General features: G+C 40.6%; 9 protein-coding genes across 13 annotated transcripts in view; 3 read left to right on the plus strand and 6 right to left on the minus strand.

The window, feature by feature from the left end:
* The window catches only part of fndc5a (fibronectin type III domain containing 5a), a 25,464-nt gene extending 20,068 nt beyond the window's left edge, over positions 1-5,396 (plus strand). Inside the window, exons 4-6 of the mRNA XM_073483812.1 lie at positions 4,521-4,610; positions 4,780-4,913; positions 5,340-5,396. Coding sequence (XP_073339913.1) covers positions 4,521-4,610; positions 4,780-4,913; positions 5,340-5,396 — 281 coding nt within the window. The remainder of the gene's footprint in view (positions 1-4,520; positions 4,611-4,779; positions 4,914-5,339) is intronic.
* A 4,878-nt stretch (positions 5,397-10,274) lies between these two features.
* On the minus strand, positions 10,275-16,506 carry LOC141010936 (uncharacterized). Its single transcript, XM_073484101.1, has 7 exons — positions 16,346-16,506; positions 15,404-15,460; positions 13,343-14,229; positions 13,083-13,222; positions 12,695-12,795; positions 12,358-12,469; positions 10,275-12,237 (listed from the first exon to the last, which is right to left on the minus strand). The coding sequence occupies exons 2-7, from the start codon at positions 15,426-15,428 to the stop codon at positions 12,108-12,110; spliced, it is 1,395 nt and encodes a 464-aa protein (XP_073340202.1). The 5' UTR covers positions 15,429-15,460; positions 16,346-16,506; the 3' UTR covers positions 10,275-12,107.
* Positions 16,507-27,479: 10,973 nt separating this feature from the next.
* Positions 27,480-66,964, minus strand: ldlrap1b (low density lipoprotein receptor adaptor protein 1b). 4 transcript variants are annotated; one of them, XM_073483931.1, is made up of 9 exons: positions 66,735-66,964; positions 49,312-49,454; positions 48,418-48,530; positions 43,148-43,262; positions 41,778-41,850; positions 36,916-37,011; positions 34,528-34,661; positions 34,100-34,134; positions 27,480-29,222 (listed from the first exon to the last, which is right to left on the minus strand). In XM_073483931.1, the coding sequence occupies exons 1-9, from the start codon at positions 66,817-66,819 to the stop codon at positions 29,078-29,080; spliced, it is 939 nt and encodes a 312-aa protein (XP_073340032.1). In that variant the 5' UTR covers positions 66,820-66,964; the 3' UTR covers positions 27,480-29,077. The 4 variants fall into 4 exon arrangements, with proteins under 4 accessions (XP_073340032.1, XP_073340033.1, XP_073340034.1 ...); XM_073483932.1 differs by having other exon boundaries at positions 34,567-34,661; positions 66,735-66,960; XM_073483933.1 differs by lacking the exon at positions 27,480-29,222 and adding an exon at positions 30,697-31,747 and having other exon boundaries at positions 66,735-66,962.
* Positions 66,965-71,132: 4,168 nt separating this feature from the next.
* maco1b (macoilin 1b) lies at positions 71,133-85,254 on the minus strand. Of its 2 annotated transcripts, none has more exons than XM_073484029.1 (11): positions 85,038-85,254; positions 83,619-83,760; positions 81,951-82,077; positions 80,903-81,026; positions 79,982-80,160; positions 78,625-79,180; positions 77,026-77,184; positions 76,422-76,604; positions 76,192-76,312; positions 73,536-73,710; positions 71,133-73,409 (listed from the first exon to the last, which is right to left on the minus strand). In XM_073484029.1, the coding sequence occupies exons 1-11, from the start codon at positions 85,115-85,117 to the stop codon at positions 73,207-73,209; spliced, it is 2,049 nt and encodes a 682-aa protein (XP_073340130.1). In that variant the 5' UTR covers positions 85,118-85,254; the 3' UTR covers positions 71,133-73,206. The 2 variants fall into 2 exon arrangements, with proteins under 2 accessions (XP_073340130.1, XP_073340128.1); XM_073484027.1 differs by having other exon boundaries at positions 78,625-79,183.
* A 1,474-nt stretch (positions 85,255-86,728) lies between these two features.
* rhd (Rh blood group, D antigen) lies at positions 86,729-90,930 on the plus strand. The gene is made up of 10 exons (XM_073483948.1): positions 86,729-86,951; positions 87,315-87,501; positions 87,906-88,056; positions 88,859-89,003; positions 89,118-89,290; positions 89,453-89,590; positions 89,672-89,799; positions 89,878-89,957; positions 90,231-90,304; positions 90,490-90,930. The coding sequence occupies exons 1-10, from the start codon at positions 86,801-86,803 to the stop codon at positions 90,514-90,516; spliced, it is 1,254 nt and encodes a 417-aa protein (XP_073340049.1). The 5' UTR covers positions 86,729-86,800; the 3' UTR covers positions 90,517-90,930.
* Positions 90,711-94,920, minus strand: tmem50a (transmembrane protein 50A). Its single transcript, XM_073483949.1, has 7 exons — positions 94,847-94,920; positions 94,193-94,298; positions 93,862-93,974; positions 92,582-92,649; positions 92,224-92,316; positions 91,564-91,624; positions 90,711-91,471 (listed from the first exon to the last, which is right to left on the minus strand). The coding sequence occupies exons 2-7, from the start codon at positions 94,292-94,294 to the stop codon at positions 91,426-91,428; spliced, it is 483 nt and encodes a 160-aa protein (XP_073340050.1). The 5' UTR covers positions 94,295-94,298; positions 94,847-94,920; the 3' UTR covers positions 90,711-91,425.
* A 1,974-nt stretch (positions 94,921-96,894) lies between these two features.
* Positions 96,895-98,855, minus strand: mgst3b (microsomal glutathione S-transferase 3b). Its single transcript, XM_073484314.1, has 4 exons — positions 98,659-98,855; positions 98,388-98,510; positions 98,039-98,111; positions 96,895-97,223 (listed from the first exon to the last, which is right to left on the minus strand). The coding sequence occupies exons 1-4, from the start codon at positions 98,782-98,784 to the stop codon at positions 97,123-97,125; spliced, it is 423 nt and encodes a 140-aa protein (XP_073340415.1). The 5' UTR covers positions 98,785-98,855; the 3' UTR covers positions 96,895-97,122.
* A 945-nt stretch (positions 98,856-99,800) lies between these two features.
* rsrp1 (arginine/serine-rich protein 1) lies at positions 99,801-103,168 on the plus strand. The gene is made up of 5 exons (XM_073483478.1): positions 99,801-100,010; positions 100,496-101,036; positions 101,175-101,365; positions 102,650-102,727; positions 102,840-103,168. The coding sequence occupies exons 2-5, from the start codon at positions 100,517-100,519 to the stop codon at positions 102,987-102,989; spliced, it is 939 nt and encodes a 312-aa protein (XP_073339579.1). The 5' UTR covers positions 99,801-100,010; positions 100,496-100,516; the 3' UTR covers positions 102,990-103,168.
* A 3,003-nt stretch (positions 103,169-106,171) lies between these two features.
* syf2 (SYF2 pre-mRNA-splicing factor) lies at positions 106,172-113,716 on the minus strand. Its single transcript, XM_073484428.1, has 7 exons — positions 113,662-113,716; positions 113,255-113,353; positions 112,881-113,006; positions 111,719-111,836; positions 108,863-108,953; positions 108,209-108,307; positions 106,172-106,646 (listed from the first exon to the last, which is right to left on the minus strand). The coding sequence occupies exons 1-7, from the start codon at positions 113,677-113,679 to the stop codon at positions 106,481-106,483; spliced, it is 717 nt and encodes a 238-aa protein (XP_073340529.1). The 5' UTR covers positions 113,680-113,716; the 3' UTR covers positions 106,172-106,480.
* Between the last annotated feature and the right edge of the window lie 30,463 nt (positions 113,717-144,179).

A 144,179-nucleotide genomic window follows, 5' to 3' on the forward strand; every position in this document is an offset into this window, starting at 1 on the left:
GAACAACAATAAAAACAAGATACATTCAGGAAACAAGATTAAAAAAAAACAAAATACATTTTGGAAAATAAGCCAACTGAACAAATTAGAAAATGATATTGAGATGAAGAAAAGTAATACTGGCCATGATAAATAATAACACCAAGGTGATAATATAGTTTGAACTGATACAACATTTGTAAGATTGCCTTTCATAAACATTCATTAAAGTTAAGGTACAACCAACCCTAACAGTGGGAAATGAGTTGTGTGGTAGTGTAAAGGACTGACACACGAAATGACAAAAAGACAGAAATGGAGTTTGTCTTTTACTGCAGATAATTCGCAGGGCAGAGTGTGGGAGAGAGTCTTTCAGTACGGCTGTTAGTCCATTGTCTCGATATGACAGGCGGACGTCTGCAGAAGAAAAGGGAGGCTTTCACTATCTTCGCTTAACTGCTCAGCCCTTCTGTTCTGCCATATCATGCTGATTTCAGTGGAAGGGATGAGCCTGAAATGCTGGATTATTCCACATTTTCTTCTTATTTCCTCTTGCACAATGGGTTTAAACTGCAGGAGATCAAAGGAAGCAAGACAGACGGGGGGAGCACAACCTGTGCACAAAACAGGAGGGGAAGACGAGGAATCAGAGAGAGGGAGGAAGTGAAAGAGGATGCAGAGGTGCAGGACAATAAGAAATCCTGTCAGTGAGCAACAGGCCATTAAATTCAGTAATACAGTTCATTTCTCAAAAATAAAGATGTTTCTACTTCCTTCTGTCACATAGCAGTTTCATATCTATGTCAAAACAGGGCTGCAATGAAAAACTGTAACACTGCATCCTTAAGCTCTGCTACATCCCATAGCATGAACAACATGACTCCTGGGTTTTTTCTTTGTAGCCACTGAATTAGACGTAGCCACATAATGACAAAGGAATCCTCTGTATATGACTTTGGCACCTTAAATGAATAACTAAACATTTTGGGAAATACACTTATTCCCTTTCTTTTCGAGAATGAAGGACACATTTAGCCTTTCTTAGCATAAAGACCGGAAATGGGGAAACCACCAGCGGGACCATACTATAGCTGCCACTGAAGAAACAGAGGTTATGTATGCAGTGGTCACCTTTGCTGCTGCAGTCAGGTTAAAAACAGGATTGAAGATAAAGCAGAATTGGATATGAGTCCAGGTGTTTATTCCTCCAGGCTCTGCACCCAACACTCAAAAACATGTTTTTTTTTTATTTTGATAGAGTGACCCCTAGTGGTACAAATTACAGGCAGTATTGTGCGTTAAAGTCCTCAGTATTTTTTGTAGGATATGGGGACCTGATGTGCAGTATACATTTTGCAATGTATAGCTCCACATAGTGGGTTTTAAAAGACATATATTTTTCTCCTGTAGATTTGACAACTTTTACCACAAGGAAAATTTTTAAAAAATACATAAACCGTACAATTTATTCCTGGTGGAGTGGAAAACACTCACATCATGTAGAAACTTTTTTTTATGAATAATGGAATAATTGAAAAACAATCAACTGAATGAATTAAACATGGGAAAAACATCCAAATTAAAGGAAAACTTTAGAGAATTTCCAGGTCAATTGATAATTGATCTAGAGCGGAGGGACTTGCATGCATCAGAGGTGTTACATCTGACCAGCTGGCCCCAGTGGGGCCGGCTAGCAACAGTGTCAGGCACCCTGGGCTGTTGTGCTTTGATTAGTTAATACTGGGCAACAGATGCCGATCGATCGGCAGAATTGCTTGTTGCTAAAAGCTACTGGAGCGTTGGGTTCCTGCCACACTGGGCCCTCCAAATGTCACCCACTGCATCTAATAAAAGGACAGAAGTGTTCTCTAGGCTGCAGTGAAATTTAGATCAAGCCTCTGACTTCCACAACCCTCAGTAGAGCAAGAAAAAGTTACTGCAGGTTGTTGCTCTGTTCGGTAGAAACCTGCAGGCATCCACAGGCAGACTGCTGCATGTGCAAACACTCGTAACTCTCTTTGATATTTCTGACATCTCTTGACAACTTCAAAAGTGATGATTGTTCTCTCTCTCCATCATGCTCTAGTAAGCACAATTTCATGTGGCCTAAATTAAGCCTCAACTATTCTCTTCATGTTCTACCACTGTGTGATATTTTGACTCCAGCAGCTGCTGGCAGAATCAGGCCTATAAGCGTAGCTGGTCATGTATGTGTGTGTCTTCCTGCATTTTAATGGTATAAAATGCCTGCCTGTGTGAAGGCTGTCTTTTGAAAATCATGCACCAAGGTCCTTATCAGCACCTGTGCTACAGCTCCCTACTTTGCTGCACCTGTAAGTTACTGTAAGAATGAGATCTGGACGGGGAAGTTCAAGATCTCAAGAGTAAGAATACAGACTTTAAACTGCAACTGTCTGATTTTAAGAGTATGTCAACAACACCCCAAATTGATAAAAAAAAAAAAAGATGTAGCAGTATTATAGTTTAGTCAAGTCTGCTGGTGCTCTACAACAACATGTACTGAGAACTTGGAAAGCAAAGAAAGAAGAATCGTATCCTCACAGGACCAGCAGAAAACACAGAATAATGTTACAAGCATAACTTTATGCCATATTTGTGGAGATAAGTAGAGAGAGGGAAAGCTGTGCCCTCTCCACACTGGGGGTGATTACCAATACTTCAGCAGAAGCAAAGGCAATATCTGAAAATGGTCAAATGTTAAAGAATTGATCCAATTATGCCCCAATATCTCAAAACGTAGCATGCAGTCTTTACAACTCTCACATAAATAATTATTTAGTATTATTTAGTTTATGGCAAAATTATTTTCACAAGAGACGCCAATGCAGACATTAGAAGTGGAATTAGCAACCCTAAATGTATGTCATGATACAATGCTGAATGTTCCAGCACTCTTTCATATTGAGAGAAACTGCATATAAAATGCTGAACGAGAAATATAATATCGGCCAACTTCTCATGACATATTACATTAAATACTTTATCATGTAAAAGTAAGATATAGTGGAAACAACTATTGGTAGAGACATGTAGTATACAGTATATGTTCAGGACATTTCAACCCAATCCAAGGCTCAGAATACACATACAAAAATGCTGAAATTTAGCTTAGAGGGCCAAACTTCAGAAATTCATAACTTTAAAAGTATTTGGAGTACAGCTATAGGATTTTGCAGGGTCCCATGAATTTAATAGATGTTTTAATATGATTTTTTTTTTCCGAGGTCAAAGACGTGAACTGGGAAATGTTCTGAATTCTTGAATTATGCCATTGAGTTGGCATACTGAAGAATGTGAATACTTCTTCCACCCCTTGTAACCTCCTCTGCACACTAAAGCAACAATTTACAATTATTTGAACTTTGGGGAGGGTTAACAAGGGAAGGCTGAAATAAAATCTTAAATTTGTGGTGATAGAAAGTTCAAACATGCTCCCCTGTTCTCTTAAAAGTCAGATTACTACTGCAGCAAAAAGTAAAACCACATAACCCCCCTTCTATTCTGACCCCCTACTTCTCTAATTGTTGTCAGACAGTCCTTTTATAACCATAAGCAGAAGGAATGGATATTAGTATTTGTTTACTGTCTGATATCTGGATGTTATATCAACTGTGTCAATTTTGAAAGTTATTTAAAATACAATCCTCTTCTCTGACACGACATCCTGATCTCTCAAGCATGTCATGGTTGATGCAAAGTTATTGATGCACAGGATTTGTGTGCTCATCCTGTGATAGAGCAACCAGGCAATTCTTATTACGAGACCTGTGTTGCATAAACACACTGATGCAGACTTACTTGCCTCCGAGCGTGGCGCACTTTAAGTGTCAGTCATTAAAGTCGGTGAAAACGCTGATTTTATAGCAAAACATTTTGCTGATACGTTGTAAAGTTTTGCTTTTTGGCTGCCAGTTAGCAGCTGCTCGTCTTCCAAACAATGATTCGCCTCAAGACTCAGAAACTCAGAAAGCTGCGATGATGCAAAAACTTTATGACAGGCCCTCGAGTGTGAAGGGGAAATTGTCCAAACCTCAGGTCAGGAAAGGCCAGCTGAGACAGTGAGACAATGGATATAGCTATCATGTTGTTGAAATCAAGATAAATTTTAATTGAAAAGTTGCTGGTAATTACAGGTTCTGATGAAGATCAGCAGCACATTAACCTTGGCTCTGTTGCAGTTGTGCAAACACACAGTTGGTCCCATATTGTAGAAAGTGGGATTTCCATGTATGCATAAAGCAGGTCCAAAGAGACACTAAAACAGTGAAGAAAGAGAGGATGAATAGAGGTGCTGCAGCAATTGACTGTATGGGAAAAATAACATGCTCTCTGAACATTAAAGCATATGGGTTCTTTAATGAAAATGGTGAATGTGTTTGGGGCTAATTTCCTCTATCTTATGAAATGATAAATAATGAATAATTGTTTACTTCTCTGCTGTTTTTTACATATAACACAGAAATTTCTGTTCAATCCTAATCCACCTCCAGTAACAGATAAACATCCTTTGACTCCTTTAGACGAAGTGACAATGGAGGAAGTGGGCCAGACCACCCAGCTGAGGGCGGGGGAGCTCATCATCATCGTGGTGGTGCTTATCATGTGGGCAGGTGAGCTCAAATCAGTTTATTGAACATTGAAGCTTTTCTGTCATAATCTGACTTAAAACAACAGAAACCCCTGATGTTGCTTAAAAAAAGCAGCTGTGCCTTGGTTTGTGTTTGGAGGATAGCCAGAGTTTGGCCCGTCATGAATATCATCATCTCCTCCTCCTCCTAGGTGTGATCGCTCTCTTCTGTCGCCAGTACGACATAATCAAAGACAACGAGCCCAACAACAACAAGGACAAAGCCAAAAACTCCTCAGAGTGCAGCACTCCTGAGCATCCGACGGGGGGGCTGTTGCGCAGTAAGGTATAACCCACCCCCCTCCTCCCCCCGGGTGCCTCCCACTCAGCGGCGCCGGGCAGGTGAATGGTCCCGGCCACTTCTAGACTTTTTCCATGCAAAATCATAGTGTCATCTGAACGTCAGCTAAACTCTGCTTCAGCATGACACCCGTATGTGCATGAGTCTGCAGCATTCACAGAGCAAACACACAAGCCATGGCTTCTAATAAATGATTGTTTGATTAACGCACAGAGCCCCATACCATATCCATTTCTTGTGTTGCAGAAAACAAAAGTCAAAACAAATGCATTCCTTTCTTCTCTTACTATAAACATCAATAAAGCATCCGGGTACAGAGCCTTCCTCATGCTCATTGAAGATGCTTATTGTGTGATTCCTGTGAGTCCTCCAGCATTCTCACACCTGTCATTTTCCTCTTTCCTCCTGCAGTTCCCCAAGAACAACAACAACAATAGGATGCCATCTGTCAACATCATTGAGGTGTGACTGCCAGGACGTCTTTTCTTTATCCGAAAGACTTTGTGTTCTCACAAACATGTGAGCTCCTTTTAAAGCCCATCTGCTTGTCAGGATGAGGCCGGGCCTCCGGGTCCCTCGGCTGCAGCGCTTACTCCCTTTTGACACGGGACCCAGCTCTGAGGCAAAGCTGCAGGACTACGGGGGGGTCGGGCACTGCCTGGCCGGTGCTGGTCAGAGAGCAGAGTTGGCAGTGGAGTGTTTGACGACTGCGTCATTCTCAATGACTACTGTACCATGGGGCAGCAGAGATAAGGGCATAATGGCTCCGGCAGTGAAGAGTCTGTAGATAAACCAACCCATGGGACCAAAGGGACTTTTCTTTCTCTCTCACGCCCGCTGTCTTTGAGGGCGTCATCAACGACCACAAACCAGGATCATCTTATTTTCTTCACATCCTGTTTTCTACACTTTTCAACACTGTAGATCATTCAATTCTGGTTTTACTCATCAGACTTTTAACAAGGTGCCACCAGAACAGTCCTGTTGTTCTGAAACCCCATTCTTTTTCTTTTTTCTATCTCCCCTCGGGCAGAAACTCTTGTATCTTGTCTGCCGTCCTGTGGGAAATGTTTTCATTCTGACCAGCTTGTTTCCCCCCTCAGGGAGTCCAGACTCCACCTGGCTAATGCAGGAGCCATTGCGTAGATGTGCTGCAATGACGCCAGAGCAGCTGAGAGGGATCACTCGGCTCACCACCAGGCGTGAATCACCCAATCTTATCGGAAAACTCATTCACTCATATTGAAAGGAACACATATATTTATTAAAGTCAGCACTTGTCAAACTTAATTCCTGCTTTTATTATAGAGCAGATTTCTGAAGTGTTACATTCCACATCCAGGACAAGCCCTTTAGTATTCCCTTGTGTCTTTCTCTTTGAGGGTGATGAATTTCACAGCATACTGGGGAGCAAAAAAGAACTGCCATGATGGAGTCCATTCATCTACTTACTGAACTTTTTAAAAAAAAGGGGCTGGACTCTATGGATGTCTATGGAGAGGTGAACTTGCCTCCGTGGAGAGATCCCTCGTATCAGCAATAACAGCCTTTGGAGGAGCAAGGACTCAAACTCTGTAGCCTCTGCGTCCAAAACTCCACCTCCCAGCATGCAATGTTCAGACAGATGAACAAACTGCACATCCAAAATGAGGCATCCCGAGCCTCATTTGCAGGTGATCCATCTCCGGACATTTCGGAGAAAAGTCTTTCAGCGCTGTTGTAAAAACTTGCATTTCTGATGGAAAGCATGGAGAAAAAAAAACTTTTTACGAGCCCAACTTTCAACCCCGAGACATCCGTCTGACATCCTGAACAGAAGGGCTTCTACCAAAACTTTTTTTCACAAGGTTAACATTTGTGTTGAAACTCCGTGGCTAAAAACAACGATAAGGGATCAACATGTGATACTGTGCACTGTATACTGCAAGGATTTTAAGAAAGCAAATGGTGTATTTGAGGGCTGATTCAAACTCAGTAGTGCTGCCTTAAAAATAACTATATATTATGAGTTATCTAACAGGACGGAAGGCCCTGTATCTCATATTTGTGTCATATTCATCAGCTTTCACATGATATTTAAACGTGTGTGGGCAAAGTAAAAAGGAAACATGACAGATTGATGACATGTAGAGTGAGCTGAGGCATTTAACGTGTAAATACATTTTATATTTCATTCAGCCTTTCATGAAACATGAGAAGACTAATGTGGAAAATGTATAGATGCCTGATGTAAAGGGGTAAAAGGTGATTCTTAATACACTGCTTCTTTCTTTCACTCTCTTCTACTATTATGTATTTCTATTACATCATGCCATTGTGTTGTTTTTGTGCAATAAGAAAAGACTCTTTGATGAGGAAATTGATGAAAAGATAATGGTTGAGAGCCATAATCTGGCAAATAGTTATTTATTGTCAACTCAAACAAATACATTTATGATGAAAGAGCAAGGCACTGAAGATGGTTTAGGTTACAGGCTAGCAAAATGGCCAGAATGATGACTAATGCAATTGCAGGCTCCTATCACTCCCCAACTCCCTCTCACTCTACTTCCACTCTTAATAGCAGTGGAAAAGCTCAAGCTTCGGTCCTTCAATACGCACTGATTCATGTCAGAGGCAAGAGCGGCTTTAAAGTGAAGTCATAGAGTGGGAAAAGGAAGAGTCGCAGGGGCCCCTCTCCTCTGACTGATTAACACAGACACTCAAGCTGTTGCCAGGACAAACTTGGTGAGGCATCGAAGCATTGTTCTGCTGCGTTACACAGAGTAATCAGCACTTCACTGAAAACTTCTGTGGCCAAAAGTTGAATCAATTTCTCCCCAGGAACACTGCACCAGTAGCTGGCTTCTCCGATCAATAGGCTTCCATCCACACAGTAACAGATAATGATGATTGTCTCTCTAGGTGATTTCTTTGAACTAGGGCCACATTTAAAGTTTGCCAGCAATGTATTTCTCAATAGCATTCCCTGTATGCATTTTTATTATTAACATCCCTCTTTTTCCGGCTGAGCAACATAAGAGATTTACTTTTAAATCAGAACAGAGGTTCAGCACTGAGTGTGTTAGAAACTCCAAATGATGGTTCAGTCCTCTGTGTTGCCACTGTACATATTGTATTCCTTGTTGCTGATTTAAATGTAAGGCTATTGTGAACATCTACTTTCCAACTTTACTGTTAAAGGAATAGTTTTACATTTTGATAGATATGCTTTCTTGCGGAGTTAGATGAGAGGATCGATACCACTCTCACATCTGGTTAGCGTAGCTTAGCATAAAGACGAGAAAAAGGGATCTTGGTAGCCTTTGGGCAGAGCCAAATTAGCTGTACATTAACTAGCCCCATTTCCAGTCCTTATGCTAAGCTACCACTTTGTTATTGGCTTAGGCTTCATAGTGTATGTGTAAGAGTGATAGCTTCTCTTTTAGCTGTTGACACAAAAGCAAAATGTCAAACTATTCCTTTAACTGCATAGAAGTAATGTGTTTGAGTGAGCTCTCCTACACAGCTGTGTGATTTGACATGGAAGCGTGTTTGACCATGTTCAGAACGACACAGACGTCTTGCATGTTGGGTGAATTATCTGGAAGACATTTCACAGCTGACACATTTCACACCTGGTGGTGGAGTCAGATCCTTTTCAGACCTGATAATACCATCTGTCCTGAGTGATCTAATCACAAGTGGACAGCTCTAAGTCAGCAGCTCTATATGCAAATAAACATGTACATCACAGGGAGAAACAGACACAAAGAAATAAAGACAGACACAAAGAAATAAAGAAGTATAACATTTGCATTTATATTAAAGCCCAAATAATTAGGAATTTGTCATAGATAAAATCACCAATTTTATAAGTGTCTCCCAACTCAACAACTCACAAAATTGTGCAATTTTTTTAAGGGAGTCTGGGGACTTTCTCCACAGGCAACAAAGGAGTAGACTATATTGACTTGTTTACTTTATTTGTATGATTTCACATGTTTACCATCAATAAAATGTTGTCTTCTTTCATAAATTTGCCACAAAGCAATGCCACTACAAGCTGACACTTTTTAAAAGGAAAGAAACAATGTATGTGATGCAGAATTTACAAGAAGGTACGAATGATTTACAATTGGTTGTATCCATTACGAAGCATTTTTTTTAAATTTCTATTCATATTGTGGTTACTAGTTCAATGGTTAGATCTACAGAAACAGTGTGTTCACAAATGTTTGCTGCTAACATCACCAGATTAAGAGAGAACCAAACATGCAGTTTCGAATATAGTGAACCAATTGGAAGACAGACCATTCTGACTGTTGTGGTTTCTTGTTTTACAAAGGACGTCAGATGAGTAGCAGTCCTTCAATGTAGCCCAGGACACATGTGTACAGACTTAGAGTTGGCCACTTGTAATCGGATCACTCAGGACAGATACCAATACCAGGTGGGAACAGGGTCTGTTATATAGAGAGTTAACCGTTACTGCTGCTAAAGAAAGAAACTAATCATTTGGATTCAAGGTCTTTCTAGCTGAAGACATCCAGACACTTTTGGTATCTGTTTAGAACAGGTTAAGCTGTCAACCACATATGAAAACCTTTTCCTTAATTTAACTCAACTAAGGGTGACGACTGTATGAACTCAACATTCCACTTCAGCCCTGTGGTGGCAAACCACCTTTAACACGCTGCAGACTTTCTTTGAGTGTGACAGGCCCAAGACGTTTTGTCATGACACTGTATGTATGATACAATGCCAGGAAATACTGTTTGCTTGGTAGCAGTGATGGACTATTTTACAATAAGACAACATGATAGAAGGGACGCTGGATTTTTCAAAACAACTCACATAATTTGTTTTGTATGAGTATAGAAATGTGCCTGGAAACTAAAACGCATCATGGTGATATTAGAGAAGTTGGACTTTTTCATTATGGGTTCTTGAAATATAGGAATGAGATCCAAAAAGACGCATGGTTTAGATAAACAAACTGCTTTATTAGTGCTATCATGTTAAGTGTACAGCAGTCATTGCTTAATGAGGGCTAGCATGGTTTAACTATTATGCACAAGGTTACACAACTTCAATTCTGAAGGATATGGTGTATGCTTACTTGTGTATGCTTAAACAAAATAAAAATATTTTCCACAAAGAGTCTGCTTAAACATAACTGGGATCAAAAATATGAAGTGGAAACAGTCAAAACAAAATACAATATTGTCTAAACCTTTCTGGACATACAAAAAACAGGTTGTGAACAGCTTTTTTGGTTTTTTTAACAATAAGTTTTACAGAACTCAGGAAGACAGATATTTTCTTTAGTGAATAATACATGTGAATCTGAGACTTCACCATGCTTCAACTGTCAGTTTTCTCCTTCAAAAAACAAAACAAAACACATAGACCTACAATTGGTCCTCCTATTACTGCTGAGGAATGGAGTTTTGCCTGTCCTCCTGAAAAATTCACCCAACAACATGGTTTAAGGCCCCTATGTACATTTACTGTAGAGTCAGCACCTTGTGTAAGAAAACGTGCCTGAATTTGTAATGAATTAGAAAATCAATGAGACCTTAAGAGCAAAACACAACAAATCACTCAGATCTTCAGGTCTCACATTAGGTCATGTTTGTTTTGTCCATGCATCAATACAAGAGCAATCGTTTGTTTGAATGCTTGGCTGAGCAGCAGAAATGAGGCGCTGCAGATTCTGTAGCCGACATGCATGACTTGTATCTTGCATAGTCTTTTGTTTTTCGTAGCGCAGATTGTTTTGACAAAGTCCAACACAGCCACTGAAAAACTGTGAGGCATGTCAGATAAACACAAACGCTGTTGCTGATGATCCAGCTCATCGCTCCAGAGGGGAGCAAAACATTGTTGCAAGGTGTAGAGGTGCTCTGGCTGCTCGGCTGCACACGTGCCCTGCAGTCTGCACAGCATGTGTCACGAGGCCGTCACTGGCACCCACATACCTCTGCCTTCTGGATGGCTGGCCAGGGACAGGATGCCCCACTATCCGTACAGACAGGATTACTTTAACAATCTGCGTTAATTCAATGGGAGCCATGCTGATAAATTCCATGCATTATTGCTGAGGTCACTCCTGTCAGTCTGTACCTGTGCACAGTACTCAGATACTGCAAAGCTGAAAATGCAGCATTATTTATTAAACATTAATACCAGCAGCGACACAAACAGTCCTGCTCTGGCTCAACGTAGAGAGATAATCAGTCAACTTATCTGGCACTTTTCTTACGTTACAGAGTTTAAATGAGATCAGTGCACAGAGGACATTGTGGTTACTGCTGCTCTACAATCAACGAGGTCAGTTCACACAAATCACTACAAACATTTTGCCATTCAACCACCTAGTAGTAGTGTTTGGTAGTTTTAGTGGTCAGGTTTTGAAATCTCCACCAAAGACATCTGCTGAAACCACACAAAGGGGGTTAGAGATGAGTTTTGTTTGTGGCCTTACTTCTGACATACTTAACAGGGTTTCTGAGGACAATTTACAGACTTGTAAACAGTTTTCCTATTTTTTCCCCCCAAATGTATAATTAAAGCAATAAAATATCCAGAAGTCAGTAGATAATCCTGATTAACCACAACATTATTAATGGACTCAATTCTCCTATTATAATTTAAAGGTGTGGCTTATAAATGTTTATATGATGTGGGTGAATCAACCTTTATCACTTCCTGCCAACACAAAACATGTATATCATACCACAATATGAATTACATAACATATTACACTGCTTTACAATGAACCATAACTTCAATCAACTTAACAACGGGCTTCACCTTAACACTTTGATATGTCTGTTAATACAGCTAGCTGCAACATGAGTGATTAACACCTTCACACTCAATGAAATGTACAAAATGTACTTAAATACACAATAAAACGGACAATTTCAAATAGAGTAAAAGGCAGGGTGCTTGAAACCCAATAGTGCTTGCTCCTCTGCATAATTCTCACAACACCAAAACCCCTTAAAACATGCATAAATATTCACATACAAGGACATGCATAGTTTAAATAATTATATGAAAGACCCAAACTGACAAACCAAAACTACACACCAAAGAGAAAAACAGTACAAACACTGATGAGGCCCCCTTGTACTCTTATGAGGTGAAGTGCAACTGGTTAACAATAAAAGAAGAATTACAACTCCTAGTTTACGGAAATGGACTCCGTTTGAAAATCGTTTGAACCTTTGCAAAGCGCTTGTGCATCTTGCAGTTCTTGGCCTGCCATTCATGGAGGGCCATTGTTGGCATCATGTTTCCAAATCGTCGTTGGTAGTTTCTGAAAGTAAGCACAAATCGAAGGGACAAATTTTACATTGTTCGAAACAATTCTGTCTTATGACTACTTTAAATCCACACATCTTCATAACTACAGTGAAACCCAATCTGAATGATGTACCTGCTTGTAAGGTCAGAGGGATGCTGCCACTGTGTGCCATTAGGGCCTCGTGCCTGGTCAGCAACATGGGTCATCAGGTTTAGCAGCTCCTTCATGACATCTTGACATTGCGCTTTTTTAAAAAAATAAAAATGTATATTTAGAAATCGGTCTACAAAATGTTGTGACACCCCTAAACCACAAGAACATGAGAACAAAACTAAACATGATTCACAACCAAACAAACATCATTCAGCACCATTCTCACATTATTAGTGCATCAAAGTACTACATTGCTATGTAAAGTCCCATTAAAGACTGTCTCAGTGTGGTTCCCTGGTAGAGATCAGGGTCATACCTTGACCTGCTCCAGAATTCTCATTCAAGTGTCTGGAGACTGAATGGAAATACAACCGTTTATAACGCTCCAAGTCCACCTCTCGGTCCAAGTTCACCGGCCTGGGTAACAGACAAACACAAACAAACAATACCTCTATACGTGCATTCTTGACAAAATTAAGCCAGTCACACAGCATTCCACAAGTGTAGTGAAAGCAAAATCAGTCATACACAGTTAATATAGGCCTATAGAAAATGATGACAAAAAGGCAGACAGGTGAACATATGAGACTTATCAAGGACAGTTGCCCTTACAACCACTGCAAGCCACAGCCAAAACTTCAACATTGGACTTTACATGGTCATACTGCTCCCCCTACAGCTGACAGACACCACCACCACAGTACCTTTGACTCCTGGCACTGTTGACACATTGGTGGGTCTGGTAAACTCTGCTCGCCTTTGGGCTTTGCTTGGTTGGCAGAAGAGGAGATGCAGGTTTACTGCCAGAACGCAGCTGACTGACAGGCACGACAACTGACTTCACCTTGAAAAAGCAGAGGTTGTGTGTGTGAACATTAAGCATGCACACTATAGTGTACAAAATGAACAAGACAAACACGACTGCATGTGTGGACGACCACAGCACATCAGCTGTAACACTTACCTTTACATTGAGAGGTAAAGTTGTTTCATAACTGGTGTCCAAAGAGGCTTCCTCTTCACCGAGTGTGGCCTGACACACAGGGAAAGGCTCCTCCATTCCTCCCCGCACCTCCTCTGACACCTCTATACTCCGCTCACCAGCAGCATTACATTTCACAGTGAGGTTGTGACACAGAGAAGACTCAAAGATGGGGAGACCAATATCCCACACGTCAACATCATCTTTTAAATGCTCTACAGTTGAGCTCACTGATGGCAACAGTGGGCCACTTACAATAGGATCCAAGTCATTAATTGTGAAGGAGTTGTCTGATCCAGACAGCGCAGCTCGTTTATGACAACTTAGCAAAGATGAACTTTCAGAATGGGGCTCCTTCAGTTGAGGCGATATTGACAGAGATAAATATCCCCTGTCATCTTCTCTTTCCATCTCTTGTTTGTGTTCCTCTGTGATTAAGAGTGCCTTTTGAAACTTGTTGCTCCTGGGACTTTTGCATTCCTCTGGATTGTCAAACGATCTTCCAGAGGGACCAGCACTGGGATTGAGGCACAAGATGCTGTCAACGTCACCATCAAAATCAGGCTCTGTGTGGAGGTGCACAGTTTGTTTCATCTCAGTAGCTTCTGTCCGCAGTGCAGGCTTAGAGGTGGAAAGAGGCGAGGCAGAGTTTTGTCTGTCAGGGGGGCTGAAATAGTCCATGTAACACCCCATGTCAGGGGACAAAGTCTCTGGAGTAAAGGCCTTTTTGGCCGGTGTCTGGAAACATTCATCGGGCTTTCTTTTCTTCGCAATGTTGTTTAGCAGCACTTCTTTAATATTAATCAAAGGATCACTCGGATGCACGCCAGCATTTTGATCACACGTGGTCGCCCTTGAATACATCAGGTCTGTCAAGGGAAAAAAACAAAACAAAAACATATCAGATCAGTTAACGACATTCTGTAAGATATGAGGCTACAACTAACAATTATTTTTAATGTCAATCTCAATTGTTTTCTTGATAAATCGATTTGATGTTTGATCTTAAAATGTCAGAAAATGGTTCAAAACAGGTTGATCAGTGTTTCCTAAATCTCAAGCTGACGTCCTTAAATGTCTTCTTTACTTTTACAGAGAAATAAAGAAGCCGGAAAATAAACATTTATCAAGCTGGAATCAGATCATTTTTACTTTCTTAAAAAAATTACTCAAACCAATTATTCGATTAACAAAATAGTTGATTAACGTATTAGACGACAGCTTAGGCCCTTTGTCCATATGGCGTGTTTTTCTAGCAGAAAAACACCGGCAGTATGCTTGGGAACGCCGGGCTGAAGTGCTTGTACAGTGAGAGAGAGAAAAAACAAACAGTGCTGCTGGTTGGTTTCAAGTGACATTGACAGCAACATTACGGTAACAGAGGGCCGACTACACAACTTACACCAAGTTCAAAATGCATGGGGTGATAAAAGCATAGCATTAATCAGCATCATTGAATGCCTGATCAATCTGCTCCTGCAAATAAGCCTTTATGTCTCTGTAAAGAGACAGAAACAGCCAGAAGCTTCACCTCAATTTTCTGGGTTACCAGGGTGACAGATGACAAGTCCTGCCCCATCTAATATATGATTGGTTGCCTGGAGAAGACCAAGAGAGATTTTAGACTAGAAGTGCTCAGAGCGGCTGTACAAAGTAGGTGCAACACTGTCTCTAGGCAGTTGCATTCTGCCACTTATGGTCTTTCCTCATTGGGAACAATTGGAAAAAGACTACGGTGCTCAGAAAAAACATCATGGGGACACGGGCCATAATCAATGAATTGTTACAGCCCTACTAGTGCGGTCATCACCGAACAAACAGCAAAATAATAAAGTGATTGGAGCCAAAAGCAAATAAAATGTTTTATTTTTGTAGCAATATTTTAAACTAAGCCACTGCCAATAATATGTTTAATAGTAGTAGCTCAAAAACAACAATTTAAAAAGGGGGGGGAAAAGGATATTTCTGCTCACTACATCCTACACAAGATTCAACAACACTCTCTTTAATAACTGAACCCATCAGACAGCTTCTGCTACTCACCCTGGACTGTCTGTGCCATGTCCATCACGTCTTCAGCGCTCTTCTCAAACTCAATGTCTGAAACAGAACAGGAAACCTCACTTAGTCTCACACAGTATCATCTTCTGAGCAACTGAAGGGGTATTTATTTACTGCTTCCTAAAAAACGTTTTTTTAGCCAACACATACTACACATACAGACAGACTAAGCAAAATGCACTGATAGTTTAGGTCACCATGTTACACAGACTAGTACTCATTAGTAGGAGACCTCGTTAATAAGTACATGACTAACCAAAACACTATGGGCGACCCATTTGAATGACAACATGCACTTGCTATTCTGGTGAGTTTATCTTCAAACTTAATGTAGTCGGTCTCTGTTCAAATCTACCAGGGGATTATATTTGTTGTTGTTTTTTTTAAAAAGATGTTTTCCAGGGCAATCAAATTTGTCGAGATTTAAACTAAATCCGACTTTTTTCTGTTCAGCCTCATGTGGTTAAGTTGGCGGCATAATGGCGTCCTGGAAAGAAGCATTAATGTCTTTCATTTTAAAATTGTCAGCAGAAGCGAGCATTAAGTAATGCAATGTGTTTTGTACCACAACATTTTAGGACATAATGAGTCCGTCATTTTCTGGAACAAAGCTAAAAGTCAGAAATTAGCTAACTTGTCAGGGGAGTTAGCCGACTCGTTTTTAGCTTACTTAATTCCCGCAATGTGGCGTTAGCAATTAATAGTGATGAAAAACTTCGAGATGCACTTTATCATCATAAAAGCTAAACAATACCATCACTTTCCAACTCTCAGCTAAGCAAACTAATGGTTGTTCTCAACTGCAAATGCTCGGCGGGCATTTATGCTAACCCTACCTAGAGCTAACGTAAATGTTAGCTAGCTAGTTAACTTCATTTAAGTTAGCAATTACTTGCAAAAGGAAAACTGTACGCGGTTAAATACCTTAAGTGGACGCCCGCCAGCTGAAGTCGTCAATCCTCCACCAAAATGATACAATGCTGACATGAACTGGGCTCCTGTCATTAATTGAAAAACGCCCGCTGCTCTCTCCTCAAGCTCGGGTCAGGCGGCCATGCGCTCAGGTGCGTGAGGAGCGTGCCAAGCGGAAGTAAGAATGTAGTGGGGGCAGGGCACCGTTCAAGTTCAGACCTATAGCTCAAACTTTATCAACATTGTACTGCATTGTTGTCATTTCATTCAGCTCGGCGATTAGCGAATTCTGGGTTTACTTATTAAATCATATCTATTCTCTTAAATTGAAAACAAATGTAATCTCTGCCTCATTGTGCTCATTTGGGATGAACAACTTCTTAATAGGTTTTATTTTGGAGGAGAAAACGGGCCAAAACAGACACATAGTGGCACCGTCTTATTCAAGTGAACAGCGCCCCCGTGTGTTGGCGTTGATTTCATCTGGTCAGTGCTGTATTATAATTATATAGTAACATTTAACATTTAGCATGATACACATTTTTATATGGCAGACAAGGAAGGACTGCTTGTGTAGGCAGCAGTTCTTCAGAATAGTTCAGACAATGTCAATGCCAAGATAACCCATCAAGATCTTCATCAGCCGCATTCTGACTAAAGCTCCAAAACACATAAATAATGATGGCTTACAACTGTTGGGTCGAGGACTATAAACAATATTAAAGAACAAAACTGAACTTTCATTGAAATGTTTTTAACTGTATTCATTTAATTACATCCATACAAAAAACAAAATGCCAAAGACGACACTGAGAACCATCAGAAGAAGAAAAATGGTAAAGAAAAAACATTAAAATGTAACATACAGTGGTAGAGTAAATAAAAGTATTCACTCCCTTGACTTTCATGTTTTGTTTTACAGCTATGAATCAGACAAATAAAAAATAAAGAAGAGACATTTTATGTATATGAGGATGTAAAAAAACATTTATTCGAATCATTTAGAATTGAATTAATGAATTAACTTCAGGCCCATATTTTTCCAAACGCAGGACAGAAAACATGTTGGCTTGTTCCTCACTGTGATCAGGGGCCCTTTCATAGGTCTATCAGTCCACTGCCAGCAGATGGCAGTGATACATTATCACAGCAGCATGTTCAGTGACAGTTACCTCAAGTCTCACTCACATGACCTACAGTAACCCTGACAAAAAGATTGATGTGAGTAAGATGATTATGATGTCTGCAATGGTGTGAGAGGCATACAGTTTCAGATGAAGTTTGCTTTAAAAACTTGTGAAAATGGATCTAAAGGTAAGATGAGGGCCAAGATACAATATACATTTATTTTTAAACTTCGTCAGAAGCTTTGTTTATCTTTATAAGGGTTATAAATGTCCACACTGCCAAGCATGGTTTCCTGAGTGTTACACACACACACACACACACACACAGACACAGACAGATGTTCAGAAAAACATAATCTAAATCCACATGATTTAAGACTAACAACCCCCTTTGAATTTTACAGTAAACTGAAGTCCCCTGAAATCTGAGCCCTTTGTGTTCTGGTAAATTATGAGATTTTACTGTTGCAACTACTGTCAGGATCCATTTTGATGAACAGTTCCCAGAACAGCAACACAACACACTTCCCTCACTAAGCTGTAGCTGAGTCATTTCTGAAAAAATGATCATACATCACAAAATGTGGTCACGTGTACTGTATGCTTCATGAAGAAAAATGCTCAAAAACATCCTGTGGGCTGTGACCTGTTTCCTCCTGTTTAACAAAACAGTAGGCAGCTTCAGCTTATCTACACACAAGACTGATCACAATTACGCAACTTCCGCCACAGATTTATTTCACTATTTGAAATGAATGAAAGAGATTTAATCTTTAATGTGTTAGGATACTTCAAAAAGTGTGAAATGAGGGTCAAGATAGATACATACAGTCTGCAGGGCTATTTAAAAATAGCCCAGGCCGGAGAGGTTTAAATTCTTGAATACGATCACTGAACACTGATAATGTGCTTTACAAGAGGAAATCCCCATTGCTCTCGCCAAACTCCTGTTTTGTTGATAACATTAGTGTTGTCTTAGCAACCACCAGCTAGTGCTCAGCGGTACACAGTACATCTGGTTCAAATAAACTGCGTGACCCAGGCGTGGGCAATATGTAAAGCTCACCTGTTCCCATAGCCGCCTAACTGCTTATCTTTGTCGGCTGCTCGTAGTATATAAGTCTACAGTGATGTTGGTCTGGCTCCAAAGGGGTTTACAAACCATTCAAACAGATTCATCAATGAGACAACACAGCTTCAGAAGTCAAATCCAAGCCAGTGCCAGAGCAGGGTTAGCCCTGAGTCTGTGGGGTTATCCCCTGAAAATTGACTAATAAACACAAGGCTACAAGGTGCCAGTGTGAAACCATAAGCCATATGTTTCAATGGACATTCAATCCAGGGCTGGTAGAAATACAGTGTGAATCTTAGGTCCCTGGGTTAAGGCTAACCCTGGGTTAACAATTTGTGTGTAAGAACGGGCTAAGTTATCCCAGGTTAAACACTTAACCCAGGGCTATCTTTGGCCCTAACTAAGAATTTAACCTGAGATAATATGCCGTGTGACAAGCTCTCAGGTCCTAAAAACAGGCCAGGAGCCTGATGACTTCATTGCATCACACACAAAAGCTTGTGCACAAATATTTTTTACTCCAGCAGTTGAAATGGTCCTCATGGTTGAATGAACATCAACTACAACTCATTTTTATTCACTGAAGAAATTCAGAATGTAATACTCTTTTTGATTTGCTGATGCCAGCTGATACACACAGTAAGGAGATTACTGGCACTTATTTTCTTTACACTTAAAGCAATGGACACGATTGTACTGAACGCAACGTTTCATTTTGACTAATGGAGGAATCCATGCTGAGATGGCGATGTTTTTTAAGCCATCTTAGTGGCACTGCTCTAAGGATGGTGATGTCAGTCTATTGGTTGGTCCAGTGCTTTTGTCAAATCAGAAGTATCTCAACAGCTATAGGATGGGTTGCCATGACATTTCATGTCCATTCATTAGGATGAATTTTAATCACTAAGGTGGTCCCCCACCTTTTCAAATTCATCAAAAGCTGTGTTTAATGCTAACATTAGACTTGCTACATTAAACCACAATGATGGTCATGGTAAACATTTTACCTGCTGACCATCATGTTAGCATTGCCACTGTCAACATGTTAGCATGCCTTAGCACTTACATATAGTGGTGTGCCTACACACACCTAAACTGTTATCATGTGTAGTCTTGGTAACTTATTGTTTTTGAGTCAGAGCCACACAATCTCAGCAGGTGTAAAGTTTATTGACAACTCTCATCTTTATGAGTACTAAACACAGCCACCTTCTGTTGTTTGATGTTATGTTTATAACATCTGCATGTCTGACTGCATTCCTTACTTTGAGTAAGAGGTGACGGATGACATCATCATGAGGTTTGTGTCAGAGAGGAATTCCTGTTCTCATTGGCTGAATCAGTCACACCACCATGTGAAGTTTACCTCATCACCTAGTAGGTGTCACACGACTTCCTCCTAAACTTCAGGTCATGACCCCAGCGAAGCAGAAGTGGAGAAGTGTCTTGAGTAGTATCTTCTTGTCTCCTCATCTCACCTCATTCACTTTCACTGGCTGAGGCATATCACCAGATTTTAGGACACACCCACTTCTTTAGGAAAAACCCTACACCTACTGTAATATTACATCTGACATCATTAACAATGCAAACAACAGTGATTTTCAAATTTTAGTGTTTTTTTAATAAGGAAAACAAATCACAATGAAACAGCTGACACATAGTATTGATTTGATGAATGATTATAAAATAAAAAATTCATAAAGCAGACAAAGCTAAGAGGACTCATGATGAATAATTTAAGACTAAACGATGAACAATGACTGGACATAGCCTCCTTACAATTAATGCAATCAAATACAGCTTCTGTATAAATATAAATAATATAAATATTAGGCATCATTAAATAATGTATATTTGGTGTATTATGTATACACCAAATGTATTTATAAAACAGTATGAAATATAAAGTGTATATATAATAAGATATATATGATATACAGTACATCAGACATATTTTAAAAATACATTATCTCAGATAATCTTCTGCACCTGGCAGATTATATATAATACCATCTATATTGCTGTAATGCTGTAGGACACTGAAAGGGCACTCCCTGGTGCTGCATTACAAGTTCCACAGCTTCCACAGCTTCGTTTCAAGTAAAGACCAATAAGGGAGTCCTGACGGTACCTGGAGAGGTTACTGCGTTGCTACTGGGCCTTGGTCCTCAAAGTGCACTCGCTGGTGCAGCAAAGAGTCTGAGAGCTTCCACAGTCTCGAGAACAATTCAGCTGTGCACCAATTCAACTACTGGCTGTGTAATTTTTTTATCAAGGCTGAGACTGTTAAAATACTGTGCTACTGAGATTTAGTGCTTCAATGTCAAGTGTACCAGAATTTTTATCTGGAAAGTGGGCAGTTAAAAATGCTCTTTCTTCTAAACATGAGACTGATAAAAGGCCACATGTGGACTAATTAAGGAGAAAACTTTTTGGGCATATTAAGTCTCTCATATCTTAGTCTTAAATGAAACAGTGAATGAAGCATACAAAGCTAAGCTACATGACAAACTGTGAACATCTTTCACAAACATGTAAGTCTCTGCTTTGCTAAAGTGATACACAAATAACCATATATACCCAAATCACATTACTGCATATGATTGTCGAAGCTGTCAAATATATATGTCGGCTATATAATATAAGCAGTTCCCTTGAACTTCTACTCCAGCTGTAGCTTGTCGACATGATGGTGGTGAGGTCATAAGAAGAACATCTTTCTACCCACTCCCCGCCTCCACATCAGGGTCAGCATTCTTCACAGCAGTGTAAATGCACCCACATGGGCTCCTGCTGCTACAGCTACAAATGACAACAGAGCATTATTAAAAACATGTCACATGAGGGCAGTGCATGTCATTTTTGAGCATCATTGAACTTAAAAATACCTGGGAATTTTATCTCTGAATTTGGAGCGCAGGAAAACTAGAAGCAATACCAACAGGATAAAAAAACCAAAGACAGCCATGGCAGCAATGGCAGCACTCAGGAAAGGGAAGTGGGAAAACTCTGTCAGGAGCAAAGAGAGTTTGACAGTTAATCTACCATCAGACACTTTATTTCACCTATTTGTGTATTCAAGTAACGTCATTATTACTTAAAACAATTACAGTCAGTAGGTTTGTTAGCAAAACGACCAAAATACATCCCTCTTGGTAAACAGATTTAACCCCAGTGTGTCCTAATAGTGTCACAAGTTCGGTCCCTACAGCTTCAACATGTTCTCGTTTTTGTGGAGTGGGAGTAGAAGAAAGGCCCACATGATGTAATCTTACATTATGAATGTCTTGTGTTTAGACTGCAGAACACAAGTCAGACTGAACAAAGGCACTGCTGACCTTTCTGCTCACTTTAAATCATGTCTCATGTCTGATTCTTATCTCCTTAGCAATTCATATGTTTGGTAGGACGTAACCCATAACTAGCACAAGGATTAATTACTATTTAATGTATGACTTGAACTCTATTCCTACCTTTGTCTTTCAAAGACTGAGCATTTTCAGTGCCGTTGACTGTAAAAAAAAAAAAAGAAATCCTCACATCAGTACATTGGATAGATGGGAAAACACATTTCAAAATACTCTAGATAAAGGAAGACACTGATAACATCAAAGATACAGCTGGATAAGTGAATGAGACAGAAGGTAAACAAAGAAAATGATAACTCACTCAGACAGCGAGCAGTGAGACGCTCCCCCTACAGAGAGAAAACATAACGGTAAGATTATTACTGCCTGGAGACCGGCGGAAACAATTTTCAACTTCATAAATTTACCTCCATACTCTATCTACTGTATCTCTCTTCAGTCTCCTAAACTCACAATATTATTTGGACTGAAACAGTTTACCTCACAAAATCCAAAGAATATAGTTCTTAATTGAATCATTTTTACAGCTCACATATTTTTGCATGAAAACAATTAATTTATGAGTTTGTTAGTGTGAACCATACAGTAATATTTTTTTAGCCTGTTAAAAGTGTAATACCTCTGAGACAATGATCCCTGTGTAGACGACCCCTTCAATGAATTCGGAGATGTTGAGAATGGTGTCGGTGTTTTTTAACACCAGCCCAGGGATTTTCTCCTTGTTATTCGCAATCACGTGACCCTAAAGTCAATATAGAGAGAGGGGGGGGGGATCAATGAATCGCACAAACCAAACTAAAACAAACCCTCAGGCACATGACTGTCCCAGTGAAGGTACTGGGACATAAAGATAGTCTTGTTGTTCATCATCAATAATGGCTACACTCACTTCAGGTGTGCTTGTGAAGGGCCCTGCTGTGAGATCTCAATGAAAAGTCAGAAAACAATGAGGTAAGCTCATCTGGATCATCTAACTTACAGTTGAGTTGGCCCATGTGTAGTCCCAGTCTCCAGCTGAGACTTGAGGCAAGCCTGAGATGCTGTATGTTGCTCGGCCATCATCCAGAGTGACACTGCAGTTGAGTGCATGGCCAAGTGTTAGACAGCAGGCTGGGGACAAAACGACAAACAGGTCACCAGAAGCCAACATCTGTGCGATATGGACAATTGTCATAATACGAACAGACACTTGTAAAACATGACATTAGTTTACAATTCAAATGAGAATTTGACTGCCACAAATACTGATGAAACGAATAACTAAAATTAAAAAGTGAAATAAAAAATGCAATTTTAACTATTAATGTGTCTCAAGGATTTTTGAAAAATTGAAAAAATTGTTTTTACATGCTTCAAAAACAGGACATCTTGAAACATACACTAAGTCACGTATCACTGTGTGGGTATTCCCCCGTGCTCTGTGCCAACTGACATCTCCTCCTGCACGGCCTCGGCCTGATCACCCCATAACACTAAACCCCGCCCCCTGACACATACTACATACAACCGGCCCGTCTCTCACTCCACGTGTGTGTGTGTGTGTGTTTGTGTTTAACCCAGTCGCTCCTTCCCACTCCCAGCTGATAACATAACGCGTCATCTGGATTTGATCCGCTCGACATAAACGTTAAATAACGACGTAGTATAAATACACAATGCTTTAATAAACGCTAAATAGTAAATGCTCAGTACTCCTCAAACCATTTCTTATCATGTCGCTACAGAGTGGTTAACATCCGAGTGCTTAAACGTCGGCGCTTTGTAAAAAGGGTTTCCTATTAAAACATTCATTTCACATCGGTCACCGTGCACAGTTCATAAAACGAGCGGAGTGTGTCATGCAACTGACTGACGCAACGTGCTACAAAGTCAGCAGAGAAACTTTAAACACCGGAGGTCTTGAGTCTTTGTTATTCATGTTACAGGATTTGGTTTCAATTAATCGTTTAAATGAAACATCATCGTTATTACTCACCTGAAAGTAACCACAGCGCCAGCATCTCGTGCCTCATCCTGCCTTTTCTTACCGCTCCTTCTGTATGAACCGCATCTGAAGTGTCTCGTGCTCTTTTAGAAAGCTCTTTTAGAATGCCTTCAAAATAAAATGTTTGTCTGAGCATGGCGGCTGACTTTTTACCGGTGTGCAACACGTGACTGAATCAACAGCTGCTCAAACACAGGCATAAGTTACAGCGGGCATTAATAGTTGTTCAACTACATCAACGTGAATTTATAAAGCGCACCCAACAGTGTTTGGGTGATTGAATGCAGCTTTAATGATCACGTTTGGAGTCATTTCCTCATTCCCATATTCGTCTGCGGCTAAGGCTCATTTTCTTTTATTTTGAAAACAGGAAATATCTGCAGCCTCAGCATTGTCAAAACTTGGCAGGATGATGCAAGTGCGAGTAAACGCAGGAATTGGATGATGAAATGTACTTAATGTCACGATAGTAAAGCGGATTGTTTTGTCTCGCATATTTTGACCAAATAAAACTGCACTGCAAACTATATAGTTATTTCCTCCTACTGAGTCCGTTGGCAGACAGATATCTGCTCTAATCTTCATCTGGATTATATGTCTTTAGGTCAAGAAATGTATTCCTTTTTTTCCAGAGAAACAACAAATGCCTTGCTACATGATAATATCTGCTATTTGTGTGCATTACCTCTACTGTATATTACTATTTGAATAAGAATTGCTTTACAAATTGTGACAGACCCTGATTGTTAAGATGCATTTAAACTCATCTTCAGCAAAACAGTTCAGTTGAGGCTACTGGTTTCCCCCCTTCCTGCTTTCTTTCTTGGATTTATAAACAATGTCTCTATAGTCATTTGTTACTGAGCAAAGGGTCCTGGCTGCAGAGGTGAGGTGATTTGATCTCATCCTCTGACGCCTTAACCTCACTTTTTCTGAGCAGGAGGTCAAGGGGCAGTTGAGGATATTCTGACTGAGGGTGTTTCTTTTGTTCTTATATTTATATAATCAAAAATCCAAGAGAGGGGTGAACACAGGTACTGTACATAAATCTAAATAAGTTTGATGCTGACTGACGTTGAATTCAGATACGGTTCAAAATAGGGAAAAAGAGAATGTAACTAAACAGATTTTCATACAAAAGAAATCCAAAACATTAAGATGTTGCTGTTAAAATAAACACTGAGTCCTTTAACATATACTCTAGGTTGTATTATCTTTCTCTAGTATATAAAGTAAGTAACATATAATATGGCACCACTGAAATTTTTACCTCACTGCTCCAAATTGAGCCACATTGAAGGCTTCAAGATTGCTGTGGCTCAAAAGAGGGGAGCCATAGAGTCATAAGTAGCTAGCCGTCTGGAAACAAGGTTGCGCCACCTGGAGGAGGGTGTATGATGTTGACGGACCCCAAACACCAACATTCCAGGAACATCACTGAAGATGTGTGCAGAGTTATCAGAATATCTGTGTACACAGTCATGTCTAAGGTTGTAAACATATACACTGCTCATACATACACTTTCATAAATGTCATGCTGTCTGAGCAGCCTGCTAATGTTGTCCTTCTCTGGTAATGTAGATGTAGAGGCATCAGAGAGACACTAGACTGCACCACTGAGAGGACAGTGTAGCATGAAGAAGGTTTATCTACTTCTGCATTTTCCATATAACCACCATTTCTCCTCATCATATCAAAATTGTCTCTTTGTGCAGTGAATGAAGTGAATTCTGTGTCCTCTTAGTTCCACTGTGTTGAAGTCTTGAGGGTTTACCACAATGTCCAGGACCTGTGGGTTAGTGCGAGACTCAGAGTCTGGAGGAACAATAGAAAATAGCCATTTTATTAACAACTGCTGAGATGAAACCTGGTTAATGCTCAAGGTTGATATTGTGGTTGAAATGATTGTATTTCCTTGTAGAGAAGTGAACAAATAAAAGGTGGATCAACAAAAGGTTGTCTTTTGTATTTTTTAATAGAATGATAAAAACAAAATAGAGTATAACAGAGTCAATCTATTTCAGCTGAAAGGACGGACTTCTGTACAACAGAGCTTTTCTGTGTTTATCAAAAAATAATTGTGATGAAAAAAGGCACAATGGTCAGATATGACTAAAAAGGTCAACTCGGTGTCTTCAATTGATGTCCTCTGTGAAAAAAACAGGAAGAAGCTGCGACGACAGGAAGAATGGATTACACACTCTGATTTCGCCTATGTTATTATGCTTATCTATTTACTTCCTGTTACATCATCAGTACCACAGTTACAATGTATGATTTAGTTTAAGTTATTAACGCAATTCATTTCAATCATGATGAAAAATTCAACAACAGGAAAGTGTGACAAAAATATTTCCCTTGTTCACTTTGCTATAAACACATGAAAATACCATTTTACTTGACAGTTTACATACACCCGTAAAGAACATGAAGTACAGTATATGATGGCAGTCTTGAGCTGTAGAAATCATTGGAACTCAAGACTGCCATGTTTGTTCTTTACAAGTATATGGAAACGTTTGACCACGACTGTATATACTGTATAAACACATGGTTTTGGCTCACTGTCACATCTCTCATTCAGTAACATGGTACTAACACAATGCAAACATGATGAGCATGAGGCAGAGAAAAAAGCATGATGAGGATGTGAACACAGTGGAGGACTACATCAGGTCCTGCTGCAGAGAAACCGATGAAGCACAGGGATCAATCAACTGTGGGCTAAAAATGAGGGACTCTTCATCCAGACAAGTCACAAGTGTGTTAATGGTAAATTACCTTAAAAGTGATATAAAAAAACAAACAAATTAACCGTCATCCCATATTTTTTCCAAACTCAGGATGGAAAACATGTTGGCTTGTTTCTCACTGTGCTCAACAGGTACTTCAGAGGTCCTTCAAGACAGCCAGCAGATGGCAGTGCAGTCTCTCACATTGCAACAAAAAGCTGTCCCGCATTCAACATATTAACTGACCTATACAGTAAGATGTTTCTAAGGTAATCAACTAATTACATTTTGAATGTTTAGTGTGTGTAGCAATTCCAGGGTAAACTGAATGTCAGTCAGGATAATAGTTGTTGAGATATTATGATCCAAGGGAGAGGCAGATTGATGCTGCCTTTTCTGTATTTTAAATTTATATTGTTTTCGCAGTGTTAGTCAGACAAAACAAATGATCTGAAGAAATTACCATTGATTTTTTTTTAAGGAAAATTATTTTCACTATTTTCTGACATTTTACAGAACAACAAATCATAAATTAATAAGGAAAATAATAGGCAGATAATGAAAGGTTTTTTGTAGGTCTGAGATTATTCATAACCCACTGTGTTGCCTTAGATAGTGGTACTATTACTACAACTACATTTTGTTTCCTGCCTCAATAAAAATGTTTTCTTAAGGGAAATAAACTGTGGTTTCACTGAAGAATTCAAACATGTATTTTACTGTATCTCTTCCTTCTTTTTACAGTCTGCTGTTGACAGTAGTTCTGAAATATTCGACCCATTTACCTCCACTGTATTGGGGTGTCTGCGGGAGTCTCAACAGCAGATACCTCAAGACCTCGAAAAATGAAACCTGAATATCTGCATGGAAAGGTTTATTTTCCTTTGCAATGCATGTGAACTCAGACCTTAATAGTAGAGCCGTAGTTGAGTTCACTTGTTTGTGCGTTATGTTAAAAAGCCCAAAAAGTAAAGAGGTACATCAGAGTTTACAAGAAATAAAATAATCTCACTTTGAAATAAACATCACACATACACACTTTGACTTTGATTAAAATTTATGGAAATTAATGAATTAAATTAAATTCATACATAAACAAATGCCAAAAATAACACTGGGAACCATCCCCCCGGAAAAAGAAGTAAACTAGCAAAGTCAATGCAACAATATAATTTAACATAGAGTGCAGATAAAACACATTTTCCCTCTTGGACTTCATGTTTTGTTCTTCAACTATGAATTTTGTGACTTGGTAACATGGTCGAAGAAAACACTGTAATGTTAAAGTGAAAAGAAAATAACTCTAGACTTTCCCATCCAAGTCTTGTCCATGAACCAGAGAGAGAATCGCAACCGTCTCACTTAGAAATGTGATGCTATTTGGAGATTCACAGTTCTCTACAATGATGATAAATCTTGCCATTAACCTCATTAACAACGTGATTATTGTGATTCAAAGTTGTAAAACAAAAAAACAGTAAAAAGTCCAAGGGGTTTGAATAGAGACACTGTATATGCATCTAAATAATGAGTTTGAGTTTACGGACATAAAATTCCCTCAAATAAAAATATGCGCTCTTAAAAATTAATGAATGCTGAGTGCAAAAATAGATTTTGCATTAGAAAAAAAATAAGATTGTCATTTTGTCTCATCAACTTCTCACACAAACTCTTCACCACACACACACACACACACACACACACACACACACACACACACACACACACACACACACACACACACACACACACACACACACACACACACACACACACACACACACACACACACACACACTTTTTTAAAGCTTTTGTTGCCCAACAACAGGCTGAATCCTTGAAGCACATAGGTAGTAACTTTACTGCTTTGCCCAATACTGGAACTGATGCATCGGTGGCTTCACCGGTGAGTTTTCCCTCTTATCCAGTCACACCTCTCCATCTCTAAGTAAAGCAAGTATGTGACAGCACCCTTCTTGACCTTTACCTTAGTGACACTTAATGAACTGTTCCAAACTCATCTCACACCATAGTTCTTATGTCTCACTTTGTACATTCGCACCTGCGCACGCACACACCTAATTTGTTTTACGCAGTGTACACAAGCACATACCACAAACACATTACAAACAGTGAATGGGTAAACAGACACAAAAAAGGAAGTAATACACTGACTGTAACAAACATTAAATGACTGCATGTCGTTTCATAGAAAAGGGGTAAATTGGTTTGTATTGCTTTGGCCTGTTCTGAGAGCAGCCTGCTCATGTTGTCCTTCTCTGGTTGTGTTGATGCAGAAGCATCAGAGAGCCACTGAGAGGACTTGGCAGCAGGGAAATGGTGGGAAACCCTACTGATGTCACAAATGTCTCGTTTGTCACTCCAGTTTCCATCCATGCTTTACCACCATCTCACCATCTCACATCATTCCCTGTTTTTCTTGGCAGAGGCTTCACATTAGAACCCAAAAGTGTCTTTTTGTGCAGTGAAGTCTGTGTCCTCTTGGTCCCATTTGCCTGGGGACAGGCACTCTTCAGTGTTTAAATCCTGAGGGTTTACCCCAATGTCCAGGACCTGGGGGTTAGTGCGAGACTCAGCGAGTCTGGAGGAACAAAGGAAAACAGAAATTTTATTAACAACTGGAAACCTGGTTAATGATCAAGATTCCTTTTATAATGTAATGGAAAGAATCATGATAAAAAGTCACATGTAGTGATAAAACTGATTCCCTTCATGAACTCAACATGAGACAAAATTCTATATTCTAAAGGTCCCATATTATGGTCATTTTCATGCTTTTAGTATGGGTATCTAATAGAAAATGTATTAAGTTTATATACGCTATATTAAAAAACACATTTTTCTCTTACTGTCCATTGCTGCAGGACTTCTATTCAGCCTGTCTCTGTTTTAGTGCCTGTCTCTTTAACGCCCTCTCCTGAAAAGCCAAGTCCACTCTGATTGGTCAGCTCTCATGGACCTGAGCAGGCACTGACCACTGTGGGTACTTCTCATTTCACCTACATTGTTTCCACATTTCCCTCACTTGCTCCTTTCCTTGAGTCTTAGTCCCGCCCACCATGGATTCGTGGAGAGACGTGAGGAAACCATGGGGGGCTGAGAGGACCGAGGATATCTGTTTTAAGACAAATGAGAGGTCCTTTCCTCTGCAGCGTCACGTGATGACGGCTGCAGCTGATCACAGCTGGATCAGCTGTCAGTCGGCTTTAACAGCTGTAGAGACGTCAGAGGAATTTATGCCAAAAATGCCATTATCTATATATATGTAAATTATAACACAGAACTAAAATTTGTGGAGAGATTTAAATAATCAATAAAGTTAAACTGATGTGCCGCGTGCGTAATTGCATATTATTTCTTATAGTGCAGGTAATGTAATGTTCTCCTCATTAATGAGATGCTTTATTTCACTCACCAGCAGCTCATCTGATAATAATCACAAAGTTTAGTTTTATGACCTGGACCAGGCTTTTTTGTGAACCCACAACCTTTAAGTTCAAACTGCCCCTGTGATTTTCTGTCTGTTACCTGTTTAACAAACAGCTGCAGTCTGTATTTATACTGTGTCTGCTCGGAGGCACAGGAACCATTTCAACTCACAGAACTATATATATATATATATATATATATATATATATATATATATATATATATATATATATATATATATATATATATATATATGTATATATATATATATATATATATATATGTATATATATATATATATATATATATATATATATATGTATATATATATATATATGTATATATATATATATATATATATATATATATATATATGTATATATATATATATATATATATATATATATATATATATATATATATATATATATATATACATATATATATATATGTATGTATTCATTATTTGCCTCTGTATGCATTGATATTCTTATTGTGAAATCATCATTTACCAAACCAGAATGAGATTATGGCGTCTTCTGGACACTGAAAGCTATTTTTAGGCTAAATGTTTCAGGGAAAACTGAAGTGATGTAACATTAACATATGAAAGCCGAAGCTCAGGAATGATCAGCCTCATGTGTTTAAAACAGACCTTAAAAAAAAAATGTTTCCAATAAATGAAGATGTTTGTGGTCCTGTTGTTCTCCTACAACCAGGCTGATACATGTTAACTCGCTGGTGAATCAGAAAACAAACAAAATATAAAACTTGTTGGTGATAGACTTGAGTTTAATCTGATATCTGTCTTCACTCCGGTATGAAACTCCAGTCATGTTGTGATGTGCGTCCAGTCAATAACTAAAGGGGCGTGTTGGCCGGTAAAAGACTTCCGTGAAGGCTGTTCTCATGTCCTTGCTCCTAGCTCGAAACAACAAATAAGAGAAATGAGAAGTACCGTCTCTATCTGCATCAGTTCTGCTTGTGTTTTTGCAACCACAGCTGTGCTGGGAGCTTGGCTGAAGGCGGTGACTGCATAGTTGTGACATCCCAACCTAACATAAATGGCTTGTTTAAAGGCACTGTTTCTAAATATGGGCCGTGTGGATTGAGCATTTCATTACTTTCACTGCATTTATATAGCATCTAGACCTGCTTCATAATAAAAAAATAATGACATTGAAAGGAAATCTCACTTTCTGCAATATGGGACCTTTAAACACAAACATGTTAGATCTACATGTGAACACACACCATTTTTTATTCACCATGACATCTTTTATCCAGCGTCACAGTACTGGCAGAGTGCACATCTGATGGATGTGAGGCGGACACACATGAAACATTTGTGATGAAGATGTGGACACAGTGGCCGACCACATCAGGCTCTGTGGTAGTTGTCTTATGAGGCTCAGGGATGGATCAAACTGTGACAATGACAACGAGGGAGTTTTGCCCTCTGATGTATCTCTTAGTAACTTTTACAAGACTTGTTAATGGAATATGGCCATATAAGAATGCGTGAAACGACATGAGTTTTAATCAATCTGGATGAACACTGATATCCAGACAGATGAGCAGGTTTGAATAGTGGGCTGACTTGGGGAGAATGGAAGTCACTAGATCTGGTGAATGACATTGTTACCTGAGTAGGATTCAAAGCTATCCAGACTGCGGCTGGGGGTGCAAAGGAAACATCACAAGTCAGGCAACAATTAAAGTCTTAACTATTCTGAACAGCATTATAGAAAAGTGAATGGGTACATTTATTGTGGCCGCTGTGACTTTTACTTCCAAAATTCTTATGCCATAGGCAAACATGCCTTTTTAACCTCAATCTTTACAAGATAGGAAACCTAAAAAAATAAATTGCACATTATACCAAAAAAATGGACACAGCCACAACACACAAACACATGCATAAAGTCAAATAATTTTGACTGTCACGGAAAATCCAACCGAAGTCCTTTACAAAGAAATCCACGGTCCAGCAGCATTAAACAACCTAAACAAATCATCTACAGACTTGTGTAGACAACCAAGAGAGATGGGGATGGTCTCATTTTTCACATCACCTAAAAAAATATTACATTACACATTGTTACATACAGCCCCTTTAGACATTTTACCATTTTAATTTTCCATCTTGTATTGTTCAGCATTTAAATTTGGTAAAATCAAATCACCCTTACAAAAACAGTTCTGGTAGAAATTACAACTGTAATGTTTATATTCTACAACATGGGCTGTAGTTTAATAAAAAAAAAAAAAAAGCCATATTTACTGTAAAAATGTATTCAAGTAATACTTTTTTAGCTCCAAATAAGTTAAAACGTTTTCAAGTGAAATCTGGTTTGAGTATAATAACCTATTTTTTGTAATCTAATTATGTTATCCCAATTACATGTAGTCTGCTTCTACCAAACCCTGCGCACATCATACTGATCTTCCTCTGTTATGATCAACAGATACTCTACATCCTCAACTGTTCAACACTCTACCACCAGCAGATGGCAGTGCAGTCTCTAAAATGCAACACAAACATCTCAACATATGAATTTATCTGCAGTTCACAGCGAAAGAGGGCAAAACTGCTCATCTAAGAGAATTTAAATGTCGCTTGTCAAAAAATAAAAAGGAATTTCAAGTTAGCAACATCCACTTTGAACCACAGGATTGAAACTTTGTAGTTGCAGTGAGGCACCAGATTTTTCTGTGATAACGGTCACATGTTGGGAGGCATACAGAGTACCTTGATCAGATTTAGGATTGCATAATCTGTCACTTGGGAAGCATAAAAAACAATAAAGTAGCAGTATATGATGCATGTGTTTCTCAAGATTAATAGAAGTTGCACCCTCTGACCCCTCTGCTGTTTATAGTCTTTTTTTGATTTAAACTACTCAGAAGGAACAGTGATGACAATACAGGTTTTTGCTGCTGAACTATAAACAATCCGTTAATCAAGAGCTTATTTTAAACTTCGCGCGAGCCTGTATGTGCCACACACCAACTATCAGGTACAGTGAATATAACACAAACACCTTCATTCTGCAATATCCTCATTAACAGAATGTGACCTCAAAGTCAACCTGTGCAATCAGCTTCTCCTGATGGACATTAACCTGTCCCTCAGGCCCCTGACTTTCCTTCCAATACAGAAATCTTCATGTGGGTGCATCTCTGCTCTGGGAACATCTTCATTAATCACAGAGCGGGAGATTAAAGGCGTTAGGGTGCAATTACAGTGTGTAGTCAAAAGAACTGCCTGATAACAAGGCTAAAATGGCCTCTTAGCACTTGATTACAGCGACTGTAGAGCCCACTCTCCCTTTCACTCACTTAAAAGTGAGAGAATAAGAAGCCCCATTGTTGAATTAGCAGGGTCAATGAAAAGCAGAGCCAAAGGAAATAAATGCACTCATTAAGTGTTGAAAGACGGTCCCAAACAAACAGCTGTAAACAGTTGCACTATGCAACCTGACAGTGGACCACCACAGCTCATCTGAGTGTGCTGCTGATACACACTAAATTGAAACATTAATCACAGATGACTCCAGCTCCATGCTGATTAGTTTGTTGATGGCGTAGATGGAGTTTAAGGAATTCCAATCAGCAAAGGCAGCTGGCTTTCCACTTTACCGTCAACCTTGAACCTAGAGAACCCAGAGTCCTGATCTTCTTTCAGAGTTTTTCTATGTGTGTTTTTATTCTAATACAACATTTTAAAGACTATTATTTACCAAAAATGACCTACCCTCAGCAGCACCCTTTTGTAATCACAGGCTTAATGAGCTCCTATAAAAATCAGTGTGTGGGCCTGAGATGTTGGTAAACTGAGCCTACAAAAGCAGCATGACTCAGGGTGGGTGTTGGCTGCGACCAGGCCTGTAAACTGAGCCTGTCTCCTGCCTGTGGGAGTGTACTGGGTTGGGCCAAGCAGAGGCAGCCCTAACCACAGGTGGTTATTTCCAGACCAGCAGCCTGTGTGGCTGTTTAGGGATAACTCAAGATCACAGTTAATCTCACCTTGAGAAAGCCTCGTCCAGACCGTCCTCCAACTCCTGCAGGACAGAACATACACATGATGGTTAAAGATAAAGTTCATGTCCTGAGAGATAATAAGTAGAAGCATATTTATTCACCAGATGCTGAGACACTGTCAACTCTTGCCACTTTTTTCCAGTTTCAAACGGTCTTGGGAGGTTAATCTAAACTGCCCGTAGCCCCACACCCTCTCTTGCTATGTGACCATTTGATGAGGCCAACCTTGTCAATGGGTTATTGTCTAACTCTGCATAGCAGCTGCACAACTATAGCATCCACTCCTTGAAATACAGCAGGTATAGTACATCATCAGTCTAATTGATCAGTGTTTCCTGCGTGGCATTCTTGTCTTCCCTTCTTATCAAGCCTAAGCAACTGAAACTTCCTGACCAGCCCGACTCTCATCTTACCCATACAGTATTGTTGTTCTCTGTTGCGTGATTATGCACCATAAAGGGATCCGATTCAGTCTGCTTTGTTCCTGAGTGGACCAGCGCCACGTTGGCTCCCTCTGCCAAATCCAGAAGTTTTGCTGTGGCTACCTCTGTAACACAAAACAAACAAGCAGCACTTTGAGAAAATCTGGCATATAAATGTGCAAAACTTGACTTGCAACCCTTCACATTCACCATTAGATTCAACTCCTAGCCTGGAAGACAACGGTGTAATATTGAAGATAAATATACTCCCAAGTGCTCATTTGATTGGATCCTCTGATTATCATACAGGAAACAGTAGCCATGGTATTTGTTAAAGCCCACTTTAACTTATGAAGGCTCTAATGTATCTCATGGATGCAGCCATCTGTAAATTGTCACTTTGTGATTAGTGAGCATGGAGTAACCCCCTGACTCACACGCCTAACCACGGTGACACCACTGATCTGTAATGGGATTGGCTTGTAATGGCTCTGGCTGATGATTAATGTGTGTCAATAACTTGTGTCAACACTAATTTCTGTCTAGTCTTTAGGCTAATGTTGCCCATAGAGACCTGGAAAAACTTAATGACTCTTCTAATGGCAGCACAATTCGACTCTGTTACACTCGCTCTTCAATGCTCAAACTTAAAATCGTTAAATGACCTTTTTCCCCATATTCTACATTTCAACGAGAGTCCCTTCAACCTGTCCTCTCTTTCAACACTGTTTTCAAGGCATTTAAAGTATTCTGCTGTTGTGAAGAAGGCAATATTGTGGGACTAGGACTGTCATCCAAGGGGAAAGAAAGGGGGGATCAAGGCTCATTTGTTGGTAATGTCCTTCATTTAACAGCTTAGATGTTTGTTAAGGTGGAAGTGGGGCTATGGTAGTAAAGTACAGCTGGCACATTTAACTAGAGCTGCAATGATTTGCAAGTAATCAATGGAAAGAAAAGTAATCTGCATAAGGATTCACTGCTTCGCTTTGTCATTTCGGAAAGTAAATAAATGTCTTTCTATTCTAAACTCATGCCTTTCAGGCATCAACAATCCTGCAACAATCAGAGACTGACACAAGAAGAAGTGGCATTCTGTCTTCCAGCGACTGCAAGAGGCCTGGCGTCAGGGGAGAGTTGAAGGTATCATGTCTCACAGATAAAAGCTGACTCACCTCTGACAACGCCACTGATCCTGAGAGTCCCTCTGACTTAGCAGCAGTGGCATGCCATCTGATCAGCCAAAGTGAAGGGTACATAACTGTAACCTACTGATAGCTCTAAAGTCCTGTTGTCCCCAATCACTGCTTTAGAGAAATGCTCTGCCTGTTTCAAAAGGCACTCAGAAGCTTCCACCATGTATTACTCTGCGGTACAACAATTTTTTACAGAAATGCAATCCGCTTGCAGCTGAAAGATGCACCGAATGGTACAGTGGAGTACGTATCGCACACCAATCCTCTCTGTCACCAGAATCTGTTCCCAAGTCCTACTTTGTTGAGTCTTCTCACCATGGATCATCCTTAAAACCTGTGTCGGCACTAAAACGATAAACATTCAGGGCCACATATAGTGTCAGAACAGATTTAGAGAGATCCCTCTCTGGCTGGAGGCCACCTGGCCCAGCAGAGGGGGACACAGCTGATGTTTTCAGATGTTTGCCGGAAAAGAAAAAGGACTGCCTCTACTTCAAAACCTCCAGCAGCAATAGGAGGTTTTTCAGTCCTACAAAGTCTGACAGGAAAAAGGCATGCACAGAACAGACTAACAAAGAGAGCATTATGAGGACTAAGTGTACAGCTATTGTGCTACAGGCAACAGGACGTTCAGATCTCATTGTATCTGAGGCTGTGGACAAAATGTGGCGCTAATAATGCCTTAAGGTTGTCTGGCTCACTGGATATCAACAGCATGCTTAGAAGGCCTGACCCTGGAATCTTATAAATCTGATCGACAAGAAGGTCACAGGAAATGTGGGTTTCATGATTTTAACATAAACAGAACCATAACTGTACTTCCAGAGTCAGACTGAATATGACTGTTTGTCCATGAAGAGCTCTCTATCATCATAAACTGTCATGCGGATCAGTGAAGACAGATTTGTTTTTAATGGACCTCAAACACAGGGAGGGAGCTTAATGTTTTCAAATTAAAGAGAGCCATTATCATCATACATAATCACTTTAAAAATGTCACTGGCTGTTCACTGTAATGATGCTAGTGAGAAAGAATAACCTCGAAAATTCAGATTGTCGTCAGCTGACCCACAACCTCAATATCAGCCAACCTTTGACAAGCGGCAACCCTGCCCCGAGGCAACGGTTGCTGCAATGTGGAGGGTGAGGGGGAGAGAAAGATGTGATGATGGGTGACACGACTCACCTCCTCCCTTCATGCTACCCAGGCTGGCCGAGCTGTCCGACTGCGAGCTACTGGCTCCCTCCCCGTCTGAACCCGACTTCACTCGTTTCTCCTTCTCTGCGCGTGGACGACACGCAAGTAGAGGAAGACAAAAAGGGAAGGAAAAAAAGAGTGGTTAGTGAAGACAAGCTGTAACCATTGGGTGAGTGCACTCACAGTGCATCTCTAAAGGGAACCGTTTACTTTTTCTAGCTGCTGTAAAAGTGGATATTACATGTTTCGTTAACCAAGCATAGAACGTGTAAACAAATTACTCAAGCCATCTATCAATTGAAACCTACTGTAGGAGGCCTGGCCTTCAAACATTGTAACACATGTTTTACTTCATGCAGCACCAAGTACAGTAACTGCAGCATTTAAATAGGGGAGGCATAGCATCTGGGTCAGATGGATAATAGGCTCTGCTCGCTCCAAACACTCTCACCTGCTGAGAAGAAGATTTTTCTACACAGTGCAACTAACAGCTTACTATTTGCTGCACAACACTGTTCTCTTAAACTCAGTGTGCAACAAAGCAGCTTCAGAGCTCCTCAATCACCCCTTGGAACTGCGTTGAACGTTAACCAAGGACTAAAACCCTTTTTATAGACTAAGTTTTATGAGAAAGTAGAAACTGTGACGACATATTACAATTAAACAAAAAGACAGTGGTAAAATTTAATTTGCAGAAAAGACAACTCCATTATCGTTGTATGCATACAGGTTAATAACTTAGATTATCTTCGAAGATTATACTGTATTGATGGGGTCCAAAAGTCTGAGACCACTAGAAAGCTTCTTGTTATGTCACAGAATGCTTGGCTTTCTTATTCTTCAAATGTCCGCCTATATGTTGAATAGGGTTGAGGTCAGGTGACTGTGGAAGAGTCTGACAGTCTGGCCTCCTGGGTCTTCTTTGGTCTTCAAGTAGCTCTTGCAAATATTTGAGGTTTGTTTGGGCTCATTATCCTGCTGCAGTATCAATCTTTCTCCAGGATTGAGTCAATTCTGGAGGAGGCAAAACAGCCCCAAACTTGAATTTTCCCACAGTTTGATATGCAGTGGTATTATTCTCTCTCTTGCTGATCTCCTTACATACAGCCTTCTGTTACTGACATAAATCTCTAACTTTGATTCATAAGTAAATAGGACTTTTTATCTTTTCATCCACTGTGAAATTCTGGTATTTATTAGTCCACCTCGAGCATTTGGCCTTGTTTCCTCTCCCGAGAAGTGGTTTAGAAACTGCTACTCGTCCTCTGAGACCACTACAAGACAGCCTTCTTTAGAAAGGACTGACTGGAATCTAGTGTTGTTTATTTTGCAAATTCTGTATCTGGGAACTAAGCTTGATGGATCATCTGATGTCTGGTCTGGTCACTTTGGGTCTGCCCAATTGTGCTTTGGATACAATTTGATCCAGTTTCATGCACTGCCCCCTTAGAAACCTTAGTCTAGCCATGATCTGATGCTCAGAAAGCCCCTCATAGCTTAGAAAAACAATTTAACCTCTGACACTTTCATTTACTTTCTGAATCCTCAAACTTTTTACTTAATTCCAGGTTTACGTGACAATATTAGAGATTTGGTGAGATTTTTCTCTAGAGATACCTTGGTATCTTTCAGACCCTACCGTATATGCAAAAAATACAATGAAAAATGCCATCAAGCTATTTAAAAATATGCCAGTTGTGCTGTGGAGCACCTTTACATGAAAAACAAGGAGTCTTCTCTTTTACTTTCCAATTTACAATAAGGTCTAGATTGGAAACAGCAGACCCACAAAAGATCTTGCAAGAGTGATCATTTTAACTTTCCCTGACCCTGAGTAGGTGTTTCGGTGCCCAAACCTAACCAGATCTTAACCACATTATTGTTACATTATAAAACATAATTTCAAAGGTAATTAATTTGACAAATCTTGCGATAATCTTGCAAATCTATGGTTACTACCCAGCATCAACCCTATTCACCTCTCATCTGCACCTACATGAGTAGAAAATATACAATATTAGTAAATTGTCACGGTGTATCCTCTTTTTTCAAATATTATAGCCATGCTACTATTTGAAATAGACTTACTGAAAAAATGTAAAGAAGATTTAAGACCATGCAAATATGTTTGCCCTGATGTAATTAACTTGAGATATCCTTTATTATAGAGCTGGGAGTCCTCTCTCACTGAGAACCCTCATCACGCACATTGTGAAACACTTAAGTGTCAGTTAAGTTTGATTCATTACTTCCTACATCGTTGGCTCTGACAGAAGCCGCCTTCTCCTAGTTACAATAAAGTGAAACACTGAAGACATCAGTTTCTGCAGGAACAGCAGCTTTTTTTTGTTCCCGTGGATCCCACACAAGTTCAGTCTCAAATTATATTCAAAATAATCTTTCAATAAGCTTATTGTCATCAAGTACTCCTAAACATTTTGGCCTGAACAACATCTCCTGGTAGTCAGTACAATTTCTGACTTTTTCCTATATTGGGACTAAGACTATACACAAATGCATGCATACACATCTCTGCCTTAACTCAAATATCACAGGAAAGTCACACAGGAAAACAAGAGACTGCTGTGATGAAGTGTGATAAAATGCTAACCCTGCCTAACTCAGACTTTCAATACTGCGGTTACAGACTAAAAGTCAATTTCTGTCCATCTGAAAGAAACCTGCTTACAGCAAGTAGGTGTTTTTATTTCATCATCATCCTTGGAGTCTAAAACATCCCATTTCCCATGAGCCCAGGTAGCTTAGTGATGGCAGAGTTACAAAAACTTCCCCAGGCACACGTTTTCCCGCATGGCCTTTCCTGTGCGTAGTTTTCCGTCTGACTTGAGGATCTAACTCCTGCTAAAAAAGGAAGCAACCTAAACATAACCCAGTTCAAAGCTAGCTGTAGAGTTACAGGGAATATTCTATGAACAGAGATGGGAGCTGTAATATACAGAGGAATGTGGGTCAGGAATGTGTGGTGGGCTGTAGAGAAACACTGTGGGTGGTGGAGGAGAGTTTGTAGGAAACAGAAGCAGCAAAACTAGACTTACACACAGTAGATACCCCCTCTTCCTGCCCCCTTCCTGCCCCTTCCTCTGGGTCTTCTAACTTTCATGAAACAGACTCGAAAGGATCTTTTCCCCCCCAAGCTTTCTCTCTTCCTCTCTGCCACAAGAGAACACCACTACTTCTATTTTGAAAAATAATCGTCCTTTCCCCTCCACAGCCCTCCTACCAGCGAGGCATTGGTTCCCCTTCATCAGTGACACCGTACTGAACTAGAAGGAAAACAGCTTGGCAAATTAAAACAGGTCACTAGACTTGGAAGAAAATGAAGAGGAGCAGAGGTGAATGTTGAGGGAAGGAAGGAGCAAACAAGGCAGCAGATTTTAATATTCAACTCAAAAGTACAAACAACCCAATGAAGAGGCGTAAAGCAAGGAGGCTGTGGCCTTGATCTTGGGGAAAATAATCCCTCCCCAGAATGGAAATGTGCCCACATGAAAACATTCTTGAACACCACAGTAGAAGAAGAAGAAGAAGAAGATGTGGAGTAAAAAAAATGGCTGCTAGAATTTTCATACAGTGCAAGTGTGTGTCTCCAAAGGACTGAATAAATAAGCCCGCCTTCACATCAGACAGGATCAATGGCACCGACACTGAATCTGTCAGGGGGTTGAGCTCCCACTGACACACGCGCACAATCATTTTCCTTTCTCTCTTACACCCCGACACCCCTCTCTGCCCCGCCTTTCATGCTCTCTTGCCCTCTCTCCTCATCCTCATCCCCATCCCCCTCTTTCACTCGCCTCCTCTTCGCCCGTCTCCTTTATAATAAACCGAAGCGAACGCTGTGATGGGGGGGAGGAGGGGGAAAATAAAATAACTCGACAGGGAAGGGGGTGCCAGGTGCAAAACAAGACGGACAGCAACAATGGATAATCATAGAATTCAAAGAGCACCTACACAACAACACCCATGTAAATACGGTGAAGAAGAGTGGGAGGTGGTGATGCAGATGCCAATATTATGTGGCAAGAACCACTCATTTACTCTGGAGTCATACATGCAGTAAATTACATGCATGTTCTGCTGAGCTGTACAAAAGAATGTGTGCGGCACCATCCTTGCACAGCACTTTGACTGCCTGAACACGCCCCGTCTGCTTATCTCCTCTGTGTGCTCGGACATTTAACGAGGTTGAATGGTTTACAAGTTTGACAAAAAAAACAAAAAAACCCAGAAAAATATAAATATAACGTGGAGCAAACAAAACCCAGCTCCCACACATAAGACTACTCTTCTCACTGTGAAGGAAACAGAAGATTTACTCCACTCAGCACACCTCTGCCCCAGGCTGGCCTCAATTCCACTCCACCCCTCCTCATGTCGATACCTAGATGAGTCTTTAGCCATGACTTAGCTGTCTATAATAAAGAGGCATCACTAAACTAAAACAGGTCTCTGTTCTCTCTGGGAGATGATTTAACCACTGGGGGGGGGGGACTGGTTGAATCAATGGGGACATTCCTCTAATGTGTGTGTGTGAGAGATAAGAACAACGGTGACTGTCAGGAACAGCCGAGCGGCCCTCCAGTATTTCACATGAACCCTTCTTGAGGATGTCAAGGCCAAGGCCAGAAAGAAAATGTATGCCTCTATGTTGTGCCAGAAACATCAGAATAAAAGACAGGATTGCTGTTTGGCCACTAAGAAGGAAGAAAGAGGTTGTACACAATAAGTGGAGAGAATAACAACAGTGGGGGAGGAGAGGGAAGAGGAGAGAGACGTTTTCACTCATCCGTCACACTCCTCTGGTCATTGGAGGAGGCGACCATGCGTACCTTCTTTGGCAGCCTGCCAGAATTCAAACGCCACTCTGAAAGCCTGAGCCACTGTTAGGGTTACCGCCTGGGCCTGTTGGAGAGACAGACAAGAGGGAGATAAAGTGAAGAATTAAAGGAAGATGAATAATACTCATATGCATCTCACCCACCCGATGGAAACGGGAGTCAGGAAGTTAAGACCGAGTTAAAAACAGGAACTGGCAACATACACAAGAAGGAGTTCCTCCACAGACACTTAAAGAGGAGGAAGAGAAAACCCGTGAGCTCCATGACAAGTTGTTTATGTAACTGGGAGGATACGTGGCCTTTTGGCCAGAACTAAATTGGTGAGGGGAAGGAAGAGGAGGGAGTGGCTCACTCGTTCTCCAAACCTCCAGGGATGGAGAGAATGCCAGAGAGAGATGACAACCTCCCCACCCTTCAAGCTCTCACTCCTCCTCTTTCTCCTGACTTAATACCTAGACATCTGCATGCATACAAGGAGAGTGCGACTCAAAATGTGGCAGTACAGTTGTTCTTAGGTCTCTTCGCAACATACTGTAGCTGCATGAAGTGCTTTCAACAGATTGCCAAGGGCGAAAGCTGAGTCAAATACCTGAATGCAGAATTCTGCCCCATAAGAATCTGTAGCCTGTATTCGTAGAGACAGTCTGTAGCCTTATTTCACAATATATGTATTCATATGCAACTAATGGATTTAAAGGAATAGTTCAAATTCTTAGAGTTAGATGGGAAGATAGATGCCACTCTCAAGTCTGTATGCTTAATATGAAGCTCCAACCAGCAGCCAAATAGCTTAGCAATGGAAACAGCTAGTCTTAAATACTAAGCTAGTCTTAAGTCTTAACTGTCAAAAGGCAACAAAACCCACCCATCAGCCCCTTTTAAAGCTCACTTAACATTAACACGTATCTGCATCTTGTTTGATTAATCCAGTTGTTTGGATGTTGTGTGGGGTTTTAGCTGGCCGAGAAATAGTCCAACACACAACCACACGTGACAGGCAATATAATTTTTACACTTGGGCTTTTCTATGGATTAATTCAGCTTTAATTGAGCTCTAGGGGTGATGGAAGGCCGATTCTGACCTTCGGAAAAAGACATGCTAGCTCTCTCCCCTTGTTTCCTATCTTTATAATAAGCTACGCTAACATGCTGGCTGTAGCTTCATATTTACTGCAATTAACAGACAGCGTGGTATAGATTTCCTTATCTTACTCTCTACAAGAAAGCAAATAAGTTAATTTCATATAATGTTCAACTGTTTCTTTAAATTTGATCCAGTTGGTTTCAAACTCTTTGTCCACTTACCGTAAACAGCATGCTTGTTTACACAGAAATGTAATCCCACAGACTCATTTTCTTACCATTTTTCTCTTGGGGCAGAGGAAGGCGTGACACTCCAGAGTCTCATTGTGTTGGCTCTGGACGATGTAGGCAAACACTTTGTCGTGCATCTTGTCCGCCGTGCAATATGATATTCTGCACGAAAAACACACAGATGCACTCGCTTTAATAAAAACTCTAAGACTTTACAGAGTGATCACAGATCAAGTGCAGCCATGATGCAACTTCATCTGCACTAAGCCCTTAAGCTTGTCCAGCAATCTGATCCAAACTGTTCAATCTAGCATTTCTCTTAAATGTTCCCGGCTGCACTTATAATCTCACTGCTCGGCACACAATCAAATACACACCCCAGCTGTGCACAGGTACCAAGCTCAACAATGTCATGAATTTGAACTGAGCACGTGCACAGTGGACATCTGTGCTGTTTGACGGATGCCGTTTCTTTCTGCTTTTCAAAGCAAGTTACTACAACACACTCCCACTGTGTCCACCTGTTTAACAGCTTTGATACACAGAGAGTTTTAAATAAAAGTTTTTAGACTGAGCCTGGCTCCTGTTAGACACATGAAAAGACTTGTGCAGAGAGAGGCGATTGTTCCTTGTCTTGTTGTGGTGTAGAAGGTCATCTTCTGAATGGAGATTTTTCTGTGGCCTGTGTGAGAGAGGTATTAGTCTTGCTTGTCAGTCTCAGGTGCAGGGAAGGAGTTTAAAATGAAGCAAATAGATTTTCTCCACTATTTGATCACCATGTCATCATCGTAATACCAAAGTGACAGGGACACTGGCCAGCTGGGGAGGGAGACCCAAAACGATGGAGAGAGGCTATAATGAATGTCTGCCATCTGTCCTTCCTTTCCCTTTGAACATCAGCACTGTGCTCAAACTTCACTGGGGGATAGTTGCCCGCTTGGTTAACTAATGAATAGAAGGTGTGGGAATGCTAAAATAATAAATAAAAGCAAGGGAGGAAAAGTTTAGAGAGGCTTAAGAATCACGGCTGCCGTCTGCACAACACAGTGGAAATTTACGGGCCCATGTTGGGGAGGGAGGGCGTCTGGGAAATTGGGTGTCTAGGCAAATCCATTTCTTTTATTGGTCATCCATCTTCCCAGCAGATGTCTGGGGAGGAGAGCTCCAATGGGGTGCGAGATTCAACCAGCTGCTTTATGTCTTCACACTATCCTGAGGTCGCAGCTGGACTCACCTCACGCAGTCAGCCTTTTAACTGCTGTCGTATTTTCCTCATATTCTTCAAATGAGAGAATCCATTACCAGCGTAGCATTTTACTGGAGAGGCATTCAAAAATAGGGGTATTTTTGCATATAAACTATAAAAAATAGCTGCTGTAAGTAAAACTAATATCTGAAACTTGTGATCAAGACATCTTCAGTAGGGCTGAATCGATTAGGCCCCCCTTGGAAGGTTTTAGAATGTTGAAGACGGGTGCAGAGGGAGAGACATTGGGCAAAGATACTGTGTGAGGTGAAAGATACAGGAGCATGCCGCGGATATAAAAAATTTGGCCGTTTACCAAGACAGTATGAAGAAATTGCTGCGGTACACAGGTCATGAACGCAATTAGGTGTTCGGCTACTTCTATTAAGAGCAGTTCAGTCAGATCTGAACACACACAAACGATACATATACCAAAGGTTCAGAGCGATTACACTTCAAGATATTATTTCTGATGTGAATTCCAAATGAATATCCATGAATCTGCTTAGAAATCACATATAACGACATTTTATCTCCAAAATCATCACATTTTTGAGTTTTCTTCAGGTTCAATTATTAATTTAAAGGATGGATGTTTGTGCTTCCATGGAGACACTGCAGACAGTAACTGACAATGGCTAATTTTGCATACTTTTAATGGTGCTGATGGTCAAACAAAAGCAATTTGAACAAGGCTTTAAGGAAACTGTGAAGTATATTTTTCCATATGATGAATCAAAACAATAATCATCAGATTAATCGTAAACTGCACGCCTAATTGCCACAGTATGTCAAAATTGCACAATACGAAAGCTAGGGTTGCAATGGTGTAAGATTTCAAATATCTCAAAAAACATCTGTTTTACAGTATCACGGTATACATCGATCGATACCGTGATACTGTAAAAAATAAGTTTTTTGATAGATAGATAGATAGATAGATAGATAGATAGATAGATAGTCTCTCTCCCTGTCTCTATCTCTATATCTCTCTGTCTCTCTCCCTGTCTCTATCTCTATGTCTCTCTGTCTCTCTCCCTGTCTCTATATCAATTCAATTCAATTCAATTCAAATTCGCTTTATTGGCATGAAAGTTTTAACAACAATGTTGCCAAAGCATCAATCAATGAACAGAACAAAACAAATACAACTCATAGAATCAAATATATACAAATAAAGGAGACTGCATTATATATCTCTATATCTCTGTCTCTATATCTCTCTGTCTCTATCTCTATCGCTATTTCTATCTCTCTCTGTCTCTATATCTCTCTGTCTCTATCTCTATCGCTATTTCTACATCTCTATCGCTATTTCTATATCTCTCCGTCTCTATCGCTATTTCTACATCTCTCCGTCTCTATCGCTATTTCTACATCTCTCCGTCTCTATCGCTATTTCTACATCTCTCTGTCTCTATCGCCATTTCTCTCTCTCTCCGTCTCTATCGCCATTTCTCTCTCTCCGTCTCTATCTCTATCGCCATTTCTCTCTCTCTCCGTCTCTATCTCTATCGTTATTTCTATATCTCTCTATCTCTATTTCTATATCTCTCTATCTCTATTTCTATATCTCTCCGTCTCTATCGCTATTTCTACATCTCTCTGTCTCTATCGCCATTTCTCTCTCTCTCCGTCTCTATCGCCATTTCTCTCTCTCCGTCTCTATCTCTATCGCCATTTCTCTCTCTCTCCGTCTCTATCTCTATCGTTATTTCTATATCTCTCTATCTCTATTTCTATATCTCTCTATCTCTATTTCTATATCTCTCCGTCTCTATCGCCATTTCTATATCTCTCCGTCTCTATCGCCATTTCTCTCTCTCCCCGTCTCTATCGCCATTTCTCTCTCTCTCCGTCTCTATCGCCATTTCTCTCTCTCTCCGTCTCTATCGCCATTTCTCTCTCTCTCCGTCTCTATCGCCATTTCTCTCTCTCTCCGTCTCTATCTCTATCACCATTTCTCTCTCTCTCCGTCTCTATCTCTATCGCCATTTCTCTCTCTCTCCGTCTCTATCGCAATTTCTCTCTCTCTCCGTCTCTATCGCCATTTCTCTCTCTCTCCGTCTCTATCGCCATTTCTCTCTCTCTCTCCGTCTCTATCTCTATCGCCATTTCTCTCTCTCTCCGTCTCTATCTCTAGCGCCATTTCTCTCTCTCTCCGTCTCTCTCTCTATCGCCATTCCTTGTTTCATTGAATGTTTTACATTGTAGGAGAAAGTGCATCTCTGTCTCAACCTCACCTGTCGAGCAGTGACCACATGTTCTGTTTTCTTTTGGTTGCCATGATTGTTTGTGTCTTCCTGTTTGGATTGTCAGTGTGTGGTCACTGAGCCTGTACTTGGTGAGGTTGTGTTGTGTTATAATTTGCTTTACTCTGATTGGTGTTTGGAGAGCAGTGTTGTTGTGAGGCTGGTCAGACTATGTCTGAGAGGGGGCAGTTCTTGAGTTTGGAGGGCTTTGGAGTTGAGGGTGTCTCGGGGGCTGGATTTCAGATGGTTAAAAGTTGTGCGTTCTCTTTTGAAAGTTAATTATCAGTGGGTATCTGCCTAATTCTGCTCTACATGCATTTGTTGGTGTGTTTCTGTGTACGTGTAAAATGTGTCTGCAGAATTATGCATGTAAAGACTCTGTTGGATGTTTGTCCCAACGGGTATAGCTCTGATGACTGAGTGGACCCCAGACTGAGTGGACCCCAGACTTCACTACCGTACAGTGCAATGGGTTGGATGACACTATCAAATATTTTAAGCCAGATTTTGACTGGAATTTGGAAATTATAAAATTTTCTCTTAATTGCAATTCTCTTAATCTTTGAGCTTTTTCTTTAAGTGCATTCACTGCCACTGCTATATCTCTCTCTCTCTCTCTCTCTATCTCTCTATATATATATATCTCTTTGTCTCTGTCTATATATCGCTTTCTATCTATTTCTCTCTGTCTCTATATCTATCTGTCTCTATATCTATATCTCTATATCTCTATGTCTCTCTATCTCTCTACATCTCTGTCTCTCTACATCTCTATCTCTCTCTCTATCTCTCTACATCTCTATCTCGATATCTCTATATCTCTGTCTCTATCTCTATATCTCTGTCTCTATCTCTATATCTCTGTCTCTATCTCTATATCTCTGTCTCTATATCTCTATATCTCTATCTCTATATCTCAGTCTCTGTCTCTGTCTCTCTATCTCTATATCTCTATCTCTGTCTGTCTCTATATCTCTATCTGTCTCTATCTCTATCTCTCTCTCTATCTCTATATTTAATATAGATAAATGATGTATGTCTGAGAATTTAAATCCATTCTGATCACTCTTGAGCTGCACAGCCAGGTAGTTGTTCAATAACTATAATAATTGAGCAGTCAGGACGAATAAAAAACTTCTCTAAGGATCCCAAAGTGACACAGCAAAGCCAGAAACGTAGTCAGTGTAGACAACTTGTAAATAAAACTGTTCTAGGATGACTTTCGATAACTGTCAGCAGCTGAGTTTTTGTCCTCAATCTGCCAGCTTTTAGAAGAAATAATTTAACGTAAGCCTATTCATGCTTGGAAAAATGATGGAAAGTCCCATCTCTCCTCGATATGTAGACTCATAAATGCGGAATTTTAGAAAAGTGATTCAAGCTTGGCTCATAAGCTCGAGGCCAATGGAGGTTAGGCAGCTTTAAGCTTGCAGGCTGTGGCAGGCAAGTGGGATCTGTAGGCATTTACTAGAGAGAATGCGCATGTGTATGTGTGCATGTGTATGTTTGTGTGTGTGTGTGAGTGTGTGTGTGTGTGTGTGTGTCAAGCTCAGACATACAGCTGTTGTAGTGCTCCCAGGAGAGTTGAGAGTTGAGATTGATGAGAAATACTGCTGATAGACTGAGTACTCTCTCTCTTTCTCCTTTGTGTACCACACCTCCTTACAATGATGGATGTGAGCAATGTGGGGAATAACAACTTTTGTTTTATTGTAGGTGATAAGGACAAGCTTAGGGTGAAAGTATTTAATAACTGGAGCCGCCCAACTGAGTCAGGGTCACTGAATGTGTCAGGAACAGTGGCAATCGGAGGACTGACCTGTAGATGGAGATGTTTTCTATCAGCTGGTTGGAGGCACTGTCATAGAGGATGATTCCTCGCGGGGAGACCTTTAATGTGACTTTCTGGAGTTTTTTTCCACTAGCTTTTGCCTAGAAGGACAGAAAGAAGGAGAAATAAAGGGTGGAGAAAAGAGGATGTGAGAGTGAGATGGAGAGATTAGAAAGAAAAACAATCAGCCTGTCAGCCTTGTATTCATGCAAATTACAACTCAGACTGCTACTTTTTGATCAGGCAAGCCAATCAAAATCGATGCCAGGGATACGTCAAAAGATGCCAATCAAAAGATATCATAAACCATCAAACCAAACATCACAAAGGCATCATGCTGGCATCATATTTAACAAACTATTATACAGTGTGACAAGTTAAAAAATATCCCATTCAGCGGCCTAACATCCTTTTCGGAGCAACACCAAGGGCAGCCAACAGATTAAACCCAATCAGAGCCTCCGCCTTGCTCTCCATACATCACCATGTCCCGAGTCCCACCATTCTGCCACCGCTAACTTCATTATCCACTGAGCTGCCAGATCCAATAACACTAAGCCTTTTCTACCATGATTAAGCTGGCTGAGCTATATACTGAGCAACAGTGTCCAAACTAATTGCATCCTCCTCTAAATGTCAGCCTGGGCCTCGGGGGGGAGAAGTAGGCAGGCAAGCAGTCACTTTTCACCAAGGTGTCAGTCAGGTCATAAACAGGAGAGAAAACTACTGGATGATTATGATTTCCAACTAGCAGTGGTGATTATGTGGGGAGAATATTATATGTGTTTGAGAGAAACTTTCTGGGAATAGCTCTCTGAGTGTGTTTAAGCTATTCCAGGTGTGTGTGCGTTTGTGTGTGTGTGTGTGTGTGTGGTCTCTCACCGTGGCCACTATTCTCTTGACAGCAGCCGCAGACAGCTCCTCTCCTTTGGGCTGCTCAACCATCGTGACCCCCAGGTACTTGAGCTGGAACACCATCCCCTCCAGCAGGGTCTCCCTCGTGTCCGTCCAGTTCTCTGGAAGCTCTGCAGATGAGAGAAACACACCAGTGACCCCTCTGCCAACCAACAACCCTCACTGCTTGTATTGTGAGGTAGGCTAAGAGATACTCTATTAGACATGTGTCAGTACAGCACATTTGCAGGATGGGAGACCCAGCTGCTTTAGATGCGACAGCAGCAGCCAAAACATAGCCTCATATCATATGGGTGTGTGTGATGAGCACATGCTTTTGCTATTCCTCCTTGCAAGACAGTTAAAGCAAGTCATCTCAATGAAAGTATGTTTCACAGGCTAAAATAAATGAGAAATATGTTCTACTGTAAGTTCAAATAAAGAATAAGGCACCAAGTTTCTCTTGTAAATCGAAATGAAAATCCAAATTGTAGTTCTGCTCATCTGGACTGGATTGTACAGTGAGGGGGAAATGGCAGGGAAAGCAGGTGTGTGATCAGACCAGACTGTGAGGGCTATGTACAGTATTAGCATATATTAACTCCAGTGTGTGACTGCCATGTATAACCTTTATATTTGATAATCATTTTTTTCTGAAAAATAAAATCTGGTAATCTGGCAAGAAACCAGAGGGTCGTTTAACAACACCTATTGCTGTTCTGAAGGAATCTCCAGATTCCTCAGAGATCATCCAACCAACAGTTATAACACAAAACGGGAGCTTTTATCTTGATTATACTGTTTTTATAAGCACTGGAAATAAATGTATTCACCCATCCCTAACACTTTCTACAGCTTTCATACATGTTGAGAAGATAAATCTGGTCCTCTTAACTGTTTGCCAGAACTCATTTACGATCCTGTCAACTACTGCCGGTGGAGTCATTCATAAAAGATAACCTCCTCCGGCATCACAGAAAATTACACTTATCCGGTACTCAATATTGTACATTTTTCTGGTGAATGAAACACTAAGGCTCTAGTTTCGTTTCATTTCTTTTCTCACAGGAATGCTGGGTGAACTGCTCTGGGCAATGTCCTTCTCCTCATATTATATCAGTATGAAGATAGCCAGAGGTGCCCGGTCACAGGACTACACCATAGAGAGGGAGCAGTGACTGAGAAAACAACTTGTGTGAACTGGTCTGCCTTAAATAACCCCAAAACATTAAGACTCGCGTTACAATTCTGCTGACAGTCAACACCAAAACTTCAGTATTAGGCAGCTGCACATGTTTTCTGATACAGCCAAAGCAGATACAACATTTCAGAGTTGAAGTTTGCATAAGTCGACAAAAAACGGCTTCAGTATTTAGCCATTTGCTCTGACAGTAAACATGCTAACTTCTCCTTGAAACTCATAAAATGTTCATTGACTTCCTACTATGAGGTGATAGTGAGTGTGGGCAGAGAGATCCATTTGTCTCATCAGAAGGTCCATTAGAAAACACAAGCAACAAAATCACACCCTCCCTCCTGGGTGGTGTTCATGGCACACTGTATCTGTAGAAGGATCTAATTAGAGGTCTGTGGTCATCACCGCTGTGTATATTTCTAAGGAGATTTGAGATGTTCAGCCAGCTAGAATTCGCAAAAAAGCTTCTGATCATGTGCTTTACAATACTATCAGTGGTCTTAAATATTGGGTTAATGCAAAAAATGTTTTAAAAGAGACCGAGTCTTCACTGAATGAATAACTTTGGCCTTCTGTCATACACTTCGTTGCTAAATTGACAGACAGAAAAATCACTGGTGACAATGTTGATAAATCGCTTAATTATTCAAGTCAATTCTCTGGTTCCAGCTTCTGAAATTGGTTATGTGCTGGTTCTCTTGGTCTTATATTAGCCTGGGAACCAGACAAATCTGCCAAGCTAATGTGTTATTTGTTCTGGCAGATACATCTGGTCCCCCTCCAGTTCAGAAAAATTTCCATCTGATGTCGTCCCTTTTGGACAAATCACAACCCTTTATCTAATACGGAGTGAGTTTTATATGAAGACTGACAGAGGAGCGTCACTGGTCCAGATATGAAAAGTCACATGTAATTTGTTTCGCTACTCTGATTGGTTTGAGATTTATCTGATCCGTCCAACGTAACGCACCAGGCTCTGAAACTCAGATCAGATTCTGTTACTGCATGGACTTTTTCTGGCCTCAAATGTTCTCAGGAACACATTTTTAGTGAACTGTTGAACTGTAATACGAGATATTTTTTGATTAGGCTGCCATTTCTTTTCCTGCTTGAAAACAGACTAGGCACCACCCCAACTTGCATGTGTGGCTCAGTGCTACGTCACTACTTCGTTGCTCTGGTTGGATGGAGGTCTGTCCAATTATTTTCAGAGGCATTTTGGTCTGTGCCCATTGATGCCAGGCTTTTCAGTCAATATGACATAGTGGCCAAACCATGTAATTACATCACATGATGCACATGACCTCGAAAATACTATTTTCCATAAGCTTACCATAAGCTAATTGTGAAAGAAGGAGCAGCAGAACAGTAAATACATTTTTCGGGATCGTCAGCCCTCACGTAATCACGTGATGAGTTTCATCCATTTGGTCCAATAATATTTAGAAAGTCTAGAGGACCAGCACAGTTAAGTCATTTTATCCCCATTCAAGTTAGCTGGGGACTAAACTGGAAGGAAGTCTCTAGTGCACACCTGTTACGGGCCCCACAATGTGGAAGATCCAATTAATTTTATAAACAAGTCAAACTTTTTGGCTTTTTGTGCTGCTGAGCAGCTTTCATAGGAATGAACTGAGAGATCTCAGACAAATATGCATTTGTGAATTAGTCAGGCGATGCCAGGCAAGTCTTACATGAAAGCAAAATCAAATGTTTTTTAAGAAATTTTGAAAAAACAAACAGATTATCAATAACGAAGCTGATTAATCTGTGATGTGATCAAGCACTCAAATAAAGGTTCAAGTTTTTTTCCACGTTATAGCTTGAGTGCTTTAATTTTTTTTCAGACAGGTTTTTTTTTTAAACTTGTTTGACTTAAGCAATACCTACTGTGCCTTGATGGATCTTGTTGCTTGCTCATGTTAACGGTTGAATTGAAGCTTTCATTGAGCAATGGATTTAGCCTTGTAATAGCTTTTAATGTCGAAAGTTATTGATTAGTATTTCCAGTTTATATGCATCTTCCATTTATAAAATGTACAAAAAGAATAAATGTATAACAGACCTATTTCAACGTGTTTTTTACTAATCACCTGCAAAATGGCCAGATGTCAGCCCAGTAAATGAGTTATTTTTAAAGCCTTTTGAATGTTACACTCTGTGATCACTTAAACCGCAGCAGAGGCTAACCTCTAATATTGCTTTCTCTTCTAGCCAAACCAAGCCAACTGTGAGTGGTTATGGAGGAGGGTTTATAATGGTCTAAATGTAGCTCTAACCAAGCCCATACTTAAGTGATGGGTGAGTCTGACAGTGAACACCCACTCTAGGGTCAAGGTCTTTGAGCTCCTCAGTGTGGGGAGCAGATCAGTGTGTCTTCTGCTGATCTTGTAGTTACATTAGTGCTCAGATAAGTAGCACCCTGGCTGTAACATAATCTGCAGTGAGGAATCATTAGCTCCTATTCATGACCTAGATCACGTTACCAAGTGGACAATCAATGTCCATTACAAGGTGTAGCCACTTAGGACATTTGCAGTCAGTTACACAGATATGATAGTGATAATTCAGGCTTATCCTCACCTTGCATGACATTTCTAACCATTCCTACTTGCTCGAGTCGAGAGTCCAGTCCAGAGATATCCAGTATTTACGAAAGGCAACATGGCCAACAGGTCTGCTTCAGTGGATTTCAACAATCTTTCAGATGTGCTTTGAAAATGCTCTGAGTGATCCATGGCTTAGGAGAGATGTCATACACCTAATAAAAACAGCTGCAGCAGCAGGCTAGTGCTGGTTCAGTGAAGATATCAGAAGCGAGCCTCTACACATCAACTGCCCATATTAATGCTTGCAGGAGGCAAGTCTCTGGGGATGACCAGCAGTTCACAGTAGCCCTTTTCACACAGAGACTCCGCATTATCTCCGCAGCGGAGGTTCGCCAATTCTCCGCCTTTGTTTGTTCACACAGAACCAAGCAGCTCCGGTGTAAAGCTGCATCAGTGTGTCAATTAATACAGCACGCCGGCGCTGCGGATCCAAAAGAGAATTTTGAAACTTTCACACAGAGGAGGATGCGGAGGATGCGGAGAATCGGCGCATGATCCCCGCACTCAAAGGGCAGTGTGAATGGGGCTACTGACTGTAGAGTTTTAGGAATGCCTTCATCCCAAGAGGAAGCTCCTGCAAGACCAGACTACACAGATGATGGAAATCCGCAAAAAAAGATGAGTAGATTAATATTTCACTTGTTTCACATATTTCATAAAAAATAAATAATACAAATATCTGCAACCTCGCAGTAGCAGTTTGCGTGAGCAATGCAACAACAGCTTTCTTCAAAAACGGACACAATGACCAATTTTAAAAAGAGTGGAAATAGCTCTGGTTCGAAGCTATTTTTAGACTGGTGCATATTCACAGAGTGCTGTTTTGTATGGAATAATAATCCAGCTTCATATTGGTCACATTTGCATTTACACAACCAACCCCCCACCCAACACCAGCAGCAGCCCCCTCCACGGCAGCTCACTGCAGCTGCAGTGCTGATTAGAGCAAACTTCAAAGGCTTCTTGGCTCTGCCGGAGCTCTGGCTGGTCAGTGACACTGCTCGCCTGGTTGGGTGACACTGCCTGTAAATGAGCCAGAGAGAGCAGGCAATGGAGCACTGATGTTTGCCGAGTGGAAGGAGAAGGGACTGGGGAGGCAGGTAGAGGGCTGCAGCTGCTGTCAACATCGGTGAGTGTTAAGACATGTGAGGGTTTGTTTAACCAATCATCTTCAAAAGCTAACATGGATAATGAAGCAGTGGGGTTCATTTGGTCTTTCATTTTGCACCTTCTCCGGCAAGTCTTCACAGGACCAGGTGCCTGCACCAATATCCTCTGGAAAACTTTTCACAGCTGCCCAGCTTGCCACCTCTACAAATACACAAACCTTGCCATAAATGAGGATGAGGGAAATATGTTTTACTGACGAAGACTCCGTGGAAAGAAACAACAATATCTGATGGGTGACCGCCGAATGATGGGGATTGAAAAATAAGAGTTCCCAGCATCTGTCAACATTGGATTCACTTCCAGATGAGATTCTTCTCAGTGATGGGTCTTCTAAATAAAGAAACACTAAAGCCCTCACCCAAAGTAGTGACAATCTCCTTTGCGCTGTTGTCGGGCTTTTGTGAGAAGAAAAGGAAATCCACACTAAAACACAATTCATGTACAAGTTTTTCAGATATCCTTTGACATAATGTACAGTATAATCAATTTATGAACATTTATAGTATTCAAGCAAGCTGGAACATGTGCTCTTGTGGACTTGTGATGCTTTAGTCACACTGCTCACTGTTAAGTCCACCTGTTTTATCAAAGACACCTTGAGAGCTGATTTGTGTAATCTTGGTGTCAATAAGTATCCCAGCATGAATTTTGCCAAGAGTTTACCGTAGACTCTTTTTTTGCAGTCAATTTGGCCGTTAATATAACAGAATTCTGGCCATGTAGAACGACTTCTCGACATATGTTTTTCGATAGCCTTATATACATTGTGTACATTTAGACAGCAATAAAACACAAAAACACAAATTATATGATCTGCGATGATTTGTCATACCTGCAATCTCAAAAATTGGTGAAGAACTTTTAGTCTATTCTATTAAACTGACCCAGAGATGTCTACTTTGCCTCCAACATTTTGGACTCGTGATAACTGTAGTCAAGGCAAAGCGCGGGGCTTTTGAATCACGTGGCATGCTTAGGGCCCATGTCCATATAAATTTTTTTTCAGGCAGAAATCGCTGGGATGAAGCACTTATGCAGTGAGAAAAAACTGACGAAACACTTACTAAATCTCTTCATGTCTTAATAGCGGAGGCAAAACCAAACTTTTGCTTTATATTCAAGTTGTCTTGACAACACATCTTATAGGTCACACATTATTAGGTTGTTAAAAAACTGATTAACAGCATATTAATTAGACATATTTCCAACCTGATATTTTGGCTGCTGATATTTTCATCTGTCGCACAGCTACACATGATACTGGCAAAAAGGCTACATACGTAAACCTTGGTTGTGGTATCGTATACAAGACCTTGTAATATCACATAAGCCAAGCTCTCTACGACAAAAAGGGCTCCGCCAAACCTGAGCTGACCAGAATCATGGAAGAAATCTCAGGAGGCGAGAAAATTATAACTGAAGTTTGGTTTGATGTAAACCACTCTAAACTTAAGAAATTATCTTTGTCAGAGGCAAGAAGCTATGAGAAAGAAAAGTAACTTTTCCTCCTGTGTGAAAAAAAAATACATAAAATACACTTTTGGCTAGTTAGCTTAAACTGCCCATAATGAGACATTTCAAATGTTGTTTGTGATAACAGTCAGTGGAGCAGTGTGCCATACTCTTAGCCTTCTGACAAAAAAAACCCATTGGCAGTCACTCATTGAAGCGTAATCGGCCTGTAATCACACAGCCAGTAGGAAGTCCACTCTGCCAGTCAGATGGAAACCCACTCCGTCTCCTCCTGCCTCTGACAAGTCCAAGCACTCCACCGCCAAGGCTCGTCCCAGAGAAGAGGAGAGGAACAAAGACAGTACATGCAGCTACTTCCTCGCTCTGTGCTTCACCTCGTCTGAACTGTGGTGCAAGTCTACAAACCTTTAATATCTCTATATCACACTGTCAACTGATAAGAGTGTAAAAGTTGGAAGACAGCTTTAATAAAACAGGAACATCAGACTTACAGATAAACTGTTCCTGTAAATGAGTGTGATGAGACGTCATTAAGGCAATGAGGTTTCTTCACCAAGTCTGGTGACTGCACGAGAATGTCTGAATACGTGAACGCACATTTCAAGTTCCTAAAATTTGCGGTATTTTCGATGCAATTATCATTTCAAGAGAACTAGTCTACACATCAATGAAAGAAAACTAAAAGGAATTATTCAAGACTGCACCTACGCCGTATGGAAATGAACACCAGCATCCAAAAGAGCAGCCAACCATTGCAGAAATCAGCCAGGTTACTGGAGCTGTGGGGTTCAATGAACCTGTGAGCAGAAACCCAGAGAGTTTGTTGTCAGTGTGTAAAACCAGGCTGTGTCCATCCAACTCCTCTGGTGGTTACACAAGTCTGTTGTTGAAGAAAATGCACTAGAACATCTTAACTTCTTTAAGATCCGATCATTTGAGTTAATGCATAAGCCTGGACTTTTCATGCAGTTTTAATGAAGCTAAAACTACAGAGGCAGTCGGGCCGCTTTTGATGCAACAAGAGATTTGGAGAGGCAAGACAGCACAGAGGTCTCAGGCATTATAATCAAAGGGATGTGAGGGCTGAGCCTGTGCAGCAGCAGAACATGAGAAGGGGTGGATGATGGTATGGGTATTTTGGTCAAAGACAACACAGAGGAAATGAAGCAGGCGATTTGGACAAGCAAGGGTCAGAAAGGAACAATATAGCTTTCCCCATCAACAACCAGTGGCAGAGACAGTAATGAGGAGAAAAGACCTGCACTTCCTGGCCTTGCCTCAGCTTGAAGAAGGGAAGACGACAGACAGTCAGAGGGAGAGAGAGGGAAGCGAGGCAGGCGGAGGCAGAGAGACATTCATATATGAAAAACAAGCAGATAAGAGAAAGAGGAAGTGAGGCAAGCTGAGCCTTCACTGTACATTATCAAGCTAGAAAAGATTTTTCAAGTTAGTCGTGAGTATTCACGATTATCCCGTAAATGGAAATTCACTAGAATCAACTTATCCTATCGCATTTTTCCCGCAATAAAATCTTGTATACTCCCATACAGATGAATTCAAGATGAAAACACCCACTCTTCATTCAATCAATGACACATTTCTTGACCAAAGAAAACACTTCAAGGTGACAAGGCTGAGCAGGTGACACGACTTTGGTGACTCAGAGCCACAGTGACTATACACAGGTTTAATCACATCATATTATAGGAGTTAATGTTGAAGCAGCATGTGGGAAAATCATTTTACATCCCTGTTATTCTACAAGTTAAGTTATGATTATTTTGGGATTCTCAGGAAGGGGAGGGGGACTAACATACAAAAACAAAGATTTTTGGGTCAACAGTCAAAGCCCCACCACCCACTCTACAGCTCCAGCACGCTCCACGAGTCAAGCCTGCTGCATCAACAGTTTCCCCTTTGTTAAGATTTGAAAGGAGCTTCTGAGCACTGAGAGCTCTCCGCGTGGTGTTGCAGTGGTGTTTCTGAATGAGTGAAGAGGAGAGAATCCAAGTGCATTCATCTGACCCCTCTAAAAACCGCAACTGTGAATGACTCATTGTTTACATGCCTGCCCACCTGCATGTCTTCGCCTAAACAAGATGGGAAATGATTAAATCTCCAGTGGGGCTTCACATTGGCTGCCAATCAGTGAAACAAGCACCAAACCCAAATAACAGGGTCTCAGTTTTTGTTTTGTTGGGGATTTGCATCATGCTGGGATATTGGGAAAAGGTGTGTACACTGTGCTGCCTTTCATGTGGTCCTCTCAGAGGTAACACCATCTGCTCACCAGGGACGCTTTGTGTGTTCATGTGCATGTCACCGATAATTCTCAACCCCCAAAAATTGCCATGGTAGGAAACCACCTGCTGTCAAATCATGTTTGGGTGCAAACAGCAGACTCTCTTAAAGTAGAAATGTCCTTAAAAGCTGGGCATTGTAGTTTTTGAGAAGATGCATTTGTTGCAGACTATTTTCAGTAATGGATTGATTCACATTTTATGAGCTAGCACTTGCTGCAGCAGGGCGGTGTATTTGGAATCGACTCCACAAAACAAAATGCTCATCATAAATGAACAAAGAAGTCTGCAAAGGAGGGGTTCACTGAAGTGTTTTATTATTCATTGGCCAGCAATGGCAGTCTGTAGCACAGAGAAACACAGATACACACACAGTATTCAGTGGGATCGATCTGTTGGTTTAGCTCTTTTCATGGAATCTGATGACAACAAGAAAAATATAGAATAAGAATTCAGTGGAACAAACCTCAATGATCACATTGGAGATATTTGCTACAAAAATTGTTTGGTAACTCAATTATATAACTCGATGTTCAAAACCATTAAGACAACTGTGAAAGTAAGAGACAGTGGATTCGAGACTTAGACATCTGTGATGAGACATCTCAAGAGGATGAATGGGGTAAAATATGTTCAAAAAGGCCCAAACACAAACCATCAACAATCAACTGAGATTAATACAATATAATTGGATAACGAGAAAGTACATCTCAGCCGTGAAGTTAAACAAATTTGATCCTAATATCCCTGACCAATGCTATAATTGCAACATCCATAAAGGTACTTTATATCACTACTCATTGGATGTGAGGAGATTAAAAGATTTTAATTTCAGTGATGCTATAAACTGTATATTTTTTATTTCTTTTCAAGTGATAGTTCCATATTTATTATTATTATTGTTTTATATACTGCCATATGTTCACCTTGAGGGAAAGTTCAGTTCAGTTATGTATGAACATTGTCTTAAATGTACAAGAGCAATAAATATGTTTTTAAAAAAGAAAAATATAGAATATTACCTGACTTGTGCTTTACAATAAATGACAAACAACCTTTAAAACAGGGAGGTTTTCAAAGATAAATAGTCCCAAATTAATGATATAATCAAACTGCAACCAAAGTTAAAGTTTGCTCATGTATCCTCAGGTATTTAGGGCCTCAGCTGACCTGTACAGAGATGACCCTCCTCTTATCTCACAACAACAAGACACGTGCAGAAAAGACCTATTCCAGCATTATTAGATTCCAATCAGGACACTTTGGGCTAATTTAGAAACTGCCGACTCAGATGAGAAGAGATGCCTGGAGGGATACACAGAGACACAGCACAAAGCTTGTTGAGGGAAAGAGCCTTAGACGACCTCTAACTATGCCACAAAAAAGTTAAGTCCTACATCACTATTCTTCTGTGGTTGAGTCTCATGCAACCATGTGATGCACTGCATGTATGTCACCTTATATGTTCTGTTGATTTCAGTGCAGGCCAGAGAGGGGAACCATCATCATTACATCTTGAAAAGAGATTATTACAGGAATTACAGAATTACAGGAAAAGGCTGAGATGAAGCACTGTTAACAAGAGAAAGGCTGAGTGTTAGTCCAAGGGAAAAAGTGTGTTACTACACATGGGGGTGATTGTCACCGTCTGTCTGCGCCTGGTACAAACACTCATACAGTCCTATTGTTCCCCCTCCTAACTTCAGCTTGTATGGAAAGGATACAGGAAATGTTCTACATATTATAGGAAACCCAGGTCTCTGAGCAACACACACAAATACACCAACAGTATTAGATACAAATGACCACAGAGACATAAACTAGAGGCCAGTTCACTAAAGGAGCAATCGATACAAAGTAAGTAAGACGAACAGTCAGTGGGGATCCTTTATGCCCAGCAGCATGTGACCCTTTTCTGTCTTTGTCCTTGGACACCAGAGTGCTCCTTTAATTTCACAGCAGGCTTATGATACTCTTAAATATCTGAGTTGGACCGTTCCCAATAATACAACGGAAATGTTGCATGGCTATGGAGTTATCCGTGTTTAATTTGATGACCACCCAAAACAATTCCAGTTGGGTGAGGGAAAGGATTTGCAGAGGATAAGAGTCTTATAGTCGTGGTTTAAGTTGTAACATGAGACACGCGTCTTTCAGTATTGGTTAAATCCACTCAAAGAAGGAAAGTGATGAGAGGGAGAGGCAGGAGAAATTAGTGGTCATGCCAGTGAGGGATTACAGCTGATGACCAGCTGAGGCCAGAATGTACTCTCAACAAGAAGCAGGGTTATGAAACTGATCCTTAAAGCACCATGGGCACAGCCACGCTAAGCAGGAAGAGTCAGGTTCTACTGCAGTTCAAATGACGATGTCAAATAATGACGCAATTTTTATGAAGTGGGGTGCATCAACAAGTTTATGAATATGAAGTGAACAACATACTTGTAGATGATATTAACATGCAAACGGGGGGAGCAGCAATACTTAGTTGGTTAATCGTTTCGGCGATAGAAAGAAAATTAGTTGCCAACAATCTTGATAATTATTCGTGCAGGGGTCACACCTGATTCATATGATCAGCTCCTCATCAAGCTCTGCTGAAGCCTGATAAGGACCCATTTATTTGAATCAGGTGTGTTAGGGTACAGACACATTTAACATTTTAAGTAAAAATGTCAAACATTTGATGGTTCCAGTTTCTTCAATATAAGGATTTGCCACTTTTCTTTGTCATTTGTGATAACAAATGAACAGTCATTGGGTTTTGGACTGTTGGTTCAACAAAAGATGCAATTGGAAGTTGTCACTTTGGCCTCTGGGAAATTGTCATCAGCATTTTTCCCATTTTTTTTTTACATTTTATAGACTAAACAATTAATCATTAAAATAATCCAAGGATAAATAAATGCTTTCACAAATCTAAAACTTCAGACCTGATCTGAAACGGACTTGTGAAAAACCTAACCAGATCTAAAAGGACAACTAAGGACTGCCAAACAAAACCACAGACTTTTAGACCCAATCCAAAACGTCACTGACCCAAAAAGCCCAAAATAGAGACAGACAGCCAACACCGGCAACAAGATGCACAACCATCTTCTCAAATGTGAAGATTTTGCTGCTTGTCTGATTTGTCATCGAAAGTTTGTAACGCCTTCATGCGACACAAACATAAAACATATATAGCTATTTATAAACATTAATACATAAACACATATATACACCCAGGAAACAATACTGTGGTGCACAAGAGTTCAGCATCAGGTAAACACTGTCCATCAACTTTGACTGCGTGTGATTACCAAGCAATAACACTTTGTCGGCTCAGAACACGGTCTGCCCATCAAGTGCAACAGCTTGATCCTGAATGTTGTGGTGATCACAACAGTCTCTGATTGTCCTGATCCTTTCCATATTCCTGTGATCAGACATTAGCCTGGAGCAAGATGGATTAGCACTCTTAGACTCTCTTCTTCCCTGGGGCGGTGCGGCTGGTCAGGTTGGATGGTCAAAAGATGCCGTGGGCAGTGGTTGTTTAAAAGACTGCTGCTCTTAATTCAAACCTTGCACTTTCTTCTCCAATGTTGATGAATGTGTTTCTGCCATAGCCAATTCACATTTCAGCAACAAAGATGGGGAAAAAAACTAAATTTGAAGGAGCTACTAGGCACTGCATCCGAATGCAAAACGTTTTCAACGATTATAACACACACACACACACAATGAGACCCTACCTGGATCCAATTAAAGTCAATATAATTTGGATCTGGCCTGACCTGGGACCAGGGTCAGGTGTCAGAACTAATAACTGAAAGGACAAATGAGGACCTCTACAAACCAGTACAATACAAAAAGCATAAACTAACCATTCAAACAAACCATTCATTCGGGTTGACAGTTTGATTCGTTGACTAGTCACATATTGCCCCAAGAGCTGATGAAACTCCTTCTTGTTCAACCCGTTAGTGTTTGACACACAGGACCAGAGACTTGCACAATCTGGCATTGAATGATTTTGGAGCTGTGCATGCCAGCTCTTCTGCAAGTCTCCTCTCTGCATCCTTGATACATTTATGCACTTCTTAGAGACACGTTTCAACTTGTAATTTTTGCACACAGGTGGAGAAAGACAGGTCAGTGAAAGGCAAAGAAATCTGCCATTAATAAAAACAATCCCCTCCGCATTCCTACAGTCTTCATACACAAGATGCATTTAGGGTAAAGGGTGTGTCATCTGAGGTTTCCTAAGATCTCACTATCAACGAAACTAGAGTTTTCTCCAGGCCGCAGCTCACAGGAATGTTAGGACCTTGAAAAAGAAAGAAAAGACAAGTTTTGGAACAAGCATTGGGTAGAGGGTGTGGGGGAGGGGGAGTGGAAGGACAAGTTGATTCATCAGCTACCTGAGTTTCATTCTCACCTCTTCCATTCTTACCCAGAAGACAACCATAGACCGCGACAGCTTGACTAACAGGTTAGAGAGAAGAAGGCTGTTCCTACTGTGAGTGCACAATAATATCTTGCTCATGCTTTAGGAGTTCATCATGCCTGCAGTAGCATCTTGTATTAATAACTCACTTGCTCAGAAGAGATTAAAAAGGGAAGAAGTTGTAATTGTAGAGGACACTTAAGGACCAACAGCCAAACTACTTTCAGGCTGAGATGGATGTCTAAATATACTGAATCAGGATTTGTAGGCTTCCCCATTGCTGAAAAAGTCTCAGATGGTGTTAATTCAGGCCTGTTGACCAAGTCCACCTGCTAACAATGAAGCTAAAGAACTACCACACTGACCATATGTCTAGACATATGGCTGAAGAAGATTACATCAATTATTTCTCACCAGGAAGGTGAACTGGTTATCCACTGTGCGTCCTGCCCAGACTTCCCGTCTGCCTTCACAGAATGGTGCACTGTAGTCTCTACTGTGACAAATACGAAGAAATAAAAGATGTTCCCTTTCCTCGATTACAGAAAAATCATACAAATGTCTTTTAAAGTTGTATGTATCTATTTCTCTGTTTCCTCATCAGACACTATGAAAACCACAAGAAAATAAAAGGCATAAAAGGTTCAGAACCCAGTCATTATTAAAGTCTCTCAAGCTAGTGTCCATTGATAAGCAGTCCCAAGCATGTAACTACAACAGAAATGTGCTGAAATTGACTAAAATTACTGAACATGTATCACAATTGCCCATGTAAACACACAATAACAACATATTAATGTGTGTGCCTCTTGGATCACATGTAGAACAACATTATTTTGGAGCCATATGCGCTTCCTCTGCAGCCATGTTGGTTCTGACCCATGACATCACCATGCATCATAAAATGTCACATAGTTCCCCTAACTCAAACTCTGGTCCTGTAACCGCTGCAATAAAATAAAACCTTACATTAAGAGCACTAAATGTCTTAACCAAATATAATTTTAAGGGTTAATGTTTTTAACAGATTATTTTAATCAGTGTTACCTTTTTAAAACTTTATTTCTTACATTTAATCATTTTTTAATGGCTTTATCAACTCAGGTAATCATGAATTTATAGCAGAGGCATATATAAGAAAACATCTCAACGAAACATGTTTCTGAAAAAAGTTACACTGCATTTTCTGTGGGTTTTTTTAGTTGTTGATGTCTTTTGGAGCTAACTTAGCAGTTTACACAGAAAATGAAATGCTGTTTACTGTGAATTCATAAAAAATGGGAACAGATGTAAATTTTTCTAATCTCCATCAACTGAATGCAATATAGCTTAGTGAACAATAGATGCAAGTGGATGGTCTTCACTTCACAAATTCATCATCCTGCAATTTACAGCTCAACTTAGCCTGTGCCAGTTACTGGTGTAATGATAGAAACACTGATGTTTAAAGTATGCTATTTTCCCTGCTGTGTCAGCTGAAACAAGAGAAAGTCAAACACTCATTTCCCTACGAGATTACAAATCGTCCTCCGAGAATGGTGACAAAGCATGATTGTGCAGTCCTGTCCGCAGACACATGTGACTGACTCCATGTGCAAAGGCAGCCTACAGATACAGGAGATCTAATAGGACTGTAAATCAGCGTGGACTTAACAACTCCATAAAAGAATCCTGCAGGAAGCAATCTCCATTACGGCAACCTACGTTGGATGACTTTGTGCAGGGGACACAGCACTGGCCAGCCGGGGCAGGGCCAAGGGCCAGAGGTGCCAGTGCAGTACACACACTGAAACATGTCATTAACCATTATGCCAACTAAAATAAACCTACAGATGTATTATTTAACACCAACCCCAACTTCTGTCACTGCACTGACTCTCTGAATAATGTACTAAATGCAAATTAGTCAACGACTACACCAACTACCATCTCCTCTGGCAGTATCATAAAACTGGCTCACACATTTTTGGTGTTAAATATGATGCAGCCCACATGGTTGAAGATCACACACTCCCCATTAGCCATCTGCATGGGTCGACTGACATCCTGATATGTAGCTGCTTCAATATTGACAACCCCACAGAAGTCAGCTCCTTGACCAGGAGCGTGGGAGGGAGCTGTCTCTCTTCAATGCAGACAGGGATTTTCGGCCTCCCACACTTTTCAGCCTGGTTAAGGAAAAAAAACAGGGGCTTTGTGACCTATAAAGATGGCTGATGTTACATACCAATTTTTCACCCTCAAATTTGGAACAATTTGAATGTAATGGGAGGGCAGTGCAGATAAACATTTTGTCATCTCCACAGACTGGCAAAAAGCAACAGAGTTGTTTTTAAAACTATGCAGGAAATGACACAGCGGACACAAGCTTGCCCGTGCAGAGGCAGAAGACTGCAAAAGCAAGGGAAATGTCATGTTACTTGACATGCAGCAATCATTAAAGAGACACAGGGCGGTTTCATGAAAACAATACTGGAACCTGTTAAGATCCAACACTGACAGTGGGAGCAAAGGAATGCAGTGCTGATAGCTGCCAAAGAAGTGAATAGGCAGCTTTGACAAGGCCAAGCCTACACACATGAGGGATAGACAATCTTAGTGGAGACATGAATCAAAACTTTGCCTCAAACTTTACCCTTCTAAACCTAGATATGTTGTGTTTTAAGATAATATAATCCAAACCATAAGGCACATTATTAAAAGGATTTTCTGATTCATATATTACAGCCGTATATGAATGCATCTCATGCGAAAAACCTGGTCCACTTTGATGCAAAAGCTTACTGACACTACAGGATGAAACAAGTTGCCTTCTTATTCATGTCTCTGCAGTTCACTGGTGCCTTCTGAAACACAGTTAAGCCTATAATTATAGAAACAGATTGAAAAAAAGACAGGATGAAGGGTTAACTTGATCGCACAAAAAACAGGAAGCTCAGATGCATGAGTAATGTGGGTGAAGAAATGAAATAACAGATACAGAATTATTGACAGGACCAGCTTCCCTCTAATTGACTTTCGTCATAGAAAGGGGAGAATATGACTTCTGCAACAGATTGAACATGAAGTCATGGCCAAGTTTCACCATCAGCCTGAGCTGCCAGCATTGGGGACTGATTGGTCGTTATTAGCCCTCTCTGTGACCACTGCCTGGTCAGATGTGGAGGCATCACATCCCCCCTCCCCAGAGAGGAGGAGTGGACCAAAACAAAGCATCAATTGCACTGTCTGGCACGCGTCACATCTTGCTGCCAATTGCTCTATTGTCTATGGCATAAAAACGAGGGGGGTGCATGGAAGCAGGGGACATTGCTCCTTTGTGTAAGCAAACATAAAAAAGATGTGCATGTGAAAGCCACACTAACATAGTGTGTGTGTGCTCATGCTCAGCTGTCTGATTGTACACATTGGCATATAGAAATAATAATAAAAAAACAAAACAAGGTGGCTTTCATGATAATCAACCCCCTAATACGAGCTTGGCACCAGGCTGAACTATAAGATTTAGGCTTTGCAACCACTCCTTACGCAGCCTCTCTTTTTATTTTTTTATTTTGTTTCACACAGTGTATCGCCTAGCAACAGTGCGTTGCGAGGATCCTACATCCTTGCCAGGAAGAGGACCACTCATCTCTCCATGCCTTTTCACTCCCGTGACTCTCCTGCACCCATTTACAGTCCACATCACAGTACTGTAGCTCCCCGCTGAGCCACTGTTGTACACATTACCAACCCGTGTCCGTCAGTCGGCTCAGTGACGTGGCAGGCGACAACAGCGTTTCACAGGACTCAGAACTTTTGTCGTGACATGCGGTCGCTTCAGGTCCGAGCGGCTAACAATAAGCAAGTCGTGAGACTACGTAAATACGCCGACAACCAGTTTGGGAGCTGAACTCGCTAGAAAAGCCTCAGCGGGAGTCAGTTTGCGAGCCGAGGAGCGCTGCTGTCAGTTTAAATGTCAAGTTCACACATTTCCGACTTTAAACACTCCCTCTAATGTTGAAAATGTTCACTTCTCCAGTTGCGAGGTCTGACAAACACCCCACACACTGACCCTCAACATGAAGCGGATGTCTGAAAGACGAGTTGTAAAGTGACGCTAATGTGAAGTATACGCCGGTTGTAGTGTTAGCTCCGTGTCAAGGCTAGCTTGTTTAGCTAAGTTAGCCTTCCTTTAGACAAATTAGCACCAGCTAACGCCTTCATGGTAGTGTATTTAACAGCGGGATACTCACTTTTATGTCTGCCCGCACCCCACGACTGTTTGGCGATGCTGGGGCTCCGTATAATTGCCCTTCCAGCGGATTTCAAAGCGTCCATATCGTAATCCAAAAGTGGGGCAAAGAGCCCGACAAGCGCCTCTTCGTTTCTGACCAAACACTTCGCTCGGTTTAAAACAACCCTCCTCCGTCCAAACTTTTTTTCAGCTGTTTTTTCTCCCCTCCGCACGGTAAGCTTTCAATCGATGGCAGATTATCATGTTCGTCCCCCTGGGCGGCGTTATGTATGTAAATTAACCGGATAATGCGCGTGACGCCCGTTTGTGGGATCACGCGAGTGAGGTTGTTGCAGCAGCGGCGCTCGCATCCCTGGCGGGCGGTGCTGCTGTCTCTGTTGTTCCTGTTAGTACACCCCACAGTGTCGCTCCCACCCTGTGTCTTCTGTGACAAATGATTTGGTAGTCGCATCACGGGCTGTGGTTAGACCCCTCATGTTTAATTCAGCCACATGGCCTCTTCTTTATTGAGCTTCTAAATTCACCGTCTTTTCAGTGGAAATGTCAGCAATGTCACCAGAGGTGGGCTGGAGGGTGGGACTACTTCAATTCAGGGAGCTCATCTATTCAGGTTGATATAGCTCTATAAATATAATATCTCACCATTAGTAATTAGAAACATGTATTAATGTGTGTTTTATTATGTGTTGTTAGTATGCTTTCCTTTGGGAAACTGGCTAAATATCATCCTACAATAACTCCAGTCCTATAGATTGTCTCAAGAATATCCTCTCAGTGTCTATTTTTATCATATACTCACTTGATATTATATTATGTCTGATCAAGTGCATCCTATTCCCTCTAGTGTGTGTGACCCCAGCCCCCATATTCTGCCCCAGTGCTCTGATCATACAAGTGAACAGCTGCAGGACAGGAAGCCGGTATAGTGTCTTTCCTGGAAAAGATGTACCTTGATGTAAATTGTTCAAAATTGAAAGCCACGGAGACCCTGTTGGACATCTGGAGGAGAGGTGTCTCCTTATGGAAAAAATAAATAAAGTTAGTGAGATCCAGACTGAAGATTGCAGGACTGAGGAGGACACCCGGTCAAACTGACCTCTTTTGTGCATGACTAAAAAATACATGTTTAATGGCAATAAGGAGAAGATGTGGTCAACTGACAAGTGTGTCAGCAGAAATTTCTCTGAGATCAAACTGACCGTTTTTGACCTTTTTACAGTTTCACTTTCTGCACAGTGTGGGACCTTTTAGATGGTGTAAGGAAACTGTGCATATGTTGTTTAGTGTGATAGGCCACGTAATTTTACAGGCACCATCATACCAATGAATAACATATTTTTTGATTTAATTATGATTGGGTTATACTTCAATACCATTTGAGTGCTGATAAAAATATGTCCATTACACATTGTGACTTAAAGGAATATTCACCAAAATATTCACCAAAAAATGAAAATTCAGTCATTATCTGCTCACCCTCATGCCGAAGTAAAGTCAGATTAAGTCTCGTAACATTTCTGCAGCTTCGCAGCAAAACAGCATTGCAGCATTCTCCTCAACAACTAGAGTAGATGGGGACTTTTTAGATGGGTCTTTGTACAGCTTGTCCGGCGAATCCAAGTCTCTGGAAGCCCTAAGATCTCAAATTGAAATGAAAAGACGTTATTTACACCCTCGGTGAGTGCTACCACTTTAAACTTTACAACTACAGTGAAGATTTCATCTTAAAAAAGTGTAAATAATGCCTTTACAAATCAAATCTTGGGGCTTCCAGAGATTTGGATTACACCTGAAGAGCTGTATGGAGCCATTATATGTTTGTTTTGGTGGGTTGTTCCTTTTAAACAAGTCCACATCTACCTCAGTAGCTTTCCATCGGCATGGGGATGAGTAGATAATGACTGAATTTTCATTTTTGGGTGAACTTAGATTAAGCATTTTTTTAAGTAAAATAATCTTCCTCAAAGTAAGATAAAAAAATAATATTTGTGTGTTGGTGTCAAAACTTCTGCATCACAAAACATGTTATATCACGCCAAGCCCATGTTCTGTATTTACTTTCAATGTGCTAACATCATCACCGACCAAATGAATCACTCAGAGGAATGGCTTTTAAAAACTCTTGCAGGACCAGATCTGTCGGAGATGACGAGCTCGGTTACAACAGTGCAACAGGCTAATACGTCACCAAGGACATATTAGGCAACACTACCGCTGTCTTCAATCTGAAGCCCAGTTCAGCAGTGACATATTAAAGGGTGTACTCTGTACAAAAATAACTCCAAGGGAGAAATATCACCACATCAGTGTTGCACTGTAAAATAAACCACCCCCCTGTACTCAGGCAGGTGCTTTGCTTCTAAATCACTGTTTCTTTGTTGGCAGCTACAACCATGCTTCACTAAGAGGCTTGAGACAAAAGAGCGCACTCTCTGCTAGTAAATCTGCCACTTACTGAAGCGTGCAAGACATATCTTGACTTTCAAAGCAGCAACACGGGTAATAGTTACAGTAAGTGTGTTGGGAGGAAAATCAATGAGTTTTGACTGGGAAAGTCAAGATATGTCTTGAGGGAAAAGAGAAAAAGGGTTCAACTGACATAAAAGAGGTAGCTGGTTGCCCAACATCAAATAGAGATGATTCTTCGGCCTGGAGATGAATATGAAAAACAAAATACACATGATTTATTCATACATGAGGACAAACACGAGTAGGCTGCCTAATATCATCAGCATTGAGAGTATATCTATACACTATATTCAGAAACACTGTATCTGTTTCACCATGTTCCTTGTTTCCCAGAGGAACAGGTACAGAGTCAGGGGGTGGAAAGTGTATTTCCACCATGAAAATTACTCATGGACTTTGTTAATTGAGTAGGTCAAGAGAAACAGGAGAGCTACAGTATATCTGGAATTTCTCATTACCGAGAAATTTCTCCTCAAACAGCTGGATTTGCTGTAGATTATATTGGGCCTAATGCTGTTGCGAGTACAGCTGTGCCAAATGCAAACTGCTAGAAAAGACCTATCATAATCTGTTAATTCCACATGCTTGACTCTGCCAAACAATGTGGTGCCAAATTGGAACAAGAGCAGTGATAAAAATATAGAGGATTGAGTATAAAACAAATTTATGCCTAACCTAGGCACTGGTTAACGCTGAGGAAAGGAGCAAGGAGCTTTACCCACATTTGTCTCGCTGCACAGGTTAATCAAGCGTATTTGGGGAAGCCTGGCATGTGACAGAATGCTGAGCAGAGGGCTTCTTTCATGCATTGAAATCCAGTGTCCTTGGCAAAGGGATTCTTTATCTCCCTCCCAAAATTTCCAAGTGCTTTAGATGAATGAATTATCACTCAAATCAAAACATGTGGCAGCCCATAATTTGCTCCCTTTCACAGTTCCATCACTGACTGCAATCTCGAGCCCTGAGGTCAGCAGAGCCCAGAAAATCCCTGATGGTGATTATTACTGAATTTTAACGCAGACAAGGAGGAGAGTGTGGAAAGGTGTGCTTAAATGCTGAGTTTTAACATCAAAGGCTGGCATTCCCCTCTGGCATTATTTAAATGGTGCACCCAGCTTCATTTACCTACTAGCCCAATGCTGCTGGATAGCTCTGTGGGAGCGCCAGTGGTCACCATGTTTTGATGAGCTGTGATTTGTGGTAAGCACGAATAGATTATTCATAAAGTCCTTTTGTCAGAGCTAAATGGGATTTCTGGGCTTGAAAAGAAGGAATTAGCAGGTCTGACAGAGTTAATAACCAGAGTCTGTGTGGACAGATTATCTCCTTTAAGCTAATTTAAAAAGACAGACACTGCCTCCTTGTGGCAATGAAATGACAGTGCAGCTAGTAACGAATACCAGATTCTAGCCAGATAAACAATTTTATGAATTGTTTGAAGATAATCCATAGTTAATATAGTTTTACTTCAGCTGTGCTTGATGTCTTTCGTTAACCAACTACCCTATAAGAAGAATGCAATTTTCCTTTAAATTACAACAAAAGGAACTGATATTTGGGATGGCATAATTAGGGTTTCTGAATACTCAACTTTTAACTTTTGTATAACACTTCCATAGAATTTCAATTTACAAGAGACAGATTAATAAAAGAAAGGTCAAAATAGAGGCAACATATGCTGAGGTATCCTGGCTTTGTCTCCGAAAACACTACCTATCTTACCCATAATGCCATAGTATGTCATTAGATCCCCACTTATGTTAAACCCCACAACTTTAGTTTGTGAGACTCACCCTTATGACAGAGTTTGGAAAGCAAATAAACTGGAATTACCATTTAAAATCTGTATATATAGCAAACTCAAAGTTGACAAGCTGTTTTGACATGTTTAGACATATGGTTGGAGTAACAAGCAGAGAAAAGTGAATTTGCAAGAAAAAAATGTTTATTCCTTGTAAACCTCACAGAGCGAGAGCATAGCCAAGGTCAGACCTGGGGAGAAACAGAGCAGTGACTGTGGGCATAGAAAACAAAAAACAAACAAAACAGTTCTCTATGCTTCCAACAATCAGTTGACCAAACAACTGACTAAACTGTAATTTTCACAACATTTTTTCCAGGACCCAATGACAGCAATCTGAGCGAAAATAAAAGCTTCTGCATTTACAGTAGAAAACCACACGCACAACAATGACCATTTCAGATGACGGTGAAACCCCATCGGACTCGAGCGAATTTCTCCCTGCAGGAAAATAACATGAATACCAGAAAACAGGAGTACGGAAAACTGATTTTAACACCCATCTGGCCAACAGCTGCAAATACTGAAACATTCACAAAAATAAACTTTTCTAGTCCCTTACTTTTAACTACACGGTCTACTACAAACAGGTGACCACTTTCTCTACCTGCTTAACTGAAACTTCCATGAAGTGATATTCAGCTGAATATTTGACTAACATGTCAGCCAATGTATCTGCAGTACATTCTTACACACTACTAGAGAAACAAGCATTCCTGTCTTGGCACACAAACCGAAGTGGAGGATTAATTAAATAAAATTATTTAATTGCTATATTAAAGTTGGCAATTCTAAAGCTTTGTTTACATTGCACGGTCCATCTTTTACACGTTTTCCCTTTCAAACAGCGTTTTTTCTGTTTCCTACAGTGCAACTTCAAATTGGAAATCAAAAAGAAACGAGCCAGGCAGCAGCTAAAACCGAGGGATTTTGGGGTTTAATAGCAGCAGAGATGAGCTTCTGTGAGTGGACATGTGACAAGCCGGAGACCTGTGTGCAGTAGACTTCATGTGAACAGGCAAATAGGAGTATATTAAAAAGTACTGGAAATGGTGCTGTCCATTGTATCGGTTGAATGTGACTAAAGTGAGAGACAAAGCTGCCCTGGAGTGGACACGTTGGATCAGCTGCCCCACCAGTTGGGAAATCAGTAGGGATTCCAAAAGCCAAATCAGCATCTAAAGGCAACTCTGTCCCACGTCACTGGGTGAGGTCAAATTCATATCCGTTTCAGCTTAGCCAGATGCTTCCCCGCTAATTCAGAAGGGTTGGGCCGAATCTCATAATCAAACTCACTCTATGTCCTCGACTCAAGGCACTGTGATCATGAGAACTGATGAAAGACCTGAAGAGTACTGAGAAGCTGGCACACTTGCACACACAGACTTCTTCTCTTACTGCACTCTTTCTTCAACTCAAAAACTCATTACGAGCTGCTTGGGTTTGTTTAATTTTCCAACACAAGATCTCTTCCAACTTGTTGCAACTAACACATCCAGCCTGTTGAAATCAACACTTAAATCTTAAGGAGTGAACAAATAGAACCATGTGATACACTTTAAAAACTATTTACCACCAAATCCCAAAGCAGCTGAAAGCAGGGTTGATTTGGCTTCTTAAAAAATTATTGAAACATAACAGGGGCGAGAGTCTGTGCCAACTTTGCACTACATTCCTCTGGTTGTAAAGATGTTGCCTTAATACCTTGGGAAAAAACAATCTGTCAAAGAAATTGGGATAAGTAAGGCTGTATGACAGTATGATAAAGGAGAACTTTTCCAATTTTTAGGAGGGAAAAATCAACTGAAAATAATAAGCAGCTACTCCCCAGGACCAAAGAACAGGTAACTGCTTGCAGATGGTTGGCGGTGGGAAAGGGAGAGCAACACCCTTGAGATGAAGATACATACCCGATTCTGTGAGGTTTCACTAGACACTTTAGAGAAAAAAAAAAACCTGGGACTTCCTAGTTGACATGTGATGTCCGTTTTTAAGTTTTTTTTGTCTTTTGTTTTAACTACAACAAATACAGTCACACAATACAACATCCTTCTGACCTGGCGAGGAGGAAAATAAAAACCCAAGAAAAACAATGTTCTCAGCTGCAGACATGCCGAGCAGATTGGAAGGTGGTGGGCCTGCAGGAAAAAAAAAAAAAATGATGGGAGGATGGAGGGAGGCGAGAGGCGAGACGAAGCTTTCACTTTTTGAGTGGCTGGTAAACGGAGGCATTGGGGTCGAGGCCGGAGGAATTGGTGTCCATGAACTTGGAGGAGTAGTGGGGGGCCACGGGGGTCATGCTGCTGGTGTCGGCTGTGTAGGAGATGCTAGGCATGACAGCCATCACTTCGGCTATCTTCTGCTTCAGATCTTTGATCTCCTGGTCCTTCTGCAGGATCTGACCTGTAAACAGACATCAACATGTCAGTCCAAACACAAGATGATTTTGAGAATATTGTTCAAAACCAAAAGCATTTGTAGGTGTGTTCACACAAAGTACTGAATGTTGTTTAAGGCAATCAGGCTGACCTTGTGCAATCTCCAGCTGTCTCTTGGCGTCTCCCAATGCAGAGAAGAGGTCCAGTTTGATCCTGGTCTCTGCACTCAGGCTGTTCTCCAGGTGCTGGGTCTTGTCCTGCATGGCTGACAGCGCTGACATCAGCACCTCTGTGTCTTTTTCATTCTCTTTATATTTATGAAGCTCCTAGGAGAAGAAGAGGAGGAGGAGGTACAGTTAGGGTCACGTCAGGGGTTCACTTAAGCACACTGGTGATTGAATCTTCTGTTTGGCTGCTGTTTGCTTTTCTAACATTTTTAGACTGCTAGATGCTAGGGTAGGCACAGTAGCAATGGGATAGTGCAAATTGTACTCATTTTCATAACTTTGGTAACTGATGTAAATAGAAATTCATTCTGAATGTAAATTAGAGATAAGTATGCTAGCCCCACCTGTTTGCGTTACAGTGCTGTGATAAGATACTTGTTATTGACTGAAAGAAATCCTTTAACATGATGTTGACTAGCTCCTCTTAGAAAGTCTATATGGTATATACAGAACATCAACCTGTAGCTCACTGCTTGTTTCATGTCTACTGTTCTGCCAAATGTATAACATTTACATTTCATTTGATTCTGCTTGTCAGTTTGAGATTTCATTAAATCCTTATTCTGCCCTACTAGCAGTTATATGTCTAAAATGATTAGGTGTCTCAAAGTCAAAAATGTTATATTTTCTATGTTGCCATGAACAATTTGAATATCAACAGTTTTTACACTGTTGTGGACTTGTACATCCTGGCACGATGGAGCATGATAACTTGGACAGAGCTCCAAGAAATCCTCCATCATTAAATTGTATGTAACATTTTGTGTTTCTGTCAATTGTGAGGCGTCATCACTTTTGAGCACTAGTACTGGCCCACCCTACTGCAAGACCTATTTGCATGCACTGACAAATGGCATTGCAAACTGGCAATGTACAGAAGACAACAGTTAGATCACATTTAGGAATCCAGACATTTAGAATCAAAAGGCTTTATGCTAATTTTCAGGTTCATACTTTTATGTTTACTTTTAAGCACCCCTTTATACACACACACACACACACACACACACACACACACATACATACATACATACAGTCAAGCCCCAAATTATTCATACCCGTGGCAAATTTTGACTTAAACTTTTATTCAACCAGCAAGTTGTTTTTTTTGACCAGAAATGACACAGGCTTCTCCCAAAAGATAATAAGACGATGTACAAGAGGAATCATTGTGGAAAAAAATATTTCTCAGCTTTTATTTACATTTGAACAAAAAGTGGCATGTCCAAAATTATTCATACTCTTTGCAAACTGTCACGGTCTATGGGAAAATCCAAAGTTCTATACCATTCCAAATAGTCCAAGCTGTTCTAAAGCATCCTAATTACCCTGATTCATTGAAAAACAGCTGTTTTAATCAACTCAACAGGTGAAAAACAGCAGCTCTCTGCAGTTGGTTTGTGGACAGTCATGGCTAAGACAAAGGAGCTCACTGAGGACCTGTGGCTGCGCATTGTGGCTGCTCACAAGTCAGGAAAGGGCTATAAGGCCATATCTAAATGTTTTCAAGTTCCAGTGGCTACAGTGCAAAGTATTATTAAAAAATACAAGACGTTCCGCACCGTGGAAAATCTCAGAGGACGTGGTCGGAAGCCAAAAGTGACACCTGTGCTGGCCAGGAGGATAGTGAGAGAGGTGAAAAAGATTCCAAGGATCACCACCAAGGCCATCCTGGTGAATCTGGGCTCTGCTGGTGGCAACGTCTCAAGGCAGACAGTCCAACGGACACTGCACACTGCTGGGTTCCACGGACGCAGACCAAGGAGGACGCCACTTCTCCAGATAAGGCACACAAAAGCCCGCTTGGCCTTTTGCAAATGCTCATCTGGACAAAGAAGAAGACTTCTGGTCTTCTGTTTTATGGTCAGATGAAACAAAAATTGAATTGTTTGGCCACAATGATGTATCCTTCATTTGGCGTAAAAAAGGAGAAGCCTTCAATCCTAAGAACACCATCCCCACTGTCAAACGTGGTGGGAACCTAATGCTTTGGGGTTGTTTTTCAGCCAATGGACTAGGGAACCTAATCACAGTAAACAGCACCATGAAAAAAGAGCAATACATCAAGATTCTCAACAACAACATCAGGCAGTCTGCAGAGAAACTTGGCCTTGGGCACCAGTGGACATTTCAGCACAACAACGACCCAAAACACACAGCAAAAGTGGTGAAGAAATGGTTAGCGGACAAAAACCTTAACGTTTTGTAGTGGCCCAGCCAGAGTCCTGACTTGAATCCAATTGAGAATCTGTAGAGGGAGCTAAAGATGGACATGGAAAAAGCTGGCCAGCAACTATGGGAAGCATTTGATTGCTGTAATAGTCAATAAAGGCTTTTCTATTGATTATTGAGAAGGGTATGAATAATTTGACATTCCACTTTTTGTTCAAACGTAAATAAAAGCTGAGAAATATTTTTTTCCACAATGATGCCTCTTGTACACATTTGAAATCCCACACTGAACACCTTTACTGTGCCTGGCAAAAAGCATTTCACACAACTGAATGAACAAAGGGACATAGATCATTTGTATCTGTACTCTATGGTCACACGTCTCATAAATACTTAATAAATCCTTACCTGAACTTTCAATTCAAGCTCTCTGATCTGATCCTCCTTTAGCTTGATGTCCATTGTTAATTTCTTACACTCTGTTTCTAATTCAGTGATTCGCCGCCGCAGCGTGTCTGTACACTCCCCTCTGAACAAATAGATGGAAAAAAGTGGTTAATTTATATCAGTGCTCATAATACATTTTAACGAGCAAGAAACAAGCAACAATACAGAAGTTTATATTGCTGTATATTTACCTGGATGCTGCTGCTAGTGCTACTGCTCTGGCTGCTGTGGCCTCCTCTAACTTCTTTCGCTTCTTTTCGTCTGCGAGTTGTTTCTCTGCGGTGGCTCGAGCCTCCTGCTCTGCTTTGAGCCTCTTCTCCAGTTGGCCCACTGCCTGTTTGTCCTTTTGCTTTGCCTGCACAGCATTATGGAGCCTACAAGTGCACGTACACATATAGAAGAGCACATTAACAAACAGGAGATACAGTGTGGCAGGATCAGCATTTCTTTCTTGTATCCATCACTGTTTGAATTGTCAATGTTTTTGAATCACAAGTATAGAATATATTTTAGCAGCCCATCCAAATTGTTTGGTATTTTATCTTGTTTTCCTTGTGAATCTCGACTATAGTCTGCAATCTGAGGGACCTCTCTAGCAGTCATTACCCAATTAGAAGTTAGCTCTTGAATGCAAACCCGTTTAAATGTGATGATTTTTCTGCTGACAACTGTTTTTTCCCCTACAGTCTTAAATTTATTCTGATGCATGACAATAAACACCCCAATGCCCCATTTAGCAATGACCAAAAACCAAAAGCGTGACCTTGCTTTGATCCAGTAAGTCGCCCCACTCACTTGTTCTGCAGCAGCTCATTCTCCTGGCGAAGTTGGCCCAGCTCAGTGCGTATGGAGCGCTCAGCGCTGCCCAGTGAGCCAATCTGGCTGCGCAAGTCCTGCTCAACCTGCCGACTGGCCTGCAGGTCTGCCTTCAACTTCTTAACGTCCTGCTCCAATCTGTCCCAGGTGGGTGAGTGAACAGAGGAGAGACACATTCACATACTGCTTACATGATGACAGTCAACATAAATTAAAAAATAGCTTAAAAAGTGCACCCTCGGATTCCAAGTGATGTTATTAGAGATGCACGATATGGATTTTTTTTTTAAAGTTCCTAACCTGTAGTTTATGCACATCTGAGGGTAAGAAAGGTGAAGATGTAGTGCACAAAGATGGATGATTTAATGGTCCATAGGTCAAAGACTTTTCCCTTCCAAACCAACTTTAAAAAGGATCACACCACCACTTATTGTATTGTGCACAGAAGCTGCGCTTGTTACGTCAATAAAAGCAATTTGGCTTTGTATTATTGGCTCTATTTATTGAATATAATTTCATTATGAGCCTACAGCTGTTAATGATCGTGATAATACATTTTTGTCCTGTTACATATTGTATATTCTTAAATGTTATACCTTAGTGTGGATACATGTATCCAGATGTGGTTATTCTTACTGCAGCCAAGACACATTCATATTCAATCTATACAAACTATAAATAAAGACTAGTGTACGTCTTCAATGAGTCAAATACAGTGTAACCAAGAACCATTTACTTTATGCTCATGAACGTTGTAAAAATGGTAATATCTTTCATTCTTACAGGATCTGAAAGCAGGTGAAATAATACATTTTGGCCCACTTAAAGGACAGAATATTCTACATGCAAGGAGTAAAACACTGACCAATTAAACTTGGAATGTCCATGTTCTTTGATATTTTAGGTTATCTGCTGCCATCATTTCTACGCTAAACCTACTTTTACACTTGAAAAATAACTCCCATATTAAACATTATTTGTTATTAAATCAACATTCTGTTATGTGCGCTAATGATTTCAAATATATCAGGAGTGAACTCAGATTTTTCAACACCCTCGGTCCAATTAAATCACTGCAGCCAGAGACCCTATTAATGGCCATCGGTTTGTAATATGCAATATGCGTCACAAGCTGATCAGAATATGGGGCCAATTCAAATTTTTTAGCATAAAAAAAGCTAAATCAAATGTATATCTTTTGTTTGTTTGTTCCAGGTGCAACAGCATAAAAATGCTGGAACCATTTACTTTTATGGGTGAAGCATAAAATAAACAAACCATGAAATAAACAGCAGCCTACCAAAGAGTTTCAGTACATTCAATTTCAGAGTGAAGAAGCAGCAAGTGAGGCAAGAAAAAGCAAACTCAAAAACTTACATCATTCTTTGAAGGTTCTGCTATTAAATGAAAGGTTTTGAACTTCAATATTCTGTTCACGCTGGAGACGTGTTGTCCAAAAATATTTGGTCTTAAACTTAAAAGGCGCAAGCCCTTAAAATGTCAAAATGTGACCGCAATGTTTTTGTCAGCATTGTTTATTTGTTAGTGAGGCATAGCAGTGTAGTATACACTTCTTACCTAACAAGTGCTTCTGGCTTGCTCAGCTGGTTGTTGGGGATACAGTTGTCTGTGGGATCCCTGTGGGAGCCACCTGATGTCCCCTTCCCCACCGCTAACTTGTGCTTCTTCTCGTTCTTCCCTGTGGACGAGGAGGATGATGGTGCAGAGGAGGGCACGCTGCCGTTGGTAGCGCTATGGCCACGGGGCGAGGAGTTGAGTGTCGCGGCATTGCTGCTAGCATTTTTGTAGTTTTTGGAGGAGGAGGAGGATGAGGATGAGCAGGAGGAATTGTTGTCCTCTTTAAGCAACAGGTTCTCTGTGCTGCCCAGCTCTGTGGTCAGTCTCTTGTTGTTCATATGGTTCTCCATATACTCCATCTCCTGGAGTTTAGAGTCCACTGATGGCAGGATGCTGTTGCTGTTGTGCTGTTTTTTAGCGTCCCCACCGCCCCTTCCCTCTTTCCCTTTTTCTCTATACTCTAACTCCGGCAGTGCCGATGTCTTTTTATTGGCTGGGGCGCCATTTTGTGACACTGGAGGTGTGTCCACTTCAGATATTCCTTTAGCTGCTGCTGCTGCTGTATGAATAGGGGGGGATACACATGAAATATATATATATGACTAACTGCCATGACATTATGTAATTGGTGTGAACAGTGACACAGTATTTGCATGTGCTGCCTAAGTGTTACTTGTGTGAAATGACCAGATTTTGTGTAAAAAGTGCACTACATGTATTGCTATTGCTAGCTAATGTTGACAATGTTTTTACCAGTTTTTTGTTCTGTGAGAAAATGAAAGCGCCATTCAAATCTTTGACTAATCACAGCCTTTGATGATCATTTTGTGCTTGGTGTGTTTGTTTAAACTATGAGGCAGGTGTGAGTGCAACCACAGACTTTGAATAGAGAATAGAGAGGGAAATGCTGCACATGCTGATGGTCATTGGAGTAATGTTAACATGTTTGAGAAAACAGATTCAGCACTGCAGAAGAAAACTTTTTATTACTAGAGAGTTTGAACTCTAATAACTTTACAGTACAAAAACATTACTGTATCAGAAAGGCATTACTGCCTCTTTCTGGCAGCTACCTTCATCTCCATCAACACTCTTGAATGACTGACTGAGTGAGGGAAGACTGACTGGCAGATCTTTCAACTACCCAATCCATGGATGTGTCATCACCGACTCAAGGAAGTGAACTAGCTAACTAACCAGTTAAGAGAAATCATAACACAAAATGCCTACTTAAATATCTAAAATAATATGATTGTATTGTTCAGTCCTAGTACATGTTGTATGTGAGCCTCAAATCTCCTCAAACAGGTGTTTCCTGTATGCAGACAGTTTGCATGTATGCGTGTTTGAATCTTACCTTCTTCTGCTTCTCGCTCTTGCCTTTGAAGCATCTGTTGCTCTGGAGGCAGAGCCTGCTGCAGGAGCTGCATGTAAAACTCATTCTCCTTCTGGACCTCCTTCTGCTTCCGGAGGCGCATCTTATAGCTTACGTAGCTCTTGAAGCCGAAGCCCAGGGTGACCACTGGGTAGCCAATGCTAAAGAGATGGACACAAGAAGTACACTCATAAGTTCTTTGGTCAAAGTACTGACCAAACAAGGAAACAATGCTGTAAGAATGCACTTAGATAATCAATATTTTACAAGTCTTCATTATAGTATAGTAGCCCAACCCGCAGACCTCTCCTAGACTTACACAGTATACACTTTTGCACTGTAGAGGTGCTACTTTAAACCTCTTTCAGGATTTTTATAAATATGATGTCACTTTATAAAAATAGTCTTAAGGAGAATTCAAGACATGGATGGTAAACATACAGTTCTCTGAGAGCTAATGTCTAACATAACAAATTCAGTGTCACACAAAGCTGCATGGCACAGCAAATATCTCAACACTGCATATTGCTAAAGGAGGTGCTCAGTTTTATAGTTCCAACTTTCACAACAAAGAATATTGAAGTGGATTTATTCTTTGAAACTTTCAGGGAATCAAGCAATACACTGATTCATCATGAACAAATTAGCAAAGGGAAGGGAAAAGGGGCATTTGGCCCACCACATGATCCATCATGTGACATTATTGACTTTATGTAGTATGTCACAATAAATGAAGCTGCGTGAAAATGTAGATTAGTCCAGATAATGCTGTCTTTACTTCTCATCATTCCTCTGCAGCATGCGGACATAGTCGGCACTAAACCTAGACATGCCTTTCAGTCAGAGCAAGTCTGTCAAGGACAGTGTTCCACTGCCCCTAGTTGAAAGAGAACAGTGGCTCACCAGTGTGCAGCAAAAGGACGACACAGGTCCACGTGGAAGTTCTTCAGGTCTTTGAATCTGATGGCTGCCTCTATGTACACAAAGAGTATCCATAGAGACACAGTGGGCAGACAGACTCCTCTCTCTGAAAAAACAAGGCAAGACAAACATGTTATAAATGAAGATCAGTACTGAGTACCACCTGAATTTTGTCTGTAGCAATGAGTACCAAAATAACCACAATTCTGACTGTCCCAAACATTTTTTTTAGAATATGAACATTGGCAGGGTCATTATGGCCTCCTGTTATCCCCCGACTGTTAGAGTCCTTCCTGGGCTCTTGATTTCATCTAACACATCCTTGCTTGTTATCAAATATGCACTTTGATAGTGAATGGTCAAATATATAGATTTTGCTTCCTTGGCTGCAATTAATTCAACCACTTACACCACCAGGCTGTTGAGTGGTAAGAGATATTAATACTCCAGTAAAAATCCTATGGATGTGAATGCCACTGGTGAGTAAAGTTAAGGAGCACAGAAAGCAACTGGGGACCACTCAGTGTTTTTCCCTCCCCCAACTGGCACTAGGATTTCAATCTGACACCTGGCCTTTGGTCAACACAGGGGGATACCGCTAAATCAGACTGACAACTAATCCGCAGAGCGCAGCTCACTTACACACGACATGCAAAATTCTAAGAAGCAAGCCAACTATTTGTAAATAAGATAACACAATGTGCATGGGTAACGCTTTTCACACCTGCTTTTCCCTGAAGCACTACATGGAAAAACAACAAAAAACAGTCCAAGTTCTAAGAAATGATGTGGTCTGTACTTTAAAATAAATTATTTTAATAGCCCAACATGTGATTATACTGAAAGCTTCTTCCTTTCTTCATCTGCATTTTTAAATAGAACTGATGTAGAGAGAATTGATGTAGCTTGTGTGACTCTTTTACAGACAGAGCCTTTTGCAAAACATCAATGAAGTTGATCACTGGCTGATTCTTATATGCAGTATTTATACCAACAAATATCAAAACAACAATACATTGAAATCTTTTACCTGTGTGCCAAACATACTGCACCCACACATAGGTACTGGCAGCGAAGAATAGCCATTGCACTGGGATGAAGAGGAGGCAAATGATGTCCGAGGTAAACGCAACACACACAAAGAATACTGAGAAGGCCTGTTGGGTAGAAGAGAGGTGGTTACGATAAACCAGCAACAAATGCAGTAAAGAGAGATCTAAGTTTGTCACTGTTAATATTTCATGTTCAAAACTTAAACCATTTCCTTAAGAAAAGAAGAAAGAAACATTGTTTTTCAGGCTAGCAGCCAGCCTTAAAATGTTGGATGCCATTTAACAGAAGGGTTCGTTGCCAAATCTTAATCCTTTCTATTGGAAGTGATCTGGTCCTTGGTGATTAAACTCCATGTTTCATTGATGAAAAATTACACTGTGAATGGTTATACAGATTGTACATTTTTGGTTTTCCTCTGTAAGACACAAACACACACCTCCACAATGCATTTCAATAAGAACAAAATGTCCAGCATCAAAAACAGACCCACGGAAAAATAAACTATGATACATTAACATTAGCATACAGCATTTAGATAACAGGAAGATAAGGTCTGTAGTTTGTACATTATGTCAGATAAGAGTTAGGCAGCAAACAAGTTAAGGTGAAAACAACTTGTCATTTTGAGAGTGTAGTACAACTCAATTTAAAGTAACTGAAAGTTCAGATTATTCAAGGATGGCCGTGTTCATAATCTGATCATCTAACAGTCATTGAACACCTGCAGCAGGTTCTCAAGTAGTCTCTACTCTTTTTATTTGGGGTTTGGCAGTCTTGCAATCAATGTTACCATCTTGTGGGTTATTTTATGATTGTGACAGGATACCACCTGACTCATTACCAAACACTATCCTTTTTGCCCTTTCTAACTAAGAAAAAAGCTGATTATCTTTGCATGCACACATGAAATCTGATTTTTGGGAGAAACCGGGTAAAGCAAGAAATAACATCCATGAATCAAAGCTAACATTTTTTGGTTTACTGTAATAATGCTACAGCATTAAGATGTTTATATTTAGTTCAAAGCATTTTGACCACAGTTTGGTACTGTGGGCATGTGTCAGTATTTTACAAATAACCATAAGCAGTTCAGTGGTGGCGTATGACTTAGTGACAGCATTTAGACTTTTTCTTTGTAGCTGTATTTCATGTTTAATCTGATTTAGGATTTAATTACTTACTAAAAAGACACACAGTACCACACTGCTATCAAAGCACCATTTTTGTTGTTCTGAATATCTCTGTACATCTCTGTTGCACAAACATTGTTAGAAGCCCAGTTAAGCACATACGTACAGTATATGGCCAACAAGTTTTATTTCACCTACAGAAATCTATCTGGGCTTATCTAATTATTGCTCGCTGCTGTTGCACATGACATTCAATAAATCAGGTTACTGCATAAACCCCCCAAAAAACAGGTTGTTTAATTTTACATGCAATAGCAGTGACTTATACAGCAAACTCAACTCTGAAACAGGCAAATCCGAACAGGATGATAATCTAAAACCGAACTAGCATATTTTACTGCAACCTATAAAAATCATGTGTTGAAAAAAAAGTTGAAAGGATGGCTATGTCTCAGACCGTGGTTTGTCTCCACCTTTATGAAAGCATAATAAATATTGAGAACAAATGCACTTACCAGCCCCTGGTATCTAAAGGAATCGTACACACTCCGGATGAAGAGCCAGAATGGCCAGAGGTACTCAAACCTGAACTCTAGCACAAAGTCTGCCAGTAGCACCAGTGCCCACACCACCAGGAACTTCAGGTACAGGAAGGTACTAAAAAAATAAAAGATAAATTGTATGACACAAGATGTTTTGGAAAACAAATATGCCACAACAGTGTTTCTTATTCTGGTATTCAGAAGTGAGTATATGGCAGATAAACATTAAGTCATTACATCAAAGAGGTGTGTGCCGGAGGTGAATCAAGTGTAAGACGTATGTCTGGAGCCTAGTGCTGTTTGGGAGATTATATCCCTGTATGCATTGTACTTAGTCTAAGCGGCTTGCGTTGTAAAATGCAAGTGGGTGTATACAGAACAAGTACGCCAAAAGTTAAGGGGAAGAGGGAAATGCCTGCCAAACTACAGTATATTCTGTTGTGGAATTAAGGTTTACACAAAGAAAATGGCAATTAGTTGCTGACTCTTTCCTTGTGCCACAATTCACTAAGATAGATATATTTGACAGCCATTGACATTTTTTTGTTGTTACAGCACTGAGACCCAGAAAGTGACATGGTAGGGGTGTTTTTTTTATCTCAAAGCATGACTGTGTTGTGAAGGTATAGAACAGGTGCCCCACCTGTTCTGTAATTCAAGAAGTGCCCCACATCTCTAAGTGTAGATGCCACGTGTGTAAACCAGTGGCCTTAAACGTTTGGTTATTCAGAAACATAGGAAGTCGCACAGAGGTAGGACCTGTCAGGTAGAGCTGGGAAGGACAACTATGCATCTATAAGTCAACAGAACTGAATAGTGCAACACAAGCTCCTCAGAGGTCAGACTAACTGACTGTGTCTTATCTACTCATGCTTAGAGTTAGTGTTAATATACAGTATCCCTGAATAAGTGTGGAGAAGTTGGCAATGAGTAGACAAAGCTGCTGCGGTGCTAGCTAACACAAGTTACCTTAGCTAGCAGTGAAGCGGCTAATTTTGACGCTGCAAACAGATGACGACTGGCGTGGGCACACTGTAGATAGTCAGGGTTAAATGCTATCCAAAAATCCACTACAACTTATTTTAAACTTTAACACTGCTGTGAACTAACCATTGTGACATGGTTCAAAACAGGCTGTTTCGGGGCCTAGCGCTACAGCTAGCTTACCGGCTAACCTTACTTGCTAATGTAAAGCGAAAACATACTGCTAGTGTATGCTATTACTAGCAGCTAGCTAGGGTAATAAGATAGCTAGCAGTGGCAGTTCATTGACATTAATGGTAACGTTGTGAAGTTATGCGTGCTGCAGCTATCAAGCCGCAAACATCCCCATTCAGTGGCCCCCATTATTGTCGTGAGGAAGACCCTCTTGTCAGGCTCCATATAAGTTACCTGCCGTATATACCCTCAGTGATTCGGTTCCGTTTTAACGGCCGTCGGAGTTTGCTGCAGTCCGCATTGCGCCGCTTCATCCTCCTCCCCTTGGCTTTGGCCTTCGAGTAACAACTGTAATCTTATCCAGTTTTCTTGTGTATACGGACAATGATAATAAATGAAGTGACGGTGGTATACGTCGCTGTTATTATTTTTCCCCACTGGAAACAAAGAAATAAATAAAGGACTCTATTCGGGAACCTCCTCTTTTTCTGTTAGCGCAGACTCAATAAGTCCAAACCGCGCTGTATCTTACGTCCACTTGTCAGACGGCTGGTATATCCAATCAATCTATCCGCCGAGGCCTTTCTCAGTGACGGATACAGACAAGAGCCATTGATGTTGCGCCGTGGCCGGTCGCGCAGCTCTTCTCCGCCAATCACAACAGGGGAGAGCGAGGAGGCGAGGGTGGCCGCGTGTGGAAGGTCTCACCGTTGAACCAATCAGATTTTTGTGGACAAATTGGGCATCGCTGATCGACCAATGAAATCGTCACGGAGGCGGGATCTTCTCTTCGAGCTTTTTTCCTTTGGTTTATTATGAGCAGAAAATATGCAGTCTTTGGGACAAAATTCCCTTTGTGCCCCACACAAAACATCCATTCCAGCATACGGGGGTTATTTATATCAGGGCCTTTGTGTGTGTTCATGGACAGACTTGGCTCAAGGCCTTGTATTGCAATTGTGTTTTGTTACCAGGTTAAAATGTAGGCATAGTGTACGTGGGCATAGTGTACGCGCGCGTGTGCGTGCATTTGATCAAAAAGTATGGCTTGCAGTCATCCTTGTTTATGATGAACTTTACACATGGCATTTTGTTAACCATTGTCTTTCGGACCCTAACAAAGTGGCATCTTAAAGATAATGACTAGAGAGATGTTTAAAGATGTATGGCCAATTCTGCAGTGACCTATAATAAATGGCCTACTGTCAATGTATGGAAGCCCGTTCCTGCTAAATATAGATGATAATTCAAAAATCCAAAAATATGAAAAAATAAAAAGTTTTAATTATGATATAAAATGTCCATACTATGAATTTAAAAACCGAAATTATGAAAGTAAATACTGGTATTTGCCTTCATAATTTCGGTTTTAATTTCATGTTTTTCAATGTTGGTCATCATAAGTATAGAAAAGTTCCCAAAAAATTCGAGAATATGGGATTAAAAGTCATAATTATGAGATTATGAGGGTTTTTTAATCTCACATTTATGATTTTTGATCTAATAATTAGCATATGATTTATCATGATGGGAATATGTTTTTAATCAAGTTTATTGTGCGTCTTACTTTCCATTTCTCTTTAACTGGCGGAAATGGGCTTCCATAAAATTCTCGTCGGGCAGTCTGTAATTTATTTTGTGACATAGGCTACTTTTAGGGTGTTTATGAGCCTAATCAGTTTACAGTCTAGTTGTCTACATGTGGTGGTATTATAGGCTAATAATTTGACTTTTCGTTCAGTTTCCCATAGAGAGGGTCTATAGAGAACTATAATGACTTTACTTTTACATATTAGGCTATGGAATTGTTGCTGTGTGGCTTTGTTTTCTTATCATTTGCAATTCAAGACAGGCTAACATGGAATTCAAGTCAAACCAGACGAATCAGACACGTCCAGCAGCTGATAAAAACGAGTGAGTTTCGGGCTGCTCCCTACTCAAACCGTCGGGGCTTCAAATGCGTCAGTTGTAAGGAAAGTGCTCAGGGAACGTATCTAATGGCTCCTCGGTACGCACCGAGTCTGCGCTCCCGTCTGGCACCTTTGTTGCTTTTTCTGCAGATAGGCTTCATTGTCATATATGTCTTTTACACTGAGATCGAAAGCAATGTAAAAGTACATGGGAACACTTTCAGTAACTTTTACCCAGGTAAGAAGTGGGTTCGGAAGAGGGTGGGTGGGTCGAAGGGTGAGATAATGTGAAGAGAATAAATATCAAGTTACATTTGTATAACACAATAATGTGTAAAAAAACAAAAAAAACAAAAACAAAAAACATTTTAAGCTGTGTCATTCGTTCTCAAGCTTGATATTGACTTGAATCCACGAGTATATGGGGAGATACGACAGTTATTACTGTTGGGCACTGATAAGCTCATACAGTTGCTGGTTTTTCAGGGGCAGATGGCCTCAGCTGTCTCCTGAAAATCCAACCCATCAGAAGTGATGTATTGTATAGGACTGTACTGTGATTTGACACTTTTGAAAGCTTTTCACTACTTTTCTCTTGCAGAGTTCCAGGATGTAAATGTGATGGTGATACTTGGTTTTGGCTTCTTGGGGACTTTTCTTGTGCGATATGGTTTCAGTGGCACTGGGTTCAACCTCCTTGTGGCTGCTGTGGCCACTCAATGGGCTGTCATACTTAATGGAATTGATTCCTGGTATTATAGAGGAAAGATCAGGATAAATTTGAGAAGGTAAGTCACTATTGAATCACTACTACTACAATCAATACTATTTGTGCTTATACAGTAACCAGCTCGGCCTGGGTAATATTTCGATATAATATCGTTATCATAATATGAGACTTTTATCTTGTTTTTTGGGTATCTTCTACAGTGTTATGGTATGTCTTTTCCTGGTTTTAAAGCTGGATTACAGTAAAGTGATGTAATTTTCTGAATTTACCAGACTGTTCTCCTTGTTCTAATACTTGCCTTTACCTACCTAGTCATTATATCCACATTACTGATGATTATTTTTCAAAAACTCTCATTGTGTTAATATTTTGTGAAAGTACCAATGGTCATACGCTATATTGTTTATTTTTTATTTGTACAGCTCTGTTATTTAAGTCAATGGTTATAATGTTTTATTAAAGCTTAGTAGATGCAGAGATGTGCGCAGCCTCTGCCCTCATTTCAATCGGAGCTGTGCTGGGGAAGACCAACCCTGTCCACCTCGTCCTCATGGCCCTGCTGGAGGTCTCAGGGTTTGTCCTGAATGAATGGCTCCTCCATACTCTGCTGAAGGTGAGCGATTTCTGTATGCTTCTAAGTCAAAGTCAAAGGGTTTATTGCCATATGCAAAGAAACAAGTTTCCCTTTACAATAAAAAGTCTTCCTTTGCCCTCTACTCTGAATGCTTTTTTACAATGAAACATGAGGTATAAAAATATCTTAAAAATCTCGAAGTACAACAGTATAAGAAACGTTAAGAATCATCAGATAAAATATGTAATAAAAATATATATACGTACACACACACATGTATGTGTGTGTATCTGTGTGTGTGGACTGGGGTCAGGCAGCAAAGTGAAGCTTCCTATATGTTGAGTTAGGTTAAGGTCTACAGTGTAGAGGTCCCACATTTCACACGTCTGTACTTCCTGCCAGAGGGTCAAAGGGTGAAAACCCTGTGTTGGAGGTGGGTGAAGTCCTTGGTGATGCTGCAGGATCTTCTGTGGACTCTCGGGTGGCAGATGTCCAGCAGAGAGGAAAAGGATTCCCCCGAAGATCTTCTTAGCAGTCTTTACCACTCTCTGCAGGCGTTTGCAGTCCATTACAGTGGTGCTCCAGGGATGCAGCTCTCTATAAGATGCTCTCTATAATGTAGCTGTAGAAGCCACAACTGGCCTGTAGTGATTCAGACAAGTGAATGTGCTCTTTCTGGGGACTGGGATGATGGTGGTGGTTTTAAAGCATGTTGGGACTGTGGCCTTTGCAAGGGTTAGGGTTACAGATGGTGGTGAGAACATCAGCCAGTTCTGTAGATACTGAGGGCCCGTCTGGGCCTGCTGCCTTATGTGCTTATAATGGTGTTTTCTTACTCTAGGTTGGGCCTTTGAAGGACATGCGGCTTCACATCTTTGGGGCCTTCTTTGGACTCATGATAACCTGGATCCTGCACCGGAATGGATCAGAAAAGCAATTTGAAAAAGAGAAATTTGACCGCAAAACAGGATTATTCTCCATGTTGGGTGAGTATTGTCCAAGTTTTTTTTACTTGTAGTATTCATGGTGATTCAAGTAGGAGGATTATCAAACCATGAATAAGCAAAGCAGAATCTGAATGGAAATCCTCTTTTCTCCAGGGACTCTATTTCTCTGGATGTTTTGGCCCAGTTTTAATTCAGTTCTTGTGGATGCTCATACACCTGGGAGGAAGCTGGGGGCTGTCTGCAGCACCTACCTGGCCCTGGCTGTCAGTGCTGTAACAGCAGCTGCTTTGTCTGTGCTCTTGAGTCCCAAGGGAAAAGTCAACCTGGTACGATATGACACCGATATGTTAGCTCACGATTACGCATTTTCACAAAATCACTGTTTGCTGGAGTGAAATGACTTTCACCTGTTTATGTAAACATTTTAATCAATCAATACTCTTAATACCAGTGAGATCTGATACTGTATATATCCACTCCTCTCTCAGATCCATATGCAGTCATGCATCCTTGCTGGCGGAGTTGCTGTTGGGGTTTCCATTTCAGGGGTTCATCAGCCATGGGAAGCCATGACAATTGGATTCACTGCTGCTGTCGTGTCAACCATTGGATTCCGATATCTCAAGGTTTTGATCACCACATGCACACCTACCCTCTTGATTAAATAATCTCTGCATCACAACTTCTCATAAACTCTTATTTTCCAGAACCACATGCTTCTTGCATTTCAATGCCATGACACCTGTGCTATCCTCAGCACACATGGACTCCCTGGTCTACTGGGATGGCTAGCACAGCTCCTCCTACAGATAAGAGATTGTGATGATCACACAACGTAAGAATACAACTGTCATATGATACAAATACACAACAGGTGTGACACCCTGTGTAACTGAACCGTTTTTTTTTGTAGGGCAATCCGATTTGCTGTGTTTCACATTTGTACTGTCCTCATCACCGTTTCTCTAAGTGTGTCCATGGGCATTATTACTGGTAAGTCCTCTCTCTATCAACAGCCTGGTACCATCAGAAAAGACAGAAAGTCCATTGTGGATGACACTATTAATTATGGCACTGTGCTCTCCCCTTATTTTGTACTGCCTTGAAATGTGTATGCCCTTTTCTATTGTCCCACCTGTTGACTGCCCTATATGTACTGTGCCTGGCAGTTTCCCCCTTGGGGAATGAATAAAACAGTTTGTATTATATGTCACATCTGCCAATTGTAAGTTTTCCTAAATTACTTTTATATGTCATTGTTTAAAGGACTCCTACTCAAGTGGAACTTCTGGAGACCGCCCCAAGACAAGAAGTGTTTTGATGATCAGGCTTTCTGGGAGGTAGGCGATCGAGTCTTTAACTTCTCACAAGCAAACACATTATAAGCTGAAAAGAATTCTATATGTGCACTGATAAAGATATCATCAATACTAATTAGCTATAGTGAATGCACTTGACACTTTGGTTGTGCTATACCATAACAAGCTTGATTCATAATAATACACCACATTTTCATGTTTTGCAGTTTCCCCATCTTGCAGCGTGCAAGTAAGAAGACAGAGAAGTCTGCCCTTGAAAATACCAACTTTTTATATCCATAATTTAATTTTTATTTTCTAATTGTCTAATTTTACTTTTGTGGAAAGTAGACAGTATATGTTTTTGTGTGTGCAAGACTCGGATAAATAAACTTCAAAGCTGGAACTCTGCAAGAGAAAAATAGTAGAAGCATGAACGTAAGAGTCATTTACTGCTCAGTATGTTTCTGTTTAATGCTGCCATGGTTGTCAGAAAATGACCCCATGGATTGGATGTTACACAAGTAAATGGATAAGTGTTGCAGTCAAATACAAATCTCCAGTACACATACAACAACCGACAGTTGTGAAACCCTTTGTTGACTTCAGGTCAACAGTATTGAGCTACTTATCTGTCAACAATAAATCTGAATGACTGCAAAGTTTCAGAGCTGATGTTATTTCAAGAAAAATACAAACAACCCCATATGGTTACATTCAGTAAATGTGTACAGTATTATTGAATATTGCCCTCAATGATAATTTGTACCATAATAATTTATGATATTTTCACTTAAGAGACAGTTGAAATTAAAGGATGTCATAAAAGTAAGTATACCAAAAGGAAATGTGGACAGTAAAGCTCCCAAAATACACTTTTTTTATACAGTTGTAAACCATTTTAACAACATGGCTACACAGTCTGAGTGCAAACAGACACATTTAAAGATGTGCCACACTTGAAAATATTCAACTTTCAAGGAATCTGAGAATTTGTGCTTAGTTATGGTTAAGCCATTATACAGCAAATGATATAAATTAAATATGTTAATTGGAAAGCTAAAAAAGTTGATATATAAAGTGAATAACCGCTAAAGCATATTGTGTCATACAATATAGAAAGCAGAGTGTAGACAGTGGACATAAAGACACACAAGAGTCCATCACTGCCACAGATCCTCTGTACGTCCAAACTTGAAGACCAAACCCCTGATCAGAAGACAAGAAGACAGTATAAGAAAAATAGTTTCACAAAATAGCATTGGTTTGAAGTAAGATGCCACTGAGGAAAATTAGCTTACCCGAAGAAAATGAATGCATTCTGGAAGAAAACGGCAATTCCAGGATACACAACAGGCTTTTCTGCAAAAGAGAAAAGATTATACCCTCAATGGTGTGTCAATTTTGTATTGTAGTTCAATGGTTTTGTATCATATCAAAGTTAGAAATTTCAGTACCACTAATGTTAATTCATATTTATTGCTAGTACTGAAGGTACTGCTATGTTGATTAGTGTTGATTACTTGTGAACTAGTATTGAGACACCGGTTTAACTACCTGGGGACTGCGCCAGACTTAGTTTAAAAAAAATGTTGCACACATCTCTTTATCTCTTTGTTGTTGCAACAGTCCTCTTTTGATTATATTTATTTCTTTGATTTAAACAGCATCCACTAGCCTTCTTCCTTTGTAGTTGGCCTTACCTATTTTCATTTTTAACAATTCTTGTCTCCCTGTAAATAACTTTACTTTTACCAAAAACATATTGTTTTATATTGCTTCTATTTCTCTTATGAGCAGGGTTGTAACATTTATAATAAGTTATTGCATCATACTGGCCTCTCTACAATAACATTTTCAAAACACACTTCTGAGTTGCTACATACTGTAACATGCCTCTCAATGTCACGCCTCAAAACTGCTCACTTAACAGTCTGTGCAAGCTGACAAACAGGACTTACGAGGCACTACGAATCCTCCAAACAGAATCCACATGGAGGCGATGAGGGAGCCAAAGGCCAGCATGAAGCCAAGGAAGAGCCAAACTCGAGCGCCTGCAAACAGAGATAAGACAGGGTGGGTCACTGAGTGACTGCACACAGCGCTTCTTTTTAGGGTTTATGTTTACTGCATGTATGTTGTAATAGTAATAAAATAAACAGTTTGTAAATAGGTCACAAGTACGGTAGGAAAGTGGTGACAGTATTAAAATATCCAGTTGATATGACATCATTGTAAATGGTAAATGAAGAAAATTAAGTGTTTATAAGGAAATATATTCACAATATAGAGTAGTTCATCATATCCTAACATACACACCTGTCTGTCCCATGCAGCCTTCACTGTAGCTGTCTCCTCTCACTTGGCCATTTGAAACAGCATTTATCCTAGATGAGTCAAATGATATAAATAATCATTACAAATAAATCAGACGCTACTTAGGGGATTACATTTACCTAATTGCTTATGTTGACAGATCCCATGTTAACATTTAGATAAGTATGCATGTCCCTTAGACTGAAAGAATCACACATGGTGTCAAGAGGTAACAGACACGTAAATGTAATGTGTTTTAAGACCTTTGGAAGATATTTTTAAATCAAATTTAAGACTGCTTTTCAGACCAATAATCATTTTATTTTTCAAGCATTGCAGGTAAATATAAAAGGTAAGCATTATGTGCGAATATGGTTGTTGGACTCAGTTAGGTTTAACTACATTTTGCCAACAGATAGGTGGAAGTAAGAAGTAAAAAGACTATTAGGTTTAGTGGCAGGTTATAAGATTTGTAACATCAGAAACATGAACTTTCACACTGAAGAGCTTGCTTCTTTTTGACAAAAAAATTAAAAGAAGGACAAATAAAAATTAAATGAATTGTTTGTGGCAAATAAGATGTCACAAAATCAAATTTAAAACCATTTAATGACTTTTAAATACCTAATATTTATAAAATTAAATGTAAGATATCTTGAGACTTTGAAAGGACCTGCAGGCAGTCTGAATAAAGGCATTACATTAATTAAAAACTGAAGGATCAAACAAGCTCAGAAATAGCAAAATGACAAAGAATTTACCATTACATGGTCCAATTACTTGGTGTATCAGAAGCTTTTAGCCCCAAGTCATGGCCCTACTTAGCAGATGGCATTGCTAAGATGTCATGGAGATGGTTTAGTTGTTATCATGTGACCTAAATATAAAATTTCAATCATGTGATAGCAGCTGTTTGTGAACACTAGTCTAAAATCGTTCACAGCATCGATTGACTTCACTGAGTCATCAATCAGGAGTCAGTGGACAGCCAGTGAAAGATGAAGAAGGCTGCCCACATCTGACACCGGAGACCATCACTGAGCACAGACGGGGGCAACAACACCACCCCACCTTCCCAATAGGACAACCACTGATTATCACATGACTAAAACCCTATACTTGAGTCACGTGACAGCAACAATTCGATATCCATGGCAAATGAGAAACATATGCTGAGAAAGACCTGGAGATGGGTTTTAGGATTAAGCAACACCAAATAATCAAACCCTGTGATGAAGACTCTGACATTTCCTGTGACAGACAGTCTGCAAAGCGTGTCTTACATGAGAAAGGCCACTGTAGCGATGACTCCACAGGTGTGATAGGCATGATGAAACGTTCCCTCATCAGGATACTTCACTGCTGCGTCGATGATGATCCACCAACCAGTGAAGAACTGCGAGAACAAGATCCACAGTTAGCCTGAGAGCTTTAATGACAAGTATGAACACGCATGTCAAGTGTGTAATAAATCTGAATCCCAGTCTTTTAAAACAGGAATCCTCAGCTATGCATACACAAATCATTTGTAACTAAAGGCCAGGAAGACAAAGCAGAGTTAGGCTACATTTCTCCTCAGTCTCTTTGGCTTTAATTGGGAAATCTGTCAAATACCAGAACTCCAGCAGCTACAGATGCGATGGTGTTTCTTCTCTCTCCCCAGTCCACATTGCACTCGCAGTCTCCGCACCGGATTCCGTCCAGAAAACCAGACATGACTCTGGGAAAAGGGCGTTAGGTCCAACAAGGCGTCAAAGGGATCACAACATCAAAAACTTCAGAGAAATAATCAGTCATCTCGACAACACAAATGTTCATTATGATTAAAAGCCAAATTCAATTACTCCACAAACTGATATCAGAACTTTATAATACAATGTAAGCTAATTGTTTGTGCGCAGTCGCTGTAAATACTGTAGGAAGTATGATGCTCAACTCCATAGCTCTTACACCAAGCATCTACAAACACCAACTCCTGATTTTTACACTAAAGCTCGTTAACAACTATCCACAACAAGTCTATCGAGGTGTAAACTTTATAGCTGTTAAAATATAGAGTGCATTCAAACCGAAAATAAAAACACGGTAGTGTCGTCGGTTTCTTTTGTTCATTGCTTTGGCACTAGCAAACATTTCCTTGAAGCTTTCTGCTAGCAACGAAGTCGCTAAAATATTAGAAAAACTCAAACGACAACGGTCGTACCAAGCAGAAACACTCACCCTGGCAGCATTGATGTAATGTAATGTCATTTTCAAAACAATTCTTACCGTTTATTTTTGGTTTTTGTTATGGACCCCCTGGATAAACCCGACTTAGCTTCCGACAGAGCTCGATCATGCACATGCGCAGTTGATCCACACTCGTTTGATGAGGGAACCTCTGACGCTGTTGATATTGGTGCCTTCAGGTGTTGTGGACAAAATAGGAATTTGTTCAACATTACAAGCACACTAACCACTCAAAATAAGGTTAAAGATGTGATGTATAAGTATGCGTATTGATGTGGGCAGGTCAACCTCGTAACAAGTTCATACTAAAAGAGATTAAATATAAATCAACATAGTGCAACATAGTTCATACGAAACCATACTATACTACACATAGTAGTATAGTCTAAAGTACTGAATATAAGTGATACCTATCTTACAATCACCCAAACTACACATAGTGTACTTCATAACTCTTGCCTTCATCATTTACAGAGAAAATGCTTACATTTCCGTACACAAGTGCTATTTAGGGGTCAATACATTGGAAATACGAGCTTAGCACTAGTTCCTGAAGGTAGCACAATGGATGAGTCTTTTATAGAGTCAATTTACAATAGTTTCACATACTTTTGAAGCTGTTGCAGGTTGAAACATATGATGGACTCGATCCAGAAAATAATACATGCGAAGCCTACTAAGCTAACTCATATGTACGCTCATATATGAACCTATAAATATGCACAATAGACATAAATAATATATAATATACATACAGTGCCTATAAGAAGTATTCACCCCCTATATTGTTTTCCAGCTGTATTGCTTTTATAAATGGAATCATGGTCAATATACAATATACTGGGCTTTGACTCAGCCACTCCAGAACCTTCACCTTGTTGTCTTTACACCATTCCTGTGTAGCTTTTGCCCTATGCTTTTGGTCATTGTCTTGCCGGAAAATAAATCTTCTCCCAAGTTGTAGTTCTCTTGCAGACTGAATCAGGTTGTCCTCCAGGATTTCCATATATTTTGCTGTATTCATTATACCCACTACCTTTACAAGCCTTCCAGGGCCTCCTACGAAGAAGCACCAGCTCCATTTTGGTCTCATCAGACCAAAGAACCTTCTTCCAGTTGACCTTGGAGTCTCCCGTGTGTCTTTGGGTGAACTCTGGCTGAGATTTAATGAGCTTTCTTCAACAGTGGCTTTCTCTTTACCACTCTCCCATAAAGCTTTGACTAGTGAAGAACCTAGGCAACAGTTGTGTATGCAGAGTCTTTTAATAACCTTTTCACATAGTTGCTTAGAGTGTTCTTTTGTCTTCCTGGTGCAATTGTAGCCAGGAATACTGATTAACCATTGATTGGATCTTCAGACATAGGTGTCTTTATACTACAATCATTTGAGACACGTTCACTGCACTCAGGTGATCTCAATTTTACTAATTGTGAGACTACTAGCACCAATTGGCTGGTCCTCTGTTGAATTAGGTCAGTTAATTTAGAGCAGGTGTATACTTATGCAATCACTTATTGTACATTATATATTTTTAATTAATTCACATTACTTTGTAGAAATCCTTTTCACTTTGATATTAAAGAGTTTCTTATGTATTTTTTTTTGTTTTGTACATTATTTATATGTTGACCATGATTCCATTTATAAAAGCAATAAAATGGGAAAACAATTAGGGGGGTGACTACTTTTTATAGGCACTGTAAATATGAAATAAGGATTATTACATAATGGATGTAGGCCTATTTGCATTTGACTGTGTTGGTTTAGTGGTGCAGGTGCAGAGCAGTTAAATAAATGTTTAATCATGCTGTTTATTAAATAACAAGAGAAAAGTTTACACTTTGGTTATCTCAGAGGAAACAACTTTCTAGGCACAATCAATAAAACATTTTCTTATATTGTATTATTATTTTGTCACAATGACGAGTAGATCTTCTTTAAGCCATTTGCTGTGTGCTCTGATGGGAGATTTGTTGCTGAGACATCATGTGTGAGTCACATGGGGCCGTCATGCCTGCTGCTGACCCTTTGATTATTCACAAACTAAAATTCCTGCAACGCTGAACAGAGTACTGCTGGACAAATATTTGGTGCTGTAGCATCAGTCAGCATCTACTTTATTGTTTATGATTACATGGTTAAGACATTCCTAACAATATTGGAATATAAAGATATCAAGTTAGTGGTCCATAAAAATATGTTTGCATCATAATTTCACATTAGCATTTGTAGAATTGTTCAGCTTTTTTAGAGTTGATACACTTGAAAATGCCATCCAAGCCAATATAAATGAGTAAACAAGATGACAATCGTCTTAAAAGACTCCAAGCAGTTGCAAGGCGACACATATGGACAGAATGATGACACCGAAGTATCCAATGTAGCCGTAGGCACCATTCATCCTCTTGGCTGGATCTAGAACAAAACATAAAACAGGACAAACTTTCAGCAAAGGAGAATTATATGAAACCACAATGAATACGATGGATATAATACAATAAAATCACTGATTTTTTTTCCAAAAGGGAATGTTTTGGTCTGATTTTTAAATTCTGAGCGGGTTATATTATACAGATAACATATTAAATGAAATTCATTACTTGCTCTAAAACCACTTCAGCTAAACAATTCCCATAATTTAGATGTCATAGACGTACGACTTTCATCACTGTCATTACCTTGGGCTCATATGCTATCTTCTGTTAATTATTCACCAAAAAAGGGTGAGGAGCAATAAAAGTGCTGGGGCAGTCACTAAACTGTCACCTCTTTGGCAACTGGACTGCAGCCTTTACAATTAATGTGACAAAATTATATTTTGCATTATTATTATTTTGTGCAATTCTGAAATGATTTATTGAGAGTCTGACAAGACTGTTGGGATCAAATTACACTGGTTGGTACTGCAGTAATTTTGTGACCTACCGAATTACTGGCAGTGCAGTGATAGATGAGAAGGTGGATGACTTATAACCTTAATTCAGTGATCATTACAAAAACATCTGACTCAGCACAAATCATCATACTTGGTGTGTTATTCCTTAAGGGCCCTAACACTTTGACACATATACTATTATATTATAATCAACATTAGGTGGTCTCTATATAAAAAGGTAAATGTTTCTTTAATCTTTCATAGAGAGATAAAAAAAAAAAGTGGAATAACTGAATTAAGGTGTTTTGCTCTCCATTAAGTGCTTCCCCATTACATTTTATAATGTCATTCTTACCTCCTGTGTAGTAGCCCCAGGCATAGGACAACCTGCTGGTAACCCAAATAGCCCCCAGCACAGATGCTGATAACTGGGATTATGAACAAAAACAGAGATAATTATACAATAGCTGAGAAACACAGTTTGATGAAAATATGCTTAATCACTGTGACACTGTCTTTTTGAGCATGACTGTTATTTGCAGGATCTATGGCAAAGATCATCAGGATTGCTTGCCCCACCCACACGTCAGACATTATGTGTGGTAAAGGTCTCTAAACCCAACTTGTACCGTGAAAGGATATAGACAAAGCACACAAACTAGTTCCTGGCTGTATATGAATAAGTGTGTACAAATGATACATACCGGGTAGACAAGAGCTGCAATGGTCTGGAAAACAAGCCACTGAGGGTACACCTCGAGGGTGTTCTGATGTGCTCTCTGGATACAGTTGAATACCTGATCCTTGTCACTGTACATATTGGGATACTGCAGAGTAAAGGAGAGTTCAAATATAGGTTTATTAAGCCAGAGACACTGAGTAAAAATGCATTCTGAACAGCAATGAGCGTCCAGTATTAACCTTACTCAATCAAACGTCTTATCCAATATTTCCACTCATTTCAACGGACGTTACCTGAACATTGTATTTCTTCCTGGCACCCCCAACCTTGACTGCTAAATACCCCAGCATCATCCAGCTGTATAGGTAGGTAAATATGACATATCCAAAGTTGGACGGCAGTACAGTCAGAATATCCATCTCTGCTCGATCGTTTGCAGGTTACCAAAGGACGGCGTGCAGACGACACGGGAGGCAACTTTATAGCCAAGTGAAAAGGCAGGAAGGCAGCAACAAGGTAAACAGATTGGGCGTTGCATAAAATATCGCGAGATTGCGTGCCTGGTGAGGTTATATTTAAAGGGCAACACCACCAACTTCAGTCCACATGCTGTTTTCAATTTCCCCCTCTTAACCCCTCAATAAGAGTAAGAATCATCATCAACATCATTCGTTTTGTTTCTAATTTTTTTTACAATCAAAATAAAGGGATTCTAAAGGCATTTCTCTTAAAAGACTAACTGAAGACGGCTCTCTGAAACGCATCTCATCGCCCACAAAGCAGGCTTGCAGTCGGTCATAATAATTGCATTCTTAAAACACAGATTGTGCTTCCTTATCTCACTCTTCTCACGTCACCGTGTCTAGTCACACTTATATACAGCACTCGTTTTAAAGGGAGACAATATAATCTTTAATTTAAGAAACATCCATGAAATTTGGCATGTGTATTTGTTTTTGTTGCATGCGCTCAGACACCAGGGTGGAGCTTGATATTACAAAATATGCATTTAGAACAGATACTGCTTTCCACATTCTACCATATTTTCACTATTTTTTGGCGTAGTGGATCCAAACACTTAGTTTTCTGCTGGTTTGCCAGTTGGACTAAACTAATGATTCTTTTGAACAGTTTAGACAGAATCAGAACGAGTTGATGTTGAATCGGCTTTCTTTAGTCCCAAATCCAGGTCCACGCATTATTAGATAATGGAGCATGCGGAAATGTCACTTTGGAGAATCGTGGAAGTTTAAATAAAAGTAAAATGTTTCGCCCTGACCGAATCGACTCCTCTCATGTGTACCGAACAGAGCCGTTCGGACAGTGAGTCGTTCAAAAGAATCAAATCGTTCAGTGGAACACGTGACTGAAACGTCATAGGAACACGTGACTGAAGCGTCCCAGAGGCTACTCAAAACTAGTCCGTCCACCATTTACGGATTCGTTTGAGTGACGACGACTGAACGCTCTACCTCGAGGAAGAAACTCATTCGGTATCGTAAATATTACACTTCAAACCAACAGATTTCAGAGTTTTGAGTTATATTTCTAAACCATCATCTCGAAATAACGTTTGTCGACCAGACTTTCTACATCGTTTTCACCGACGTTATCAGAACAAAGGTTTCAAGCTACAATTGAGCTGGTAAGAAATTCACAGGCCGCAACTATAACTTTGTTTGTCAGTTTATTGTAACATGTAGCTAAACGACTGCTTTTTTTAAATCGTTCTTTGTTAATACTGATGCATTGTTCATGTAATCGTTATAGTTATGTCAAGATTGTTCATAAACATAAGCGAAGGAATTAGATAGGAAGTCTTCACCGTGCTACCAGGCGTTAGCTCAAGCTAGTTAAGCTATCATTAGCTTGCGTCATCGTGGAAATTTCCAGCCTTCTCCAGCCAGCTGTTGCAATGACGTTGCTTTGCTCGCTAGGGGCAGCACTGAAAACAACTGTTATGCAACAGGCCAACACACAGCCACAAACGATGGCTGATATCATCAAGGCACTTTTCTAAAAGCATCTATGACGCATTGCTACTGTGACTGCAAGGGGTCCGCTAATTAAAGGTATACTGACAACTGTATAAAGTTATATTCTGAAAGACTTTTGTTTGTCTCATTTCAGCTTTTAGCAGAAAACAAGACAATGGCCAAGGTGAAGGATTCACACTCTGAAATGGCCCGAGCTCGCCAGAGTGATGGCATCAATGTAATCTTTGATCAGGAGAGCCCTTCCTCATCTCGTTCCCACTCCCGTTCTGGAAGCCCCGGTGTCAGCAGCCGCTCCTCTGGTTCCGGTCGCCACAGAGGACGTGGCAGCTACAGGGGACGTTATAGGTCTTCATCATCTTCCCGCAGCAGGTCCTCCTCTCACTCCAGGTCCCGCTCTCACCCCCGATGCCACAGACGGTCCTCCCGCTGTCGCTGTGACAACCATCCCAGAAATGGCAGAGCCCACTCTCGCTCCTTCAGCCGCTCACCCTCGCCAGACAGGTACTCGCGTCACAGTCGGTACAGGTCATGCTCCAGGTCTTCCAGTCATCAGTCCAGGCACAGGAGAGATGTGAGCCGTTTAAGATGCAGGTCGTCCCGTTCCCCATCCAGAGCCTACAGGAGCCGCTCAAAGTCCAGAGCCTCAACACACCCTGTCAGTTTGAGTTCAGATGGTAAGTTGATTGGATAAAATAAGGGAATAATATTTATTGTATTTGTATTTATTGCCTAGGAAGGCAGACTTTGAAGTTGACAGAAATGTTGAACTACAAATGTTAAATCTTCTCTCAAAACTTGGTTGTGTTCTCCAGATAAAAGGGAATTCCTCAAAGCTTCAAAGGTCAAGGCTGTGAAGATCCTAGGAACGGAGAAGCTGGAACTCCTGGAGAGTGTGAAACCAATCCTGTCAGAGCAGTCAATGGAGTCCAAACAGGTGTCACCAGAGCCAGAGACATGGGTGAGACATGACCCCGATGAAAAGAATGAAAAGACTCCATCAAAGGTGGGTGTTTGGGAGTGACTGTCAGCTTCACACTGAACACATTGCACACCAAAGATAAGGCTTTGTCAGGAATTCAAAATATAGGCCTAGAAATATACATTCTTCTATCTTGGACTAGATGTGAAGACAAGGCAAGAGGCATTTTAGGGATGGCTAAAAGATTTTCCATACCACCTTTTTATACATTTTCAACACATGGGAAATGGACTTTCACATCTTTTGCTGTACAGGAAGAATTATTGTTTTTTATAACAGTTGATCCTAACTGTCACACCATTTTATCAAAGTTTCAACAAATACACAGTATATTAAGCACAGTGCAATGTCTATTATTATGCCTGAGGTCTGTGTTGTGTTGAATCTCCTGTCTTGTGTTAACCTTTGGACCCCTGAGGGAACACACATACTCTCTGTATTTATTCCTGTCTTCATAGATAACATGACAGTGGTCTTCTTCACTCATCGGCACCTGGGATTAAAGGGCTGTCATGTGACTTGGGTGACGACAATATGTGTATGCGTTGAAGTTTAATTGATAACTCTTGTAATATTGACAATGTTTAGTTTATCAACCAGAGTTTTGCAAGTAAACACACACATATGTAGATGAATTGCATTTAGACATGATGCACAAGGTTCATACAAATGCTAATATCACACATAATGATCAAGCAAATCAGATATTATATTGCAGTGACTCCACTTCATATAGACTTTTTTACATGACAAATGTATTTATGCTTGCAGTTGAAATGGGTCGTTGTTATTTAGCAGAGTCTGCCACTCGCTGATGGAGCGCAGGCGTGTGGACTGCGTTGTAGTGACTATTCCTGTCAAGAGAGCTAAAAACAGACGAAGAACTCCTCTCCTTTTGCCAAAGATAAGTTGGTACACGGGCGGTGTGCTGAGGGGCTGGGAAACCTACGTCACCATCATTCTGCCACTTTAGACAGAGAAGACATCCTTTTTACTTTATTTTGTTGGCTTTATTTTTGTTTTATTCTCTTTCAAGGTCTGTTCTTGAAGCACTCATGTAAGGGAGCCTAGCCTTTGACAGTTGTATGTGGGGGGAGGGGGGACGCTGCAGTTTGTTGAAGCTAATACTTTAATAATTACTTGTGCAATAGAAGTACTCTATTTACTTTTTGTGTGTGTATATATATCAATATTAGCAATGGAAGCTATAAACCATCTATATGAACTTCACAAACTGTCAAAGCTCACCTTTAACAAAAGTGTTATGAACATCTCTAACTGTCTGATTTTCTTGTCTTTTTGAAACAGAGTGATGAGGTGGAGCCTGATGATATGCCTAGCCCAAAGATGTCCCCAACAAGAAAAATAATCTCTTTCAGCATTAATGTAAGTGACTTGAATTTAATATTTTTTTCCCCCTCAAACACTGCTTTACATTAACCTGAACATATATTGATGTGCTCTAACATCTGTTTTTCTCCTAATCTTGTCCTATCAGAATTCTGTGGCCAAACCAACGGTAGCTGCTCCATCTTCTGCTAAGGTAACACCAAGAGTGGACATCTATGAAAGCAGGAAGCCCTATGGCCACTGGGTTCCAGTCAAAACAGGCCATAACTCACGCAAACGCACACTCGCCATATTATAGCGTGTGGCAGAATACATGGACACTGTAAATACTGTAAATATTTTGTACATATCGTTTTCTTTCAGATGTTAAAGAATTAAGTGACACGAAAGTGGAGAATTCGTTCAGGTGGGATTATTTTTTTCCCTTTTTGTATGGTGCTGTTCATTGGTCCAATAAAGATATTTATTTAATAAAAAGTGATTGTTTCTGTTTGTTTTTGTAACTAGTCTCGTAAATCACTGATATGCACTCAGTGACTCAATGTTGGGCCTTGAAAAGGTGTTCAAGGAAAAGCTTTGGTTGGAAGTTAATCAAATTAGAAGGTTTCAGAGCTTCCAATACAGACTACAATTATGCATGTAGAGAAAGTTTTGACTTGTTGAACAATATCAAGGTAAATTATTCCTACAGGAATTCCCTTCGAGTACTTTCTAGTCAGTTTCTAGTGCAACCTATTGATGTATTCATGTAGGGTACACAAACAATTGAGGATAAATACACAACTCTGCAACTGAATGCTTGGGAAATGTTAACTCCATACTCATTACTGAAGTAAAAAGTTTACAGTGGTGTATGCTAGTGTCAACCAAAATCTCACCTTTTATGATGCAATATCTTTATTTGGAAAAGAGATCTAAAAATATCAATTGGACTAGCCTGGTGATGAGTAAGTAGCCACAGTAGTGAGTACATCTACAATTGGGTAACAATTACTGCACTGTAAACGATACTTTTCTGTTTTAAGGGTTATGTCCTACAAGTAAAGTGTGTTTACGTTCCCTAGGTCTGACCCGTGAAGCTCAGAGTTTAAATCTATCATATATATATATATATATATATATATATATATATATATATATATATATATATATATATATATAAATAAAATTATATATATATATAAGCTATGGGGAAAAAGCACCTTTTTAATGTTAAAAGTAGACTGTCAGTTTGATTTTGGAGATGCCCTCTGCTTTAACAGCCTGGGTTAAAACTTTGAAATCAAATCAGAGGGTTTTGCTGTTTACCAACAGACATAACCAGTGTATGGGCTAATTAGCCTACTAGCAAAATGATTGAAAGCCTGCCAATTGAATAGGTCTGTAGTACAGGATAGCCTTTTCTGGGATATTGCGTCTGACAAGTACATGACTGAATAAGTCAACATGAAAATGATTACAAGTCATGCAAGTTCTTATAATGACCACAAGGTGCCAGTATTACATGACTTTATGTCTGTACATGGGTAATATTTCTTTTGGGAGATTTTTACGACAGGTTGGCTGGTTTCAGACCTCTTAATCACCTCCAACGTCTGCTTGGTGACTTAAATGTGGTTACAGTGATAAACAAAAAAGAAAATTCACTTAGATAATCAGGCTAGTTGATGAAGTTGTTCCAAAAGTAGATATAATGCTGCTGTATTAGTTCAGAAGTGTTTTCAAAAACATACTTAAAACAAGCCACACTGTTCGTTATGATTTGTAGTTCTCTTGACATGCACATCAGCCATTTCATGAAGGACATTTTGACATCGAATAGCAGAGAAAGAACTGGTGTAAAATGAAAAAAAAAGAAATGGCTGAATTTCATTTAGTTTCAAGGTCCTGGTTAGTGGATAACTGCTTATTGAGACACCTGAATGGAACAGAGCCACGTAAATGTTTTTATTACCACCCAGGCTTTTCCCACAATGAGAAGTCGAAGTGTCGTCTGTGTAAAACATCTGTAATATTGTATCAGTTATTATCTTGGAATCACAGCCACACAAACAACTCTTTATTGCCAATTGAACTCAGATGATCACCAACCATCTATCACCATCGGCTGTCTGCTTACACAGGATTTAAACATGCCCCTTCTTGAGTATCTTGACGTATCCTGCTGTTGTGGCGGCTATGCTTCTTTCCCTAAAGCCGGTGTGTTTTTATCTTCCTGGGCTCTTGGCATATGTTAAAACTACTGTTGAATTCTTGCCAGAAGGTAACTTCTATTGGGTGAGATAACTATCTATTGATGTGATAAATTTCAGTCTGCCCCGAGGACTTTTCAGGCTGATACTAAGATATATGTTGCAAACTGTTGTAGTAAAAAAGGTAACATCACAGTTCCGAACATGTCTGACTGGCAGACTGCATGTCTCCGGCTGTAAACTGACCTGTAATCCTGATTAATTACACTGATAGAAGATAAAACATTAAAATACCTAACGCGGTGAGGTTAGATCAGGAGAGATACTGCAGCAGGGAGAAGGTACTGTTCACTTGATATATATTAATATGCAGTTACAAAGCATAGACGACAGGCAGGTTTATCTTGTGGAGCCATCACATACACGTTAATTCTTTTAAGATTTTTAAAGAGTTGTCACCAATTACTCACTTTCAGGCTCCTTGTTTCTATGGAAAAACTCGATTATTGACATTCATTGTTATTTATCTAGTAATTTTCTTCTTGTCTGGGCTTAAATTAAACCTATTTTGCTTCACAGGGAACCCTTTAACTGGCAGTTTGCCTTGAAAGAATCAAAGGTGTCAGATTTGATACAACAGTGGATTTATGCCGTGTTATTCCCAGTCACTAACCTCGAGCTGATCAGATAAGACTACAAAAATATCAGTCATAAACCAGAGCACTTAATCCACCCAGAGTCAGCTATCAAAGACCTCCCCTACCCTTCATCAGCGAGACATAAACAACTCGTCTTCGCACACTATCTGTCGAGTACTTCCCCTAAAATTTAGTTAGCGTGGTTCATCAGTACAACAGAATATAGTAATAAACTTTGATTCAGTTCAATGCTGGTCAGCCTTTGCCTACACAAAACAATGCCCTGTTGAGGGAGCAACACCCCTATGTTGACACAAGCAGGAGTTCAGTAAAAGGAGACTTGCATGAGAACCCATTTTCAAATCTTCTGCAGTCACAAGGCTCTCCTGCTTGTGTCGCAGCCCTGGGGCTAATTGGTTATACTGAGATGCCGGTGATAATAATAAATAAATTCAATTGCTCAATTGTTGGTCCTTATCTCTTGTGTGCACCTACACTAAAACATTCTTTTGGCTGGCATCTCCTGCTAGACATGCCCCGAGGTTTGATGGTAGTTAATGGTGGCTCATTCTCACGCTCACAACGCCTCCGTCATGAGACCACACGCATTAAACCAACAGAGAAACCAACAAGCGTGCAAGATAACTGGATAATTGTAAGTGGTTTATTTAAAAATAAAGGATAAGAAGAATCATAACAGTGTTGTTTTAACTTCTAATACTGTACAAAGAACACCACATTCCATATTTTACAGAAAATTTAATTATCTGTCAAACCTCAGCATGATATAAAAGAAAAAAAGAAAAAAACAAAACTGCCTTTTTAATACAGAGCCCATTTCAGTATTTTAACACTCTTGGTATGCAGCAAGTCCTGAGAAGAAAAAGATGCACCCAAGACTCCTCAATGAAGACAAAAAGCTAGAACAGCGAACATGTCTGCTGAGGTGACTGGACCCACTAGACTGCTGTGCCTCTCTCCAAGTTTTGTTTGATTTCTGCTGTGTATTTTCCGTAGAAACGCTCCGCCTTCTTGTTGAACTTGGCGTTCCTCTCGTTAATGTAGTCGATGTCTGCGTCGTCATTGTAGGCCCTGCGTCGGCTGTACTTGGCCCGCTTCTCGATCCTGACAATTGCAAATAAAAGCAGCTTAGGGAGGATTTCATAAACCAGTATGGCCTCTATCCATGGCATATCCAATAACAATAATTGGCTACAGGCAATAATTTGGGATGGGGGGGGGGATGGGGGGTTGGGGGGCATTTAAATTTGGCAAGGAGTGGCGATGGAAAACCTAACACAGACATACATACTCAGAGGAAAATACTGTCAATTTGTGAGCTCCCAGTCTTTGATTCACTGTGTCTTCAAAGCATTGTTGTGCGTCATACCCTGGCAGCTGAATCCTTGTCTAATGCCCCACAGTTGCATCTCTAACACAAGTCTTAGACTGTTTTAAATATAGAACAGCTCAGAGAAAGACAAGGGGAATCACAGGTGCGAGGGACATCTGCAGCAAAGACAAAAACGTACTGAAAAACTTCACTCTTTGAAGGAGGGGTCTTTTAAATGTACGGGAAACTAAAGGTACTGTTTGATCCCTGTTTTGTCTTTAGAATGGCCTCTTTTGTGGCGTTCATAAAGCTTTGCTAACCATTTATCCAGACCCACTCACCACAAGTACAGTATGGACCATTTATCTGACATATGGTCATTGACATAGTCTGCCATTGTCTGACCAGGACCCTGAGAAATATTCTGCTTAAAAGATAATCCACAGACTTTGTTGTGAGTAGTATCATGTAGGAATTATTTTCTTTCTACCGAAATACAACCAGAAACCATATCACCGCACAGAAGGACATGTGCATTTACTCATGGATCGAATCATGTGCAGTGACACGGTTGTTGGGTGTAGTTCGGAAGATAGACAATAGTTCCTCCATTAAACTGCTCACAACAAGGTCTGTGGATCATCTTGACTAACCAGGTCATGATTTCTAGAAAGAGATATTGCTTTTAACTTTTTCAAATGTACTTCTGTCTACCACTATATTTGAGACAAACATTTAGACTGACATTTAGTCAGATCATACACCCCCTGGTTCACACAAAACTCCCTCCACTTCAAATTGGCAAAAAAGGTCACAAACCCATCGATAAATAATTTAAGTCTGAGATAGTCATATTACCAAACCTATTCGCACACTACGTTTCTGGTGCGCTAGTGCTGATAAAAACGTTTGCCTGAACCCACTGTCTTTCTGAGAAACATGGAAAAGTTTGGGCTTTAGAATTGCATAAGCAAATCATAATTAGCATGGTTGACTCAGCAATGCTGAGCTCACTGCTGCTTTTTTTAAGATAACGGGGGTGGAAAATCTACTAAGGGACATTTTATGTAGGACTAATCGCCTGCCTTGGGTACAGTTCATTATTGTATCAAAGTTTTCCATCATTAGTGTTTAGCTTGTTAGTCTGGTCAAATGATTCTTGTTACTTCTTAATGGCAACAGCCACAGAGAGCGGATATCAAAGAGAAGTCCTTTAGTACTAAGGTTTATCTTAGTGGTGCCCAGTGAGTCAGGCTGATACTTAATGGGCGGGCTGAGAGCAAGATGAATCAGTGGACAGTCAGGAGAGGGCAGGGCATTGTTCTTCTCCTGCATGTTTGTGAGTGTGACTTACTGTTTCTCAACATCTTCCACCATGCGGTCAATGCCCTCCTTTGTAGGGACATGGGTGCCGTGTATCAGGCTATTGGATGTGGGGTGGAAGTCCTCACCGCTGTGAAGCACCAGCAAAGGAATTAGAAATGCATAACCACAGATAACGAGCATTTCAACATGCTTATACTGATTTTTCTATTCCACCATTGTGATTATAGTCCTCCTAATGAGAGAAGATTTGGTTTCAGGGCATAATGTGCTGGTGCATCCGTCATGGTTCTGCATGCGTCAGCCTTTAAGGATGAAAAACCTGCAGGCAGTGAACTTTTTGTCAGCCTTAGCGTGCAGGCACTATAAAATTTATTCCAGGAGTTGGCAGTAATATGTCAACACTAACCCCAGGGCTAATCACAAGGTTACAAGTTATTATATAGAAAATGCTTTGTGCACATGTGATGGCTGAATTCTATGATGATTATGCCAAACAAATTGTTACAATTTATTTTACTTGGCTAAAACTGTCACAGTTACGCTCTTAACAGCAGAGACATCCTGATGTATAATGGCTCTGTAAGTGGGAATGCACAAAGACATTTCTTCCTATGCTGAATTGTCTGTCTGAACAGTACAGTAGTGTCACAGCAAAGAAAGATGGGAGAGTGGCTTTACTCACCATTCTTCCCTCTGCTTCTCATAGCTCTCCATGTCTGGTCTGATTTGCTTGGTGAGCCTTTGGTACTGTCGCAATTGGGCCTCTGCATAACCTGCAGTCCATTGTGTGAGACAGAGAGAATTTTTTTTGTCTGAGTTATAATTGCCGGAACAAACACCAAGCAGGCACGAGGCTCAGCAACACAACCTGCGGCTGGTTAGGAGGGGGATGAAGAGGCAACTCTCCTCCTCCTTTCCTCTCTTGAAGCCCCTCTGGTGATAATTTTCTCCCCAGAGGTTTTAATTCAGAAGAGGTTTTGAAGCAACAGATGGCAGCCATATTTAGGAGACACAGCAAGTCTTTTGTCGGTAGATCAAATTGGGATGATTAATATCCCAAGGGGTCCTTACATGCAACCAGCTCTATACAATGTTGCTGTATGTATATGTATATGTATATGTATATATATATATAAATATATATTTAATAATATGTATATATATATATATATATATATATATATATATATATATATATATATATATATATTTAATAATATATATTTAATATATATATATATATATATATATATATATATATATATATATATATATTTAATAATATATATTTAATATATATATATATATATATATATATATATATATTTAATAATATATATATTTAATTATATATATATATATATATATACATATACATATACATATACATACAGCAACATTGTATAGAGCTGGTTGCATGTAAGGACCCCTTGGGATATTAATCATCCCAATTTGATCTACCGACAAAAGACTTGCTGTGTCTCCTAAATCAGTGATATATATATATATATATATATATTTAAAAAAAGAAAAACCATCAGTGTATTTTCAATGTCGGTATGTGTCTTTTTAAACATAGACAATGTACAGTGCATTCAGAAAGTATTCAGACCCCTTCACTTCTTTCACATTCTTTTATGTTGCAGCCTTATGCTAAAATCGTTTAAATACATTTTCCCCTTCATCAATCTACACTCAGTACACCATAATGACAAAGTGGAAACAGATTTTTTTTAGCAAATTTATTAAAAAGGAAAAACTGAAATATTACATTGACATAAGTCTTCAGACCCTTTGCTATGACACTTAAAATTTAGCTCAGGTGTATCCTATTTCTCTTGATCATCTTTGAGATGTTTCTCCGTGTCCACCTGTGGTAAATTCAATTGAATGGACATGATATGGAAAGGCACACGCCGGTCTATATAAAGGTCTCACAGCTGACAATGCATATCAGAGCAAAAACCAAGCCATGAGGTTGAAGGAACTGCCTGCAGAGCTCAGAGACAGGATTCTGTCAAGGCACACAAAAGCTACAAAAAAATTCTGCTGCATTGAAGGTCCCAAGAGCACAGTGGCCTCCATAATTCTTAAATGGACGAAGTTTGGAACAACCAGGACTCCCCCCAGAGCTGGCCGTCCGGCCAAACTGAGCAGTTGGGGGAGAAGGGCCTTGGTAAGAGAGGTGACCAAGAACCGAGGTGACCAAGAACCGAGGTGACCAAGAACCCGAAGGTCACTCTGGCTGAGCTCCAGAGATCCTGTGTCGAGATGGGAGACACGTCCAGAAGGACAACCATCACTGCAAAACTCCGACGATCTGGGCTTTATGGCAGAGTGGCCAGACAGAAGCCTCTCCTCAGTGATAGACACATGAACGCCTCTGTTCTGTTTGGCCTCAATTCTAAGCATCATGTCTGGAGGAAACCAAGCACCGCTCAACACCTGTCCCAATACCATCCCAACATTGAAGCATGGTGGTGGCAGCATCATGCTTTGGAGGCGTTTTTCAGCAGCAGGGACTGGGAGGCTAGTCAGGGTTGAGGGAAAGCTGAACAGAGCAAAGTACAGAGATATCCTTAATAAAAACCTGGTCCAGAGCACTCAGGACCTCGGACTGGGCCAAAGGTTCACCTTCCAACACAACAATGACCCTAAGCACACAGCCAAGACAATGCAGGAGTGGCTTAGGGACAACTCGGTGAATGCCCTTGAGTGGCCCACACAGAACCCTGACTTGAATCCAATCGAACATCTCTGGAGAGACCACCGACAGTCCCCATCCAACCTGACAGAGCTTGAGAGGATTCTGCAGAGTTATGGCAGAAAATCCCCAAATCCAGGTGTGCAAAGCTTATTGCATCATACCCAATACGACTCGATGCTGTAATCGCTGTCAAAGGTGCTTCAACGAAGTACTGAGTAAAGGGGTCTGAATACTTATGTCAGTGTGATATTTCAGTTTTTCCTTTTAAATGATTTATGCATAAGGCTGCAACATAAAAAAATGTGAAAAAAGTGAAGGGGTCTGAATACTTTCTGAATGCACTGTAACATCCATTCTGTTAATGTACAAACTCAAGTATTCCACAACATCATATGACATACTCTAAGTTCACAATTGCCAACGATGCAAACACTGATAAACGTGGCTGTCTGTGACACTATTTCCAAAAATCTATTCCTGCTGCTCCCTACATAAACACAGACAATGGAGTTTCTGAGTATTTTCCCCCTGGAAGGAGTTTTCCAAAAGGTCAGTTTTCAGTGACCTAAAGCATTGTTTAAGTGTTTATGAAAGGCCAAAGTAAAACTTTAAGAAATACAGGGTTAAGAGTGGACAGGGACTTAGACAGGTTCTTCTGAGACCAATACCTGATTAAATGATTATATATTTTGAAGATAAATAAAGTAAAAAAAAAAACTAAAAAAAAAAATTGAACAGCCCAACTTGAATGATACATTATTTACCAATTACATATAAACCAAGTGCAACCAAAGGGTACACTGCAACAATCTATGTCCGTCTGTCACCAACCTGCGAATCCTGTGTCTGGATTCTTCTTCTTCTTCTTCCTCTCCCACCGCTCTGCATCGTCAGCAGTGATTTCCAACAGTTTCACTCTGTCATAGTCCTCCCCTCTGTCAGCACAAGCCTAAAAGCCAAATGTTTGTTTTTTAGTAAACACAAAGCAGACCTCAATGCATCAGACTCTTTCATTTGATATTTCATGAGTAAACTTTCCCTGGGTTGAGTTTGTGGGAATATTCAAAATTCAATGGTGGCTATTTTTAGGTTCTCCAGGAGCACCCACTGAATCATTATCATCATTCTCTTCAAAGGGAGCACTAACATCATGTCTAGGCTGCATATGGGTATCAGACAGCCACAGATATAAGGAAATTACGCAGTGCAGGAGGAGTCAAACAAATCCCCGCCAAATGGAGGTTGATGCACTGTGAAGTAGTTTCGCGATCCTTTAGCCATGTACTAAACTAAACTAAGGACAAAGTGTTAACTAAATGTTTCACGCAGTGAATCAATAAACTAACACAACACCTTTCTTTAGTGAGTGCAGTTGTACTTAATCAAAACAACTATTTCTATTAAGTGCCCATAATCTTAAGCAAACTTCACCTATCCTTTAATTAATCTAATTATCATAATATAATCCAATCATTTTATGGTATTTCAGCTTCGAGTACAAATATGTCAATTTGGGACACAAATTATATTAGAGACAAATATGACAAGACGACTGAGTCTACAGACGTGCTAGTTTATGACACTGAAACACTGTCTGATCTCTGCTTCAAGTAACCTGTTGTCGCAATCATGACGTCAGACAAACTGCTGCACCTGTGTAGAGCCACCCAGTACAGACTACTGAACCAAGACAACTATTTTGCAATTTTTAAGACATGTTCTGCAAGGGTTCAGAGAGGAGGGAACAAGTCTACTACATCTTAGCTTTCCCGACCCTCAGGTGTGCATAAACTGCAGGTTAGTAACTTCTTTTTGAAATACATATGTGAATGTATTGGTTTATCTGATCAGTATTGGCCATGAAAAGCAGTTTTTTTATCAGTTTAAAAAAACTAAAACTTCTTGGGCATCCTTACGATCTGATCAGCGACATGTTATCATCATGCTGAATATGCACAGCACCATAGAGTTTATGAATATTATACTTAATCACCTTTTTCTTCTGATCTTCAGCAAGCTCCCACTCCAGCCTGGCTTTCTTAGCCTCCCAGTTGGCGGGGAGTTTCAGTCTCTTGTCCTCCTCCACAACCTCCTGGTGATTGAGTTTGCGTGCTTCATTCTGCAGTAGAAAACAGCACATGTTGACATGTTGCAACTGGATGCGAGTGGGTCTATCAGAAATCCACATCCAAACACCTTATTACTTGGACAGACGGTGTATGTGGACACGATGTTGAACTGCTGCTTGTGTTAAAGGGTGTTTTTCACAGCTGTGTCCACCTTAACACCACGACACAGACTCACGTCTTAGGAATAACAGTAGAAAACAGTGTTTTCTCTCTATAACGTAAATGTGAAACAACTCACCCGTTTGAAATGTAACTCTCGAAACTTGCGCAGTCTCGACTCTCTCTTTTGGGACGCTGGCGTTTCAGTTGGTTCCTCTTCGGTGGCTGTAACAGACTCCTGAAAATAACGCCAGGTAACGTTACCACCATGAAGTACGATTTAAGTATAACATAGACAAGAAAGTCGACTGTATCTGCCAGACAGCAAAGGGAAGGAGAGAGATGTCCCGAGCTAACATAGCAATATCTAACGTCGGTTAGCTTAGCACAACAACACGAGCTTGTAAACAACACGCAGGAGACAGAAACACATTCTCCGCCGGCAAAATGAAACATCGCTTTCGTGGCATTAAATTAACAGACAGTGATCTGCCACAACACCAACTAGATTGTGTTATTTGACATTAAATTCAAGAAAGTACTAACCTCACTACAGGACGCCATTGCTGTGCTAACGTTACGATAAGAAGAAGACAGGAAGTGTGACGTTCAGACCGGATATTACGAAGAAGAAAACGTAAACGTTTAAATTTCATTATTTTGTCATATTAAAAAACAAACAAAACATTAATGTGAATTTGTGACGTCTGTTCTTGAAAGATACATATTATTATTATTATTATTATTATTATTATTATTATTATTACATTTTTTCTAATCTTGAATACTATTCCTTTCTTTATATTTCAGAAATACATAAGTGGCACTGACATAACTATTTGCATCAGTAAAAGTAACACCATTTGAATTATGTGAGCTGTATTCTTCCATATGAAAGAAATATATGCATAAAGACAAACCTAAGGATTTTGGTATTCTAATATTTGCAGCGGATATTTTGTTAACAATTACAAATCACAACACAAATACATTTAATCTCCAATTATTTACTTTCCTCCATCATATATAATAAATTGAGCTTCTGACCTTTATTTTTTATTTTTGTATGACCGTGTGCATAGTTCAGAGCTGCCATTTTATGTCTTACGCTCAATAAGAAAGTGCAGGAGAAGAAATGAAACCACATGAAAAGGGCCATAATGACAAGGAAGCTACATACACAAAATATTTGAGGGTGGTTAAAATTTTTAAAAAAAATCCTTTATCAAAGAGCTGGAGGTTTGATTTGGTTTGGTTGAACAGATGCTATTGTACTGTTGCTTAAAGTGTCTTTCATGGAGTTTAATGTCATCAGAGTCAATTTATTTTATACCACGTCAAACCTGTTATATAACCACAGAAAATGAATAATTATCTCTAATAATGTTGTATCAGTTGTGTGCACTTTAGATCTTTCTTATCATGGCACCGTGGCAAAATAAATTGCAAGGCAACTTCTGTTTTACAGTAATGTCTTTGTGTATAATTTTAAACCAGGCCATCTCACAGCCTTTTGAAGTTCAAATTCATCGAAAAATACTGCTAGACTAATGGAAATTGGCATGACGTGCACAGACAGTAATTATGAATATGACTGGAGGTAAAACAGTGAGAGGCATGAAAGGTCAAGCATAAAGTCATCAGTGTGCCACACAGAGTCTGTTTAGACTCCACTACACTCAACTGTTATCCTTTTTTGCTGCAGCGAAATGAAATCTCATTCATATTATCAGTGCATCTTATTTTTGACCATAAAAAACATAAGCATCAATCAGGGCTTTGGAACATAACCTAGGACCTGCAAATATGATTCTACAATCTGATCAGAAGACGAAAGTAAACACTTTCAAGAGCCATTTAAGCATGTTTGACTTGCCAAAATGGATGTGCTCCCTGTTTGATTGCATTATACTAATAGAGCTCTTTCGGAGGATGTAATTAAGTGGAGTTTATAGTCTTAGATTAAAGCATCCTCTAGATCACAGGCAATGTTAATGGAGTGATGCATTTTCGCTGGAAACCAGATGGGAGCACATCACAACAGAACAAAACATCATAAGCTACAGTAATGGGCTGGGCTCTACTACTGCCATGCAAAATAGAAAACATCTTCATAATAAATGACTCTCAAAATGAGTAAGACAGAGACACAGGAAAGTAACTTGAAAAAAGAGAATGAAAGTAACTCGCATTTCCTCTGTATTTCATTCAAATTTAATGGCAGAGTGCAGAACAGTTTCAGAGTTGTGTATATGACTTTTAATTTCCCAGACATCAGTACAAAACGAGCGTGAGAGTTTACAATGTGTCTTATGGGTGTGTTTCTTCAATCGCTGTTAATCTCTTTGTTAATGTCATCCACACATCCTTTACAGTTCTATTGTGTATAAGTATTCTCATGTGTTAACTAAACTCCCCTCAGGGTGCTTTCACTCACTGCCCTGGAAGCACTGACATGTTTTGTTTGCACAGAGAGCTGGAAAGCAAGAACTTATGTAGGAACAACTGCAACTTCATGTTTAATGTTAATGTCCTGTATAAACTCAAGGTATAGTGGCTTAGCAACAGTTTTTCAAATAAAAAAAAACTACACAGAACATACATTAGTTGATATAAATCAGTCAAGAACTGAGTGTGATCTGATGTTAATAATTGCCTCCAGTGATGTCACTCAGTGGCTAAGTTGCACTGTGGGTCATGTAGGCACCAGGTTTTCAAAAGCAGTCCGCTGGTCCTTATTGCACTCCTATAACACTGTTGGACTCACTGTGGACAGAAAACAAATGATCAAAACTGAAACAGCAGAACCAGAGATATCACATTTATTATTCCACACATTGTTCTTTATTTTTAAAATCTGGCACCTACATTACCCCCCAATGCAACTTAGCCACTGAGTGACATCACTGGTGGCAATTTATCAGATTACACACAGCTTCCTCTGGAGCCACAAAAGACTTTTTACTACTTTTTCACATATGCAGTCTTGCTCCCCAAAACCTGTAAACACATTTTAATGTGTAAAATTGGTGGCGTTACCCTCTAAGTCTTTTTGTTCATTCTTGTGCTTCATTAGTTATCATAGAGATTGGTTCAATATAAGTTTGACATCCTAACTGGCTTTCTGATCTATACATGCTGTCATTGCCTTTTTAACAATACTGAACTTTAGTGCAGTACGATGTGGATCTCCCATGTGGTGGGGCCACCCAAAAATGCTGAACAACCACTCCTCAATATTAACTTTTCCAGTCAGGCAAATCAGGCCTGAAATAGAGTAACATTATATCTGCAAATAAATTGCACGTTAGGGGTACATGTATTAATACAGGGCAGAACTCATTGTACTTCATGACCTTGTCTCGGACATGATATTAGTACAGTTTGCGACACACTGTGAATGAGATACTATGTTGTTTGTACACAGAGAGATACATTTAACTGGCGCTGTTATCTTGATCTTAATAAGAGTTCCTCCAGATAGCGCATGGGGGGGCAGGGCCTCTTGCTGCGCAAGCAGCTGCTTCACATCTGGAACTTAATATAAACATCATGGCCAATAAAATCATTCCATTTCCTTAATTACTATTCCTGTCATTTCCGCACTAAATGAAAAGTTATTAATTCAGGGCCAACACAAACATGCTTCTCCAATATGAGGAGCTGCTCCTGAAGCGTCGCCACCCTGACTACAGGCCGCTGTCACTGGACTGGAACCACAAGCTTCTGCCTCGCTCTGCCAGTGTGTGTGCGTGTGTGACTGTATTCACGTGTGTGTGTGTGTATGTATAGGAACAGAGGCCAAGGCACTGCAGACATGAATGGAACACAAAATGGCGTCTTCTTTTCCATCTCATCCAAGTGTTCCTGCTGGTGCCAGTGTAATCATGACAGACACAACCCGTCCCGTGTCATCTCTCTGCTTCCTCCTCCCCTCCTCACTCCTGCTCTTGGTCTCTTGCTACTTTTCTGTGTACAACACATGCTCTGCCACCTTTATCTCCACCACATTTGTACAACACTTCCAATCCATTCATTCACTGCCTTATTTTTTAAATGCCTCTCAATGCTATCTACTCCACATTGTAGCAGGCTTATTAACATAAAAAATAGGGTGATGATAAGACTTTGGAGTGTTCGGCGGGCATCAGTCTGTAATCTTCCAGCTACACATGTTCTGGGAGAGAAATTACAATCTTTCACAAGGTCATAAGTTATCAAGCAATTTTTCAGCTGAAACATTCCTCACAGAGCGTCATTATCAGTCATCTGTCTTCAAAATGCTTCCCATTGATTTCAAAGCAGCTGCTGCTGGTGTTAAACATATCCAAAGGGCATCGATGAATAGAGTGAATATAGAGCCTTTTGGACAGAAAACATCTCACACCAAAAGCATCTTTGTGTCAGCACAAACGTCAGTGTATGTATGTCTTTACAGAGCCTGACTGATTGAATTACCATCTTCCCCGGTAGGCCAAAAAATTATCATATAAGTCATGACTTGTATGATTTGACACGGTGCTATGAACTGAAGCAGTTCACAGGCCAAGAGAGGAAGAGGATTTGGTGAGCAACACATATACTTACACAAAAGCTGCATGCATGCACTCAAATACCACCAGTTTTGTAGTCAATGCTTTTGCTCCACCACACACAATTAAAGTCCCAATTAAAGGCCATTATGGGTTTTCCACTCGCTGCAACCACAGGGAGAGCAGCTCCACGGGCCGTACATTGCGGGCACACAGATGTCTCCTGTGTTGTCATCCAAAGGAACTCAGACTGATCCACAAACTTTATGATCATAATTACTGATCAAAATTAAAGTGCAACAACAACATAAACTCAGAGGACGCGATAAAAAAGAAGTTTGAGTGATTCCGGCAAAAGGGGCCGAGTGGGACTATCAGAGGTAAGTGTTTGTGAGATGTTCATCCTGAGGAGAAAAGTGTACTGAAGTGATGATAAGCAGTGACTGAACCCACAACAGCCCATTAAACTCACATTTACCACAAGAGGGAGGCATTTCCCTGATATTTTACCAGAAATGGCAGTCCTAATAAATCTGAGATGGAATATTAAATAAAAAAGGCCACATTTTCATGTTTGATTTCACACATGCAATTGTGTCTCTGTTTACCACAGCGACAATCACCAATAGATTTGAGTTCTCACCACAGATGAAAGCACTGAGCTTCGTATCTGCTGTGAAGCATCCATTCACCACCATACCCACATGCAAGTTCAACACAAGTGTATTCCCTTAAGCGGGGTCCAAAAGTGTCATGGGTTTCCGCTACTGAGTTCCCATCCTCTTACCCAGTGACCTTAATGAGAGAGTAAAGTTCTCACTTGGCTTAACAATACGCTGTTGTCGAGGGCTGCGATAAGAGGTGGCCAGTCAACAGCCTCTGGACATGCAGCTGTGTAGGCGAAAGGCCTCCCCTATCTGTCCTCTGCCTCACACGCAAAATCAGTTGCCACATCAAGTAACCTCACAAAGACACACACACGTGTCAAAATGCATGTGGGAGCACACAATCACACACACACACACACAAAAAGTGAATCCCATTCCCACCCAATTTGGGGCTCTGAGAACTAACAATCTGTTTAGTGCAAAAACTGTAGTGGCTCCTTTCATCTCCAGTTCAAGGCGCCGATGATCTAATTCCAAATCTGATGATGAGCAAGCCAGTGCCAAATATCTAAAACAAGTGTCAACAACAACACACTGTGAACTGCAGAGTGATAAATGAGCCCTTTCTTCGTGGTCAGTAAGGTTTATTCTTTGAACTATTTAGGGCTTGAAGAGATCTTTTATATTCATGAACAAACTGATTTTGTGAGGCAGAAAATTTTAAATTTAGTCATTTTCAAGGTGCAGAGTTTTCCCCTGGGAATGAATGAATGAAAAGTAATACATTTATACAGTGTTGTAAATCATAGAATTGTTTTTTTATTTAAATTTTTGACCACTAATGCAACCCTGACAGTCATAAATTGAGCTTCAAAGAAGAAGTTAAGGAAAGAATGGTCAATTTAGTAGCTGTACTGGAGCCTTATGCATAAAGTGCTCTGAAACATATATCTACAATTTCATGACAACTGGTTAAATCATGATGAAGATCATGTGATATCAAGACTTACTAAACTGACCTTTTGTGAACATTTTGAAAGATACACCGCAACACAGGTTCATAGATATGGTTTAATTCGATTTAGGAAACAAAGCAGGTGTTTTAGAAACAGCTGTTATGTGGTTAAAAGTTCAAAGGTAGGCTGACATTCTGCAGCAAAAAGCCAGAGAAAGCAAGCATTAATACATGAGCAACATTTGTGCAGTGCCGAACATTACAAACTAAAAAATCAAATAAAGGATAATTTTTTACACTGCTTAAACTTCATAAAATGAGACTCATTTATGATTATTAATGGAAATGTAAAAGGAACAATACATCCAACAAGAATTTGGACTTGCATTGGCAGGTATTCTTGGCACCATCGAGGATTGTTCTCCACTACTGGAGGAGGCACAAAAAGCCATGTCCAAAATTTGCTGAATGGTTAAAATTACTGACGGACATGTCCTCTTTCAAAGGGACTAATAATAAGTAACGGGAATATTTCTGACATTTGAACTCATTCTTTAATTTATACAAAGAAGAAAATGTAATAGGAAGTACTGTATATATTTCCACTCTTTTGACTGTGAAAATGTGCTGCCACTGCTCTGTATTTTTGTCGTACTTATTTGCACTTAAAATTATTAATATTTTGGCATTTTTGCCTTTATTTGACAGTCGACAGGGTAGAACTAGACAGAAAACATAAGTAAGGAGAAGGGGAGAAGGGAAAAAAGGGTGATATTTCAGCTATGTGGTATGAGCCTTCACCATTAGGCCATTGTGGCACCATGTTTGTACTTAATTAGTTTGTCTTGTTTTATGTCTATAAGTTACTTTCAAGTGGTCAGATTTGTTCAGTTTCTTTTCCTCTCGTCTGTTCTTCAGAAATTTACTATGTTGCATTATGTCTTCTTGGTTTTGTTGATTAAAAAAATCCTGAATTAAAAAAACATTTGGTGAACTTGACATGTAAATTACATGCCAATGACCGTCTTGACAGCACTGACCTGGAATGGAGTCCAACATGGAGAAAGATATCATATTAGCTGGGTTGCAGAACCTCCAAGCATCCAGCAACAGCTTATTCATGCACAAAATAATTTTGCTGTGCCACTTTCGATGTTACCGATTACTCAGGCAGGCACTTACTAAAGGCAGGCAGATGGTCAGGTACAGTCAGACAGAGCAGAACCAAACATTCAAAACTGAAGTGACAGTGACATCCTTGCAAATATTGGCTCTGCTTCCCTTTAAAAACAGTAGGACCGGTTGTTGATGAGGAGCTGTAAGAAGGTGAGAGAGCTGAGGTGATGAATCAGACCTCGAGGCAGAAGAGGAAAGATAGGGGGACAGAGCCATGGCATGCAACCAAACCATGACAACCAAATACAATTAATGACAAAAGCAATTGCTGCTGAAAAACACTTTTTTTAAAGTGTAAAAATTTCCAGTGTGGTATTGGCACTATTTGGTCCGTCAAGTTATTACGTGCCTGTGGGTGACTCGCAGTCATTAAAACCAGACATGCACGTGGGAGCATTGAACAGGACAGGGAAAACAATGACGGATATTCCAGAGTCAATGAACTGTCTCAGCCAGACAATCTGCAGTGATGTAGGGTTATGTGTGTGAATGAATGAGGTGTTTGCCCTAATGTGGGCTATAATCTGACCCTCTTGGGAGGATCAGGAGGAGTGCTGTGGAAAATAAATTCAGACTGGAGGTCCATTTTTAAATGTTGTACATGCAGGGGAAAACAGAAATTCTGTCGACGGAGAGCAAACAAAAACATAGGAATGTAGAAAAAGAGTAAAAAGGAATATATGCAGAAATGGAGCAATGGAAAGGAAAGAAAAGGAGAGCATTAGGCTGAACAAGCTTGAGCCATGTGTAAACACAGTATATAGAAACCAGATATGGCCAATGCTAAAGGTAATATACAGAGAGAATGCGTTTAGCAGAGTCCATTAAAGCCAAAAGTCTCTGAGGGAACGCTTCTAGCCAGACATGGGACTCTGATGGAGGTAGCCAAGACACTCTAACTCCAGGTTAGCCTCCCACTCTGAGTAATGGACCAGGGTGTTTTCAGACTCCCATGGCCCCTCGCGAGTCCCGCCGAGCCCCCATGATGAAGTTAGAGAGGCTGCAGGAGCGCTACAGCACAGAGAGAGAATGAGCCATGCCCGTCTCCTGTTGCTGTTGAATGTAATTTCGGATCGTATTGCAGCGGAAGCACAACTGACAGAGGAGGAATCTATCGAATTCAGCTCAGACATCACAATAATATTGAGTGTTGTTTATAAACACACATTCAGGATGCTTCGGGAGTATCACTCGTTTGAAAGCCCCAGTGCTGAGCTTAGAGCTTCAGTGTCCTGTGAGCAAATCCTAACATAGGTGTTGAAATGGTGCCACTTGATGAGGCTGCTGTAAAACTGTCTATGGGGAGCTGTTTTGTAGGAATCCACCGGATTGACGTAACTGCTATGATCGCAGAAGGAGAAGCAGTCAGTGAGTTCCATTTTAAAGCATTTATTCTATTTCTTCTTTAAGGGTAAGTTCGACGTGAGTGGTTTTGTTTTTTAATGCGCTCAGGAATAAAGGAATCCATCTCAGCCATGGTGCAAACAGTGAATGAACTGACTCAAAGCACCTGTGTTAGCTGCCTAAACAGCACACCTGTGCCTTCTCCTAATCCAGCAGTCATGTGACCTTAACTTCCAAAAAAACAAACAAAAAACAAACAAACTATAAGTTAGATATTTGGATATTTTTCTATCACATGTAATATATATATTTAACTCTGTATTTGTGAACAACAATAAGGCTGGAGATATACTTGCTTTTCAACCACACGAAGACAACCGGTTGCATTGTCAACGCAGTTGTTCACATACTGGCCTATATACTATGCATTTTACTGGAGGATACCACTAGATGGCACATGCCATAGAAATTAACCTTCACCTGACAAGCGAGACAAATCCCCTCTTTCCTTTCTTGTCATTCATGGCACCCCCATGTCTTTTTCTCAGTGGTTAACCAATTCTTGGCCCGTAACTCCAATTGCGAAGCCATCGCTATTATAATGCCATCATCCCAGCCTGCCAAGCCTTAGGGAATGATGTCACTTCCACCCTTGGTCATGGTGGTTTGGGTTTGGCCACTGGTGCATGTGACAATTTGTGCCCTTCTAGGAAGCCCTGAAGCTTCCAACTTGGCAAGCAGCCATGACATCTACACCCTCACCCACTTCCACAATGAGACAATCAGTGATGCAGTTGAATGTTTTAATACACCAGAGGGCTTTTGACTATGCCCCTATATCTGTGCTCACTTTAATACTTCCCCCCTCCTCTTCTTTTCCAGTCATGCTGTACAGCGTCTCCACTCCTGTCATTTACCCCATGGCTTTGTAGTCGTGTTGCGAGGCGGAAAGGAGCAGAGCAGGGCGAGGCTTCAGGCCCAGCGGTGGCTGATGTATGGCTTCTGGAGAGGAAACACAGCACAGGCGATGAGAGAATGTGGAAATGTACGCATGGCATGATGCCGGCTCGGCCCAGCCCACTGTGCGCTGTGTTTAGAGGCAGCCTTTCTTCTTGTGCCAGGTGGGTGTGGGATGAAAGAGGGCACTGGGGGGCTGGTGGGTCGACAGGCCTGGGATCAAACAGAAGAGAGGCAGTAGAGGGTGACGGTGGTGGGGGTTGCTGGTTGTGAGATGAGTGCGAGGAGTAGCCAATTGAGTGGACGGTTTTAATTCATATGTGGTTAATTACTGCAGCCTCCCCTGCCCAATTCTGGTTTACGAATATTACTGAGGCCATTAATGACCCACTCATTAAATGTTAGACGCTGTGTTTCATATCCTTCTCTGATACCAAGCAAAATGACACACAACATTCAACTGAATAAAGATCCTATACTGTTTATTGTTTAGTTGAAAGGCCCAATAATTTAATGTGATGTATTAAATTGCTACTCCATGTGTACTAGCAAAGCATATTCTCTGAAATATACTACTTTTTCACCATGACCATGTCTGTAATTTGCCAGTCAACGGCATCACTGTCCAAACTCTGATTCTACATACTGTATTTGAGGTTGGGAATTTCACATAAATACTTTCGATGTGACTAAGAGCAAGGGCAGATGCCTTTGTTGTCCACATAGTGTCTCATTATCCGAGCCCTTCCAGCTCAGGCGTGTGGGTTCTCAGTGGGGAACCCCAGCCCAGAAGTGGTTGTGACGATGGGACAAACCAACCACCGCTCACAGGCTCCAGCCGGATGAGGAGGGAAGAAGACGACACTCGTCATTTGGAGGTTTTGGTCTGATTGCTTCCCCTTGTGAGGGACTTAAACTGTCCCCTTTGGGAATGCGGTCCCTTTTAACACCCACGCCTAAAGACCCAGAGAGGGAGAACGAGGTGTAAAAACACAAAAATAAAAAAGAAATACGGCCAAGAAGAGTGAAGCTGACACTGCAAAACAAGGTCACGAAGTGAGGTCCCAAACAAATAGCATGAATATGAATTATGCATAAATTCAGTCTATAAAAAGAGACATACATTATGTTGTGGGAATGGGTTATGAGAGCGACTGGGTACTCATTATGGTGGGGAGGAATTTAGAGGAATCTAATTTTTAAATTACACTCGAGGTCAAAGGTGAAGCTGAAGTGTAATTTTAGAATGAACTTTTTTTGCAATTCAAACTTTAAAGCAGCCATAATATTGACTTTATTTTAATGCATCACATGACCACATGGATATCAAAGGGGTCATTTATAGTTAGAATTATCACCCGACTCTGCAGTTTTCCTCAAATAATCAGAACTTCATTGCATCTTTCAGCTTACTGTCTTGGTTTTTCGGCCCCCAAGTTTAGTGTTTTTGTGGTTTTGTTTTTGGCTGTTTATCAGCCAAATGTTTATAGAAAAGGGATAACAACCGACTTTCCCCTACCTGCCTAGTACAAAAAGACACACAGACAAAGTCAGCAACAAGCAGGTGAACATGGTGTATTTAGCTAAAAATAATAATAATACATTGGACTTACATAGCACAAATGAAAATGGCAAGTAATCCTAACAGTGACCTGGTCGCTAACAGTACGAAAACAAGCTAGCAGCCCTACATTTTCTTGTGTAGTGATTTAGCCATTTTAATGGAAGGAATTTGATGCAAGACTGCTTAAAAGGTAATAATATGTTGATGTTCTGTTTAGTTTGTTCCTGTTTGTTTTGATGGAAGTCACATGTTTGACAGAAACACCAGTAGTACTGTCTGTCACTGATGGAAACCAGGCATTGTTCAGGGGATTTCCGACTCTACCTCTGAATTTCAAACATGTCTGAAAGCCGACCATGTTACATAGAGAGATCTATGGGTTGGAATACATAACCGATGTAATTATTGTCTTACTCTGCTTTATGCTCTTCGACCCTCCTGCCCGCCCCCTGGTTTACAGTTGAATGCAATCGCTTTATTGGCTCAGTTGGTCCTGTTCTGGAGCAGTGGGGCCTTGCCAGTCGTCGTGGTTACTATAAAAACTAATCATTTCATTTTCCTTGTATCTTGTTTCATTCATTTACTTTAATCACAGTCTATGGGAGGCGCCAATGTTTCCCCATGAGTGGCGTCTGCTAAAGAGAGCAGAAATTTAGAGCAGGCCGTTTTTAGCTGGCACGCGGGCAGAGACATCCACACTACTGTATTTAATGACTGCGTTGGAGTTCAAGCGATTAGAGCTCATCTCAGACGAGCTGCGTGCCCTTTTGATCTTTGAATCCTGCAAACGAAGTCAAGGGGAGAGACAGAGACGAATCACCTGCGGTTTTGGAAATCATTTAGAACGGACTGGCTTTCCAAACTGATAGGGGGTAAAAAAGGTTTGATCTTAGTTAGATCTGCTGCCTCAGATTCCCTATCTGTCTTTTCTCTCTACGAATGTGTGTGTGGTAAAAAAAAAAAGAGAAAGAGAGAGAGTGGCTTGGATTTGTCAGAAGACTAATAGAAGTGGATTCTTTCAAACTAAAAAAAAAAAAAAGCAAAACAATGTAAGCAAGAGGCCAGCAGCATGTGGACAATTGTGATCACTGAGTGGCCTAGCAATGTGGCAGTCTTGGGTTGGTGAAGAATTATGGCCTTCGTCTGCTCCATTAATTAACAGCCATTCAGACAGGAAACCAGAGCCAGCACTCCAGTCTGCTTTCATGTCTCATCCCATTTGCCTGCAGAAACCTCATTTTTCATTATTTACTGTATCACTTCCAGACTGATGATCATCAATATTGTGTAAATGAAGCGGGGGAGGGGGCGAAACCTTTTTTGGAAAAGGTTTGAAGTGCATAATAGTTTGCTGTTGAAATATTGGCCTGTGGTACATGTTGTTAGGGAAACCCTCAGTGGGCTGTCACAGTATGACATTAAAAAGGCAGCCTTGTACAGCCACACGTCCAGGCGTAACAATAATGAACCTCAGGGACTTTGAGCGCAGGGGGAAAGTGGATGCAAATGTTTTATGATCTGGCAGCGCCGCGGACAAAGCAAATAATCGCCAGACACAGAGGAGCAGGTAGTTTCACTTAACCTCTGCTCAGGGCTGAGCGCCAACTTAACTGGAAGCACATGGCTGCAGAGCACATTAGATAGAGGCAGAGACTGATTATTCCTCACAACTGACCCACCAATTAAAGATCCTTCTGAGGTGTAAGACAGCAACCAACCTCATGACACTGTTATCCCACAGTAGCTGGCCCTTTGCTGGTATACACACGCTACTGTAGACAGTTACTCAAGTTACCCTGGCCACACAGCAAGTGGTAACACACAAAAGACTTGAGGAAGTCACAACTCTGGTTGGTGCCTCGGTATACCTGCGTGGTCAAATGGAGGAGAGAGCATACATCTCGCGGACTGTGGTCTGCTGTTTACTGGATGTCTGTGGCCTGTGGCTTTGTCTCCCTCCCATTAGTGTGTTTGGTGTTGTTCACATGCTGACTGGCCCTACGGTAAATGCTCCTTATCGGTTGGCCAATCCTGAGGGCACTTCAGCCGCAGAAAACCCCTGAGAGGATGGAGGATGAATGAGTTGTGTACATTGGGGAAAATGAGGGAAAGTGTCTGTTCAGGCATGCCATTTAACGTACATACAGTATGTATGTGATAATATTGTGTATGAGTGTTTGAGTGTATATGCCGAAGGGTCAGGCCCTGCAGCATTGACCATCCATCTCACAAGCCTGAAGCCGCGTGCCGCACTGCCCAGGTTAACGTCTCCTCTGGCCAAGCGCCACTATCAGGTTCCCCCATGTGGTTCCACTTAGACCACCAGGGGCTCCAGCTACAGTCTGCAGACAGCCTCTCAGGCCACAGGGCGGGTGCGGTGCAGGGGGAAGGCCCCACCGACTGCATAAGCAGCAGGCTCAATAACTCATATCATGGCACACACCTCATTGCTAGCAACCGGTGCCTCATGGCGTCTTTGGTGCCTGACTGCCCCGAGTAAATGTGTTTCTGGCCACTGATCATTACGGAGCGTCTTTGCTTACTTGAGATGATAAGATAAGTCAAAGAGAGGGAATCTGGTTGTTGTTGTTATTATTTATTTTTTTAGATGAATGTATCAATTAAATGATGGCTGATTTGGCTGAAATGCTTCTTTAGCTTTAGTTAGGCGCAGCAGCAAAACAAAAATTCAAAGGAGAAATTTTGTAAGAGTTATGATTTATGAGACCAATGCACAATTTGGTGATGAAATTACAGCTTTCTTATGACACACCCTACAGTATGTTCCCAGCTCTTTCTGCCTCAGCACAGAGTAAAAGCCCGTCCTTTAGTCTCCTTGTCCCCCCTCCACCACTTACAGTCTATCACTGTATATTTTTATTGATGAGGCCTGACAGCGCCCCAATTCCAATATAGCTTAGGACATTTGATACACACCCCACCCTTAAAAACAAAAAAAGAAAAGAAAAATATTCCTCTGCCCTTCTTCTCTCGTAGTCCTGAGACTCCACGCCATAACAGCAGGCCCTAATTTCTCTTTCCAGTCATGGAATATGATAATTTTCTTATTTGCAAGAAATATCAATTGCTCAAGGCGGACACATAATCATTGGGGAGGAAAGGAGAAGCTACCTGTGTAATGTGCTTAACAGGCTAACCCATTTAGCCGCAGGCGCTGTTTGAAAATGAGAAAGTGCTGATGGTCAAAATCAATTTTCCCTGTGTCCAAATTACTCCCTGCCCGGCTTAGGATTTCACCTAAATGGCCAAACCTTAAAACACTGATACTAATTCTATCATATTAGAGCCTGGTCATATAGTTGAAGTTATTGCTAATGCTATTTTGCTGTATTTATTGATGTAGTGAGATGACTCGGAGGACAGAGAGCAGAGAGTTTTGTTACTCCCTTTGTGTTTGTGTGTGTAGATGCATATCAGTACTACTCAATGCAAGCAGTGTACAAAGCCTTCGGGCTTTAACAATGTTTAAGGATGTTTGCCGCTTATGGGTTTACCAATTTTATATATCATGAGATAAAAAATCATATAAAGCTTGTATTTTCCTTATTAGACAACACTGAAAGCTTCTCAGAGTGCAATATCCTTGTCTGTCCCTAAAGAACAGATTATCATTTTTCTTTGAGTTCCTTTTGTTTCTTAATAACAGCACAGAAACAACATTATTTGCACATGGTAGTGCCATGAGAAATTTCCTGTAATAATGCGCCATTTACAGTGAACATGAAGAAGAATTACAGCAGGCACATTTGGGCAATACAGCTGGGAGTGTCTACGAAACAGAAAATCAAATATTAATTACACAGAAATTGTAAGCAGTTTGATTAGAAGATTTTATGAGAGGCTATGATTTCTAAAATCATCGCCATGCAATCAAACAGGCAACAGGAATGAGTCCTAAAACACTGAAATTAGTCAGCATTTTTGCACTTCCAGTTCCCTCGTCTCGAAGTCAATGGTTTTTTTGAATGGGTTTTCAGTAATTGTCTGAAATAAGGTCAGTAAATATCCCGTGTTTCAATTATTGAGCATTTAAGTGATTGCTATCAAGGGACTAAATGAGACTACAGAGGTTGTCGGGGACATTAAACATCATCACGCTGAACGCAGAGACTCATCTACTTAGTAGTCCATACTTGTACTTGTGTACGTGTACTTTAGTTGCAAACTATTCTAACTCTATCTTTACAACTTGTAGATTGATCAATTTATAGATAAGTGTGTACAGTATAGTATATACATGAGGATGCTTAGTGCTGGTGACGTAGAAGTCATGTGACTGCAATGTAGTTCGTTTATAGCCTAACATGACCTTCTTTTTTTTCCATTTACGCTTCAAAAGCCATACAAGTGATGTCCATCTGTGAAGATTATCTTGTCAGACTAAACATCTAAGTATCACAAACTTGTGTTTGCCACAGAGCTTTTTTGGCAATAATCCAAAATCCTATTCAAAAACCCCACAGGCTTTTTGTAGAGGGTACCAGAGCGATGCTAATTTCTGGGTTAGCTCACAAAAAATGTATCATCCCTGCAGCACTTTATTTTGGAAAGCAGAAGAATTACTTGGAAAAGATATAAATTTAGGTCACTTTCACCTAAAGTTACCTCACTGCAGAATAGAAAAAAATAAAGCTGACCATGTCTCCCCACTCATCCAGACTCCTTTAAGGAGAGACAGACAAACAGACAGAAGACAGACAGACAGTAGATGACTGTGGACCAGTTGCTTGGTCAAAACAGTGAGGGTGACAAAGCTTTTCCCATTGTGGTTTCCATTTGCTGAAACAGCCTTTCTATAGACTTTATACAGCAGCCTGGTCTGTATTTAGAACAGCCTCTGAAAACCTTCACTTGCACAGACTGGCCCCTCACGGATGTTTTTGTGTCTAAAAATGGTAATTTGCTTATTTATGTAATTAATGACTTGTGAGGCTTGTTCAAGAAAGGTGCTACGACATTTAAATAAACTTCATTCACTTACCCAATGGATGTCTGACTCAATTTTTCCAATGAACCCAGTTTCCGGACAGTTATTTCCAGGAAATTATTTTTAGACATGAATAGTTTCTTATGAACCCAATCAAACTGACTTTTTCCATTTTTATGTAATACTATATAATTACTGGACTTTTTTGTAGAAAACTAACTGGGCGGCCTTTACTGACTGTGCTTCAGGCACTTTTTAATCTTTTTTAAATATAATAAATATATAATAATGGTTCCAGGAAACATCTAACTAAATTACTAGTTACAAAGATGCTCCTTTCTTGAAATTATTAGGGAATGGAAAGTGGAATTTGACCTAACATATCTTGATATTCACACACAATTTTCTGGATTTATTTAATTTTGTTTGAACAGGCAACTTTATTGACTGAGCAACACTACTTCTTTCTTCTCATACATTTGTAGAACATATTTTTCTTTTTAAAAAGCTCCACTTAGAAAAGATTGACTTGTTTGTGATCAGACTTGGCTTGTACTTGCTAAAAAGCTGTTGGAATTGTGCCTCAGGCCTGCTCGGACAGATCGAACTGTGTTTCCCCCAAAAGACTTTAAGACAGCTGTGTTTGGGACTATAGATCTGTGGATTCGGGGTTAGGCTGGCTTGTGGCCGTGGCCCATCCACCTGGGCTAGCCACATCATAAACAACAGCTGTGTGTCGGGTCTGCTTCTGTATCAACATCACCACACTGGCCACTGGCTGGAGCCACACATAGGTATTATATCCATGAGGCTTCCTGCAGGAGGACAGCCCTCTAAACACCAAGGCCACTGTCCAGGAAGTCAGGTACCCCACTCTGAAACCAAGACATTAAAGGTTAACTACAGAGGAAGGAACTGCTGAGAAATGTGTCTCTTATTCTAGAGTTTATGATGGTTTCAATTTGCTGCTTCGCAATAATTAATGAACTTCATCAAGCTCATGTCCCTCTCACACTTTCTCTCTCCAAGCGAATTCCCAGGGCTTGAGATTACATATCTTTAGCATCTCTGATTCATCAGCTTGGCTTTGTTTGCTGCTCAGAACGCAGATCAGCCTAATAACCTTTGTCAGCTCTTAAGGCGTGAAGAAGGTATATTGTAACCATTTGGGCAGAAAGGGGCCTGCTTTCCCGATATTGACTCAAACACGCCGAGGAAAGAAGGAGGGGAGTCGCGGAATAAAGTGACACTAATGGAACATTGATGACAAAACAAGGCGCGCACGGGGACCACTTTCTAGCGTTTTTAATTCTTAATGCCGTCGCCTCGGGTTTCAACATGTCTTGGGCCGAGGCAGCTGAACGGATCTGGCACGAGGACTAGGATTTCTTTGCGAGGAAATGGTCATGTGATTTACTGTTGCTGGAGAGGCGCTACAGGTGCCAGCGCATTAGAAGGGAGGGATAAGATGACCGAAAACCCGTCTCTTTGGAACCGCACTACGCTCCTCACCCCGCTCCGGAATCAGCTCTGTCGTGACTGGGCTGAGAGACCGGAGCGTCACCCTATACTTTGAAAACACACTTTGATGGCAATTAAATATTAATATGGGGAATCATAGCCTGAGAGCTGTATCCACATTACATGGAGCATGCAAATCGCCCCAATCAGTGAGCCAACTGAAATAGCATCTGGAGAGCTGTATAAATAAGACTATGGGTATCTTTAATATCATTAATATGAACTAAACCAACTGTGGACGGATAAAATAATATAAAACTGGGAAACAATAACTGTAATTATCATTATTTTGTTTTAATTTGCATGTGAGCATGCTGTATGGTTGCTTTGACCTTGTGCGTGTGTGTGTGTGTGTGTTAAACAAATAATGTCTTTTGTCTTCTTCGTTAAATCTAAATGTCAAATTTAAGGCTTCAATTATGTGTGCTGCAAAGAGGATGGGTGTGAAAATCAGAAAAATTATCTTTAATCTCTTCTCATCTCTTCTCCATACAAACACCCAAACACACAGACACACAGACACACAGACACACGCACGCACACACACACACACACACACACACACACACACACACACACACAGTCAAACACAGTCAAACACAGTCATCTGCCTTTTCTCTTGGTTTCTCTCTCCCCTCCATAATCAGGTCTGGTTTCCTCCCAATAGGAAAACATCCCTCTTTCCTCCTCGCCTGCGTCTGTCAGCGATTCTGTGTGGGCCTGGACTCAACTCAGCCCGTGGCCAAAAATATCCCCCCATGGCTCCTCTGAATGGGACAGGCCGCATAGACCGCAGGCTCACAGCCCTAAAAATACAGAGAGTCTTAGCCACAGCTCCGCTCGTTCATTCATTAGCACTGACCAGACTTAGGAGCTAACAGAGGGAAAGAAAGGCAGGGGCCCAGGAGACCACTGTGCACTCGGGGTGATGCAATTTTGAAACATCTCGAACAGTAGGTGTGGAAAAAAAAATGTCTGTCTGCCCAGAGACAACTTGAGATCTCATTCACATCCAAGAAGATGCTCAGACTCTTTTGCCAGAAGAGTGCAACTTCAGATAAATGCCTTCAGATTTCAGCCTGGAGTCAAAAACTTCTGGCTGCGACTGAATATCTAGCGTTGGTGGTGGCGTGGGAGAAATTCATTAGAAGTCATAAAGCTGTCTCACCAAAATGATTGATTGCCCTCGGGCTGGCTCTCAGAGATAACCATCGTCTCGTCACATAGTGCCACCCATTATCTCCCGACATTATTATAGAGAGAGTGAGACAGAAGGTGAGAAAGAGCATGTTTAATTGCAGCAGTATTGTCCAATAATGACAAGTTATTTGTCTGCATTCCTCTCCTGCTGTTCACTCAGTACACTTCCCCGCTGTGTGTGCGATGCCAACTCGAGCGTTGGGCGGCTGCTCGATGTGTGGGCACCGTTTCTTACACATTCCATTCCTCTAACACACCAACAGACGGGACAGGCCCAGGCCAAATCACATGGTGTGTGTGCGTACAGCATGAGGGGACGAGTCTATTTGTGTGTCTACAAATATGAATATGTTTTCATGGAGGCTGAGTTTATATAGATGTGTTCTGTGCTTGAGTGTGTGTAGCAGAGAAAGCATGCGGCATATTTGCGTTTTTTAAGTATGTGTAAGTGTGTGTGTGTGTGTGCGTCTGAGTGTGTGTGCGCATGTGTAAACAGCTGGCAAGCCTGCCTGTGGTGCTGTGTAAACAGAAGTGAAGGTATTCTGGCTGAGGTTACGAGGTGGGTGGGGGGATATGGTGGGGCTGAATGAGGCTTTTAGTGCCGACAGTTAAAAATACCCCAAGCAGGACTATTGCTGCTGCTGCTGCAGCTAACGCCGCTAACGCTCGCACCCCCCACACACTCTTCATCAACCGCCCATTTCAGGCCTGATCTGGGTTGCAGCCTAGCATGCTAAACCTGATGTAAGATAATGGTTAACCAGAGGTATGATTGCAGGCCTGGGAGTCCCTCCACACATGGAGGCATGTGGATGAATCAAGTTGTTTGATATTCAATAGTAAACAAGACCTTATCATGCAGCATGACGATGTAATGATGCTCTGTCTATCTACACTCAACAATATTAGAGGGCGTGGAAAGATTTATGGTTGCATAACCTCCAATTTGTGGGTTAAAAAAAGGGAAAAGCTTTTTTCTTTACCAACAATCTCTTGATAAAGTCAAGGGAGGACATATTAACTCATTTTCAGGTTCAGAATTTTATTTTGGATTACTATCAGAATAGGTTTACATGCTTTAATGTTCCAAAACACTTCACTTTTCTCATACTGTCCAGTGCTGTAGCACTGGATTCCCCCTCTATCTGAAACTGTCTGTTTTAGCTCCTGTCGCTTCAACACCCCCCCACCCCCCCAATATGGGTGACACAGTGTGATGTCACAAAGTCACAGAATTAAAGGGGCGCTACTGATGAGGAGTTTCAGGAGCAGTGTTTTCTGTGGGAGAGAGGAGCTTCTGCTGGTGTGGACTTTCAAGATCTTTTACATGAACCTATAAAACATTGAAGGGAAGGGAAAAACGAAAAAGCATAATAGGTCTCCTTTAACACTCAATTTATTTTACTCTTCTTTTCATCTTTTACTGGTTAATTTGACCTAGTTTTCCTATTTGGATCCTGGCACACATTTGATCACTGGCCTACTTCCTATGTTTCCCGCCACATTTAGAATTTTGCTAGTGCTGATATGATAATGAGATTGACGTGACCATGTATGCATTGGCACGCATTGGTCCAAGGTCTGTTTTTGGAAAAAGGCTTTACATTTCTTTTTAATAATATTTAATGTCCTCTTCACTTATATTCTTGACATGTCTGGGAAACTTTTACTATATTATGTTTTGGCCTTCTTTTTGTAAATGATCAGAACAGCTGCAATTTCTCAGAAGTCATAGTTACCCGGAGTTAGAGGAATATAATGTAAGTTCCCATTGGCTCGGTTGCAGCCGCTTATACATTGGGACTGAAACAACAACTTAATTTCACTGATTCAATCTGGCCATTAAATCATTTTAGTCAGAGGCAAATGGAGAGCTGTTTGCTGTTTATCAGGCTGAAAGGCTTCCTCTGGCTCATTTAATGATAGCATTACAGTAATATAGGTGTTTACGATAGGTGTGGGGCTTATTTAGAGTTAATAAAACATTCTCTCTCCTATGTAATGAAGGATGCTGTTTGACATAAGTGCTTTTTGTTTGTTCTGTTTGGTCTCAAGTGTGAGGAGAGGACCATTAACTTGAGAGAAACATTTTTACCAGTGGTTTGTGAAAGCCTTTTCTGAAATGTAAGGGAGGGAAAGGCACTGACGCATGGCTTTCTCGCCCATCTCTGCTCAACTCCAAGCAGCATGACGGTGGCTGTAATGAAATTTGAAAGTTGAATGAGATCTTTTAAAAGCTTACAGGCTTACAACTTAACTTGTGCTGTGCTAACAACATAAGTTAAGATGAATTTAGATGAACATTTTAATATTTTCATGCATAAAGTAGCTTGTGAAAGATTAGGCCCGTGTAAAGGTGATTTAAGGACTCATGCTAAAGCGATTCATCAACATGAAACACACTGACGACATTTCCAGGGAATTTGAAAGATAGCCAATTGTGATCAACACTTGCTAGTCAAGACGAACATGTTGAAATACAGTAGGTGGAGCCCTAACAGAAAAAAGGGATCAGTGTCTTTTTACAGGGGCCGGGTCAGCGCAGGGGATATGGTTGACAAAATATAAAACAGAATGTGTGTTTTTGTGTTAAATTTGATAATGTTCCCCTCGGGTTTCCAGGAGCCCACGGATTGGGCTGAGTGCTGAGCACACGACAGGGCTTCAAAAAGCAGCTATTTAAAAGTCTCAGTTAACAGGACCCTCCAAACAGCCAAACCGCTTCAAACGTCAGCCAAACAAGATCCACATTGTTCAATGGCATGCCCAAAGTGGCCATAACCCAAGCACGGGCCCATAAACAACTTCTAATTGGTTTAATTATCATATAATTTTAAAAATATGTTTTAATATAGGGTCTTTCCTTCTATTTACCCAGAGCGAAGTGGAAATAAGACTTGGGCCCAGTAACAAATTCAATATGTTCATTATGTAAACACCTTAAAGAGCTGGGAGGGAGAGGAAAAGAGAGTAAAAGAGTAAACGAATCAAAATGTAGAGATTAAATACTGTAAATGTGGAGTTTTCATTGGAGTGCTGCGCATATGCAAAAAGACTTCAGACTAAATGTTTGGTGCGTTGCAAGATAACCCAAACACGCCGATGGAGTGATAGAACAATGTCCAAAACCACTTCTGTCTTTGTTGCTGTTTTTTGGAGACAGCTGACAGATGATGTGCAGAGGAAGCCAGCCGAGTCTTTCACAACAACTGCTTCCTTCCTGGATGGAGGTTCGAGTGCTAGAGAGGGATAAGAGAGGAGGAAAGGTCAAAATTGACAAAGAGGCTGTTTAGGAAAGTTTGTCAGCTCCTCCCTTCAAATTGCGAGCTGCAGAGGAGAGTAAATAAACTGCCGGCACACTGCTGACCCCTAATCAATACTCTCTCTTTGGACCCTAACTGTTGAGTGTTGACATGCAGAGGGCAAGACGTGGCTCAAACGCTGCTCCAGAAACGTGTGAGAACACACTGCGCCACAATCACAACACACAGGAATGTTCAGCGTGTTTACTTTGAATGCTGCCTTATTGGCAGTCTGATGTGGACTGCCACAAATTTCAGCTTGGCACAACAACAATGAAAGCATGCAAATGAGATGGCAGAACCCAACCCTGGTCATGTCTGTTCATGTCTAATGAGTTGGGAGCTGTGGTTACAATCAGAACACCTATTACAGGAGTAATACATGGGGTTTACTACAGTGTGTGGCATGTTCAGTAATGAAGAGCTGGAGGGAAGTAAATTTCACTGCACACACATTTTCAAATGAACAGAATGTGTGTTGTTATTTATCTGATTATGATTGTTATCATTTATTAAAGTGTTTTTCAAAATCTTTTCAAAAATCTTTAGTGGCTTTCAGTTGTGCGCTACTTGACAGCTATGTTTTATATAATATTGTGCAGAACAAATTATTCACTCTTTGGTTTGGCTATAAAAGATTCAAATGTTCAAACTTAAAGAAATGAAGTAAAGGTACTCCTTGGAGTTCTTCTTCCACTGGGGGTGCCATGGAGCAGAGTTTTTAAGAGCAGGCAGAGCATGCAGGTACACACACGGGTGATTCAACACATTCCTTCGAGGTCGTCATTATTGCTACTTCACTGATCAACCAATAACAATGTTGGTAGTGCGCCTAAAAACCACAGCAATGTGCCAGCGTGTGGGAAAGAGGACTACTAGCTGACATACTGTAAACACGGATGCACAATGCTGGTTCCAAAATTTAAAAAAAGCGTGCATTTATCCGCAAAGATTTGGTGAGAAACATTGAAATGTAACACAAGATACATTTAATCCCTTGATTAAAAAATAATCCAACTTTTAAGTAATGTTATACAGTATATTCTAGATATTCTTAGATTTCTCAGGGGAGGACCTACAATACAGCAAATTTACAATTAAGACAAATTCTCTTGTGTCACAAGCCTTCAAACTGAATGTCAGTTACACAGCAATAGCCAAGATTAGCTAACACCAGCCAACTAGCCAATACGCTTAGTCAAAACGCAATGAGTAAGACTGTATCTGTAAAAACCAGGAAGGTATAGAATGAAGCTGTGGTGCATTTTATTGCCCTCTAAATTCAACTTATCATATATATCTATATATATCTATATATATCTATATATATAGATATATATATTTTTTTTCTTCATTTTTTCCATTTTCCCTCATCTTCTCCCCAATTTCCTGAGGCCCCACTGGCAAAACCTGATGTCCTCAGGGAGTCCAAGCCCCCCCTCCTCCATTGAAAACCACTGGCCCACACAACAGACACCAATCTGAAACAGAGTATTTCAGGGTTATTGTTGCATCACTGTGTAACAGTACAGACCCATAACAAGGATAATTCAGAGACGCCATTTCACCTCCTTTGAGACCAAACGTTATCACGCCACATTTGCGGACTCAAAACAATTTTAGGCAGCGCCAGTATGAAGGATAAATTGCCTTGAGTCATCGGATTCCTATTAGGGAAAATGTTTGCAGAATGATTGGCAGTGATACCAGAACCACTTTAAAATGGTCAGAGAAGATGAAGGGGGAAAAAGCGATTGAGGCATCAGGTCTGTTCCAAGACTAAATCTGACTGTCAACAATGTTAGCCTGTGATCTGGCACTCCAGAACGACACACACTGCACGGAATGCTTTTAGGAGGGGAAATAGAGTAATAGCAGCAACCTGATAGTGTTTAGATGGTCAATTCAACCATTCAGCAGATCCAGAAATTTTCTGCTTAACTGCTGAGGAAGACCAGCACCATTTGCAATCTATGTTTGTTACGCACGTGACTTGAGGATTAAGGCACATTGTTTTGTAAAACCAGCAATTACAGCGCAATGTTCAGTTTGTTTGGGATAACTGGGAACTTATCGTCACACCATGAACAGAACACGCGTGCACTGAAGCAGCTTTATTTTGAAAGCCCGGCAGATCTTCTCTTGCTTTGTCTCGGGTGAGCTCTGAAACATGTGTTTCATTTGCAGCTTTGACCTCAGGACCACGTCATAATTTTCAAAACGAGTTCACTCCTCATTAGAAGTGAGAAAAGTGATGGAGCGACGGGGGGCAGAGAGGGAGAAACTGAAAAATCAAGATAAATGGGACATGAGGAATAGAGAGAAAGAAACAGCGAGAATGAAAGAGTGTTTCGGTTGATGTGAGCCAAATGACAGGCGTTGGGACACGAATGTGAAAACTTAATGGGCCTGGCCTCTGAAGTGGGCCTCCTCAGTAAAATGAAAAGCCTGTGGAGCTGGCTCCTGTGATGGATGAAGCGTTGTGCTCGCCGGTCCTTGACAGATTCTGGGAAAGCGCTTGAGCCGTCTCCGTTCCTGATAAAGAAATAAGAGGAGAGCCAGCGCTGGTCGTCTCGCTCCTGAGGTGACAGAAGAGCTTTAAAACGTGGTGGATTTTCCCAGCCAGACTGCCATTATCTACAAAGCTGAATAACTTTCTTTCATGACAATTACAGGATCAATACTTTTGTACGTGGAAACATCAATAGCCGTAACTAGAAACATATACATGCATCGTCTATTAAAGGTGCTATCCTTCAAAGCCTCTGACCGATACAGAGATCTGGGACTGAGCCCATATCTCCCTGTTCAGGAGATGTCTTCAGTCTGCTTTCTAATTGGTACCATCTCCTCTTAGAGTGACATCACTGGAGTCATGGCAGAGGTGATGGGGACCAGATGGTGAAGAGATGGTGATGAGCAACTCCTTAGTCTCTCTTCTCTTCACCTCTCATTCATGTGTTTTCTCTTGCTTATCTTATCTGTCAGATCCTCAGGGTTTAGTCCTTGCTGTAGCTATCGAAATGTGTTTTATTGCTTTTGGTTTCCAATGCAACTGCCGTAATTTAAATCAATATGTATTCACTTCAACTCGCACATCCTTCATGGTGGCTACGATTGATCATACAGGATCAGTTGTCCTTTCCTATGATAGATTGATTGATTTGGCCTCAAAAAGATTGTGCTCTGACTTTAGTAAAGTGGCTTGTGGTGGCTTCTGCAGACCTTCGACCTCTAATTAACACCCTTTCCGTCTTCCGCTTCCTCCCCCTCTATCATTTCCCAAAAGTGGTCCATTACAGCCAAAGCAGAAAGCGTTGCTGTCCTGGCGAAGGTCGAATCTCGTCAGCCCCTCACACTCCCACATACAAACACACAGAGGCGAAGACACATTGATCCTCGGGGCTGGTGTTCATTTCAGATTCCTGTTAGGATCCATCCACTTCATTGATTTCACCATCTCCTCTGATTAGGCAATTGTACCAGCGTTCTGATGGGCCTGATCAGGAAGACTTGCCCCAAAGGACAGCTGATAAAAAGAGAGGGTAAAAGTCTTATCCTTGCATTAACATGTGTCTTGGGGGATCCGATGACAAGTGGACATCTGTAAGTCTGTCAGCTCCACATGGAAATCGCATCGAATTTTGCCTTTTGTTGTGGCATCTTTTTCTTGTTTTGGACTTAAATATGACGCTATTAGCGCCGAGTAGGTCCTTTCTCTTACGCAGAGGACGCCAGTTGGGTCGGCACAACTTCAATGTGGCCCAGGACGCACTGACCAACACATTGCTTAAAGACTGATCAGGTCCACACTACAAGTATGGTAATGTATCCAGAATATCAAGGCAAGAGTGGAAAGCAATATACAGGCAGTAGAAAAGAGTATGAAGCAGTTACAATCCATGCACATCATCAACGTCATCAACAGGTCGACTTGCTCACTGTGAATTCTCCGCTCAGTGACGTGCTGGCAGGGTAAAGTTGGGTTAATCCGGGCAGACTGATTAGTACATTTGTGTTCATGCTCCTCCATGTGATATCAACATAATTTCAGGGTAGTAGTGCATGTGTGAAAGAGACTTCTGTTTACTCCATTCCTTACATCGTTTTAGCTTTTAGATCACTAAAAAAAAGATGCCACCCTCACATTTTGAAGGATAAGTATCTTCTCACCCCCCTGTCAGTGGAAAGTCAGGTGAAGTAGATGGGTACTAATTTTAAAATGTAAAAAAAAAACAACCGAAAAAAACCAAAAAACAAACATGGCCACATACAGCGTATTCAGTGTAATCCAAGTCTCTGGAAGCCCTGCGATCCTGAATTGATTTGAAGAGATGTTATCACACCCTTTTTTTAAGCTGGCATCTTCACTGTAGCCACTAAGCTAAAAGTGTTTGCATGCACCCTGTCTGAAGTGGTTACATAAAAACTTGTCTGTGTGCCAAGTGTGTAAATAACGTCTTTTTAAATCATTTTGAGATATCGAAGCTTTGATTACACAAGATGAGCTATAAGGAGCCATTTGATGTTTTTTTCCGGTTGTTTTTTGCCATTTTAAAACAAGTTCCCAGCTACTTCAGTTGAATTTTCATTTATGGGTAAACTTTTCCTTTAAATGCTGGGTTTTGCTATTACTTTAAAATTCCCAGAAAACAGAGAAATTCACAGGCCTGCCATCTTACTGACGGCTGCTAATCTATAATTAGACAATTACTGTTCGAAGGATGGGTTCAGCACGTGGACAATTAGTAATAGACTTAAAAACAGAAGGAGTACCAACAACAATTGTATGTCTACACTGACTCAAAACAAAGGATTTGTCATTTAAACAAAGCAGCACAATATGTTCTGCTCAATGATTTCCAACCCATAGGGCAGACTGCAGACACAAAGCCTGTCTGTGCCCACGACACAGATCACATGCAACGACCTGGAACTGCTTCTAAGCACACAGCCAAGACCACAGAAGTGGATCCAGTCACAGTAACAGAGGAAAACTGTCCAGGCATTCTTCCCTGTCTGTGTCAACAATGACACACCTCTGCTCCAGCTTGTCCCCTCCCTCCTCATGCTGTCTTTAAAGCACTGACAGAGTAAAAGAGACAAAACAGGCCTGTGTCACACTGTAAAGCCAAAATGCTTACAGTCCCAACTGTTTTTATTCATGGCACTTCACTGTCTTCTGCAGTCCTTAATCCCAGCTTTGCTCCGTCTCTGTTTTTGGTCCCACTTGCGTTCTCTCTTCAGAGGGATAAAGCAGCGGTTGAAGAAGTAGCCCACCCTAGGGGTTGAAAGCTTGTATCCCATCCAACCCTGAAAGCTGTTTTCACTCAAAACATTGTCAGCGTGCCCAAACATGTCAGAGGAAGTTATTTGTAACAAGGGGGATAGGGAACTATCCTTTAGATCTGTCATCAGGCTCTGGAAGGGAAGCGCTCCGCTCACTGGCCGCACGCCTCCGCCGGCCAATCAGAAGGCAGGAAAGAAAAATAAATAGGAGGCTCTGTCCCTCAATGGACAGCTCACCCCGGTAGTTTCATCCTCCTACTGGGGTTTCGGCTGCAATAGCAACGGTGTCTCTTAAAAATGTTTCTGTTTTTTCTTCTGCTTTTCCTTTGCTCTCATCTTTCCCATTGATGACCACTTTTAAACACGCCACATAAAACGTCATTTGGTAAAATGTGGTTAAAACTATTTGTAACTAAATCAGAGTGCGTTACATAATCAACAAAATAAAGCAAATGTGCTGTCATTTTAGAAACCTAATATATTGGAAGAATTATCTCATTACAACATGGCAATTTCCACCTTTTCCATACTCGTATTAGTCTGACTCACTGGATATAGACTGTGGGTTTAAAGATGTAATTTGTCAAATATGACTAGTATTGAAGGTAGCTCCAGAAATATAGCATATCACTAGAGTGACTGACAACTGCTGCTCTTTGCTAGCTATCCTTGGCTTTAGCTAGATACTGTTAGCTAATTAGTTAGGGTTTGCCTGAACTATGACCTTGGATCACAGGGCAGACGTCACAGGCAACGGTGCGCACCTCAACCAGGCTTAGCAGCCTGAGGGTGGACACGGCTGTGCACCAAACTGGGACTGAACACATCCTCCGAGACCAACCGATGCCAGTCTGAAAGAAGTGTGTTTTACATGACTAAACAAGGCAATTAAGCTAGCCTGATTTCAGTAGAAGAGAGAAACTTGAATTCAGAAGGTGTTGGATTGTATTTTACTGTTTGGTACAGAAAATAGATGCCAGAGTATTTCCTCTCTTGACATTTTGTTCGTTTATTATGCAAAAAGTTAAGAGAGCTTGTGAAATGTTGCAACTGCCACTGGCAAATATCTCCCAGCTGAAACTCGCCTCTTGCACTACAAAGTAGTTGTATGAGACAGGCTAGCTGGTTAGCATAGCAGCTGATAAACAGATGAAATGAGCTCAGGAGATGACAACAAAGTATGTAAATGTATTATTATATTTGCTTCACATGCAGAAGTCGAGTATTTTACGGCATACTGTTTGGGCTGAAGCAACATCCGTGCCATGAGTCAGCACAGCGGGCGTAAAAACAAACGTTATTAAAAGATCACAGGCACAAGGCCCGACAATAGAAGAAGTCGTCAATCAAAGGTGGAATGGCTGCCATGGCATGCGTGGCGTGGTGGGAGGCTTGGTTGGAAAAGCATCACAGAAACTGACTCATGCTTTTCCAGATTTGTCGGTACAATTCATGTGTCCTCCTCCCTCATCAGGAATGCCAGCAATCGGAATAAAAGTCGGCCGTATAGTTGATCGCTTACAAGGAATCGATACAAAGATGAAACAAAAACAAATGCAAATGTTGCTCTCTACAAATACCAACTGGCGTGCTGAAACATGCAATGAGTGACACAGTGCTCTGCAGGCACGCAACCTTAATTCATGAGCACAATCATTCAGAAATCTACAGCACACATGCTGTATCAGTAACACACACGCACACATAGGAACTAAGGCAAGCTGTGCCCAATCAATTGTTGTAACCATTATTCAACATATGTGGCTAATTTGTCCCTGGCAATTTCCATCCTGGTTGGGTGATGATCTACAGAGAGAGATGGAACAAAACCGGGGCGGTCACATGACAAGCCCCAACCAAACCATTGCAGCCACAAACACACAGGATAAATGTCAGCACTTTGACCAATCCAGCCTCCCATTCTGCTTCTATCAACACACACCAGTGCAGTAAATATTAGCAAGGATAGTGGTGGTATTCAAGTAAGCAGTGGAATAATGACCGAGGCTGGACACTTCAGGGCTTGCCAGGTAGCAAATGTGAAATGTCTGATGTTGTACTGGAGTCATTTAACTAAATTAACCCAGTTAAATGTGCTGGAGCCTGTGGTTGGCAGAATATAAAGAGAAGAGTCACTACCCCGTCCACACACATTTGTCAGTGCAGGCGGATAGACCGACAGATGCACATGCGCTTGCGCACATACACACCATCTCTGTGGGTAATAGCGGCTGCATGGGTGTTAGAGGGGCGCCACTGTGGTCGGACTGGGCTGTCTGGGAGCATAAAGTGGCCTTCTCATGGTTCCCCACTTGCCTGGGTGGTCTGACTCTGGTGTGGGTGTGTGTGTGTGGACAGGGACGGACATACACTCGTCCTGCAAAGGTGAGATGAGTGAGTGTGTGTGGTTGCAAAGGGTGGCAGGACAGCCTGGGCACTGGCCACACATGGAGCGCCACAAGTCCCACTGACCATCCGCACGCACGCACGCACACACACACACGCACACACACACACACACACACACACACACACACATCCAGCCCCCATCCATGCGGAACAAATATTTTGACAGAGATGGGGAGACGACGGGGCGTCTCCTCTCTCTCTAGCTGGGATACTTCTGGTGTTAGGCCGGGCTCAGCACAGGATGGTCTCGGTATGCCCAAACAGAACCTGAGGAAACCTCAGCCACTTTTAGAGTCAATCAGGCCCCCGCCAACCTCCACCCTGCTCCGACGATTCTGGAGGCAAACACTGAACCATCAGACGGTGGCGCACAGAGAACAGCAGATTCCTTGGGTTTCTAAGTTGTGGCCAAAAGGAAAAAAATAAACATCTTCTTCTTCCAAAGAGATTTCAACAGGCAGATATACTGCCTGTCGCCCTTCAAGGTAAACTAAAAAAAATGTCATTCTCTCTGTCTCTCTCTCGCTCACTCTCTCATAAGTGCCAGACTATTTTGGTTTTTCCCAAATATTTTCTAAGGCCTGAAGAGCTGCTTTTATATATCTGTCGCCCTTGCTGTTTCAAAGTGAGAGTGTCAGCTGAAAAGGGCCATTCAGTGGCCAGAATCAAAGTGTGTTGACCGTGTGAAATGGTTCACTATTGAGAGGGAAGGCCACCTCAGTCCACAGAGCAAAATTATAGCTTCGCACAGCATCACGTCTGTTTCCTTAACTCAATCACTGGTGGTCATGTTTAAATGAATCAAGCCACTTGAATAGCTTTGTAAAGCAGTATAACAAGGATACTGCCACTTGACGTGTATGCTCTCTTTACAGCAGACAGTGACTCAGTGGTTCAGTCAACCAATCAGTTATCCCATTTGAAGCTACCATATTTCTTCTGTGCTTTTTAATTCACTACATTTACCTGACAGCTGTACTACTTATTAGTTACCTCGAATAATAAGACTTTTCATACAAAACATGCAATCAATATCTGTAAACTATGATATGTTTATATGAAAAAGTTACATTTGCTCCATTCTGACTAACCAGAACATTCAAACCCATTTCCATTTACAATTTTACTTGTAAAGGGAGCATTTTTTACATTATAGCATCACTAATTTTACATGAAGCTTCATCAGCTGAAATTTTTGCATGCTTCTGGGCACATTATCATTAATTTGTCCAATCCTCATTTTAGCTCAGCTAGTTGTT

The sequence above is a fragment of the Pagrus major genome, chromosome 16, assembly GCF_040436345.1.
Source record: "Pagrus major chromosome 16, Pma_NU_1.0".
Lineage (NCBI taxonomy): Eukaryota > Metazoa > Chordata > Actinopteri > Spariformes > Sparidae > Pagrus > Pagrus major.

Excerpts from the sequence above, each read along its gene's own strand:
- rhd (XM_073483948.1), top strand. The coding sequence starts at position 86,801 with ATGGCTCCTCGGTACGCACCGAGTCTGCGCTCCCGTCTGGCACCTTTG. Across the intron at positions 86,952-87,314 it reads TTTCAGTAACTTTTACCCAG|AGTTCCAGGATGTAAATGTG; the intron begins GTAAGAAGTGGG and ends TTTCTCTTGCAG. Across the intron at positions 87,502-87,905 it reads ATCAGGATAAATTTGAGAAG|CTTAGTAGATGCAGAGATGT; the intron begins GTAAGTCACTAT and ends GTTTTATTAAAG.
- rsrp1 (XM_073483478.1), top strand. The coding sequence starts at position 100,517 with ATGGCCAAGGTGAAGGATTCACACTCTGAAATGGCCCGAGCTCGCCAG. Across the intron at positions 101,037-101,174 it reads TGTCAGTTTGAGTTCAGATG|ATAAAAGGGAATTCCTCAAA; the intron begins GTAAGTTGATTG and ends TGTGTTCTCCAG. Across the intron at positions 101,366-102,649 it reads ATGAAAAGACTCCATCAAAG|AGTGATGAGGTGGAGCCTGA; the intron begins GTGGGTGTTTGG and ends TTTTTGAAACAG.
- tmem50a (XM_073483949.1), bottom strand. The coding sequence starts at position 94,294 with ATGTCTGGTTTTCTGGACGGAATCCGGTGCGGAGACTGCGAGTGCAAT. Across the intron at positions 92,650-93,861 it reads GCTACAGTGGCCTTTCTCAT|GATAAATGCTGTTTCAAATG; the intron begins GTAAGACACGCT and ends TGACTCATCTAG. Across the intron at positions 92,317-92,581 it reads AGGCTGCATGGGACAGACAG|GCGCTCGAGTTTGGCTCTTC; the intron begins GTGTGTATGTTA and ends CTCTGTTTGCAG.
- ldlrap1b (XM_073483931.1), bottom strand. The coding sequence starts at position 66,819 with ATGGACGCTTTGAAATCCGCTGGAAGGGCAATTATACGGAGCCCCAGC. Across the intron at positions 49,455-66,734 it reads GGGTGCGGGCAGACATAAAA|AGCTTCCAGAGAACTGGACG; the intron begins GTGAGTATCCCG and ends TCTCATCTGCAG. Across the intron at positions 34,135-34,527 it reads AGAACAACAATACTGTATGG|GAGTTGGAGGACGGTCTGGA; the intron begins GTAAGATGAGAG and ends TCTGTCCTGCAG.
- syf2 (XM_073484428.1), bottom strand. Across the intron at positions 113,007-113,254 it reads GAGAGTTACATTTCAAACGG|AATGAAGCACGCAAACTCAA; the intron begins GTGAGTTGTTTC and ends TTTCTACTGCAG. Across the intron at positions 108,954-111,718 it reads TCCAGACACAGGATTCGCAG|GTTATGCAGAGGCCCAATTG; the intron begins GTTGGTGACAGA and ends AATGGACTGCAG.
- maco1b (XM_073484027.1), bottom strand. The coding sequence starts at position 85,117 with ATGAAGCGGCGCAATGCGGACTGCAGCAAACTCCGACGGCCGTTAAAA. Across the intron at positions 81,027-81,950 it reads GCAGTATGTTTGGCACACAG|AGAGAGGAGTCTGTCTGCCC; the intron begins GTAAAAGATTTC and ends TTGTTTTTTCAG. Across the intron at positions 77,185-78,624 it reads AAGCCAGAAGCACTTGTTAG|ATTGGAGCAGGACGTTAAGA; the intron begins GTAAGAAGTGTA and ends CACCTGGGACAG.
- LOC141010936 (XM_073484101.1), bottom strand. The coding sequence starts at position 15,428 with ATGGACATGGCACAGACAGTCCAGG. Across the intron at positions 12,796-13,082 it reads AACAGTGCCAGGAGTCAAAG|GCCGGTGAACTTGGACCGAG; the intron begins GTACTGTGGTGG and ends TCTGTTACCCAG. Across the intron at positions 12,238-12,357 it reads CCCTCTGACCTTACAAGCAG|AAACTACCAACGACGATTTG; the intron begins GTACATCATTCA and ends GCTTACTTTCAG.
- mgst3b (XM_073484314.1), bottom strand. The coding sequence starts at position 98,784 with ATGGATATTCTGACTGTACTGCCGTCCAACTTTGGATATGTCATATTT. Across the intron at positions 98,112-98,387 it reads TTGCAGCTCTTGTCTACCCG|TTATCAGCATCTGTGCTGGG; the intron begins GTATGTATCATT and ends TCATAATCCCAG. Across the intron at positions 97,224-98,038 it reads CTGGGGCTACTACACAGGAG|ATCCAGCCAAGAGGATGAAT; the intron begins GTAAGAATGACA and ends GTTTTGTTCTAG.